This window comes from Enoplosus armatus, chromosome 17 (genome assembly GCF_043641665.1).
Source record: "Enoplosus armatus isolate fEnoArm2 chromosome 17, fEnoArm2.hap1, whole genome shotgun sequence".
Taxonomy (NCBI): domain Eukaryota; kingdom Metazoa; phylum Chordata; class Actinopteri; order Centrarchiformes; family Enoplosidae; genus Enoplosus; species Enoplosus armatus.
In genome coordinates this window covers 6,931,930-7,076,108 of record NC_092196.1, presented here as the reverse complement: position 1 = coordinate 7,076,108, position 144,179 = coordinate 6,931,930, and the positions used below count along the sequence as shown (strand labels likewise).

At 41.7% G+C, this 144,179-nt stretch overlaps 3 protein-coding genes across 5 annotated transcripts in view; 1 reads left to right on the top strand and 2 right to left on the bottom strand.

The window, feature by feature from the left end:
- Positions 1–5,775, bottom strand: part of flii (FLII actin remodeling protein) — a 12,829-nt gene extending 7,054 nt beyond the window's left edge. The window contains exons 1-13 of one of the 2 annotated variants that reach the window (XM_070922724.1): positions 5,681–5,775; positions 4,429–4,539; positions 3,629–3,700; positions 3,416–3,496; positions 2,900–3,147; positions 2,656–2,759; positions 2,280–2,455; positions 1,982–2,139; positions 1,656–1,740; positions 966–1,119; positions 723–850; positions 504–614; positions 197–301 (exon numbers count right to left, since the gene is read on the bottom strand). In XM_070922724.1, the coding sequence (XP_070778825.1) occupies positions 197–301; positions 504–614; positions 723–850; positions 966–1,119; positions 1,656–1,740; positions 1,982–2,139; positions 2,280–2,455; positions 2,656–2,759; positions 2,900–3,147; positions 3,416–3,496; positions 3,629–3,700; positions 4,429–4,539; positions 5,681–5,743 (1,596 nt within the window). In that variant the 5' untranslated portion in view covers positions 5,744–5,775. Of the gene's footprint in view, positions 1–196; positions 302–503; positions 615–722; positions 854–965; positions 1,120–1,655; positions 1,741–1,981; positions 2,140–2,279; positions 2,456–2,655; positions 2,760–2,899; positions 3,148–3,415; positions 3,497–3,628; positions 3,701–4,428; positions 4,540–5,680 lie in introns of both variants that reach the window. The other variant, XM_070922725.1, reaches the window with a different exon arrangement.
- A 722-nt stretch (positions 5,776–6,497) lies between these two features.
- On the top strand, positions 6,498–9,860 carry desi1a (desumoylating isopeptidase 1a). Of its 2 annotated transcripts, none has more exons than XM_070923758.1 (6): positions 6,498–6,625; positions 6,934–6,955; positions 7,293–7,362; positions 8,484–8,593; positions 8,806–8,928; positions 9,602–9,860. In XM_070923758.1, the coding sequence occupies exons 1-6, from the start codon at positions 6,535–6,537 to the stop codon at positions 9,690–9,692; spliced, it is 507 nt and encodes a 168-aa protein (XP_070779859.1). In that variant the 5' UTR covers positions 6,498–6,534; the 3' UTR covers positions 9,693–9,860. The 2 variants fall into 2 exon arrangements, with proteins under 2 accessions (XP_070779859.1, XP_070779858.1); XM_070923757.1 differs by having other exon boundaries at positions 9,566–9,860.
- Positions 9,861–40,964: 31,104 nt separating this feature from the next.
- On the bottom strand, positions 40,965–122,156 carry LOC139300751 (protein shisa-8). The gene is given in 6 exon segments (XM_070923931.1): positions 40,965–41,464; positions 49,376–49,492; positions 84,960–85,075; positions 121,095–121,669; positions 121,671–121,732; positions 122,135–122,156. Coding segments are annotated over 6 exon segments (1,392 nt in total).
- Positions 122,157–144,179: the final 22,023 nt, after the last annotated feature.

Sequence of the window (144,179 nt, the reverse complement as noted above, 5' to 3'; positions counted from 1 at the left end):
AAGCGCAAAAAGGGGAAAGAAAGATGAGAGGAAATACAGAGAGGAGGGGATCTGTTGTGGCACACACCGTACATGAAAGCTTACAGATGTTCCAGCTGTAGCCAAGAATAATCTATTTTGATTCATTCATCAATTTGTCTGATGATAATATAAGTAATAATAACTTGTGTAAATGATGGTAGATTTGATGAGTTACCTTGAGGATGATGTAGCTATCAGCCTCATAGAACTTGCCATGGAAAGCTTCTTCCACTTGCATGGGAACAAAGTTCTCTATCTGCCACACCATTACACCTGGAACCTGTGGGAAGGAGAAATAGAAGAGATATGGATACTGATATCAGTACAAAGCACAGCAGAGAAATCCAATGTGACTTAAAAACAACATTCTACACTCTTACAACAAACGCCTGGGAGATGCAGAGTGATGACACAGCTCAACTAAAGCACTTAATGGGAAGTTTGGTTGGTTGTAGCTGAGAAAACACACACACACAGATTACCTGCCCCGCGTCCTCCATAAAGAACTCCGAGTAGTCCAGATGAGGTTTCTCTAGACTCTTGTCCCAGCGTCGGGTCTTTAAATCACCATATTTCAAATCCCCGTTCTCCTGCTAAAGCAGCAGATGTTTTGGTAAATAAAATGCAAATCAACCCTGTTGTGTTTATCATTCTTCCTGTGGCCTGTGTAGCCCATCCTTCCTTCTTATCTTTCTCCTTACCTCCAAGTTCTTCTTCTCCTGTGCGACGTCACTCATGCCCTTCAGCACCTGCTTCGCCTGATCGTCCTGAGAACAGTCCTTCCTCCTCCTTAGCCTCATCTTCCTCGCCAGGGGATCTCTGGGGCTGGCTCCTGGACGCATGTACACACAGATACAGATTTAAGCCTCCAGAAAATATTAAAGTATTGACAGTAAAACAAAAAGGCACCATTATATTCGAATACACTCATGTCGAAGCGTCACACACACCTCCTCCAGCAGCAGCCACAGTAGCAGGCGAAGCCCCGGCCAGCCGGAGCTGGTTCTGTAGAGAGAAGTCAATGTTGTACCACTCTGCTGCTCTGTCGACGGGTTTGGGAGGCATTACCAGGTTGGGGTTCTCGCGCACATCCAGAATCTACAGAAAGATACATTAATGCAAAAAGGTTTGTGTGTGTGTGTCAAATAGTTATTCTTTTCCTCAGTGATACAAATCTGTAGAGATTAACAAACATTATGTCGTCACAGAGCACTACTGCACCTTTTAATTGCTGAATAATTTCAGGTCTTGCATGTTATTAAAATAATATTCCTACAGAAACTTAAAATTTACTGTATCATGATTTTACTGCGTATCTTAACACATTTTTTTATTATTTTACCTAATTTACAGAACAACATCACTGCATAGTAACAACCTCATAATTTTCTAAAAATGTCTAAAAAGTTTCTCCTGTATGTCATATAATATTACATTTACTTTATCTAACTTTATCCCATTTCTCTACTTTATGATATTTTATATTTAAGAGGTTACGGCCAGGTTACTTTAATCCTCTTTTTGACACTTTTACAAAGTAATAAAACCCACATTAATCCACCATTTACACAATATAAATGCTGTTTGCTGAGTCCAGTATCATCCGAGTACTTTATCAATAGTGAGCATCGTACCTCTAAATCAGTCAAGAAGTGGACGGCCTCAGGCAGTGTTACCAGGCGGTTTTTATTCAGCACCAGCTTCTTCAGCTTGCCACACCTAGACAACACAAAACCACATATTCACATAACCTCAGATTCTGATGTGGTGATAAAATGTGTCATGTATAAATAATCTGCCATAACCAATACATTTCTACATAGCTGTGTAAAATCAACGTTAAATGGTTCTTCATAATGACCCAGCCTTTTAGGGAAACAAGTCATAAAAAAATTAAAATGGCTTGTATCAGCCAAATTTGAAAATATTAGTTAATCACAGCGCAGTGTGTCACGCTCACCTGCAGAGGCCCTCAGGGATGAGCTCCAGGTTGTTGTTAGCTGCCATGAACTCAGTGAGGCTGGACAGTTTGCCGACGCTTGGTGGAACCCCGTCAAAGTCCAGCTTGTTAGAGTTCAAGTACAGCTTCTTCAGTTTGGACAGCTTACAGATTGCAGACTGGACAAAGACACACGAGCATTAAACGTTAAGGCATCTTACAGAAATTATACAGGGCAATGCATCAAAATAACACAGAATTCTACCAAGAAAGTAAACAACAACAACTCAACAGCTGCTTCTAGAGACAGCGGTCTTACAGGCAGTGAGGTGAGCTGGTTGCGGCTCAGGTTAAGTGTCTCCAGCTGAGTCCACTGGTCGATGCACAGGGACAGCTCTGAGATCTGATTACTGCTGAGGTTGAGTCTCTTCAAACTGCCCAGTGAATAGAGGCACTCGGGCACCCGAGTCAGGTCGTTACAGGACAGGTCAACATCTGCAAGAGACAGGGGGGGACAGAGGGAGCATGTGTTCGTAAAAAGCATGTTTCCCCAGACAGAGAGAGAGATATGAGGATATGCACAAGCGCCAGTGTAAGAGCCAAGGGGTAAAAGTAAGTAGGAAAATGTGCCAGGTCCCTAAATAAAAGTGGTCTGGAAGTAACAAGAGAGTGGGGTGTGTGAATGTGTGTGTTACCTGCTAAATGTGTCAGTCCCTCCAGGCTGGTGGGCATGTTGCTCTGGGTCCTCTGGGTGTTCCTCAGGTGGAGAGTCTGTAATGCCACCATGGCTGGCAGCTGGCTGCTCAGCCACACAGACAGAAAGACAATCAGAGCAGCACTAAATAAATGCATACTTCTGTATTAGCTTTAGGCCTAACATGAGCCCAGAGTGTTTGGGTAAAGGTGTGAAGCAACACTAAAGAAACAAAATCTTCTTACCGCAATTGGGCATGCATCAACGGGTTGTTGTTCAGGGTGAGCGTCTGCAGGTGGACCAGGCGTCTCATCTGAGGGGGCAGGCTGTCCAGTTTGTTGTCGCTCAGGTCCAGGTACAGCAGGTCTGTCAGGTTGATGAACAGCTGGTTGGGGATGGAATCGATGCTGTTGTGGCTCAGATTCAGCACCAGCATGTTCCTGCTGTTCTCCAGGTCTCTGGGGATCTCTGTCAGCTGATTGTAGCTCAGGTCCTGAAGGAGAGGACGGGAAAAATGTGGAAAAACATGATATTGTTCTTGTTGTAAATCCTGTCTGCAAGCCAGAGTTATTTTTGGGACAGTAAAGTTTCATAAGCAATTTGAAAAGACGGAAAGGTGATAGGTGTAAAGATAATGCAGTGGACCAGAAAAAAAAGAAAGGAAGCATATTGTTAGAATAAGTGTGGGTGGACTGTAAAAAAGTGTTCAAAAAAGGTGTGAATAAACAGAGAATGAGGGATTGTGTGAGATTATTATGTACCAGCACAGAGAGGTCATCTAGCTGGAAGATATCATCTGGGACTCCAGAGTTCTTCAGGTTGTTGGCTCTGGCTACCACCGCCTGCACACATAGAGAAACACATTTACAAGAAGAAAAAAAGGTCAGACCAGAAAACCCAAATTAACTTGTACTAACAAACATCTTAGCATTGCTTTATGTGTATTTTCTAATGCATGTGTGAGTGTTAGTTACCCGTAGGTTCGGTAAACTGGACAGTTCTCCATGTAAGGTGGTCAGGCTGTTGTGACTCACGGAAAGATGCTCCTTAAGAAGGAAAATATATGAGGTTTTGTTTACAGATACAGACTGCACTGCCCAAACAAAACACAGTCATCTAAAATCCCATAAATGTGCACCACAAGGTCACTGATGTGCAATGCACCACTTGCACTAATGCCCAGCTGCCTCTAAATAGAATAATCTAACTGCAAACAGAATAGAAATCAAGGCAGATCTTGGATAAGCACACCCCAGACACTGTGACTCCTAGCCTTGATAACAGACTAATCTTATTTACCTACACCTGGTAAGATCAGGCATGTTAGCATGGATCGTCTTTTCACAGAGGCGTGCTGATTGCAGCTTTGGAGGTTTAGATTAGATAATCCTATCAGAGATAGAGGAGTAAAGTAGGGCTGTGTGTGTCCTTAATCAGGTGAGGTTTCTTTGATGAAATGCACCAATCTGCTGACGTGATGTCCTCTGTCATGCACACATCACATATGGAGTGGTTTGACTCATCAGAGATTAACAACATAACGGCACACCAAATTGGATAAATCTAGGTTCATAGTAGACAACAACAACAACAACAAAAGTGTAATGAAAATACTAACCTATTACTAATAATATAAATGACCACTGTTACTATTACTGTAGAATTACTGTATTATTACAACAGCAACTCTAATATTCTGCCTGCATATTAATGCCTTCATATTTAGAGATGTGAGGACAAGCTAGTAACAAGCAAATAGCCCTGAATGTCTCACCAGCTTCTGCAGAGAGGCCAGCTCCTCTGGGAGGTAACACAGTCCCGTCCTGTTCAGTTTCAGCCATCGCAGACTGCTCATGCACTTGACATGCTCTGGGAAGTACCCACCCTGTACAGACAGACAGGGGAGAGAGGTGGGAGACGAAGAGGAGAGAGAATGACTTCTGACATCAGTAATACTGGTTTGACTTTAATTAACAATGCTATAGTATGTTTCTTTCCCAGTGTAGTAATGTTGCATTGTGACTGAGTTGGTGGAGGGTGCAAATAAAACCCAGCTGGCATGTATTTACCAAAATCAATTGAACCTGAAATATTGACATACAATCCTACATGTAGTGTTGAAATAATACATGGAAATCAGTCATTTAGAAATCAGCTACAAGACTAAACACAGCAGACATCTGGCCAGCTGTGATGTTCAGTTTCTATTATCTCTTACAGTCAGGATAAGAACCCAGTGAAGTGCAGGTTACAGCCGTTATGATCTGGGGCACAACTCGGCAGAGGAAATGATGTCATCCTACACTGGCTGAAATTAGGTCTGAATCATCAGCCATTCACTAACTTATACATAAACGAAAAGTTATTTCCAGCTTGTTTTGTACTACTTTCATACTGACATGGCAGCTAGCTTTAAGTACTCAAACAGTTCTTTAAGTACTCAAATAGTTCTGTTAGCTCAAATGCATGCCAGGTGATCTCAGCTGTCACTGCTGCCAACCAGGGCTACTTTCCCAGTCTCCCAAACTGAGCTCGCAAAGTGTCAAAACCTGCAAGTACGTTAGTAGTATCATTATCTAATTTAAACGCTGACATATTCTGACACAGAGCTTGTGCTTTTGGTCCAGACAGCCAGAGTTAGCCAACAGTGAAGCTATATTAGCTCGCTAATGTGACGTTGGAGACAAAACCTAACGCTACGTTATTACAAACTACCTAGAATAATTTAACAGCTTGCAGAGTGAAGTGCCCCTCACAAACCCATAATCTTAAACAGAAATCTGTTAACCGCCAGGAAGGACGCTAGTGGCCGAGACCAGACTGCTACTTTGTCCATGTCAAACATCTGACAACTGGCTAACGCCCAATGCTAGTAACGTTAAGCTAAGCTAGTGTTTTAGCGAGCTCACCCGTTTGTTGCTCTGAGTCTCTAACTTGGATTAGCTTTAACTAGCTAGCTAGCTAAGGGTGTTAGTTGCTCAACGGCGATGGATATAAATTCAACAAATATTGCTTAGAACCCTTACTTTAAAGTCATTTCCACTTAGGTCTACCCCGCGTATGAAGGGAAGAACTCCAGTGGCAGCCATTTCTAGTTGATGTCAGCTGCTCAGCCCTCAACTGTCTATTTTGGTCCAGAAGCAGGGAGGGCTGTGGCCTTGTGGCTGGCAGACTACTGTTGTTCTTTGGATTTTCAACGTTGGTTAACAACCAGCGTTTCGGGTGCATTACCGCCACCCTCTGCTGCGGAATGTGGACTAGAGATTATAATCATCTGGCAGCGCCCTCCAGTGGCCATCAGGGATTACAATGCAGCCATGGACGTGTGGGTGTCCCACTTTTTGCTAGTCAACCGGCCACAATATTTAAAAACGGAGCCGGCAGTTTAAAAGTAATGCCTGTTATATAACATGACATTTACTCAACAAAAGCCGTCTTCTTTTTCTTCTTCTTCTACTGGATTGCGTGTGGGGCACTAGATTGATAAGATTAAAGTCTGAGGACTTTGTCTGTGTTGGCTGATAGTCATGAGTTACTCATTTCTCCGTGACAAACTCTTTGATGGGGGCACATATGCAACAAAAGCCGCCGTCAGTTGTTACAGTTAAATTGTCAAGTCATTTAGAGATAGCAAGGGCGATACCGGAAAAGATACACATTCATTTCAAAACAATGCTAGTCCTAAAGAAAGCTTACGATGCATTGCATGCACGCTTCTCAATAAAGCGTTTATTTTGAAAGCAGTTGAGTCGGAAGTGTTTTAAGTATTATTAGACGTGATGACATCATTCATAGAACCGCCCAGTCAGCTGTGCAGTTAAATGTCTCTAGCTTAGCCAGCCGGCAGAGAAATAAATATAGCTATTTTGGGGTTTACATTATGGATAAGAATGCGACGCGATACAATGTACAACTGTATATTTATGATCTTTCGAGAGGAATGGCTCGCAACCTCAGCCCTATCATGTTAGGTAAGTACACATAAAAAAAAAATCGGATGCAGCCTGGCCTTAGGGACAAATGAGTGATAACAACAAATACCGGGTGGAGATGCTTTCTCGGACGTGCCATGTAAAGTCGCTGTTTTGCCGTTGTGGCCGTGCAGTGTACTGATCTTTGATTAAGCCACGAAGGTCTAGTTATTTATTTATTTATTTTGCAAATAAATCGTAACGCGTGACTGATGAACGTCTCTACATCCTGAGGAATGGTGTTACCTGCACAGTAGATCATCTGCTACCAACTTCTTCTCATTACTTTTCCCTTTTTTGTGTTGCAGGAAAGCAGCTGGATGGTATCTGGTAAGAATCTTCTTTCTGCTATTTTGACAGCTGGCTTGCCTAAAGGTCAGACCTCCTGAGTCATGAAAACATTGCTTCTCATGTATAATGTGTGGATCCAGCAGGTGCAGGCCTGTGACCCCATTTCTGGTCCCAGATCAGATAACATAGGCATTAAAAATCCCATCTGAATCACAGAACACTGCTAAAAACAGCTACTGTCATTACTATTGTTGATACTATAATTGAGTTCTTTGGTTAGCTAGGCACTGAGTTTCAATTTTAAATGAATCTGTGTAATATGTCAGTTGTTCCGACCTGAATTTACCCCTGTGATGATTTTGTGCTTTTCTTCCAGGCACACGGCTATAGTGGCATATGGGGATGAATTCTTCTTCGGAGGGGAGGGCATCTCCAGCTGTTCACCGGTAAGTCTGTAGCAAGGGCCTGACTCCTGGCTGTTTCTCATAAAACAAGCTCGTGGAGGAAATGTAGACCATTTACCATAGACTGCTACATACGTGCAGAAGACGAGGGACTGTCAAACTCACAGAGGCCCATTAATACCCGAATAGTTCTTGGTTTGATTCTTACAGTATCACTCAGATTATGTGTTCCAGCTGTCAGTGCACAGTACTGCTGAAACGAAATCTCTAAAAATTCATGTGGGCTGTGTGTTTATAAAGTCTAGGCATATCACCGAATTAGTGCTCTCACATGCTCTCAGGTGTTACTTTGTGATGACGTTTTAAATCTGCCTGAATTACCTTCTTGTTGTCTACAAACCCCATCAAAACACCAGAACCAACAACGTGTTCGCTTGTCTCTCAACAGTTTTTTGACTTCCTTCCCTGTCTGTGTCACAAACACACAGTGTAGTTTTTATTAAACGTCACTCAAACAAGAGTAAATAGAGTTCTTCGGGGTATTTTTGGGTTGCACTTTGTTTGAGTATTTCTGGCAGCAGGACAGTGTATTTTTAAGTTCAAGTTTAAGTTTAAGTTCTTTATTGTACGCACAACAATTACGGTGAAGCAGTCATTGGCAATGAAATTCTTAGTTCTCAGGCTCCCTCCAACACTGCTCAAACAATATGTATAAAAAGAAAATCACGCAAGTAAAAGAGAATCTAAGACATAAAATACTGCAGAAGTTAAAATATAGCAAAAGTCTTAAAGTGGTGAGTTAGCCTCTCTGAGATTCATTTCTTTCTACATGATTGTGCAAAGCGGCAGCTCTAGGAGGACACCCTCGCTCTGTAATTCAGCGGGACTGATAAAACCTGATGTTTGAGATAAGTCAGCATGTTTCTGCCGTCAAACACCATTCCTGCCGCCAAACACCATTCCTGCTGTGCTGCACGTATCTACCTTTGAGTAATTATCAGGGTGTGCTGAGATTAAAGTGATACAAGTCTACCTTTTGAGAATCAAGTTCAGTTCCCACTAACTATTGGACCAATTAAACATCAGTGTCTCTTTTCAATAGCTCTCATATAATTTGGACATTTTGTGAGACGTTTCCTTTTTGTCTGCCGCGTGTTTGTCAGGGTGGGACCATGCTGGGTCCTCCAGACACAGTGGTGGAGCTGGGTGAGACTGAAGTGTCTGAGGAGATCTTCATGGATTACCTCTCTTCCCTGGGAGAAAGCTCATACAGGTCGAGTAGCTGTTAGCCACTCTCTTCTTCTCTCTTCACACAGGAAAGGTAGCAGCTGTTTATATATTACATATAATGTCCCAAAGCAGACACACACCTGTTAAAATGACACATAGCAGTAATCCGTCTAATCATACTTTTTGTTGACTGGTCACGATGCGTGAAAGCTGTTATCTGATGCTTTAACTCTCTTCCGTTCGTTCCCGGTTCAGGGGTGACAGGTATCGTCTGTTTGAGCACAACTGCAACACCTTCACCAACGAGGTGGCTCAGTTCCTGACAGGCAGGTCCATCCCCTCCTACATCACCGACCTTCCATCTGAAGTCCTCTCCACGTGAGTGTAAACCAGCTGCCCATGCCTTCAAGCACGTCTGTCGTCTTTGCCCGTTTCAAAATCCCCGCTGACGACCAGACTTGTTCCATAGTACTGCACTGTTGTGAAAACTCCCATTCTTCTCTTTCTAGCCGTCACGTGGCCAGTCAGAGGGCAGACACAAGTTCAACCACAAATCCAGTGTGACTTTAAGAGAAAACGGACAGCACTAGTTGCTGCTGTAATGATGACAAAGCTTGTATCTTAAACTGGAGCTGCAGGGATGTGTGCTCATATTCCAAACCTGCCTTCAAAAGTTTGCTTCACAACTGAAAACTTTCTGTAAAGTAAATTCCAATGCATGGTAGCTGACTCAGAGTGCACCGAGTGCATTAAGGTGTCTAAATGGCACCTCACATGTGGTGGTTTCCTTGGATATTTTTATTGGCAAGGCCTTGAAAGAACAGTTATACAGTTGTGACTCTAAAATTCACTGTAGCAGCCAAAACAAATTACATTTCATAAGTGGAAAGAACTCTTATAAGAACACTTTGTTAACCCCACTGGAATTAAGATCCAGTCTCTTAATATGCTGTGACATATGAAGAGGGTTTAAATGTATCGTTTAGGTCTAAAAAATGATTGTCTTATGTTTCAGTTTCAAATATCAAATCAAATCTCCTTCCACCTCCAGACCGTTCGGCCAGATACTGCGGCCCATTCTGGACTCGATCCACATCGCCCCTCCGGGAGGCAACGTTATCAACGGGGGAAGAAACATGTAACCCGAGAGGAGCAGTGTCCCAGAGTGTTCACAAGGTCACTTCCATTGTAGTCAGTCAGTGAGAAGTCTCAAACCAATCGTCTTTCTTTCTTTCTGTAAATAAATTACACACTAGCAGTGAAACTTAATAATAATTGATTTATAGAGCAGCAATAGTTTTGGCCGATTGCTGACCAGTGAATCCTTCAAATTCAGAATTTGAACATAATTTCCTCCTTAAAATCAAGTTAATAATAATAATAATTACTTACAAAAACCAGATGGAATTTTGGGTTTACCAGCATAGCCAGATATTAAAACAGTACTTTTCTACATTAAAAGCTGACTTTGATGAATGTTGCCTTCTTAGAAATACGTCTATGGAAAGTCAGATATTCAGTTTTTCAGAAGTGAAAAGCGTATTTAGATTTGGGTCACTGCAACTTAATTTAGCTTATATTAATTTACACTTTTACTCTACAACAAAGAAATGTTGCACTTTTTACTCCACCACATTTATCCGATAGCTGTATTTAAACCACATTCAACATTAAAATACCTCTTGCTCATTAGTGCATCTAGCTTATTTAGTACCTTAACTTTTGTACTAAGGTAAATAAAGCTTACTTTTATTTTAGTTGGAACTTCCCATTTTGGTATTGCAATGTTTATTGAATAAATATTTGATTCCTTAATAAGGATTTTTTTTTGTTTTACACCACTGACATTATTACCAACATATCAGGTGTCTGCAGTGAGAATCATCTGCTGCTGACTACAATGGAATTAATCTGAGTGCTAAGCAAAGTCAACACTTTTGCATAGATATGTTTAATATATTCAATTTGAATGGATTCAGGTTGATGGAAAATAAGATGGATCTTTTAATGTCAATCATATTTTCATTTTGCACTTTTGCGACTTGTTTAACTTTTTTGGGGGGTTATTTGGTAGCCTGTAGTTAATTTCTCACCAATGATCCTTTTATGCCTGTAATATTTGTCTTTACTGTTTCTGTTGGATTTGACTCCTCTGTGGTCGCCTACTTGCTGTCCCTTTACATTATCATTCCATTTATCACATCGTTTGTGATATGACATACAGCAGGTGATTGATGCCTGACTCACACTGACGTTACAAGATTAGAGGTAATTTAAAAACTTGAGTTGAGTGTATGTCTCTATAGCAGGACTGGGATCAGTTCACTGTAAATGCAGTTATTCGTGTGTATGAAAGTAAACCCTGGTTGACATTTGTTAATGGCAGAGTTGATGCAGGGCAAGAAGAAAACACATGAAACACTCCCACAGTGCCGTAGAAATCCTTTTCCAGACAATCCCAGCCCTTTTTTAAAAGGTTTTTGAAAACAAAAACAGTCAGAAATAACCAAAAATATGTGTTTTTTGGTATTAAATCTACTCTCTGATATAACTGAAAGTGAACTGCACCACGGCCCTGTTATATGACGTAAGCTGTGCCTCTTGGCCAGTGTTGGCAGCTCCACAGGGAGCTGCTGGTACATTCTGTTATACAATTCTTTGAAATACACGCGTTTTAGTTACCGAAATCTACAGATTTTTTTTTTTTAATGTAGAGTTGACCATATGCTGTACTGTCAACTTAATAACAACCTGCTTGAGTCCTTTAACAGCCACCAGAGTGTGTTTGCTATACAATACACCTCTGTGCCTTCATTTCCCTCTGCTTGGCTACAGTCACACCGTTGGGAGTTGGCATGGTTATCGTATAGCACAGATGGTGACTTCCTGCGCGGTCTGCATTCAGAATCTGATGGTTGGTTTACTGAATCAAGGTCCAGACAGCCTAAAAAATCTTCAAAATACACAAATGAAGTGAAAAGGGTTAGAAGTAGTAAGGAACTCTCTCTACAGTAATAAACTGTAGGAAACGTAAGCAGGTAAAAATATTCCAGATGAAACAACATCTGGATCCAGTAACACTCACAGCCTATAATCTCAGTGCATTACACGCTGCACTCTGCCATCAGAAAGAACACATAGTTGTCTCATGTCGAGATAATGTGTAGATCACATGTTTTAGGGTTTATCTGATTAAGACAGCGTTACACACATGAACCGTATTGAACCTCATGAGCCTGAACAGAGTGATGATGAGAGAAGCACAGAAAAACCAAGAAGTCTCAAAGAATGATTCAACCAGCATTAAGTGTCATAGTGTTCTCCTGCAATAAATAAACCTCACACACATTTTACCTTCCATGCAGTCACCGTCACTCGGCACTCATTCTACTATGTGCATTTCAAAACTTTATTTTTCACAAAGTTGAACCTGACGTTTGTATGACAAGTATTTGGCTGCTTTTAGGTTAATTCCCCTTTAAGAGGCTGGAAAGCTCAGATGAATCTGGGTTCTGTTGTTTTTGCCTTCTGCTAACCAACTGACTGACATGCTAACCAGACCGCTGAAATGTATTACTGCACAAATCTCCCTTTGTTGCTCTGATATACGTCGTTGCTGGCTGCTAACTGTGATGTGAAATTGCGACAGATAGTTCTGGATATTATTCCCTATTTAAGTAATCTAACTATAGTAGATATGTTTATGCACATTGTTTGTATTGTTTGTGTAATTGTTTTTTTTGTAATTCTACCTACATATAAAGCCATTGACTGCAAATTTGAGAATATCTGTTATTTTTATCCATTTCAAATCGCCTCTGCCTATCACAGATTGCACATATTATATAAACACAATAACGGTGTCATTTGCACAAAAACACATATTGATGGAATTACATCTTAAGGACTACAGGATTTGCACAGTTTCAGAATAATACAAATTTGTGAGATGTTGATGTTTTTGAAGTCTTTGATAATTGAACTGTAAAAACTGATCAATGGAAGAAAGAAAAAGGGCTCTGATGGAATTCAAGTTTGAGTAATTGTGTGCACGTCCACAAAACCTCAACGGGGTAATTAAAATATATAATGATAATATAAATAGATTAAATATTCTTTATATGCATATATAGATCCGAGGGGGATAATAGTCTTGTAATGATATGATATGCCTACAGATGGGGCTTAACATCACAAAGTCTGCATTTAAACCGTGAGGGGACAAGATGTTGATGGAGTAGATCCAATAAAACTTACTGCAGTTCTTTGAGCGTCCACAAAGAGACAGTGTTGCTCTGTCTCAAGCTCGAGATGCATCTTCAGGACAGAGACAGATTCTGATCAGAAGGTTGCAGTTTCAAAACCCAGGACTGACCATGTTATAAATGAAATAAACTGCTATTGCTCCACATGACCACTAACCAGCAATGAATGACTGATGTTGTACTGAGAAACCCCCAATTGTGAGTGTGTGTGTTTTGAAGGAAGTGAATGCTCAGCAAAACTAGGTCCTCTCTGGGAAAAGCAAAAGGTTAATAAGAAAAGGTAACGCACTGGAAATAAAAATGGAAAGTTATACTTTGAAAATGAATGTGTGATGAAGCTGAATGTGACTTTAAAACCAACTGCTTCTCATGTGGACAAGTAGAAAGTAGCTGGGACCATTTTATATATGGCATGAGTTTAGAACCAATTACATTTCATCGATAAAAATAAACCAGATCTCGTCCGTACATACCGAGCTATCATTTTGTCAACTGAACTCTGTGGTGTCAATCATGACGGCAAAGAAAGTATCACTTTCCCAGATGGCGGATATCTCACTGTGCAGCAAAACTGTTGTGCAGACAGATGTGAAGCAGACTTGGTCCGTGGCCTTTAGATCAGCAGCCCTCCTAAGAGAGAGCGGATAATAAATGCAGACAGACCCAGCCTGTCCTTGCTCCCTGCGGCTGAGTAGCTGAATCAGCTCGGTTAGTAGCACAATTATGAGTGTCCATGTGATGTTTGACAAACGTTAACCTTCTCTCCAACTACAAGGGTACTGTCAGGCTGGCCAGAGTTGTTAGCATGGCAGTACCTCAGTGACAAAACCCAGTGAGTCACACCGGCCCTCCTACTGGGGTGACAAATCCTTCCATGACACATAGGGGTGACTTGGCTTCTCTTCCTATGGGCTCTGTTCTAGCTGCTGTGGTATAAAGTTCATTTTACTATTACTACTGATGTAAAAAAGTTTTAATATTCAAAACCGTGTGCTATATATGCCTAATATGGCACTAGATGAAAAGTTAAGGGGTCACCGGTCACCGAACGATTCCTCCTGACGGGAACATATATGACATGAACCAGATTTCATAGCAAACCATTCAATAGATGTTGAGACATTTCACTTAAACAAAAACGTCAACTTCGTAGTGGTGCTATATGAAAGGTCAGGGGATCACCAGTCCCACCAGTCTGGAGGATTTATCTTCAGGGAACAATGAATGTTGGTACAAAACTTTGTGCCTATCTATCCAGTAAATGTTGAGGTGACAATTTTTGAAATATCAGTCTGGACCAAAGTGATGGACCGACCCACAGACCAACATTGCCATTCATAGAGCCGTACCATGAGCATTGCTAAAAATATTATTTAAAGAAGCTTTAAGTTGTCTCACTATGTGAATGAGAAAAGTAGTTAACAGCTTCAGTGACCGTGAAAATAGTGTGAGTCAGTGGCCCTGAAGTTAAACCGCACTAAAAGCATTGCAAATGAATGGAGAAGTTTCTTTAACAACAGCTCCAGTTCCATCAAGAGCTCCTGATTTGTGTCTCTAGACATGCTACATAACAGTGTCCTCAAAATGTGTGTGTGTGTGTGTGTGTGTGTGTGTGTGTGTGTGTGTCGAAGTCTGTTGGTGTGAGAGGAAAGAGGGACGCTTTTAACAGGTAAGTGTTTAAAAGCTTCATTTTTTTGTGAGCTCTCCTGAAGGTTTTGCCGGGAGAACTACATCCCCACGGCTTAATGTTTCATTTAGCACTGATATGCATAATTAAGGGATTCATGTACCAGTTTTGAAGGTTACCCTGCCACTTTGAGCAAGGAATAATTAATGTTTTCACTGCACAGTAGCTGAGTGTCAGGTTCTTAGTTTTGGGTAACTGAAAATCTACAATTTGTTACATGTTTCCTGCATCTGGTGCTTTGCAGGAAGACATCCCCTAATCTCATTTACAAATCTGCAAGCTTGAAACACACTATGCAGTGCAAAGGCTCCTAAATGGCACAGCCTTGATTCCCAAATCTCTTTTGATGCTCAGTCAAACCAAATTCAAACAACAAACCAGTCAAACTATCTCAAGCAGCTAAACCAGAATAAAATATCCACTATTGGACCAGATTGTTGTGCACTTTTAAACCAAGGCAGTAGAACAAACTTGGCTGATGCTATAATGATCCGTTAAAATATGTATTGCTCGCAATCACAGATACTTTCTTGTGTTGTCATGACAGTTGTCTCCACATTTAATTTCAGTTCGCTCTCATAGGAGTCTGGCTAAATGTTGTAAGCCCCATCAGTAAGTGTGATGATTATTCTTGTCCAGTCATGCTTGCTCAGACATGGTTTCATCTCTGCTGTAGGTGTCAGTTTGAATGACTGTCAATTCGTCGCAGCAGCCTCTTTTAGCATGTACGAAAAGAGGATATCCTTCTTTGCACCCTCTCTCCCTCTTTGCCTTACTCCTTCTCTCCCTTCTCTCTATCACCCATCTCCATCCTCTCAGCTCATCTGTCATTTCTTCATTCCTTGTATCTTTTTTTCTCACTCTACCTCTTTTGCAGTTTACCTCTTTTTCTATTCATTCATGTCTCACCTGTTTCATTTCCTTCCTTTTCACCCCCCCCCCCTTCCTGATTTGTTCTTTCTCAAAATCCTTAATTACCCAGGGAGTTTTTGCTTGGCTGCACCTCCTCCACTTTCCTGGCCTCCTCTCATTTCTCTCCTCGCCTCCTCCTCCGACTTTCTTGACCTTGTTCCTTAACCTCTATCATTTTCCATCGCCCATTTTGCTTTCTAGTTGTAATGGGCTTAGACTTTACAGCTATTACAAAGTACTCCTTTGAGTTTTTAAGATAACTTTTAAAAAAGGCACTCATGCGAAATAAAAGCATATAAACAACCAGAGTTTCTGCACTTCACTGGCTTTTTGTCTGTCATGTTTTATTGTTTTGTCACACTCACAGCCCGATAATTCATTTCTGAGTTACAAGTTGCTTCTCATCTCATGCAGAAACATATTACTTTCTGGTGTTAGATTAAAGCTTAAATGAAAGAACACTGTCAGTGTTTGACATTAAGCTGCAGAGAAAAGCAAGATAATGGGAAGGGTGTGACATCCTTGCTTTTTGATCCCACTATGATACTGTACGTCTGTCTGTTCCTTCAGACCACCTCTATCTCCTTCCTGTATTTCCTCCTTCAACTTGTCAGCTCCCTGCACAGGCGACCAGCAGGGGACGGGTCCAACCAGCTGGCCAGGTCACCGTTTTGGAATCACTTGGGTCAACAGCTGCCGCGTGCTCCTTGTCTTTGTCAAGCCAAGGCCAGGATAACTGCCATGCTCTTGCATAAATACATAGATGCATAAATATATATATAGAGACATGTGAACTGTCCTCGAGACCTTCTGCCGCATCAGTCACCATTTGCAGCCGTTTCCTGGAACGCCCTTGGGCTGTCCCATCTGGACAAAGTGTGTGTGCTGGTGAGTTCATGTGTATCTGCATGTCTGTGTGTGCAAGTGATGGCTAATCTGTGCCGGTGTGCTCGTACTATTTTGAACTTTATGTGGCCTCAAGTTTTGATTATCATAATATCGCTTAAAGGAATAGTTGGATATTTTGGGATATACACTACTTTGCTTTTTTATCAAGAGTTAGATGAGAAGATTGATACCACTCTAATATTTACCGGTTAGCTTAGCTTAGCATAAAGGCAGCTAGCCTGGCTCTGTCCAAAGGTAGCAAAATCCACCTACCAGCACCTATACCGTTAAGAATAAAAATGCCATGTTATAGGGGTTGAGTGAGCATTTACATGAGTGATTATATGTCTGACTATTTCCTTCCATTTCAGTCCTGTCATCACAGTGAGGTTGCCAGACAATCAGCAGAGATTCAGGAAGTCACTTCTCCTGGCCAAGAAATACTCCGACACATAACCTCTATAACACCGTAAAGTGTTGTTCTTACACTTACAGATTAAACAAACGTGATATAACCTGTTAAAGATAAATTAAACTAACGTGTTTATGCTAAATTATGCTAACCAACTGCTGGCGGTAGCTTAACATTGAACAGACATTCATGAGAGTGGTATTGATCTTCTCATCTGACTGTTGGCGAGAAAGCGAGCACGGTTATTCCTGGAAATGTCCAACAATTCCTTTAACGGTTAACAGTTTTCTACAAACTGCATTCATACACACATATGCATGCATGCACAGACATACACACCAAGCCATGAACCACTCTTTTATTTTGAAAATATCCTGTGTAGGTCAAACAATCCAAAAGCATTGTAACCGTATCCCTGCACAGGAAATTGTCTTTGTGTATCTATCTACCCACACACACACACACACACTTCAACAACTAAATCGATCTACGGTCGTATCCACTATAGAGCCAGTGTTACAGTTGAATCTGAACTGAAAACCCATTTTGTCCCTCATTAGGAGAAGTGTGTAGTCGCAGAGATGTGGTGTCTGAGTCTACAGGGACCTGATCTGGCGCCTGCGGACCTGTAAGGCAGGGGGGGCGGGGGGGCGAGTGAATGAAGGATGGAGAGGAGAAAAGGAGGTTAAGGAAGAGAGAAAAGAGCAGGAGGTAAGAAAGGCTAACACTAATTACCTGATAGCTGAGGGTTGAATGTTTGTTAATGGACACACTGGCTGCTGCAACAATGACACCCGTTTTATATTGATCGCATGAAATGTCTTCTTACCACTATCTTACCAAATACTATCTGCACATTTTCAAAAAGGGGCTCCCAGACGTCATATCAAGACAGTTTCAGTCATGTTGGCGTAGTAGAGGCTGTTTTGATCCAGACGGTGATACAGCTCACTAAAATTAGAACAGGCCTGGGAGCTTTAAATTCCTCAGTAGCAGCAGTGCTGCTTTATAACTTTGCATTACCCGCATTTTCCACTTGATGGCACCAGCTCAGAACACTTCCTACAGAAGATTAATATGCTGCTGTTATGGCGGTAATTTCAGTCAAACACGCTTGTGTTTATCTGGAAGGTAATATATGAGCCAACATTTTGTTTGGGTTTTCTTATTATGAAGCCCACTGTGAGCCATCACTGTCCTGCATAGTAGTTAAGCCACAAACACAGCAGCTTTCTGTTTATTATAATGCTGTGGACCGACCACCTACGACACCCGAAACACCCTTGGAACCCAGATTGACGTTTATCTCAATACACAAAACTCCGGAGGAATTTAGGCTTATTTTGAACACTCAGACAAGGATGGAAAAGCTACAAAGTTCAGGCCATGAGGAAAGATGTGACACTGGAGCCTCCACTTCAATGCATCAGATAAGTGCACACCGGAGTGTTATCTGTGAAGATGCATTATTTGTTGGGAGTAGAGGTGCACCGAAGGTAGAAATAATCTCCCGTTAAAAGACAATGAGCAGCACCAGAGGACTGCAGAGTAATGTTGGACCAAAGTCCAGTGGAAAAAGATGTAACTGAGGAGAAAGCTATTATGAAACTGCTGTTTCTACTAACTAATCACATTTGTAGATTATTTGCATTACGTTTATTGTTGTACATTTAACACCTGCAATATAAAACAACAGCCTTGCTATTAATCCTGCCTTTGTGAAGCAAAGTGTTCAGATTTTACTGAAGCTCTATGGTCATATTGACGCCAGTTAATTGTAGTGTTGTATTGCAGCATTATATTTGTAGGTGTTTCTAGTATTTTGGTAAAGCCCATTTATATCCTTTATTTATATCATCTCTGATGAGAGTGCATCTACGACAAGTGTGACATTGAGAAATTATAAATATTGAGACACAGAGGCTGAATACTGAATGCTCTGTCATACATATACACACATACACATTTTTATGATTATGTCCAACAATTATGTCACGGCCTTCTACTCTGACAGCTACAGTGTAACGTTATAAAAGTGGTTAAAATGTGTTTATAGTGACAAGGCATCTCTGAGAGGCAGGAGATAATAGAGGAAGAGAGATTGGACTGATTCTGGGGCATTTTAGAGAAAGACAAGTGGTTCAGCCAGCTGGCAGTCCTCATGAAGGCAATTCTCTTTCCACAAATGTCTCCTCAGAGAAAACCCTCCGAATGGTTAAAAAATTGTCACTGAAAACTGAATGAGTATGGTCAACGGCATCCTCTATTCTCTCTTGTCCTGCAAGATCAACCATAGAAACCCTGGCTGCAAATACGCTCCAACTCAGGGAGCTGCCAAGTCTGCTAATTACAACAGTTTGTTGAGTGAAAGGCACCAGCATGAGTACATTTTTTGGGGGAAAATATTCTGTTTGTATTCTGATGGCAGAGTTTCTAATTCACCCATTTTGGTAACAGCTATCACAATACAGTCTGTGGCCATTGCAAAAATGTTTGTAGTGGCAGTATAGCTCAATAATTCAAATTATAGTTTGAATTCAAAATCAGGTCACAGAATCTGAGGGTCGGAATACACAGAGAATAAAAAACAGAGATGCACCTCTGTTGTCAATAATAGAGAGCATTTACAAATCAATCAGACCTTTCTTTGTGCCAATTGTGAGCCATATGCACTGCAGCTTCACATAATTGCTATGTATTACAGAAACTGTCCTTGTCATCAGGAAGAGGAAAAAAGTGGAGAAGCAGCAAATAAAAACATTTGGCTGTTGTTGAGCCATTATGAACAGCTCGTCTTTCCTCTGCATGACGTGGTTTGAGTAGGAGTTTGAGCTGCTGCCTCAGCAACAATAAATATTTCTGTCATACCAAACTGTCAAAACTGTTGAACAATCACTGAAACAAACTTCCAGTTTTAAAAGGGTAAATCAAACTTTCACACTCACTGGTGAAACTTTGTCACACACGGTGAAAACCCCCACACATACCATCTTATAGTTTCTTTTGTTAAACCACAGTTTTTTGTCCTAAACCCTAAGTAATAAACATAATGTAAATATTACATAAACTCTTAACCCTAAGAGTGATGCACTCAATTCGGATGCACCTATGCTTTCTTTTTTCTTGTCTGTATACCAAACTGCGTTGGAGCTCGTTGGTAATGTAGCTCTAAAAGCTGAATCTGCACCCTGCCAAGACAGAATGAATGAATGTAACTGACCACATCATTTTATATTGGCATTGATGAATCAACTGTATTTAATGTGGATTGATCATGTCATTTAATCAGTATTGCCACCGATATCAATCTGGCAGTTTGGACTGGTGCATCCCTAAACCCTGAATACCTAACCCTGACTTTAATACTAAAGTTCTTCTCCTAAATATCTTCAGTTTCAAGGTGTATATATCCATAAAGAGAGTCACACACAGAGAAACATGTATTTGCTCTCTTGTCGAGAGTTAGATGAGAAGATCAATACCACTCTCATATAGACCAAAGGGAGTTACTTCTCCTGGCCAAGAAATAACCGTAAATAACTGTAAAACTGCAACTTGTTGTTTTTACACTGGGGCAGAGCCAGGTTAGCTGTTTGCCTCTGTTTCCAGTCTTTGTGCTAAGCTAAGCTAACCAGCTGCTGGCTGTAGCTTCATAATAATCATACACGCATCAATCTTCTCAACTAACTCTCAGCAAGAAAGCGAATATGCCATTCCTTTAACCCTGAAATAGCCGAGTGAGGACTGGCCAAAATGCCCTCACTTTGCAAAAATGTCCTTACTCCTTCAGTGTAACACAAACCAATGTGATAAAGACATAAAAAACAGACATCAAGTGTAGCTGAGACAACAGTTATAGGGTTATCTTTAAACAGACACTCTCTCTCAAACACTCAAACACACACACACACACACACACACACACACTCACAAATTCAGTTACAGGCAGGTCGAGTTAGTACCAAAGGTAATGATTTGCATGGGCAGGTGGGCAGTGGAGCGATTTGGAGTCTGTCCATCGGAGAGACGAGGGCACGACACGCTACAACATCCCGACAGACATGGTTTCACCAGGTCAGCAGAGGACTAAAAGAAGGACTGCCATAAACCTGACTCAGCCTGAAGTCAAGGTGAGATTGTGATAAGTTGCTGATAACTTACAGCAGGTGCAGTGAAGATCAAAAGTGCAGCATTTGACTGCCCCAGCAAGTTGTGTTTTTCAACCCTTGAGAGGTGATTACAGGAGTTACTTTGGACGTCAAGCTGAAAAGGTTAAAGGCTCCGTGGAACAAAACCTGGAGTAAAACCTTCAAGAGAAAGAGGAGAGAAGGTAGAGCAGACCAATTATGAGGAAGGCCGGGTGTCACACATGGGGACAATGACAGACAAGTACTTCCACAAAGTAGTGGAAAGTGAGTAGAAGTGCATGAAGAAAAAACAAGTTTCAAAACATAAATGCATTCAGAGACTGGCAGATGTGATAAAGGACTGTCCCATAAAGGAGTGTCCCCAGATAGAGGAAAGGAAAAAAAGAGCAAAAGAAGGAAACAGGGAGACAAGTTCTTGCTATTGGAGGCAAAAGATGCATAGGAAACAGAGAACAGACAAGTTGTAATGTTAAACAACTCTTGAGAACATCTGTCCCCTTTGGATAGTCGACACTCTTTTGAGTTCTGAATCCCTTTAATGTAAACTGAGGACATTTTCCCCTCCAAAAGTACATTGCAAAAGTTACACAAGTTAGTCTTAACTGTTGCCAAAAATATCTTCTTCCTAAGCAAGCCACAATCCTCCTGCCACAGTAAACCACACTATCATTTATCCAAAGGATATCTTTTGAAAGAGTCTCAAAAAGACTTCCAGCAATCATGAATGAGTGATGATCTCACACCCGTTCTGACACAGAGGGAAAGAAAAATCCCATGTCTGATCTTTTTCGAGACATTTTTCTTCACTTAAGAAGAATATGTTTCCACACTCCTAAAGGTACAACACTTTTAAAACTGACAATGAAAGACATGTTGTTATGCACCTCAATATGCAAATCAGAGGACTGATCCTTCTCTAAGCCCCGCCCACTGAGTACTTGCACACACACATCACTTTACATGCATTCCATACAGTTTCCAGCTGACTCGTTTTAAAAGGAGAATCCTGTGAAAGGAGTCTTAAATACGCACTTGATGTCTACATACATGATATCATGCGCAAACATTGAGGTCAAAGTTGTATGTCCTGGGCTTCTTGATTTATGCTTCATTGTTTGTATTTTCAAACAGTATGTTTCACATTTTCTGGGTGGCATTATGCCTTTATCAAGTAGCAACAGCAGAGAGATGAAATGAGGGAGAGAGAGAGAGATTCAATAAGGGCCCCTAGCTAGAGCTGAACCACGATTCATGGTCAGCGTTTTATCCCCTAAGCCATTTCACATTTAACGGTACAAAAGTCTTTTAGAATGAAGACTAACCAATGTGTTTGACAAACGTAATGATATCTGGCGCAAGGTTGGCTGGGGTTGCTGGAGTGTAAACTTCCTCAAATCCAATTAAGAGCAAGACAGAGCTGCTAATGTTACCCTACACGCTGATATAGTACTGACTGATTCCCATGCAGTAGAGAAATGCTACACATTGGATGGGCTGTTGTGAACTGGGCTTTTTCCCTCTAACATAACCTGTAACCTCACATACTGCAGTTAGCTAATGTAATGCCCCTTGACCACTGACGTAACGCTAGGTTAGGTTACTACTGTAGGGAGCAGCTAACTAGGCATGCTAACATTTGCAGCTTACAGCAGAAAAAAACACTTAAATTCAGTCACTTTTTCTCCTTTGTTTTTGTTTTTGTAAATGAAAAAGACACAACCCTCTAAACTCTTTACTCTCATCACTACAGAGCCATGCACACTGTTTCAGCACTGGGAGACATCCAGAGACAGACTTGTTGTGCCTAGTTAGGGTTGCTAAGATATGATTGGACAGTCATATCTGTTCAGGGGAAGGTTTTATCTAAATAGTAAATTCAGACGGCTAAAGATGACAACATGTAAGTAAACTGCGATGCAGTTGCTCAGGATGGATCGAATTAGCTGCTGGCTCCATACAAACTTTGGATTTTTTCTCAGATGCGAGCAAAGAGCCGGCGAGCTACAGGGAGCCGAGCTCTGCACTGTATAGTTGACTTTACTGATGAGCTGAAACAAGTAGCCCTGAGCAACTAAGTGACAGCACAGCGAGCACAAGATATGAAGGCACACAGAAAGAACCGAGAGCTGGGTCAAGAGAATGAGAGGAGGGGGACACAAACAGAATCAGATAGAGACACACAAAGAAACAGACCTGAGGGGAGATACATACATACATAAATAAATAAATAAATAAACACAGATCTTGGTGCTTATTTTTCACATTTCTTTGTCATTTTACTGCAGCTCCTGTTGCTATTTGTTACACCTTCATGAAGCCTTGTTCAGCTTTTTCACATTTTATACATTTCTGACTGACAGTGTTTAAATTTATACTTGTATATTTTTCATATCCTCAAATTTGCTCAATTCTTATTTTCACTACCTTTTTCTTTGCCGTGGCCTTTTGCTATTTGCTGCTGCAATGTGGCATTTCCCCCCCAACCTAGATCATGAAAGATTGATCTCATCACAGAAGGACAGAGGGGCGGGAATGAAAAACAGAGAGAGAATTGGATAGCAGGGAGCGTACAGGGCACTGAGCTGCAGTATCTCTGACTTTGTGTTCTGCTGCTGTCAAGTGTTGTTGTTTTAATTGGAGCCAAATTCAGCTCAACACAGCAGTCAGATCCTTTCAACCTGACCCCAAAACAACAGATACTCAGCCGCCCAACTGCTCACACACACACACACACACACACACACACAGGCAGTGATAGACATCTACAGGACGGCAGAGAGGTTGAAAAAGACAGAGGAACACAGTGAGGGAGACGCTAAAAGATTAAATCTTCTGGAAAAAGAGAGTGAATGTGATTCACATTAGCATAATAGATAATACAAGTTAAATGCAGTCCTTCAGTGGCTAACGATGCTAGTGCATTAACTATGTCAATAACTTCACGAGTTACCAGCAGGGTTACCGAACATTTCATGGCAGTAATTTATTACCTCCACTCCACTCCCTATTACTGTAAATATCTATGTTTTAGTCACTGATAATGACAATCTAAAATTAACATGTTATTTTCTAGTTTTGAACATTGGAGTGCTAAAGTGTCAGAATATTCGCCATGATTACAATCTTCAATCTCTAATCCTCCACTGTGAGAGGCGCTGGGACTCATTTAGTCTCTAAAACAATGTTGATTATGTGCTCGAATGCCTTGGCATTATTGTTTCTCGTTCAGCAATCACAAAGACAGTTGGACTGAATTGATTTAAACTCAAGTGAATGGGATCGAATTGTTCAGCGTGGCACGGAGGGAGAGGCAGGCAACTAACTGCAAATCTGAGTGTAGTAAATGAATTCAGCTGCTCACAGGTGCCCGATGTATTGCCAAGTGTGGCTGATTAAAAGGTGGGGCCTGCATAAGGAATCAGAACAATGGTGCTTTGTAAATCTAATCTGACGTACCGTTAAATAAAAGAGACCACTTTTAATGGAAAAACGTGTGGAAGTTGGTTTATTATGGGCAGGCATGCTTACAGTCATCAAACTTTTAACTCGCGTTCTGAAATCTTCCAGGAAAAGTTCCCCGTGGGATTCTGTTAAATTGCATTTTGTTTGAGGTGTGCGATGCTTTCTGAGTCATTTTTTTTTGATAAGCGTTGATTTTAACTGTATCTACTCGGCTCAAGCTCCTGCGTATTCAAGTTACTGACTTCTTACATTTCTCACAGTGATGTCTGACATGCCTTTTGAAAACGAGCAGAAGTGACCAATTAGCACTGATTGGCACCCTCGGTGCACACATACAGGTGTTTTCACCAAGGCTGATTAGAGGTCTGACGTCTGTGGGCCTGTACGAACCATGCTTACCTGACTTCTCCTGACTCTCCTGTTAGCTTTGTTACACCTGTCATAAACTGTTACACTTGATGACGATCACGAGTCACAAAATACAAGTCGAAGTTAAGCAGTACTGACGGAACAAGCGACAAACCCAACATTGATATATTATTGCCTTATTAAGTTCATATGGCGCCATGCTAGCAAACGTCGTCTGCATTCATTTGGAGTCAAGTTACACGCAGTCATTTGATCCAGCGTTAATATAGACAATATTGATTGGTGCAGCTTTAAGTCTCAAGTCTTCATAATGATTCATACGTAATGACAAAATACTACATCCTATTTAGCGATTAGGTTGGGACGATACTCAACGCAATCAACAACTTTTTCAATTGTACATTTTATAGCTTTTTGGAGAATTCGGGGTCCGAGGGACAGATGCAGACAAGTATGGAAGATCCATTGAGACGATGCATTTGTTAACTACATTCTGCACAACCAAAGAAAAGGAGGGCAAAAGTATCATATTGTGTATGGTAATAGTAGTAATCAGCTGGAAAAATAAATTATGTTTCCTAATTTTTCAGGCTTGAGTGCAACTTAAATATGTAGAACTGAGTGGCCTCAGCAAACTTCCAACATAGCTCAACCCAGCAGCCTGAAGAGACATCTAATCAGCAAGAGTAATTGACAACATCTGTGGGTGTGTGGGGCCTTGAGTGTTTTTACAATAATGTTAGTCTATTTGACACGTAATGGATTTGACTTGTGACTCATAAGAAACAGAATCAACGCATTAGATCATTCTGTATATACCCCACTGGGTTTTTTTTGATACCATTATTTGTTCTGTTGTTTTGCTCGTTACTATAAAAGAGCTGCTTGACTGAATTGCTGTAGGAGACAGGTTAGTTATTGTGGAGAGGGAACATAAAAGCTTCATATGAAGCAGATTAATGGCGGTAATTGAGTGGAAAAATTGCAGCACCTGCTATGGAGAGAGTCTGTAGTGGTGCAGAGGTAGATTAGTTCAAAGCGATACTGAGAGAGTAGTGATGGAGAGTGACAGGATTCAATCATAATCGAGTGATTGCTCACTAATGATTTATATTGTATTTAATAGTTTAGTGGGTTGTTCTAATAAAAAAGAGAGAATGTAAGAAGATGAATTTCCAAGAGGAAGGATATACATTTAATGTTTAACATCAACAGGAGGTTTACCAGGATCCCTTGTGTTTGGTGCTGATAACACAGAAAGTGTCATTTCTTTGATATTGTTCTTGGTGTGTCCTGACTCATATATGATATCATTCTGAACTGATTAAGCCTTTGAGCAGATATCATTTAATGTCAATTTGAGCTAATGTTTCCATTTCCAGTCTTGTGTTTGCGTGAACATTAATCACAATAACCTGTGAGGCTGCTGAAGCATCAGTTGCACCATTACGCTCATAAAACCCTGAACTTGAATCTACTTATTTCTAATTCATTTCATTACTTTAGACTTGAGAATTCAGCAGAATCTGAACAATTTAATATTCTATGACAAGGGCTACAATTCAGCCTTGCTAGTTCAGTTCAGAAATAACTCTTCAATGATAAAAAAGACATAGCCTACACCAATGCTTTGAGCTACATGCTTTAGCATGCTAACACGCTCACAATGACAATGCTAACATGCAGTTTAGCCTGTTACCATGCTATCAATTGCTATGAATGCTGAATGTCATAAGGGTTGCTCATTATTGCCCAGGTATTCGCTCATAAACGACACATTGAAATTTTGACCTGATGGTGGCGCTAAATGAAAAGTGAATGAGGCAGACATGAGTGTTCCAAATTTCATGACATCCATAGTCGAGGCATTTCAATATTAACCACAAATGTCAACTCGCTGATGGTGCAAGAGGAAAAGTCAGGAGATCACCAGAGTCATTAGAATTGATCCATGAATGTCCGACATTGCCATTCCCAGAGCCACTCCGCTAGCATGGCTAAAAAACATTGGGTCAGCTTTATTTCTCCTAAGATGTATTGCAGATATCTGTAATTCAATTCTTCCTTGTCAAAAAGAACATTTCAGATATCCACGACACCATTCTTCCGAGGACAAATGATGTCACTTTTGCCATTCATGTGTTTTGGGCTTTCAATTTCAGATATCTACAATTACATTTTTGATATCTAGAATGAACATTCTGGATATCTGCATATTTCTAGGGAAAACTCCCATTTCAGATAATCCAATTGTTACTAGTCATAATTTTAATTTCAAATATTTCATATATTCAAGAATATATCCAATTATCCAAATATCCACAATATAATTTTGAATATTCAAAATATATCGTGACTAGTAAAAATGTCAACACGGATGAGTTTGAATCAAATGAGTTTGATTAAGTTGATTCAATTCAATTAATTTGAATTGATTCAATTACATTTATTTGATTTAATTAAATTTAATTATTTTGAGTTACTCAACTTTTACCGGTGCCAGGTCAGGTCGGACCAGGTCATTTGGCGGACCCTGCCTCTTCCCTGGTCAGTCATCTCTCTACGGTCTGCTCTCCAAACAAAACTTTTAGCAATTGTAGTTACAGCTGGGTCGACTAACATTATTTTGCATCTGTTTTTAATTTCAGTCCACCATCCTCTTAATATTTCTCATTTCTTCCTGTTGAACTCGCTGCTTCGCTAAAAGATCTGCCTGAAATTGAAGCTTCCCTCTCGCAGCACGGCTTTTGTTTCCAAAAGCAAAGCGCAGAACTCCAAGCTAAACAGCGGCCAACAGCAAGTAAGATGGTGCTGCAGGAGCATACTCAGCAAAGCTTTACTGGAGAAATAAAAGTTAACATATGGGAAGAAATGTTCCCAGCTGACACTCAGTGATTTATTGTGGTTTATTTTCAGGTCAAGTCAGAGACCGCCGGCTACCTGATGACGGACTGGTTTACTGACTGGTAGTGCGGTACTTAACTTCCGAAGAGTTAATTTGAAAGAGCACACACAAACTCAGACACAAACACTACATTTAATTTTCAGCTAACCCCCCCCCCCACACACACACACACACACACAAACACACACTCACTCTTTATCCGTGATAAGACCTCCATCATTACACACACACACACACACACACACACACACACGATCAAGCCAGAGTAATTATGGATGTGTCCAATCACCATGAATTTCCTTAAGTTTAATTAATTTTGTGCAGTAGGTCTTGGCTCTATCTATCCATCAGGTTTTATGTGCTGTCTGCCGCCCACCTCTCCATCTCCTATCATTTCCCCTTTAAAGCAGATGTATTGATTGGGGCTTGTCGTCCTTTTATGAAGTAGTCCGGAGTGCTTGTCTCTATTTTCTTTCTTTCTTTTATATCCCTGTTGTTCTGGCGCTGAAAGCAAGAGGAATTTCATTTGTCACTGCGGTAATAAAAACAGAAGTCCCTTGACATAAACTGTAAAATTTGGCCTTAAATTGCTTTTTTTTTTTACAGAGAGCTAGCAAATATATTAAATGTTTAAGAATGAGATAAGTGCTGCAAAACCTTACTTCAAGTCATGATAAATGAGGTCAACAAAAGGTGTTGAGTAGCTGATCTATGGACAGTAGTGATATTTTTTAATTTCCTGAGTTATATTGCCTCTCACAACTGAGGCAGCCTGTGCTGTTGAAGGGTGAAAGAGCGGAGAATTAGTGGCACAAACCGGTAGATTTCCCGTCAGATTAGAGGGGGAGGGATGGAGAGTGAGATCTAGATAAATAGATAGAGAAAGAGAGTGTTCTTCCTCAGGAGGCCTGCAGTTTAATTGAGTTTATGAAGCAGTGGACGGAGCGGATTGATGGAGGACATCCATCTAATAGCACCATGATGTCAGTGGAACTCTCTTCTTTCTCGCTCTGCATCTTTCACCTGATCTTTTCCTCCCGTTTTTCCCCTTTATTCTTCCTCTATTCATCTCACTTACTGTCCTGCTTCTCTCGGCCTCCCTCCCTCCCTCTTTCTTAGTTTTTTCTCTTTGTTTTAAGATCCCTCTTTCTTCTACCTTCTATCCGCTCTCGCACACTCAGATTCTTCTCATCCATCCCCACTTCCTCACCCTCTCCACCATCTCTATTTATTCCTCATTTTCCTCCTCACTGTTCTCATTCATCTCTTCATTTCCATCTTCACCTCTCTCTTCTTATGACACTGTATCATCTCTATCGTCAGAATGCGGTGTGCAATTTTTCTTTCCACAGAGAAAGTTGTTGCTTACCTATTCCTTTATTCTTATCCATTGCACACATATTCACATGGATTGGAATATGTACACAGAAATGCAAGAGCACACACTGTCCAGTAATTGCAAATAAATAGCCGTAAGTAAATAGTAAAGCAGTAATTATAGTACTGACTGTACTCTTTACAATTATCAATGGTAATCAGTAATTTAAGAAAAACGCACAGTGTCATTTCTTTCTTTCCTCTTGACCACAAGGTTTTACCACCTTATTCCCCTGTCCCGATATACAGTAGGTACCTGGTATGTATTTTATTGATACACAGTATGTACTAAATAATGATACTGTAATTTGTGGGCTGTAATCTAAAACGTTACCCCATATTTGTGTACACACCCATGCACCAACACACATGCAGTTAGACCTATTTTGTCAGCCTGTTACACTCCCGACTGTGTGTCGACAGCTGGTCGCAGACAGAGGGCTGACCAGATTGATGGAGCTGTCGCTGGCCAGGCCTGCAGAGTTGCAGATTCGCATGTGTGTGCGTGGCTGGCGGGGCTCTGTGTGTGCCTGTGTGAGAGAGAATTTATTGATTGAAGATTAGAACGCAAGAAAGGAAGAGAGCGACGTCTTTGGGATGCAAAGCAATGTGAGGAAAGAGGAAAATGATATGCTAATGAAGGCATATTGTATGAATAAAAGAGCGGGGAGTGAATATGTTTGTGTGAATATGGTGAAAATCCTGTGTTAGTGTGCACCACTGTGTGTCTTTCTTTCCATGTGCACATGAAATGCCAGCATGATGATATTCAGTGTCACACTGTTACCCCTGTGATTATAATTCCCCACCCTACACACATCTATTGAGCCTCTTTTTATTTAAGATCAGCAGCTTATTAACAAATTAAAGTTGCTTATGCAGAACTGAACAGAATACTCATAAATATACCTGATCTGACAAAGAAGTGAAGATCAGGATGCAAATCCATTTATAAACATATAAACAGACAAAACAAAAGAGAAAAAAAACTGTAAATGCCTCATTTATAATTTGTAGGTAAGTGGATGTTTAGTGTTACAGGGTTATTGACACTACGTGACTGATGTTAACTGCACAGTGCTCTGTAGTGTAGTGTAGTGTAGTGTCGTTGGAACTGGTTGTGTCCTGTGGTGTGATGGGTCTGCAGTGATGTTTCCTGCCTGTTTCATGACTCTGGACATGTGTGTGAGTCTTGAATGGAGGGCAGGTTGGCACCAATGATTTTTTTCTGCTGTCCGTTGTAGTCTGTTCCTGTCCTGTTTCATGGCCGATCCAAACCAGACAGTGATGGATGTGCAGAGAACAGACTGGATGATTGCAGTGTTGAACTGGATCGGCAGCTCCTGAGGCAGGCCGAATCTCCTGAGCTGGAACAGGAAGTACATCCTCTGCTGGGCCTTTTTGATGACTGTGTCGATGTTGGATCCCCACTTTAGGTCCTGGGAAATTGTGGATCCTAGAAACCTGAAGGTTTCCACAGCAGACACAGTGCTGTTGAGTATGGTGACGGGGGGGGCGGGGCCTTCAGGAAGAGCCTCAACAGGTTTGAGCTGTTATTACAAAAAATTGTTTCACAGCTTTCCATCCAAATCCAATAGTTGTGGAGACATTTCAGTCTGGACATCCTCAGAGTCACGCTGCTAGCATGGCCAAGAAATAAACAGTAAGGGTTTGAGTCTAATGGAACAGCTCAGTTGACTTCCCACTGATTGGAAATGAAAGCCAGTGAAACCCCCACGCTTTTGGCCCTCATTGTCACTTAGCCCATCAAACCACCAGGCTCAGCACTTCCTCAGCTCTCCATGGCCCCGTTTCTAGCTGCGAACTCCCCAGTCAAGCACAGCATTAGCTGGATTAACCTCCATGCTCGCTCTGGTTGTCTGTCTCTCTCCTGCAGCACCAGACTTATAGCTGTCCTTCTTCCTGCCTCTGCCAGTCTAGCTCTCTTCAGTCTCGCTGTCTCTTTCCACAGCTTATGTTACATTCTGTTAGTTCTGCGGCAAATGTACGCCTCTCGCCTTCTTTCTCCCTGTGCAGCTGGAAATGTCATCTCCCTTTTCTCAGATTTCTTTTGTCCTTCCTTTCTTCTCCTGGTATTATCTCGATCAGTCTCATTCTTGTGATCATTCTCTTTTTGACAATATTTCCTCAGAGAGGGGATATTTCCTTCCCTTTTCCCTCCCTCCCTCTCTCATCTCCTCTCCTCCTCCTCCTCTGGCTTTTTGGTGTTTCTTTTTCGTCATTCATTTGGTTCTCTGTCCTGTCATTATCGACTGCAGTGAGTGGCTTTGTGTGGCAGCTCCTGTCTTATCTGGTTCTGTCAGGTGCCGGCTAAAATCCATTCATTGGTAGGATGCACAAAGGTGGGCTGGTAAAATGCCAGTGCTGCCTCCGCACCGCAATGGGAGGAATATTTTTTTGGCTGGACACACTGGAACTCAATGTGTCTTGATTCTTCTCTCTCAGTTCACCTTCATCTTACTATCTACCTGTGTGTGATTTAATTTACTTTTAGGATGCTTTCACTTTACTTATCAGTGTTAAATTTCACTGATTAGCCTACATATTACAATCTGTAAGCACATAGCGCAACTCTTACACTGCACCAATTTTCTTCAGGATTGTTGTTCCTACGAACAAAAACATGGAGCTATGATCAGTTTGAAACTAGCTATAGATAAGCTATAATACTACACACAGGAATTTTAAACCTGCATGAACTGTTTTTTTTCTACCACTTGATGAAAGTGCAACAAGCAACACCAGCATTATTATCATTCAGTTGGAACCATGTTTCAGGCCACCTGATGGATGTCAATCCAATACTCAGTCTCCTTGTAACTGTGTTTTGATCTCCACCAACTCCTGAGAAAAATATGCTCCACTATGTTCACCAGCTAGGCGCTAATCTTGTCTGTCTGCTGTTTGGTGCTGGCGTAAATTGTGTTTTTCACTGAGAACAGCTGCCTGCTGTGGGTGTAATGGAGGTGGATGGGAGTGGTGAAACTGAGCAAAAACAATTAACAAAACAATCAAACAAAACAATAGCTGAAAGATGCTAAAATGTTGAAGTTTGCTGGGTGATCATTTTCTCTTGGTTCGTCACTAGTCACAAGTGACACTTGTCACATCACACATAGTCATTTGATCTCATCGTTAATACAAAAATATTCATTAGTGCAGCTTTAAAATAGCTTTTGAGGTAAGTAGCAGGTGTAGTAACAGTTATGAATAGAAGATATTTTTTTATCACAGATTAAATCAATCTATTGCTTATTATTTAATTGTTACAGCAGACATTTTGACATGTCATGGAAGGAAAAGCAAAAGTTTAATTAATAGAATGAATGACAGCGGAATTCCATTTAGCTGCTTCAGTTTCAGGGTCCAGCTATTGTGCATGCCAGTTCACTGTCACGGCTTACTGGAACGGAGCCACTATTAATGTCATTAGTAACACTTGTGCTACTACTATAAGTCAAAATGCCTGCTGTGCAAAAAGGCCTTTTGATTGGATACAGAGTCTTACAGTTTTGCTTTGTAATCAGTTCCTAGATAACAATGACATCTCTGAAAAATGTCACTGAAAGGTTTCGTTTCGCTACTAATGCAGAGTTCCCATGTTAGTATTAGCGGGACGGCTGGATAAGTAATGGTAATGCAATATTCCAGTATCCTCTGACCTGAATAAGAACATTTATACACTGGTACTGAGCCCCAGGATGCCCGCCATGAGCGAGAGAGACAGAGAGAGAGAGAGAGACAGAGAGAGAGACAGAGAGAGAGAGAGATTGTTGTATTAATATTCATATAACCTTTATTGTGTACTGTCTAAATATTTGGACAAACTGTATTTTGATGCTTTGGCAACATTGTTTTTGAAGCTTTCATGCCAATAAAGCCCTAAATTGAATTGAATTAAGAGAGAGAGAGAGAGAGAGAGAGAGAGAGAGAATTACTGTGGACATGGTTTGTGGCATTTGGCTTTTTGCTCTCTGTGATGGATTTGGTCCAAACCCTTGAGACACACAAATGAACTGTGACATCTATGACAGCTGGAGATGGTGCCCACTTCCCTGCCTGCACACACACACACACACACACACACGCACACACACACACACACACACACACACACACACACACACACACACACACACACACACACACACACACACACACACACACACACACACACAAAGTGTGTAGCATCCTCTTACAGCAGTTACCAGTTTCTAAGACAAATAAAAAAATATTACTCAATTATGGCTTATGTATCCATTGGGTATCTAGTATATCTGTCTGTTATTAATTGTATTATTACATACTTGACTATTAGTAGTGTGGGGCAAGGGTTTCCCCACATATAGCATGTGTTTGGAGGCTAAACTAGAGGTTTATTCAGTACTACTTGCATCGTTTTGTGATTTTAAGAGCACTTTGAATTAAAATATGCAGAAACGCTGTGAGTTTGTCTTTCAAGCCTCTGGGAGTAACAGCAGGAAAGCAGAGTGAAGAGTGCTATGTTAAAAAAAAAATCTGAAGTGCCTTTCCATTCTGTCTTCCTGTAAGACTTGATGTGCCTGCAGTGACATATATCCTGCTTTACCTCTCGGCTGCGTTGTTGACTGCCTGTTTGTGTGCATGTACAATAAACATGACGCTGTCTTCTACATTCGTTCTGCTGCAACGTGTGTTCATGTGTGAGCCTCTGTGCTCATTTCACTGACGTCTTTTGCATATTGCTTACTTTTTGCTCATTAGATATACTTATTTTGCTCTATTTCTTTCAGCCACGTGCATAAAGGACAGCATTAGCTATTCTAATGATCGTGTGTACACATTGGCCAATATAAAGACAACACAATACTGTTAGAGGTCAAACCTCTTTCTCTTACTCACCCTGTGTGGTAACGCTCTGTTCGTCTCTCTCCTCCTCTCTCTGTACCATCATTTCTCCAGGTGAAAAACAATGAAAGGCCTAATTTACAGTATGTCTTTATTGCAGGGCAATCATATTATCAGTGTCAAAACCAATTAACTAATTCATTTTAAAGGCGTTTAATGTGAGCTGCAGGTTGAAAATGAAATTGAGTCAGACGACTGAGCAGACATTCTTAACTGGATTAGTCTATTGATCCAATTGTGAGGATGTTGCTGCACTCAGTAAGAAACTATTGGGCAGTCTTGATTATGATTTGTCTCTCTCACCACTCGCTACTTGACAAAACTGGCTTTTTACTATTTTTAATGCATTAAGATTGAGCTTTACCCTCTATTACGCGTGTGTGTGTGTGTGTGTGTGTGTGTGTGTGTGTGTGTGTGTGTGCAGGAGGGATTGGTCTTTTGACAGGCTGCAGGAAACAAGGCGACGCAAAAGGTTTTACGTGCTGTCGGATGACATCACACACTTAAGGGCTCTAAACCACACACTGCCAGCTCACTTGTAACCCACGGGAAACACATCCAGTCAAATCCCAGATGATGTCAGAACAAATTAAGTGGCAACACGCCTCTTTGGGAGATCCAGACTTTAGGCTGTGTATGACAAAGACATAAGGGTGGAGGAAAGCGAAGAAGAAGTAGAAAGAAACAGAGATGTTGTCATCTTTCCATGATCCAGCTGAATACAGGCAGTGTGCAGTGTGCAGAGAGGAAACTGGAGTTCCCTTTTCTGGGTAGTCAGATGATGCTATCACTTATTCTAACCTGTTGGTGCGCTTCGTCCATCTTTTTGTCAGATTCTGTCCTGAAAGCATATAGTGTGGGGCAACAAGCTTGGGAACTCCCTAACTGGGTCAAATGCAGGCTTAAAGCAGATCTTTTGGGCTGCAGCTCGTAGGAGTTTCCTTGCTAGCACACACTGCTGTGCCACGAACGTTGTTGTCACAACGGTTTTAGGACAGTTTTGGGGAAACCTTCATTGGATAATCCTGTACTTGTTATATCAAGTCTGTGACAGTCAGTGCTTTTAGGGGTTATTTTGTGATGAAGTTTTGTGATTTACCCCAGTCTTTCCCTCCCTTCTCCTTTCAGTTACTTATTTTTTGTATTTTCTTGAACTTGATGAATTTCAGATGTCCACAGTGACAATACATTTTGGGTGTTTTATAAGCCACATATAACGTTTGGTTAGTGAGCTTTAGAGGTGCTGGTAGATGTAATTGGTTACCTTTGGACAGAGCCAAGCTAGCTGTTTCCCCCTGTTTCCAGTCTTTGTGCTAAGCTAAGCTAACCAGCTGCTGGGGGTAGTGGTGAAAGTGGTATCAATCGTCTTATAACTCTCGGCAAGAAAGCGAACAAGTGTATTTCCCAAAATGTCGAACTATTCCTTTAACCTTTGACTGTCACTAAACGTTCTTTATCTTTGCGTTTCTTAAAATGTTGCTCCTCCTGAACAGAAAGAGCCAGAACACATATGTACGATTAACAAATGAATGCTGTATTTCTTGAAAGATTTATTCCAACAGGACACATGGGCCAACGTCATATGAGTTTCTATAGACATTTCAGTCAGTCAGTCAAAACTTTATTTATATAGCATTTTGTATGCATGAAAATTCTGTTCATCTCCCTTCATCCCTAAAAAAAAAACCTATAGAGAAATTTGTCTTGAGTTACAGAGAGTGACGTCAGTTTGCCCAGTCTGCTTTTATATCTATAAAAAGCCCTTATATAAGCTGAGTAGTCAACAAATTTCACAGCAGACAAGTGGTACAGCATACATATATACACAAGTAGTACATAGCAATTCAAGGCAGCCTATTGCTGCCTATTACAAATTATCATGAAACAACGCATGATTTTTTTTTTGCAGATGCAAAAGCTGTACAAGAAATCACTGAATCTTCCTTTCATCTTTCAGCTAATGTGTTGGCAAAGCACTTGGATACAATGCAATATCTTTTAACATTAAAATTACATGAGTGCATGTATACCATACAATGTAACTCAAAAGATCACAAGCTTTGAACATTTGACATCCTCTGGTGGTAAAGGAAGGTGAGTGGGGGGGGGGGGGGGGTCTAAAATCTGGAAGCACTTTCCATTGGTCAAATGAACTTTTTTTTTTGTTTTGATTTTGACAGGAGCTTAATCCTTGAAAAAACACAGTACAAAAAACAAACCGACAGAAAACAAAGAAACAATTGAACCATACACCATAATCTATATATTGCTAGGGATCATGGAGCCCAAGTATGTCTACCAGGTTGCATTCAGATAACCTGCAGTAGAATACTTGCATTGTTTCTTTTATAGAGAGGAAGTTTTACAAACAACAGTCAGTTGGCTCTGAGATGAGCGAGTGACGCCATAGTCTGTCATTAATCAGGAGAGATTGAGTAAACGCACTCTAAGCTGATGATCCAAAACAGTCTCAGCATTCTCACTGTTTTGGATGTTTAAGCATCAGTTAGGTGTACTCAGTTTCTCCTGATTCAAGGCTTTTGGTCCTGTTTCGTACCACAAAGTTGTGGACATTGTATGGAAGATATAATTAGTGTTACACCTCTGTGGCTCTGTCTTGTTTCGTGTGTATGTGCGTGTATGTTTGTGCGTGTGTTCAGGTATTTACATTGTCCCCAACAGAGGCGAAACTGTGGCTCATCAGAGGTCTAATTTATTCAGCTTTGCCAACTGTTTCTTCAGGCAGTCCTCCGCCTGAAGGGAGTCATAGAAGTCCATCCAGCATTGAAGAAATAAAATCTGGATCTGGACGCCTGGCCACAGGGAAATTAACACAGGGAAATTTTCCAGCACATCAGCACAATTGTTTCTTCTGATTGTGGCACCTCTGATGCATGTCTCCCAAAGAGCAAGAGGATGTTCAAGAATCAGCCATTCACAGTGCTCGTCAGCCAATCATTGTGAGCCATGCCAGCCAACAAAAGTTGAGGAAAGTTGAGAAGAAGTTGTGAGTCTCTGTAAGTTTGCTGGTAGCCTGTCCTCGGGCTCTGTTTGTCCTGAAGGACTCACTGTAAGACTCCACTCTTTAATTGTAAATCCTGGAGCGAGTGTTGCCATTGTGTTGAACCTCCAGTGCTGTTTGTTCGCGCTAGCATCCCAACCCCAGAGGTCAGCCAGTGTTATAAGAGCATGAAAGGGTCCCGTTCCTCCGAGACCCAAACACAACAATAGCTTTGATGTCGAAATTGTGCGATTCAGAGCAAAGACCAACTTCCCCTTTCAGCTACAACGCTTTTGAGAGCTGGTTGTTTGCGTACATCAGAGAGATAAAACCCAGAATTAATGTTTTCAGACGACCCAGACAAATCCGAATGAAAAACAACCATTGCCATATCAGCTGTGTCCATGCAACCCCATTTCTCTTTTTTGTCTCATCTCCTTCATCTGCTCCCAAGCCCTCTGCAGAGCCCGTTATTTTGCTCAGCTCTCCCTTTGGTTTCAACACCCGCACCCTCATTAGCACCCACCCCTAAACTCTGAGGAGGGCTCCAGACAGACGGACGGACAGAGAGATAAGGATAGGGTGAGGATGGTTGGGCGCTTATTGCTTTACTGACGCATATTGCTTGTTTACTCGCTGTCATTCCTCGTTTGTTCTCAACCTCTAATGCATTCCGAGTGATTAAGGACAGACCCCACAGAATATTTTGGTAGGGCTTTTAGAGGCCAGAAAACTTTTCATATGAAGTGACCCACTTAAAGTGTGGCACCTCGTGGGAATAGAAGTCAAAGAGACAGGGAAGCCATGGAGAAGAAACCTGCTGTAACATGGTACATTACATACTGTGCAGTGCTGGCAAGAGCATACGCGCAGATGTGTTTGATGCATATTCACGCCGTGCATATCCCATTGATGCTTTTGTATTCATGATCCCCCATTCTCTGCTGATCCCTTATTACAAAAGCATGCCAGCAGCTCCGAGCACCACTCCAACAGCTTGCCTTACAGGTTTTTCACATCTTGGAGAGGTAAAGTGGAGAAGCCATCGCAGCATTACAAACAAGCATTATATTGCTACTTCATTCTCTCTCGTTAAAGTTTTACTTCGTTGCTCATTTCATTTGTGTACGTTTGCAGCTCCATAAAATCGAGATGCAAATTGGGGAATTTGGCTGAGTGGCATCTCGCCTTGGAAGGAAAAAAAATCAATGGATTCAAAAATTAAAATCTCTTTTACATAAAATCCACTTGGTTCAGCTTTGAGGTCTCCAGATGTGAATAATATATTGCAAAGCATCTGGTCATTCGTGTCCCTGCCTGTGTTTGTGGATGCTAGTTTGTTTTTGTTTCCTTTTGAGTGCGAGTGTAATCATGCTCGAGTTCGCTCGCATGTGTGTTAGCGTGATGGTGTATTAGGGAGTAAATCTGGAGTCTGCCACGCTGTGACTGACTCTGTCATTAATTATAGTTCTCTCTCCCCACACACACACACACACGCACACACGCACACATGCACACATGCACACATGCTGAGGACCCAGTGAGAATATCATGGTTTACAACAGCTTGGAGCACCGGGTACCAAACACCAGACAAGTGCTTGGTACCCATCGCTCAACCCTCCATGGACATGGATGCACAGAGGGAGGTCGGGGGGGTAGATGACACTCTGCTAGGAGGCTGCTAGGGAGCAGAAAAAAAGAGAGAAAGAGCGACAGAAAGAGAGAGGGAGCGAGAGAAAGTGCTAAATAGTGTGTGACTCTGGAAAGCGCTGCTGTTTGATTAGGTTCCACCACCTGTCTGATGTGCTATAGCATGTGCCAGGCATATGCACTGCGGCATAGCTGGTGTCCTCATGATAACAAATGAAGGTGAATTCAATCAGTGAGTCAGGCTGGCTGTTGGACTGTTCTGTGCGGTGGGGGAGGAGGAGGAGGGATATGTTGAAGGCTCAAAGTAATATTGAATCTGTCGACTGAAGCCATCAATAGCTATAGTTACTTGAAAAATGTAATATATTACTCACTGAAAAAGTAATTACTTTACTAATTACTCGTCAGCAACATTAATTACTCGTTACATTACTTTTGTCACTCAGCCCAGCTCAGTCAAAGGCGCATTTATAAACTGTGGTATATTTCATCCTGCTGTATTTCCCATAAATGCGTCCATTTAGAGTGTTGGGGAGTGAGGACGCACAACAACATGTATCAGGGCAAACTGCACAAGCCTCTTGAAGCTTTCCAAATAAACATGATGTCCGCTTGAATCATTTCAAACGCTTGTGTCTGAGTCTGAGCAAAAGTAGGAGTTAGGAGTCAGCGGGAGGTGCATCACTCCTCCTGGACAAGTCTGTCCACTGAATGCAAAGAGACCAAATTGATATCAACTCTTCATCAAACTTCAAATTGTCAAAGTAATGGAGCATTATTGGGATTAGTAACAGTAACGTGATTCCTGCATTTTAAATTGTAACCACTATTTGTTACTGAAAGACGTAATCCCAAGACTGTAACACGTTAACTAAGACAGCTTGACCATTTTTATGCCAGAGAAACTGGATGTGTTTACTGTGTTTGAATGTATTTCAAGCAGATGTCACGTGGGTCTTTGTTTAGGTGCAGGTCATTCATTTGTACATGTTAAAGTACTTCATTTACAGGGAGTGAAGTAAATTGCAAAGTGGTTTCAGCCTCTCAGATTATGTTAGCATTGCAGCAGTAAACACATGCATCAAACAGCTGCGCTTAGGAAATAGCCATGCTGGGAAAAGGTGCTCCAGTAACGCATCATTGCTTTTTCTTCCTACGTCTAGAAACACTTCATAATGTTAATTATTAGTGTTTGATTATCGATAATCATGTCTCTGCAAACGTACGGATCTATCACCTGAATAAAGTAGTGGATCTTGGAGGATGTACATATGTACATAACGCCTGGACCAATACACAGCATTGGCTGACATTCGTCTGACTCAAACTCAGAGTCATATGTGAAAGCCTGTGTGGAGCAGAGAGGAAGAGAGAATGCGATGACTTTGTAATGACCTCTCTGGATACAAGGACTCCTTTGCTCTTTTTCTAGGCATCGTGACACATCCTGGGATTTCTTTAGAGGTAAACATCCACAGCAGCACAAAAGACGGCGCCTGAAACGAGCAGCTCAACAAGCCGTTACAAATAACAACAAGAGAGTTTGCTTATTCGCTTCCCCAGTTTCTGAGGATCGGTGTGTCGAGAGTTGGCTTGTGTGTCAGTGGGGGGTGGGGTGGGGGTGCCTGTGGTCTCTGACACTGCTGGGAACCTTCTGTAGTTTTTGACAAGCGTGTAGTGTGTGTGCGTATGTGTGTGTGTGTACATGGTTCAGATCCTTCTCATCTCATTTGCCCCTGGAATGAGATGAATAACCACTCCTCCCCCTCCCACCCCCACGCCGCCCTCCTCTCTGGTATGAATAGCCAGGCTGATATCTCACTCTCCGGAGGGGCTGGAGGGCAATGGGAGCTGACAACACAATGGCATTGTCTCTGCTGATGGGGAGCCAAAGTCTTAGGGGAAGCGCTACCCTACCAGCTCTCTCTGACAGTCTCCGCAAAAAATGGGTAGAGTGCGTCTGGGCTCGTTTGTGGGGTAAACAGTGTCTGTGTGTGCGGTGGAGTGGTGCTACACAGCAGCGCAGAGTGTCATTGAGGTGCGAGCGGGGGGGTTGAGAGGAGAAGGAGGAGAGAGCTGTGCCAACACACTGAGAGGCCACTCAATTATTTAGAAGAGCCGCCGGGTTCAAAGAGTCACAGCCAGCACCTGCCAATCCGCCACCTTCACAGCTTATCTGCTGCTGCTGTTTTCGATCCAGTTTTTCTTAAAAGTACACAAATGTCACACACATTATTATTATTATTATTGTTGTTGTTGTCAACAATGATGAAGAAAATGCAGAGTTAAAAAAAATTCAGATTATACACGATATTTGCTCGTTCCCCTCTCGCCCGTAATATTACGGCTGTGGATATAAAAGATATCTGAGCATTTCTTGCTTACAGCTCCACTTGGCTCCCTCCTCTGTCTGTTCACCCTCCCATGTTCAGACAGTGACCTCTGTCTTGCTGTTGGTGGGCAGTCCCTTGTGCCTGGGGTTCATGTGCGGCGAGTGGCCGTAGCCCAGCGGCTGCGAGAAGAGCTCGGGCAGCGTCTCGATGCTGAACTGCCTCTTGTTGGAGTAGGCCTGGCGCCGGCTGTTCTGCTGGTGCAGCGGCTGGTGGTGCTGCTGCTGGATGGGGTGGTGCGGCTGCTGCCCCTGGAGGCCCATGTGGGAGGCCACCGGGTGCTGGATGTGGCTCTTGCTGGGGTCCCATGCTTTGAAGGCCGAGCTGGAGGTGAGCGGGTGGGTGTTGGTCTTGGAGATCTTAGGCTTGGGGATCTGAGAGGTGTTGATGGTGATGGCCAGCGGCGCGTGGATGTCCGGCGGCGGGAGGAAAGGCTTGTCCTTGGGGTGGAAGTTGATTGGCTGGAAAGTGGGAGGGGACTGGCGGTGGGTGTAATCTACCATTGGATAGCTCTTGTAGTAGTCTCTTGCAGCCGTGTCTGTGTGATTGGAGAGACAGTGGAGGAAGGGAAACAAAGAAATGGTTAAATTATGATGACGAAAAGACAACTAGTGATATATATAATAATGATGAGCAGCAGTATAATTCAATGATAAGTAGCAGGTTTACATTTGAAAATGAAACATCACACACACACACACACACACACACACACACACACACACACGCATTATATATTCATTCTGACCCTTAGTCAGACGCCTCATCTGGTTATAGCCACACAGAAACATCACAACACATACTGTATATCTATGTACACACACATGTACACAAACACACACATACACACACACACACACACACACACATTTCACATATACACATTCCAGGCAAATCTGTCAAATCTGTCAGGTAAGCACATAAAGAATAAGCCGAGGCAGAGACGATGAATCCCGCAGGGTGTACAGGACAGTATGTGTGTGTCCATGAAGATGTGAGTGTTTGTACCATGTTTATGTTTTTGAGCATTGAACTGTCTTTGCACTGACCATGGAGTTAAAAATACCAACAGCACCAGAGAGAGAGACTGAGAATCCAGAAAATAACCCACCGAATAATGGAAGAAGCAGTGTGAGTGAGTGGCGGGCAAAACGGGAGATTTGTTGGGAGTAAAAATAGAGTGGGTTCAGAGTGTCGAGTCAGATTAGCGCAAGCTCCCTGAGTGGAACTCGACTCGGCTGTTCGGTCATCACCACTGCCCCCCCCCACACACACACACACACTGCCCTAAAGACACTAACAACCTTGTTTGCTTACCCCCCGTTTTATTGGTCCTTTCTTTCCTGGAGAGAAATAAGAGACTGAAAAAAACTCCATTCTTTGATTTTTTTCATTCATTATTGCACTGAATTAGCCTTCCTCTTAAACTTGGGTATCTTTCAATATCTCAACATCTGTCTTCATCATAACACAACAGGCCGCAGCTGCTATCAGCTTGTACTACATGTTCATGACAAAGTACATTTGTCTGTGCTTTATTTTTTCCATCTGTTTGTGTGCCTGTGTGTCTGATCTTATCATTATTCCACTCCAAACAGGGAGATAATAATAAGATTATGTAGTCTGGTCAGAAGATGTATGACCAGTTGAGTTTAATCTGTTGTAATGAGCGTCTATGACTGTGGCTGGCCATTAGTGGGCGTTAATGCATGCATGTGTGACAGAGAGAAGCGTACACTTTGCTTACAGGATATTCAAACATGATTTGTCTTCTTGTACAGTATGCATGATTATCTGTTTGCAAGTTACGGTCTTTGGACAATATTCAGGTAAACACAGGAAACAGAAGTCATCCGTCGGTTGACTGAAAGCAGACTGCAGATTCATTGTTTTGTCTGCTGTGTTAAAAATACAGAGTTTAGCACAGGCCTGTTTTTCCTTCTACTGCTGTCGATTCATTTCTAATAATTTATACTCCCGCCAAGACGACTGAGAACATTTTCTTGTATTTGTATTTTCAGGAAAACACACACATTCACACATGTCAGGAAACTGTCCAGTGCTATCACAGCCTGGTAATTGCTTATTGATGTGGGTCTACTGTGTAACTCCAGGCCACTTCAACAGCAGCTGCTGAGGAAGGAGACAGAGTCGCCGGTAATCATTCACTCCCTCAGTAAAACTCTCCAAGCTGAGACCAGAGACTTAAATACAGTCAAATGCAGTTAACCCTTTAGACAGTACGTCCTGCAGACTTGTGGAGAGGGATATAAGAGACAGAGAAAGGACAATTAAATGAATCCCTTTGATTGTTCAAAGAACAGAGATTTAGCAGGCATCTCCTTTGCATTATAAAGCAACAAAGTGTCACAATATTGATGACTAAGAATGAGGAGAATGAATAGAAAAGACGTTTTGCTTTCTTTTAAATTTTGCAAGATGGGAACAAACGTGTTGAGGATTAGTGTGTACTTGTGTGTCTGTGGGTCCATATATTGGAACATGTGTGTGCAACTGTACGTGTGCAACAAAGAAGACATTTACATACATTCTTCGCTCATTGAAAAGGGAAAAAAGCCGCTTGATGTGTACGCGTCTGTGCAGTAAAGAGCTTCACATGGTTTTGGCAGCTTTTACTTTTCGTCACCATGACGTGAAGTCGCTCACGTCAGCAGTGTTGCCACAGAAAGACTGATGGATTGTAGTGAGTTTTCTGAAAAATGTTTATCCATAGATACGTTTTGTGCAGTTTTATTGTTTATCAGTTGTTGTAGGAACTACCGTTTATTGATTGTGGACACTGTATCTCGTCTTTTAGTGTAACATACTGCAGCTGAAGCTACAGCAGCAGACTTTGAGAGAAAATTGGTTCAAATCTCTGGACAGGGCGGGAAAATCTGGGACGGCACGGAAACAATGAATTAAACACGCCCTTCCTTCCCACAACAACTGCTGTTGCTGTCCATTTGAGTGTTTCCACACATGTTGCCAGCAGGAGCACCTGACAGCAGGGTCCTCTGTGACAGCATTATGTGCCTTCCTCTCCATTTCACAGACTCTCCATCTGCTCATTCTTTCTCTTTCTCTCTCTCTTGTTTTCCATTCTTTCCATCCGTATTTCGTTTATTTCGTACTCTTCAAAAACATCAGCTTCTGCTCTCGATCCAGCAGCAGCCTAAAGCGAGGCCCGTGGGCCCAATCTGGGCCAGAGTTTGACAACATGCTGTATTTGGTCTATTTTCAATGCCATTTAATTATGTTTGAGAAGTTACTCTGGGAGAGCCTGCTCATTACAAAGCACATCAACACACATCACAATGGCCTAAAACACAATTATTTTGCAAATAATCTATACGTTCTGATGGTTTTTGGCGAGTGGCCCATCATTAATGTTCTATCCATCACATACATGTAGCACTCTGCTGTACACACTTCATTGTCTGTTGTTCATTATGTCAATTTCATAATTTTTAGGTGCAATTTTATGATTTCACAAACATTTTATGAACTTTCAAGGGGATTTTTGCCCCTTCCTGACTTCACTAAGTAGTTGTGGGCAACATACTGGCCACATTACATATAGTACATATGTTGATCTGCATCTTTAACCTCTTAAACTCTTATATTTCCTCTTCTCCCAAGTTTTCCACGACAGTAAGTGTGCGTGTTCAACACTTGATTGCAGCTATATGACGTCTTACACTGAATGAAATGTTTAAACCCCAGATGTTATGTTCTTATAGCTGCACCATTACCTCAAATAGAAATATTCAGAAGTAATTCTGACTGACGTATTGGGTACTAAACTTTGGGATCTCCACTGTAATTTAAAATAGTGTCCTGTGGGTTTTGAGTAACGCTTGGCGGCACATTATACATCTTTTGAAGTATAGAACTACACGAAGGTCCAGCAGAGTTAAGGAGGTTAAAATGAAAGTTACAAGGGGACAATTCTGCGGCAGCACATCACATCCTGCTCACAACTTACAGTACAATTCTTCCCTCAAAGCAGAAGCTTTCCACCTCATAAAAAAGTGAATACCAGCGAATAAAATTTCAAGAACCGCATATGCTTTTCCTCATTAGTCTCCACAGGTACTCCACTGATCATTGCTTGTAAGGGAACCCTATCCTGAAGTGCAAAACATAAAAAAACACTTTGAACCAGTGGGGTTCCTTCATCTTCAAAGCCATCTTTTTGGGGGAATTTCAGATCACTTCAATTCATGTAGTCATAAAAAAATACCAAAACTTATTTCACCCATTACGTGACCCGAAGCAAACGCTAAAAAATGCAGTAACCGCACTGCAGAAATATATAATAATTTAATATTGTTCTGAGTCCAAAAGTTTTTATCCCTAAAAAACTTGAAAAACCGTATCAGTGAGTCTATAGATACTTTTGCTTGTTTCAGTGGCAAAACAAATGACAACCAAGTCATTGTGCTTTTCAGGAGGTGGTTTACTTGCCTCTAAAAATCTTTGAAAAATTGGCTCTAAAACTTTTTTGAAAATGCTGTCCTAGTTGACCTTGCATTAAAAAATATCAAAACATGTATTGACTGCCATTTTTCTTTTTTTTTTTTTTACAGCATCTTCAAATACTGCTCAGGCTGTTGGATCATCAGACTTTGATTAAAGACGTCAGGCAGTCTTGGCCCAGAACTTGGAGTCCCAGCATCTTGGCAAACAGTCTTTCACGCCCTCTTCGAGAATATCCCTCCACCTTCTGTCTGATGTTGTCTTTTCATTTTCCTGGAGACCTGACACTCACCGGAAACTCACCTGGAACGAGCTCTATGGATCACACATAAAGTATTTGTTGATTATTTCGAACCGCTCACTCAAGACCAACCCAGACTGTCTAAAGTCTACTGTGTACGTTTATCTCTTCCTCCTCTCGCTCTGACGTCCTGCTCATTCATTCTGTCTCTCTTCTCTCACTTTCTCACTCTCTAACCTTTAGCATCTTTATCCCACAGTTCCTCACTGCCAGTCCACCTGTCCTCCTTTAATTAAGATAGATGTATCAGAGCTGCTTGGGCCAGAGGCCCTGCTGCTACACCTGGCACAGGTTTGCTGTCACAGAGCCCCGACCTCTTTGACCTGTTATAGCCTTCCTCTTTTCTACACCTCCAACCTTTTTTGCTTACTGCTTCCTTTTCTCCGTCTCATCTCTCGCGCTTTGCTTATGAGATATTTTAGAAAACAAACGCAAGCTGTCAACCGCTGCATTAAGTCCCAATGTGTTTATAAAGATTTCAGAGCAGCCTGGTCCAGATACCTGCTGTCTCACTTGGCAAATGGTCAGCTATCCCGTCCAAACTGTTGTGTGTCCTAGCCATGACTTTGTCCACACAGCCAGGATCTCTGGACCCGGTGGTTTGTTTATTGCCCAGCAAGAGAACTGATAAGCATGTGTGAAAAGATGATTGGATTGTTCGTACATGTATGTTTTTCTCTTTGTGAGTGCATTGTAGGTAATAGGGTTAGTCCTATCCCCAGTGGGAATTACTTGATTATTCATTTTCTATTGGTATGTGTGTGTATGTTTGACACACCAGAACTTTACTGGAAACACAAGAGTAAATAAAGAGGAGTGTGTGTGTGTGTGTGTGTGTTAGAGAGAGACAGAAAGACTAAAACAGTAGATGCCAAACAAAGAGGAGCAGTTGATTGTCTGTGTGTCATCAAACAGAGACAGAAGTGAATACCAGAGAGAGAGGAGCATTTCTCCTCCAGGTGAGGTGACTGATGTGTGAGGGATTTGTTATTTTGAGGTAGTTCTCAGTGAAATGCGGCTGACGTCTGATGCTCATCATTGAGTGGTTGGAGGATTGCTGCTGCTGCAATCGGCCTTTGTTTCTCATTCACTGAGCAGAATAATGAGATGAGATTATCTCTGTCCTGCTCTTCTTCTCTTCCGTCGCTTTCCAGACTCATTTTGTGGCCCCTTCCCTTCTGCCTGTCTCAACTGCATATGTATTTCATTCTGTTCTACACTATTCTGTAACGCTGTTTGCTATCAACTTTTTGTTTATTCCCAAAACTTTGAAAAACTCTATTGTAAGTTAATATCATACACCTTCAAATTCTGCTGGAACCCTCTATCCCGGCGTATTTAAAAAATGCAGCAGAGGAGTCGAGGAGCAACGACTGCAGGCGTGGCCTCGTGGTCACGTAGTGTGTAAGAGGACACGGGCGGGACTAACTGACCTAAATCTACAGGCTTGTGTTTCAGTATGTTTTGGAAGCTGGTTCAAGCATCATAAACTAAATGTGAGTTGTAGTGCAGTATAGTAGGTTAGGTTAAGCCTTTCTGTTAAACTGAAGAACATATTTATACATTCAGGAGCTGTAAGTTATCAGTAAAGTTTCTAAGACATTCGAGTGGCCATCTGCCACCGTTATCAATGGACAAGCTTGACAGACATAACAAAAGTAGCTAAAGGGGGCTGCGCTTAGCCAACAGTCAACTGATTATGGCTTTGTCCTTAAAAACTTCGGCTGTCTCACGCTCTTTATTTTCTGAGTCTGATACTCTTCAGCTGTGATGAGCAGTTCTGTCTTTCTTTGCATTACAGTTTGTCATATGTGTCAAACTGTCATTCCTCATCGTCGTCACTATGTCCTTATCTGTCTGCAGTGATCAGATGATAGATGGTATGTGTGTGTGTCTTTATGTACATATATACTGTCTGCCTGTGCAGTAGGAAGAAGTGTAATGTCCCTGTGTGTGCAGTGGGTAGGAGTGTGTATGTGAGTGTGTTTCTGTGTGTGTGAGAGAGGCGAGAGGGCAAGCTTGAGGCCTGAACCAGTCGCTTCAAACTGCTGCTGTGCAGACTGCTGTCACTCACCACCCACCAGTGCCTAGTAATTGTGTGTGTGTGTGTGTGTGTGTGTGTGTGCGTTTTATCCTTTCTTTTAAACTGTGAACCAGTGGAGTTACCAGTCCTGTGTGAGTTATGTCATCATCAGCAGTGAATTTATGCCATCAAAAGCAAGCTGTCAATAACTGTCAGCTTTAGAGTGGCTGAGCTTTAGGCAGATGACTAACCCGCCCATCACAAACAACAGTGTTTTTTTCATGGTTGTGAGGCAACAATGATCTTAATGTCTGCTTTGTTCAATACAGGACTCCCCCAGTTTCATAAAGCCAATACACCATTCATGTAGCACCATTTTTTCACACCACAAAGGAAGTCATTTTATGATTCGAACTGATGGACCAAATTAAAGGATAAAACAACACACAAGTGTGTCAGTAAGGTGCTGGGTCAGAACAGCTTCAGTGTGCCTTGGTGTCTAACCCGTCGGTCCAAAATCTCTCATAGGTATCAGTTGGTATGCTATAGCACGATTCAGACATCTGCAAACTACCTGTCTGTGTACAGGTGACAGGAAGGCTCGCAAATCATAGTTTTGCGATTCTGTGAATCACTATAACACAGATTACCTACTCAGTTAAAAGTAAACAGCATGCAACTAGTTACAGGTACACTTATATATTTGGGTCATATTGTTCCAATGGGAACAGAACCACTTTAGTCAAGGAGCCTCTTGTAGTTACTTATGTCTGTTGGTTTATGCACTCCATTGGTTTTAGTGCAAAAATGTTCAGCTGCCATGTTTTAAATGTGTCTGTTCTGTGTGTGTCTGCACACCTAGCTGCTAATCTCCTGCTCTACACTGACAGCTTTTCTGGGAAGTGTGTGTGATATTTAGCTGCAGAGGACAGAATAAGTGTTTACATTGGCTCGATTCTGTGCTTCATGATGAGCCCGACTTAATTTTACGGTCTTGTACTTTTGCATTTCACCAAGGAGGGCTTTGCCAGCAGCTTTTTCCTCCAACTCAACAAAGAAGAGGTTTCTTCCATTTGTGCACCTAACTCACTCTAGTTTGTCCCTGTAATAGTCAGTTTTGCAGCATTTTCCTTTTTTACGCATCATGGTGGTAAAGAACATCATTTTGCCAATTTTCGTCTCTCAAACACCTGCAGTGCATTTTTTAAATATTGGATCCTAGTAATGTTTTCACACAGGTGGAGCAAACATATATTTGGTTAAAAAGTGTAGTCATAATGTAGTCATAATATTTACATCATGGCTATATATATAATATGGAGAAAAAGGAATCTTAAATCAGCCACAGCACTCACAAACATGAATCATGAGTCAACAGGATTGGATGGCTCATAACACATCCATTATCCTAATGGGTGCTTGCTCTCCCTTAACCACTTTCCACTCAGTGTGTGCATCAATATGGGGACACCTTTTCAGGTTTGTTTATACTGTACAGTGAACCTGTGTGCTGTATCTGTCTTGTTACGTTCACATCACTAGTTTAATCCATTAGTAAGTATTCCAACATGCATACATGTAGTTGTAGAGTTGTGTGTCTCCATGTAGTCAGGATGTGTGTGTGTGTGTGTAATCCTACTCACCCACGGCCTTGAGCGAGGTGTACTTGTTGAAGCCAATTCCCAGGTTGTTATGAGGGTGAGACAAGGCCATGGCTGGACCCAGGGGAGACAAGGCTGCGTTGTTCAAATGGTTATGATCTGAGGGAACGAGAGAAAGAGAGAACGTTTCCATTTAAATGTGCCGCACATATTATTGTAAATACATTTCTGAAGCTAAGAAAATGCAAATCAGTGTCAACTAGTGTTGTGAGAATATTCTCAAGAGGGAGTAACAATGTCACACATTTAAAAGTCCTCTGTGACATCATGGCCTTTTAGGACTTTTTTTATTTTCCCTGAAATAGTTTTGCGCACTGAATCCAGAATGTGATGTAAGATGCTAATTAAGCTCATTTCGGGAGAATGGATGTAATGATTAGCTGAGGCTCGATAAGCAACTGCGCATTTATATCAGCCCTCATTATATAATGTTTCTGCTTAAAATAACAAATATATTCATAAAGCCTTCAGATGTGCAGGTTGCCCGGGACAGAGGCAAACGTTACTTATTATAGGACTACCGTTAGAATAAATACAAGGACAGCTGAAAATAATAAACACGTTCACAAACCTTTAATGTACACACATTGTGTATATGTCTCCTAACATTCTGACAAACACACACACAAATACAGTTTGCTTTCTTTATGAGGAAGTGGGACATTATGTTGCCGTGTTACATGTATTAGAAGTGATAATTCAGGCAGAGCCATGAAGCCATTGCATTAGCTGGTTGACATCAGCTGTTTCATTCATGCTTCACAATCACTGGTTCCTTCATCAGCTTTTTCCATCAAAGGGATGAAGCTGTACGCCATAAGTGGCCAATTCCTTGACATAAGGCTCTCTGACTGAATTATTGTCGATTATAGTAGCTTGTCTGAGTGATTGATGCTAATATTTGTTAGCGTTGGTGTGCTATTTCTCTGGATTTGGTAATCTGTCAATATCCTGGTAATTCTAGTGATTACAACTGAAGTATTGACAATTTGACGAGCAAGCCTCTGGAAGCTGGGTGCAAAAAGTAGAAGATTAGAATAAACTCTTGATGTTAGGAAGAGGGTGGTGTTTATTCTTCAAAATGGAACTTAAAGTTGCACTAATCAACACTTTCATATAAAAAATGTATCAAATTACAAAGTGTAATGTGAAAGGTGTTGCTTGTAGTGATGACGTTCCCCTCAGCCCTACACAGCTTTTTTTTTGGCATCTTTCAGCTCATCGTTTTGGTTTTTACAATGTTACAACTGTTTTGTTCAGTCTCACTGTTTTATAATCAGCCTAGTTTGTAGGAGCAGCAACATACAGACAGACAAAGTTAGCAACTATGGTGAACATACTGGAGCATTTAGCAGCTAAAGAGGCAGATATTTTTCTCAGGAGTCAGTGTAGACCAAAAAAGGAGAGTGGATATTGGACTTACATTCAACAACTGTTGCTAAATTGATTAAAGCAGGCTTAAGTAGTAAACGTAGAGACAGCAGAGACAGTTTTACATGAGAAACATAAAGAAAATAAAGTGCAGAAACAAGGGCTAGCAGTTAATTTAAGTATGATACACCAAAAATATTCCACATAGCATCTTTAACCGTGAAACCCTTCTGGCTCTCTGAAGAAACAAGGTCAGGCCAGGATTACCTCACTACTTAAAAAATGTCTCTCCAAGAGTCTAAAACTTAAACTGTTTCCCACAGGGTTAGGACTGCACACACACACACACACACACACACACTCCCTCACACACATGCATAAACAAACGCCCGCGTCCACCGGCCCCATGATGGCTGAGACGCATCAGTGAGAATGAAGCGAGGGGGAAATAGGAGAGCGAGGCGGAGAGAGCGGGCGAGGCAGGGAGAAAGCCGGAGAGCGAGGGAAGTGACACCAGCGCTGACTGATTGAATTAGAAATAGATCTTCACTTCCCCGTGTAATTGATATGCAGTGATGACACGCTGTGTGCGGCGTGGAGTGCAGGGAGGCACAACTGTGTGTTGCAATGTTGTGTGTGTGTGTGTGTGTAAACAGTGGGTTGTTATTGTCTTATGTGAACCGCTGGTACCACCTGCTCTCCTCACTCATTCACCAACACTTCAAAAATAGGAATTTAAAGGTGAACGACCTTCAATCAACCACCCAAACAAACAAACAAACAAACAAACAGAAACACGATATTAAGAATTGCCTGTAAGCACTTAGTAAAGTAGGTTTTTAGGATCTTTTGAGTGATTACTTAATAACAGCATTTCAAAGAATAGCTTTTGCTCTTTAAGTGTCCTACATTCGGATGCCATGTTCTCAAGTGTTCTTCCAGCGAGCCAACAACAGTGGAAATAATGAGACAGAGAGAGAGAGATGGAGTGAAGAACAGAAAGATAGAGCGAGAGTTGAAGGCAGAGATAGACAGGGGGGGAAAAAAAATCAACTAATTGATGGAAAGATCCCTGGCCGGTCTCCAGTTTGACCACAGGGCTGTTCCTGGCCACCAGAGAGCACACACACAGACAGAGGGAGAATACTGTAGTAATGTGCCCACCATTTGTTGTATTTTTGTCTCTTTTTTTCTTTACACATGCTGCTTTGGCCATACTGTACTTGATGACAGTCATGCTAATAGGGCATGGGACGGAATAACGAATATGGGGTAGGGAAGAGATGGTTTAGGTCATTTCTTATTCATATAAACCAGTTTTGCGATTCCTCTATTTTTATTCAGAGTGAATAACTAAAAGTTAAATGAGCATGACTTACACTAAAAAGTGAAAAGGCTATTTCTCCATCAATGATACAGGAAAAAGGAGGTGAGCCAATGAGGTCTGAAAAAAGAATCACACTGCATCAACACATTTAAAAAGGATCTTTCTCTGACAAATATCACACATGGACATGCAATTTCACATAACTGTCACCGTAGGAGTGTTACTGATTAATTTGTATTTACAGTACTCCTAATTCTAACTAGGGAAATATAATCTCTATTAGCGTTAATGTTGTGGTTTAGTTTAGGAAACAAAAACTTGGCCAAAGCTGCATTAGTAGAGTTTTGGCCACTTGGGGACAGAGAAGGCAGGAAACACAACATTAGTAAGGTATTATATTTATAAAGTTGAAATGGCTAACGTGTTAGCAAACAGTGACTTATTTACACATCAAACAGATACGGAGAGCTATTAGCATTCATTTGAAGCTGTGTTTCTGTCCACCTGATGAATGTAAGTCCAATATTCCCCCTCTTTTTAGCTCCGATCTGATCTCTTTAGCTGCTAAATGCTCCACTGTGTTCACCAGCTAACTGTGTCTATCAGCTGTTTGGTGCAGAGCAGGTACCGGTACGACACCACTGTTTACCACAACAGTAGTGCAGTGGGTTGGACAATGTGAACAATGAGCTGAAAGAAGCTAAGAGGCTCTGTAGAGCGGAGGGGAACTGCAGAGTTGGGTGATAATGATCTGTGGGTTTGTTACGAAGAGTGACGCCATTCACATTACACATAATAATTGATAACCCGTTGATACTATGAAAATATTGATTACTGCAGCTTGTTCGAGGAAGGCTTTGGTTTTGGTTAGATGCAACTTTTTCTATGAACACGATAACTTGTCTCGGAGCAGTGAATATCTTTCTGCGATCTGAACTCGGGACATCAGAGCTAAAAGTTCCTCTGTATCTCATCTTTTTGCCACTGAATTGAATTTCTCTCTGTGAACAGAGTATTTGTCTCCATTTTAAGACATCATATTCACTTTATGAAATGTCAGGTCGCCAGCCTGTTTTTATGTGTAATTCAGTAGGCTTCCTGCTTTAGTCACTTTGCTACTATTCATACAACCGTATTGTAAGCGAGAGAGAGAGCAGATTGAAAGGGAATAACTTCTTTCCTGTATTCTGTATTCTTGAATAAATTCTCTCTGAATGTCCTACATTTTCCCTCTGCATGTGCTCATGAGTGTGCGCGTGTGCTTTGATGTACTATAGTATGGAGGCCTCAGAGGAGAAGCACTCATAAGAATTCAAATTTATGTTTATTAAAGAGAAACGGGAAGCGGAAATGAGGACTTACAGTATATGAATGTAATTCACAATGTGTGTGTGTGTGAGATAGAAACTGTGAGAAGGAAATGGAAATGTTTGGACATGTTTTGGTGCATATTATTGTGAGACCTGCATGGCTTGTGTGTGTGTGTGTGTGTGTGCGCTCACTACTTCTGTGTGAGTCGCAGCATGTATGCTTTGTTTTGCATGTGCATGCTTTCCTACCAGCATGCATTTGTTTTTGTTTGTATGTGCTTGCAAGTGTACTGTGTGTGTGTGTGTGTGACTGGTGTGTCTGTGCAGGCAGGCAGCAGAGCACCGCTGGGTGATGGCCTAATTCAGCAGGGCTCAACATCAAAGAGGCAGACTGCTGCAAGTGCTTCAGCCAGCCTTACTCTGACATGACTACTGTCACACACAGAGAGATGGAAAGAGGAGGAAGATAGATGCAAGGAGGAGGGAGTGGCGTGGAAAGGAGGGAGGAAGACAGGAGAGTCCTGTGTTGTTTAATGCATAGTGTGTAAAACTAGCAGGGGTAAGAGTTTGCCCCTAAAATAAGTGCACATATGGAACTGTAGGGCTCACTGGATGAACAGCCAAGTGGCGTATATGTCACATCATTTCATGTGAGTGTACGAGAGAAGGAGTCGGAGAGAAAGGAAAGGACTGAGAGGGCAGGACCGGTCAGAGGAGGCCAAGAAGGAGAGGTTTACTTCAGGACACATGTTGGAAAATGGTCTTTTTCTATACATAACAAAGAATACGTGTTCCTAAAGTAATGCACCAGCTGTTTAGGGGGCTGGCCTCCATGTTGGCCAATGTGCACATTAAATTATTAGAGCAGAAGCTACAAAATCATACGTGTGTCCTCACTCACTGCATGCAACCAGCGTTATCTCTGAAAACTATGATTTGTAGCAAATCTGAAGGATTTAGCTATTTCATTTTAAATCAGTGCTTCGATATTTTGAGAAATGTGCTTTCTTGCCAAGAGTTAGATGAGAAAGTCAATGCCACTTTCATGTCTGTACGGTAAATATGAAGACGCTACAGCCAGCAGCTGGTTAGCTTAGCACAACACAAAGACTGGAAGCCGGGGAAACACATTAACATGGTATATCTTGTTAGTTTAATCACAAAAACCAAAGTGTAAAGAAATGGTGATTTTACGGGAATTAATGTGCTGGACTATTTCTTGACTTTTCTAATGTTGAACTATTACTTTAAATATATAATTATATTTATAATTGCGCTGGTAGCTTAACAGGTGCATGAAATGTTATTCCTAAACAACTTTGCCTGCAGCAGATGAATGCATGACTGCACACGTCAAATAATTCCACTATCGTTTGCACATTATGGCTGTTATTTCTGGCTATAGGCAGCATGAATCTACTGCAAATGTAGCTTTTCTTCTCAAATACTTAGAAGTTTAACCTATTTCACAAAACTGATGAATTACGCTATTTTAGATATATATTAGCTGCTGCTGCTGCAAAATGTAAAGAAAGTACAACATTAACCAGGAACGTGTTCGGTAACTGCTTACTGTTTGCATTTTAAGGCGTTCAGTGGGTGCCATGCGTGCGACATGGGCCCCCTTCAGTAATATCTGGCAAACATTTTGAGATGTATATCGTGCTGTGGTCCCTGTATATCATGCGAACTACACATCCATAGAGAACGAGCAGATGCTGCTTCACTGAGCTCCCTTCCTGTCCTCTCTCTTCCTTCCTCCTGTTCTCGCTCCATGTGTCTCTTTTATCTTTAGCTCTCTCTCTCTTTCTCTCTGTATCACCTAGTTTTTCTCTTACATTTCCTGTCATATGCCTCTTCCTGCTCATGCAACTGTCTTTCCCTCTCTCCCCCCTCCTTCCTTCCTTTGTCAGTCACCTGCTTCTTCCTGTAACTCTTCTTGTCTTACTCTTTTGTTCTCTCTCAGAGAGTGTGAGGCAGGCCATCTGCTGTCTTGCAATGAAGCAGTGAAAGCAACGTGTGGGGAGCACTCATCCTCCTTTAATTCTTATAATTCTGTATCTCATTTTTCTCTTCCTTAACTTTTATTACAGTGGATAAACATGCAGATGAGCATGAAAATAGCTGTTTTGGTGTATCTTTTCGCTGTGGTGCGTTTGTGCTTTCCTTCTCAGAAATCACCTGTAAATCAAACGCACGGGACTCTTTATTTCATCTGGATTACTACATTGAACACGCAGAGATGTGATACATTTTGCCTTTTTGACTTGCTGGCAATCTTTATTGGCAAAATTGCTAGAATTTCTAACATTGTAATGCAAACATGCACATAAAGAGAGTGATGAAATGACTAGAAAGAGTAGCTGCACCCACAGCTGGCCCACTCACCCCATGCTTCTCTCTCTCTCTCTCTCTTTCTTTCTTTAGACTTGCCCTTGTTTGTGTGTGTTAAATGAAGTAAATGGAGTCAGTTCAGTGCACTGATTCCAATGAGAAAGTCTTTCTGTCACCCCCCCCCCCCCCCCCACTCCCTTCATTTTCCCTCACACACTCTATTTGCAGGGTAAACGAGGGCTTATCCCGGGATAACACCATTACTTTCTGCCTTTAGCCCACACATTGGATGCATTGAACTTTGACTGTCTGTCTGCTCAGCACTTTACATAATGCAGTGGACCGCTATACATCTACACGCACACACCACTGGACTGAAAATAAACACAGGGATGGGCAATGTCTTTTACTTGTAAAACTCTCCCATGGGTGACATAGTTGGTGAAGGCCTGTTGAGCAGAATGTGGAAGAGAAACAGAATGAAGGAAAGACGGTCAACATGCAGCCGTGATCTAATTTTTAAACTCAGACACCATAAAATGAGACACTGCAGCATTACAACATGTACCAGAGTAGTAACATGGTCCATGATTTACTACTCAAGGTAAACTCTGACGTTGTGACTATGGGAGGAGCTGAATGCTCATTACTTAGTAGCATGCAGCATGTGAATGACAACATCAATTCAGTCATTTTATTATTATCTATATTTTACTATTATCTATAAAAGAAATGCTTCAACCTGCATTCATTTATTGTTTGGGCCACTTGGGACCAGTGCAACAAGCTGTAAACACCACGTTGATATACACAATTGGCATATATGTAACATCAGTTAGTCTTTGTCTGTTGCGTTTCCTGTTTTATTTTGTCATTTTGGTTCCTGCCCTCGTGTTTCTCCAGGCCCTGATTATCCACACCTGCATCCACTTACCTGCCCCTGGTCTTGCCCTCAGTCAACCCCATTATATACTCCCCTAGTTTCACTGCTCCCTCGCCAGATTGTCTTTGTTCTCCCTGGTGTGTTCATTTCTTTCCAGCATTTCTTAGTGTTTTTGGACTTTTTGGCCTAGTTTCTTTTTTGCCTGCTCCCTGCCTCGTTTGTTTGCCTAAGTTGGACTGATCTCCTGTGTATGACTGTGTTTTGAACTCTGCCTCTCTCTGCACCTGAGTCTCTGTCCTTCCTAAAGCCGTTACAATATAAAGTTATGTTCTAACCCTAACTTTGTCTTGCTGCTGTCTGGTGCAGGGCAGGTAGCGTACAGTGGGTTCATCAGAGTGTTTTAGCAATAATAAGAGCGGCGAGGCTGAACTGAAACAGTAAAACCGCAGGCCCTAAAAGGAAAACAAGGAGCTGAAAAATGCTAAAATGCTTTGCACAGCTGAGGGGAACTGCAGAGTTGGGTGATAATCTGTGGGTTTGTCACACTTAGTCATTTGATCCATTGTTAATATAAACATTTTGATTAGTGCAACTTTGTACATGTATTACACAATAAAGTCAGATGAACTCAGTAGAAAACTTTATTTTTTTACTAAACTTTGTTAATGACATGCCACAAAAATGGGGAATGAAAGATGGGAGGAGTAAAAGCTGATGGAGAGGAGTGACAGGGGAGAGGCAGAGACAGACGAACAGATGGGAGACAGATAAAAGAGAAAAATGAAAGAAAAGAACTGAGAATGTCCCTCTTGGTTTCCATCGTTCCCAGAATGTACATCTGTTTTCAGCACTATGGACAGCGTCAAAAGCCTTGATGCCACACCACCTCTAATACCGCTCTCATCTGCATCTTCACTTGCTTTCATGGTCCTTTGCTGCATCCTTTATTCCTCCCCTCTCTCTCCTTTATCTTGTCTTTTTTCCTTCCCTCGGTCCCTCACTCCTGTCTTGGAGAAACTGAAATGCGATAACAGCAAACTAGATCCTTGGTTAACCTGTCCGGCATCATTTTAAAAATGTGCAGCGATGGGTAAATACAGGAGAGTTTTATGTTTGTTTACACACACACAAACAGAGATCTTTCTTTTGTAGTTATAATGTGTGTTTGTGTGATAATTAGTGGTTGTCGGTGTATGTGTGCATGATGGTGTATGCAGCTTTTGGGTGCTTGCATGTGTGTGTTATGTAACAGTGAAGCAAATAGTGCGAGTGAATCTCTTTATTCCATTATTTCTTTTTCATTATCTACAAAGAGCGTCTTTAACTCTGACAGGCGTCTGAAGTCCCACCGGCCCCCCTCAAAGTCACCATGACTCCCCCCCCCCGTTCTCTCTAATTGTTCTTCAAGGAACAACAAAGCAAACCCCTGGCCACCGCTTCTTAACTTCTGAGGATTCAATTATTCAAAAGAGGTAATTGTACTGCACAGTCATCTAAACCTCGCTCACTCACCCACAGACATTTACTGATATTTTGTGTCTCCGTCTCTTTTCATATGTCTGTGTTTTTGAACAATCTTGCAACTTTGTGTGTGCTTCAAATTCATTATCTGTCTGTGCTTTGGTACATGTGCAATTTGAATGTGAATGTGTGTGTGTGTGTGTGTGTGTTACATAATCATCTCCAGCTCCCTCTAACAGCTGCAGAAATTTGGAGAGGTAAAGAAACCCTCGTTACGCAACAGGACTCAATCTGGGTCTCATTCGTTAAGCTAATTTGCCTGAATTAATCTTTCATGGAAAAAACATTCACAACAATCGCTTCCGTCTCCAGATCAAGATTTGGTGCAAAACAGAGGTCAAGTGAGGGTCATTCGTATCTCGTGACAACCAGCAACGTTTGTCACTCTTTTGCGCCTTAAAATTACATTTGTGACCGTCATGAATTCTCAGTATGACCTTGTTTAACCTTTTAACCTTATAACAGCAAACTTTTGGACCAGAATCAGTTCCTTTCAAGTGGATCAGTGGATGAACTTTGGAACACAAATTCAGAAAGTTTACTACCGGCAAACTCTCTTTCTGACCTCAGAGGGAACACAACTTCACACCATCCAATTGTAGCTAGCTCGGACTTGAATGTTATAGGTTAGCTCACCAGCCATAGTGGCTCCACAACGAGCCTCACAAGTAGCCACTATGTCACCTTCTGGTCTTACTGGCTAACAATGACCATAATTGGACATAGCAATGACTTTGTTACAAATATCACAATCTTCACAGTCAAAACAAATGGTTGAAAGTTTCAAGCTTGTTTCACATTAGTTATATTTAACCAAGACCAAAAGTTAAACTGTCATTCGTCACAACAACATTTGCTCTGCATGTCAGAGTTTTAGTGAATCCCACCAAACGTTAGAGTATGTGTTGTTTCTACTGGCTAATGAATCAATAGGGGGTTCAGGTTAAGATGGGTACGACAACAAAAGTGATGAAACACCTCCAAGATCAAACATCAAGTCCTTGCCTTTGACTTACTCCTTCTACATACACAGACATACGTAAGACACACCTCCACAGATATGTGTTGTAATCCCTAAGCAACCCCTGAACAAGTTGGATTTTAAAGACCGTAAGAAACTCCTCTTCCCTTGCAGCTTTCTCTCTTCCTACCATGTAATTGTCTAAAAGGTAACTGCAGTTGTACCTTTGTAAATCTCTGTGAAGGGTAGAGATATTCAGTCATGCAGGCTTCCTATTCGCTCTACCTGCAGAACTAATGAATAAATAATAACCAATCTGGTAGATCTGTGTTTGTGTGTGTTTTTGTTTGTGTAAGTACATATGTGTGTGTCGCTACAGTGTGTGTGTGTATACAGGTACGGTCTTTCCTCCTGTAGCTAGAGAACTAGTGAATTATTGAGCTAATCTGAGGGTTGAACATGCCCTTTCATCACAGAGGCCAAGCAGCCCCCGGGGCTTCACTTCACACTCACAAATCTCTGCAACTCCACTCAAAGGCTCGCTACAAGAGGGTCAAAGCAGTTTCAGTCACACAGCACTTTCCTTCAGCTTTCAATTAGCATTGGGTTTACTTTTGCTATCATGACATGATCAGCAGGTTTGCAAATGATCATCATCTACATTTTCACTCCTCTCAGCAGAAAGTGGAGCCTTCTACACAGACTGTCTGAGGGTGTTTTAGTGTCTTGCTCTCTCCTCTACTCCTCTTGAGCTACCATCCACTCACTGAAACATACACATTTATACTTATACTCACGTTTTGTTGTAATCTTTTGTATTTTAGGGTTGTTTTTCAGCTTGCTTTCCTGTTTGTGATTTCATATTCAGTGCTCTTTGGGGAGGACCATTATGAGCCCACTTGGGTTTCTGTTGTCTCCTGCACAGATGTATTTTTTAGTATTTTTGTTTTTATGTTTATGTTATGCAATAAAACCACCTCCAAAGTCGTATTTAGCATTGGCCTCATGGTCCTGGTCAACCTGTCGCTGATATGGATTATTTTTATTTTGTTTGCCATGGTTGTTTAAAAAGGGCCAAATTGGATTCTTCGCTTTGTGTGTCTAAAAAAGACACGTTCTGAGCTATTTATTATTCTGCAATCTTTTGCACAGGAAAATAAATGACCAATGTTAAGCCTAGCACGACAGATTTAAAGCCTATTTCTCCTCATCCATAAACCCATTTAAGTTGTGGCCAGGGGCTAATGTTGTACCCATAAAAGAGGGGAAGAAAAAAAATTAATTGATACATATTGTCCATTAAATCTAATTTCTTACATATTCGTGTCACCATGGGGGCCATCTCTTTTTCATAGATTTAAGTGCCGTCTAAGGGCCATAAAAAACCTGTTTAACCTGTTTCATTAGCTGCAGGTAGGGACCCAACATTGTTATCAGCAACATGAGATGTGACCAGTTCACTTAAAAATGAAATATTCATCAGGTGAGAGTAATAAAAAAGGAGAGTCATTAGTGTCTATATTAGTGTCGTACTACTACTGAGATAAGCAGGCTTTGTTTAAAAACTATTGTTTCTTTTTATGGTTATTTCTTATTGTTTAAAGAGTAGGAATTATAAATACTTGATTGACTGTCAGCAGGATGTTTGATGTGCTGGCGAGTGTGCACAACCCGGCATGCAGCTATAACTTGTAATGTATGAGGGTTACAAAGCACACACGGTCAAGGTCAGCGAGAAGACGCACTCACACACACATATGATATGACACATGGACACACACTCTCACCTTCCAATCATCGCCAGGTTGTGTGAAAGAAGAGCATCAAGCATTGACTTTATTATTTATGTATGCATCCCGACCGGAAGAAAGGGCACGGGGTATGCATATTAGTTTCTCTATGAAATATTACTGAATAGACCTTTGATGCAGCCAAAGAAATGCAATAAAGGATAAAAGAGAGGAGGAGGAGGAGGAGAAGAGATATAGAAGAAGAGAGAGCTAAGATGACTTAGAGGGAGGGGGCTGGAGGTGGAGAAAAGAGAGAACTCAGAGAAAAGAGACATGAAAAGGATATGATGAAGTGTCTTAATAAATTTACTGCTCACTCAGAGAAGGAAAAGAATAGGATACAGACCAGTGAGAGAAAAGAATAAGTGGGAAATAAGAAAGCGGGAAGGTGGGAAAAAACCTAGTATATATGTGTGAGTGTGTGAGAAAGTGTGAGTATGGATGATATACATGCTACAGGCCAATTATTACACAAGAGCTGCACTCGCTCGGTGTCACTTTAATAGTTCTGGCTACTGAAGTGGCTCCAATCTCTTGTGATGTAATTTGATGTATAATGGTTGATGACAGTGACACACAATAGTGTGTGTGTGTGTGTGTGTGTGTGTGTGTGTGTGTGTGTGTAGGTTTATCCAGAGTTAAGCGCTCCTCTACTTGTTAGCGGGATACTTACTGGACGATCATCAACATGCACACACACACTACTACACACGACTGCACACATGGATGCCCCGTATAGTCTAACACCCGGCCACCCAGTGCAAAAAATACACACTTCATTAATAACTAGACATTTTATATTTGAAACGTCCAAGAAATGTAGCTTCAGTAGCGATGTGAGTCGGACTGCCCTGGAGTCACTGCCACTGAACTACAGGTAACGTGTAACCTACATCTCAGGCACCTGTCATACACCCTCTTGCATGTATGTGTGTTTTTGAAGGCGTAGTTTGTGGTTGTGTGTGTTGTGTGTGTCTTCGTACCGAACTTGTTGCCTCTGCCTCTGTGCAGGTGCTTCCTGACTAATTGTGGCAGGCCTGCAATGTGATTGTAGAGGCTATATGCCTTGCTACTCTCTCCAACCACACGAGTACATATCATCACGTTAATTCCCCTGTTTATGTGTGTGTGTGTGTGTGTGTGTGTGTGCATTCCCATGTGTTGAGACCAAACTCTCTTCTCTCTGGGAGTGTATGTGCACACATGTATACACAGGTGCGTCTGAGCCATTTTGTTTGCGAGTCTTTGTGTGTGCATGAGTGGGAATGATCTCATCCATATTCTCCAGGCAGCGGCAGCGGTGGTGGAATCGCTCAGCTCACTGACTTCACGCAGCACCATAAAAAGCCAGCAGCCAGCCGGCGCTGCCCTTCACTCAACGGCTCCCATTACAACACTTGGCGAGGGGCGACTGATCAAGAATATTAACTGCAAACCTGTGATGGAGAGAGAAGCTCGTACAGCCTTTTATACCCGTGTAGGTAACAAAAGAAAAAGAAAAGGTGCATGGTTTTCCTCTCTTCATGTAGTGCTAAATCATATGAATGGCTTTTTAAATCCTCCACAGAGGCAACCAGAAGAGTAGAGCCACCTACCCAGCATTTATCCTGCACCTGTTCTGCATGCTTCTCCAGTATTTTCCCTCAGAAGTGCAGGGGGGGGGGGGGAGCAAGCATGTTACCGCCCTTGACATACAAAGGGTCACTTATATTGGCCCACACAGTGACTGAGGGATTGGTGCCATTGTGATTTGTAATATTTGTTACTTTGAGAGTCTGTGCAGAGGTTTGCTGTCAAAAGCTGAGGTAACAGTAGTTTTTCAAAGATGTTTTCCTGTCTATCAGTAGATGGTGAGGTGGATTGATTGAACAGAGGGGGAATAATGGCACTAGCACAGACACAAAAAACACCAAAACAGTTTTGCTGTCTGTATTCATTTTAACTCTCAGGGTCACTCTGTCATCCAAGGTTACTTTTAATAAGTGCAGCAGAAACGAGCTTTAGATTCAAGACCTTCAACATTACAAGCTTACAGCACACTGAATGGTAATGGTATGGTGTTATTAATGATGTTAATGTTAATATAGCTTGATATTTCCAGTTGCTCCCTGGGTTGCAGTTAGCTTAGCTTAGTGCAAAGACTGGAAGCCAGGGGAGACAGGGGGCTAGCTTGTCTCTGTCTTACTATTGCTTTAAAGCTATCCGAACTAATCAGTTCTGTTGTTAAAAATAGTTGCTATCATTTCAGAACCATTTCCAAACTCAAGCCAGTTCTGTCTCATTCACGCCTTCACTACATCACGCCTGGACCATTGTAATTCCCTATATTTAGGCCTTCCCCAGTCCTCATTAACTCGCCTGCAGATGGTCCAAAATGCAGCTGCAAGGATGTTGACTGGTACTAAAAAGCATGAGCACATCACCCCAGTCCTATAGCCTCTCTTCACTGGCTCCTTGTTCATTTTAGAATTCAATTTAAGACCTCGCTGATTGCTTTCAAGGCTCTTAATGGTCAGGCCCCGTCTTCTATCACAGACCTTAGTCACTGGCACTCAGCTCCTACAACAAATCTCTCTCGTACGTCCAGCGGTCACGACTAAAACTAAAAGGTGACTAAGGTGACCCTAACCCTTTGCAGTTGTTGCTCCACAATTGTGGAACCAGTTGCCCTTAGATATTAGATGTGTCCACTAATCTTTTCATATGTTGTTATGTCCATAGCTCTGCATTTGTCTCTTGTTGTTTATTGTTGTCTCAGATATATTTTTCTTTGTGATTTCTGCTTTTTAATATTTCAATGTGTTTTTGCACAGCCCTGTAGTCATCTTGAGCTGTGTTTAAATGTGTTCAACTTCACTTGCTTACTAACTAACCATTTCATTTGCATTCTGAAAGCTGCATCACAAGTATGTTGTTGTTGTATGTATAACTACATCAACACCTCAAATAGAAAAGTCTCAATGTCATTAGTTTGTTGATTTCTGTGGGTTATACGTTGTCCACACATACTGCATTTAGGTTCATAATAACTGACCTGCCAAAGGACCTGTGCGTGCTCTTCTTTCTTTTACTATGTTATGAATGAAACACAACGCAAACAACAACTGTTGTGAGAAACGCTTTGCACTTGAATGAGCTCTTTTTCATGCGGTGGGTTTTCCTCCTCTGCCACATCCTTTAGAAGATGCACACAAACACCTCGGTCACGTGGACTGCCCGTGAGGACTGCATACAAACACACACCCACAACTTGCACTTGATCACACACATACTGTATGGTCATTCACAAACACACACACTCTGCAACTCCTTCGCTCTGTCCCTTTGTCTGGTCGGATCAGGAGCCCGGCTCCTCTCTCGTGTTTCCTAAAGCGTGAATCTCTTTCTGGTGTGCCCACCCACCATGTCTAACAGTGATTGATGCTCCACAGACGCACTCTCAGACAGACTGTGTGTGTATGTGTGAGCGTAGGTGTGTGTGTGTGTGTGTGTGTGCATGTGTATGCCTGTGTTTGACCTTCAAACCACCTCCCAACCTCCTTATTTGTGCTTCCATCTTGGTGTGTTCTGACCGATACCCGATTAACATGGTGGACTGGGTCAGTGCTGCAAAGGCCACCTGGGAGGGAGTGGAGGATTGTAGAGTTGGGGTGGGTGGGTGAGGGGTGTTAGCATGCCCTGCACAGACTGCTAATTGGCTGCTATATACCCTGCGGAGGGGGAGGAAAGGATGGAGGAAGAAGTGGGAGGAAATGATGGAGAGCAGCAAAGAGAAGACTAAAGGGAAAGAGCATGATGCATCCTGGGATAGAGGTGTGATGGCATGAGGGAGACAGAAAGATAGAGAGCGCGCGAGAGAGAAGTGCCTCATGAGGAGAAACAGAGGGAACAGATGGCTTCGAAAGAGAAACGGATGACACGAGGGTGACAAAGGACCTGAAAACTACATCACTGCATCCAGCAGCGGTCTTGTCTCGCAGAGAAGCAATCTGCCCTCTTTTCTTTAATGTTGCACGCATGTCTTCAGATTAGTCATTTACTCTTTCGCTCATCCTCCCATCACTTTAGAAAGTTAGAAATCACTCCATGCATGACAACAGCTTCCAACTCTGGCATCCTTCCAATTATATTGTTCATCTTTTTAAAAATACTCCGCCCCTCCGTCTCTACCCCACCTTTTGCTCCCCCAAGGCAGTGATTTGTGGATTCTGCCATACCATGGCAGCTGGATCCTCTGCCTGTCCCCCTTAGAGAGAGAGGAAAAGGAGACAGAGACAGAGAGAGAGGGAGAGGACGAGAGGACTTGAGGGTCCAGCCACCTCCGAATAATTACACGTCCCCTCTCTCCGTGCGCTGTCATCCTTTAGGTAGTGTGAAATGTAGGCCACCAGACTGAAAAAAGAGTCCAGGCTGCTGAGATGGTTTGCTCTCACTTTTATGAATGAATGACTCCCCCATTCTTAAAAAGAGCAGGTCCCTCTGCACCGTGAAACACTGAGCGCATTGAAGGAAGGACACTTTAAAGCTCACCGTGAACACCCACACAGTGTTCCAATTACCCTTGATGATTAGACCTCTGCTCGGGCTGAAGGTCAGAGGGACTTTGTGCGTTGGGGTTTGGGATCCAGCAGCTGATGGGGTTAGGGTTATGGCGTGACTTTGGAGACCAGCAAACCAACCAATCAGAATATGATATGAAAATACACTGGCGTGACATCTCGTAGGCGCTATTTTTTGAATAAAGTTAGGTAAAAAAACACACACACACACACACACACAGACACACAAACCAAAACAATGGCGGCAAAGCAAAAAAGAAGGTTGTTTGTTGTTTTGCTGTATTTTCCCAACATGAGAGTGGATGATGGAAGCTGGATGACATACCTGTGCTCTCATATACATCATATGAGTCATCGCGCAGTCATTGCACAATTTGAAATGCCTCAAATTGATATCAGTCTGACCCCGATTTTGACCAATATTTTATTAGACCCGTCTCGCACAGTGTGACATGCAAGAAGCTTACAGGACTGTTGTTGTGGATAGAGCACAACCAGCATTAATCTTATTAGTAGTGTAGCACCGGTGCTTTTACGACTATGACAAATCAAAATGGCTGCTGTGAAAGTCGCTAATTGTTTATGTGCATAAACATAAACAATAGACTTTGTAATATCAGGAGAAGCAACTAATTATATTAATTATGGCCACTTCTGTTAAAACTGGTTGCTAGTGAGCCACTGTGCACAATGTTAGGGGCCCAACAGTTGCACACCTAAATGGAATTCACCCATTTCAAAGTTATTAATTACACCTGTGCTTTTCCTGCTTTGACGTGTCAAAGTGAAAATTGTCTGATGTGTAACCTGTCAGCCTACCAGCTGAAATTGGACTTGCTTGTGCCTTTTGTTCAACATAATCAACCTTCATTATTCATTTTCTCTGGTCTTCATATTACATGAAGAAATAGCATCAGTTCAAGCTGTATTTTAGTCTCTGTTTCACTTTGTTAAGCTACACTTTTTTCTTCATAAATCCTATTATGGTTGGGTGCTGTAGTCTGTTATTATCTTAATGACCATGTTGGTTGACACAACATCTTGTAGTTGGATTTATTACCTTTTACTTCTCATCTCATTCTTCATCTCTGTCCACTCGAGGCATTAATAGACCTTCACAGCAGATTTTTTGACTTCTCATAGTAGAAAAAGCACAGGTGTAATTAATAACATGAACAATAGCTTTGTTCCACTTTAGTGCCCTAGTAAGTCATCCCATTGATGCAGAATACACACAACGTAAGAAAAAGGTCTATAGGCAATAGTAGTTACCAGTAAAAACATATGTATCGTATTGGCTTCAATGTCAAAGCATGTCGACACAATTCAACCAGCACAAATTGAGCTCAGTGACCTGTGCCTGACATTGTTGACCTTTTGGTAACCTTTATTTGCCCAGGGACGGTTGTGACCAACTTGTCCAGCATATTTGCTCATTTTCATTCATATCATTTTGAACCCCTGAGAGCTGCCCAGCACAAACACTGTGGCCAGAGATCAGCTCCACCGAGAGGTTAAGTGACTTGAGTTTCCCCACTACAACTATAATTTGCCTGACTTCCCCCCCCCTTTTTTTTCCAATCTCATTTTTGCTTGAAACAATGCCGCTTCATACGCATCTTCCAAAACATCAAGGCGAGTCGATAAGGAAGAGCTGTGACTTCATATGCCAAGGTCAGGACTTTGACATTTGTAACATGTGATTCAGCCTGTTATTGATGGAGACGGGCTGGGTGAAGTGTACCACCTCGGGGTATGTTATAAAACACATGGCATGCGCTAAGCTCAGGCGTACATCCATGCAAACACTCGGCATCAACACCGAAATTAAATTAAATTCTGATCTCAATGCCAACCCTAAATATACAGCATATACCCTAATATTAAAATAGCATTATCAGCCACTTGGTGTGCAAGACATTCACAAGCCATCTGCTACATCACATGAGAGACAGAAGAAATTAAACAGCACAATAACAGATAACATGAAGGCCATATGTCTGTGTAATGACGGTATTCATTCTCACATGCATGCTTACTGTATATACTGACACACACAAGACACTTAATATAGCACACACACACACACACACGTAGTAAGATACGTCAGCAGTTTTGCCATGCTTGACATTTCTCTCACTCTGCAGCCAGCACATGTAAGCTGTCCAGTGACATTTCACACGCTGGGTTGAGGCATAGACAGAGACAGAGGACGAAATAAAGACAGAAACCAGGAAATAAATGAGAGCAGAGAGCAGTGAGAGGAAGAAGAGGAGTGTTTAGGAGAGATTTAAACAGGTTTTACTGCCACGCATTCACACAAACATGCTATTCCTTATTGGGACTGCAGTCTTTCCTGCCTCTCCTCATCCATCTCACTTTCCCTTTCAAGTTTCACCCCCCCCCCCACCATGTTTCTCACCTCATTGTCGCACTATTGCCTCCATCTGTCACGCACACATAGATACATATGCCATGTGCACTCACACACACACACAGAGACACACGCCGCCACGTTGCCCTCTCTCTCTCTCCAGTATTTCTTTATTTTTGGCATCGTAGCTATCACTTCTTTACTTCCTCTCTCGTGCTCTAATGTTTTTTCCTCTCTCGTGGTTTCTCCACCTCTAATCCCCCTTCACCTTCCGTCTCTCCTGTGCGATTGGTGAACGATTGAGACGCCACAGTGAATGACAGGCTGTGATTGAAAATCCTGTTTAGCAGTGTGCTTCTTCCTCCTCCTCCTCCTTCTTCTCCCCCGTTTATTCTCTCCATCTCTTTCTCTGCCCTCTTCTCCCCTCCTTTCTTTCCTCAGCTCTCTCCCCGAGGCGTCAGCTCCTGCATAGTGGCCAACAGTGGCCTCTCTTTGATCCCCCATAATGCATTGTGATGGCTGTGTCAGCGCTCAGCCTGATCTCAGAGAAGCTATCTGTAAGCAACAAGCTAAGATCAATAGCGTAGTGTCACCAGGGAACTGTTTTCTCTGTTGGTCTTTCTCCCCTCTCTGTCTGTCTGATTATCTCATTCTCTCACTGTTCTTCACCATCTCTTTTCCTTTTTCTCAACCTGTGTTATCTCTCTCTCTCTCTCTCTGTCACTTTTTGCAACCTTTTCCACCCCGCACTGTGCCTTCTCTTGCTATCTTGTCATCTGTCTTTTTGTGATTTATTTATTGTCTTTTTCTTTCTGCTTCCCACTCTTTCCTGCCACACACGCACAAGCAGCAACGCCTCAATGCACATTAAATATGGCCGTGTTATGAAAAGTTAACAAATCCTCTGTCTCACTGTTCCAGCAGCAACAATGCTGTTTTCTTCCTGCTTACTGCAGTAGGTCAGTGCAGCAATTACAGAGTTAAATTGCTTCTCTAAGCTTGTGTTTACAGGCAGTTTCCCCAAATGTTACCATCTTTTTTTTTATATATAAAAAGTAAATAGGATTTGACCACAAGGTACCCAGACTATAACCACTCTTCAAAAGGAACTGCACATGGCAATTTCTTGGCAGAGTGGAGCACTTCCAAAAATTGATTTTGTGTCCGCAAAAAAGGGCAGACTGACATGAACCACTTTCTGCAACCAGCCAATGACAAAAGTGGCGATGGGGTTCCCATTTTCAGCAAACAAAGAGAAAGTGCCAGCTTAAACATTGGCCATTGTAGTAAGTGGATATTGATAAATTATCCAGTATTTGCAGCTATGCAGTGGGATTTCAGATGATACAACACAGCAACAGGTGAGTCTGCAGCCATGCTAGCAGCTCTGTGAGGCTGCACTGAGCTAAATGCTAACGTGTGCAAACGCATGCTAACACGCTCACAATGACAATGCCAATATGCTGATGTTTAGCAGGTATAATGTTTACCATGGTCACCATCTTGGTGTAGCATGTTAGCATGCTAACATTTGCTAATTAGCAGTAAACACAAAGTACAGCTGAGTTTGCATAAAGCTATACTAAACTGGCATAGAGCACAAAGTTAGCACTATGCCTATTTTCATTGACGCTGTTTGAGTAAAACCGCCTACAAAGAGGTTTTTGTAATATTTCAACTTTGTAACTGACCCTTAGTCAGTTCAGCCAGTAATTTAACTGTTTTTAAGTTTGAAGGACGCACACACGCGGTACATAGTTTACTTTGACACAAAAAGAGAATGTAAGAATGGATGGATCTCCGTCTAATCTTTACAACATCTATTCATATACTTTCATGAATCACCTTGACAAAGACGAAAAACATAAAACATGAATTTCTACTATATTTTATTGAGAAATGTGATGTTTCTCATCCAATATCTGTGTGATTAATGTCCATCTACTCTACAAGCCAAATCTATATTCTGAATTTTGTTAAATGTCATTACCACAGGTAGAAACATCACAATCGCAGCCTCATTGAGCACGTCTTGTCCCTGGAGCCACCAAGAAGCCTGATGATTAAAGGCAATGTGTGGGATAAGAGTGACAGTTTGACAGTATTACAGAAAAAGTCCATTATTCCGTGTTTCAGAACAGATGGCGGAGCAGCAATAGTCGAGAAGATAAAGCAATGACATCACCTCCAACATGGTGGCTTGTATTAAAGGACCTGCCACTCCCCCACCTAGTTGTTTGGTTCAAGAGTAATTATAACAAATGAGAATCCATCACAACATGGACAAAATGGTGACATTATGGTACATATGCATATAATTTCCAGGTGTGAATACAAGGACGCTGTCAAACTGCTAATTATCCAGATAGCATCCAGATGCAGATCGCAGTTTAATGTGAAGTATAAATGATGTGTTGATTCGTCCTTGTGTTGCAGATCGGTAATTGGCAGGATGGGATTGCAGCAGTGTGTTTCGACATATGGTGAGAGTGTTGGGACGAGGATGAGCACCGAGAAGAAGCGACAGTCAGTGGGTTGGGAGAAGTTTGAATGAAATCCAATGTGGGTTTAAGTTAATGTGTGTGGATTAATGACTCAATTAAGAGAGATATTTGTTTTTAATGATAACAAAAGTATAAAGTGTGTGTGTGTGTGTGTGTGTGAGAGAGAGACAGAGAGAGTGAGAGAGATCACTTCTCTCTTTCCGCTGCTGTTAGATAAATGATGTCTGTCACTTGCACAGCAGTGTACTGGCAGTGGTGTATGGCTTCACTTTGTCATATGACAATCTCACCTTGTCCGTCACACACACACACACACACACACACGTCTGTGTCTGTTAATTCCAGTGATTGATGTATTCATGTATCTATGACACCACTGAACCCAACATGTCAATACTGCCGGCAGAGAGCAGCGGCTACAGAAACAGTGAAGATGAGGAAAAGTTTGAAGGCTCTTGGCCAAACTGTGTAACAGATTTATGAAATTGTAAAACTATAATTTTTTGCTGATTGTTAATCACAGACCTTAAAAAACCTAAAAAAAAACATCTGGCTGCTGTCTGTGTTTGGACAATCACTGAAGTTGGTTTTTCAGCTTTCTTGTCCATTTGAACTAATGAGCTAGTTTAATAAATACATTTACATATTTCATTTAATCCAACTAGAGAATCCCTGAACGGCCATGGATTCAAACATTTCATTGCCTCCTTTTTCCCGAGATATCAAGTCATTATCTTGACATAACAAATGTTGTTTTCCTGTGATAACGGGACCATATTTTTCAAGATCTCGGCATAATGAAACTTTGTTTTCTCGAGATCAAATAATAGGCCTTGGCCATTGTGGAATCAAGTTCATTTTGATTTGCACCTCCAATAAAGCTGAAGCCTTGCTAAACGTCTTTGCAGATGACACACACTAATTATCTTTAATAGCAAGGCATAAAGCAAGTTCAGCCTGTGTCAGGCCTTGATTGAAGAGAAATGTGATCCAATGATCAATGTGCTCTTGTTCATCTGACATTGCAACACAGAATGCAATGGTTCCTGCAGTGATTTAGGCCTTATATAGCCTAGGCTACTATATCTTGTTATCTTAAGAAAACAACATTTGTTATTTTGAGATAATGACATTGTCACTGTTCGCTTGTGTTTAGTTCAGTCATTTATGTTTCATGTTTCCTGTTTTATTTTGTTACTTACCTCTCCTCTCATTTCTGACAACTTCACTTCCTGCCTTTGTGTGTTTCCCGCCTGTGTGATTGTCTGCACCTGCCCTGATTACTTTCACCTGCTCCTCATTATCCCCACGTTGCTTCTCTATTTAGTGTGAGAAGCAAGGTGTGTGTGTGTGTTTCCCTCTCTCCAGTGCCAGTTTGTTGTATGTTATTGCTGCGTGTTACCTGTCGTAGTTCCCTGTTCTCCCAGTGTTCCCAGTTTTTTCTGGACTTTGATTCTTGCCTGCTCACTTTCGGTTTTGTTTGTTTTGTTGGACTACTTTCCCAGTTTTGACCACTGCTTGCTTCACCATCCTGTAAGTCTTTGTCCCCCAGGTTTTGCCAATAAACCTTTTTACCTGCATCAAGTTCTGCCCCTGTGTCTGTGTTTGGGTCCTCTTCCCCGTTCTGCCTAGCACCCTGCCGTGATGGACATAAATAACTCCTGATCTGCAATTTCACCTCTTTTCCTCATTCTTGAGAAATGGTCAAGCTGTTTTTTTTTTAACCCAAAATCATTTCTATGGTATACTGTTTTCTATGGTAAGATGTCAAAGTCAGATTCTGGTCTTAACTCAGTTTGACCAAAGATGTTGTTACGGCATTTTAGCTTTGTAGGGCAGAATAAAAGAGGCTTTATGCTACTGTCAGAATCTGTTTTCAAATATTTACAGAGATGAGATTCATCCTCCACATGCAAATATGACTCTCCTACTCATGCATTAGGTTCCTGTTTCACCAGTATGATCTCCCCACAGGTGAACAGTGAATCACAGAAACCACTGAAACTACAAACAAAACATTTCCCTGTGAGGTTTCATGGGACAAATCTGAGCGGACGTAGGAGCTGCAGCCTGATATGCGTCTGCTCACAGGTTAGTGATATGGAAATGAAGCGTACAATTAGTCACTCAGTCTGCCTCGCAGTCTTGTCTGCTTGGCTTTGTTCCTTGTCTGTCCACATGTCCGCCTCTCCTGTTGTCATGCACAGGTCTTTGTCATGTGTGTTTCAAGACCACAGTGTGTGTGTGTGTGTGTGTGTATTAAAAGCAGGCTGCTGGTCGGTGCTCTCTAAACCCCGTGGCCGTCACACAGCACATCGACTGTCATAACAGACCTGACTCCCCCTCTGAGGATCACGCATGGTTGAGTGTGATTAGGTTAAACACGCTCCCTGAAATGACGTGATGTGATGTGGCAGTGTGTGCGTGTGTGTGTGTGTGTGTGTGTGTGTGCGCCGGACAAAGCTGTGCAAAACCTGTGTGTGTCATTTACGTGTGTTGCCATTTTTATGTGCAGCGCTCACGTGTGCGTGCAGGAGTTTGCGTGTTTTTCGATTCTTAAGGTGTGTGCTGCTGTGTGTGTGTGTGTATGTGTGCGTGCGCGCGCCTAGGACTCCCACGCTGCTTTCCAAGAGCTCTGGCTTTCCGACATGAGACTGATTTCAATCAGATATGTTACAGCATCGTTTGGTTTAGTGCTCTCTCTCTCTCTCTCTCTCTCTCTCACACTCACACACACACACACACACACACACAGAGCCCAGCTAAGCCACTGTTTCTTTAGTGATAACTACATCAATTTAAGCTCACAGCAGGAGCAACCTTCACAGGCAGAAGGAGACATCGTTATCAAAGGCACTTCCTCCTCTGTTACTTATTGGTTTCATTTGTGAAATTGCGCTTATGAATCAGTCATGTCCTGTGAAAACCTGGCACCTTTAATCTTCCTGTAACAGTTCATTTTCCAGTCACTGACAAAACGCTTCATGGCTGCAAGGCGAAACATAATGACGTGTAACATAGTTGAATTGCTCAAAGTGAATGAAAAGGGAATGAAAAAAAGCATTGTTTTGTCACTTTAGTGCTTTCATGGAGATACAAGGTTTCCAGAAGACAGTTTCCTTTCATCTGACATAATCTCTAAACTTGTAGGATTGAGTTTGTACAAGATTGCCGGTTTTATTATGGAAAATTACTCTGGCCAAACATGACCGAACACATGTACCGATTCTCAGAGTGAAGAAAATGAGCCAACTGGATTGCACTTGGGATGACAGAAAGCTGCATCTCCATGCTATCATAATCACAATAAAGCATGTGTGTTTGATAGTCTGTACAATGTGCTTTATATCATTTAGCTTCCACACTAAAAATCCCTGGTTCAAATTGACCCAACTTGGGACTTGGGACACCCCCCCGGGTGCTAAAATGTTAACCCAGTGTTGCATTACTGCTTTATTGACTCAAACTGGGTCAGTTTTTACCCCATTGATTCTTAGTGTATACACTGAATTTTAGACAAAAACAAATTGTCTATTAAAATACTGATGATTATATTCATTCAATTTAAATCCTAGCAGGCAGTCAGACTTTGTAGTAACTACATTCTACTAAGAACTGTTTTGTCCTGTAAATCTGCTTTCTTGCTGGCATATTCTCTGTTCTCCATGCTCTCTCTCCGTCATCTTCCTGCCTGGTAGTCAGCACAAGTGCTACCCTTGGCCTGATGCATTAACCAGGAAACCGTTGAGTCCTCTATGAGAGGGGTTATGCCTCATTATGACAGAATAACAGAGCCAAAATGGAGCCCAATCCCTCCCAGTCGCTCCATAACAGTAATACTATCAGTGCGCCTGCAGCAGTCGAGGCTAATCCTGGCCATTTAATGTATAGCCACGCACTGCACCTCACTCAGGGGGCTCAGCAGCGGCTCATATCAGTATCCAACAGACACATGCACAAATACTCACACACACACACACACACACACACATATTCACACGCTCTTCACATCCACGGAAATCCACATTCTGCCTTTGAACTGCCTCGCCTCGCATGGCTCCTTACGCGTAAAAATGCCACCTTCTACTTGCACATACAGGACTGCTAAGTGCTTTAGCATGCACGCACAGGGAAAAAAACGTTTTTCACTATACTCATCTCTTTAATCTCAAGATTTAAAAATCCTCTCCAATGTGTCATAACATCCTGACAAGAATAATAGACTGATGACGCTTGGTGGTCTTATATCGTATGGATACAGACAGCCACGGACAAAAAAGCACAACTGAATGCTATCACATGGATGCACATGCGTCCGCACAACTATTTTTTTTCTTTAAGGTCAAATGTGTAAAAATGTGTCAATCCATAATGGTTGACCCTCGGGACGGCTGGAGGCAGAGGAGGTGACAGACACAACACAGCCTCCCTCAGCCTCTCTTGACATCTCCAATACACACACACACACACACACACACACACACACACTCATGTGCGTAATACACAACCCCCACACATAAAGACAGTACACAATGACAATGTCTTGCCAATGTGTGCCGTCATTTGTCTCTATTGAGCTGCAATTTATGAAACGTCTGTCCGCACCACCCACGATGGTTGTCATTGCTGTGTGTGTGTGTGTGTGTGTGTGTGTAGGGGGGCTGTCAGGACTGCTTGGTGCATGGGGCTGCAGAGCGGGGTCTGGTGTCCTTCAAATGACTGAGAGAAAATTTGCCCCGCATCGCGCTGGATCAATGCAGGCACACACCAGCATGCAAACACACTCACACACAAACATCTTCCCTCCTCATGCACACATGTAAGTAAGAGTACAGATACGCCTGAAGATGCTCTACTGTCCCTTATGCAGGCTGTATACATTATGAACACACGTCCGCTAAAGCCGCTGCAGGTGTCTAAGTGTATCAGCTTCACTCTAACGAGAGCGTGAGATGATTTAAATCTTCTAAATCTACTCATTCATTAGTATAGATAAGATAAATGAGTAGAAAATAGAAAGTCGACAATCTGTCTCACCCTGTTTTTGTATATCTGTGTATTTCATAGGGTTCATGAATACTTCTAGTATTAGATAAATAAAATAAATGAATAACAGCATGGATTTCCCGAGTGCTTTGCAGGCAGTTGGATAGTCAGGATTACGACTATAGCCAGAGTTTTAGAAATACTGAGGTTGAGTTCAAACACCCATCCAAGCCCTCAGAATTGTATCTATTCAGTTTACTGTTCAGTTATATTTTCTATACATTTTATTTTCCAAAATGTAGGTCTAAAGGCTGTTTCGCACCACCAGTAATATAAATCTAAACTCTGAATCTTTGATGGCATCATCGTGATAGCATGATGATGCCGTTAGCATTTAGCTCAAAGCACTGCTGTGCCTTAGTACAGCCTCTTGTTGTCTTATTCAGGTTCATGAATTACCAGAGGCAAATACAGAAGACGTGACCTCAGTGTCCAATGGTTTAAAGGTGAAAAGGTGCCGCACTGGTAGGTAAAAATTGGAACTAGCAGAAAAATCTAAAACAAATGACAGTTTGGGTACTATCAAAAAACAGTTGCATTATTGCAAAAAGTGCTATAGAAGATGAAGCTGAATTAGCTAGTTTAACTTGTTCCTACAGTATGTGTTGACCTGGAAGTTTGCATTTATGAGTATTCTGTTGATCAGCCAATATTTCCAATTGAGTCAGTGACCCTAGCTGCCTTTGGTTTCTGTCTGTCTGACTGTGTCTCTGTTTGTCAGTCTTGGCCATTGTTTTGGTGGCTCACTAAAGCTGTAATCTGCCGCTGCCCTGGTTTATTAATAAGCCTGTTCTGGATATCCCCCCTCTGTGAGTTGGTTGACTTTCAGCAGTGGTGACAGATCTTCACAGAACTAGGAGAAACAGAGCAGCACCATCCATGTCCATATGGCCGCTTCTTGAATAATCTTATTTTCTGCATTTGTGCTTAAAATTTACTTTCATGTTTTTTCATGTGTTGTTTTCTAGTAGAATATGGTGGTTTATTTTGATTTTAATTACATCATCCAAGTTAGATGTCTTAGTTTTCTATATTTTTGTGCAACATGAGGAGAAAGACGAGCTAACTCTATCTTTACTTTTTGTGTATTTATCTTTGTTTTTCTCTGTATTTCAATGTTGTATCGTCACTTTTCCTCTTGGTTTTGTCCCCAAACCCCAAAAGTTTGCTTTCAACTCAGTGCAATTCAACTCTTGAACTCCCTAAAAACACCTAAAGGAACATCAGGTCTATTTATTGTAGCTCTGTGATCATTTCTGGGCGACTTTAAGGTTCAGTCAGAAATGAGGGATCAGACAGCTCAGTCTGCAGACACTCAGGCTATGACTTAGAGAGTGAAAGAAGGAAAGAGAGGGGAGGGGAGACAGGAGTGGAGGGGACAGAGAGATGACAGAAAAGGCGGAAACAGAGATAGAGAGAGTGAGAGAGAGAGACCTCGAGGGAAGCAGGGTGAGCAGAAAGAGGACTGGGGATGAAAGAAGATTGGCGGCTAATGATAGGGAACTGGAAAGGGGAAGACTGAGATGGAAAACGAGATAGTGGGAGAGAAAAGATAGTGATGCACTGGAGGATTATCAGCCTGACTTACCCACCCTAAAAAATCAGTAGCGATATCTCAATGCTACTGTACATCTGTTAGCGTGAGGACGTCATGAATTCAATCTTTACCACCATAAATGTCACTTTTGAAACTTAACATTCCAGATGGATATCACAGACTCAGCCAAATAGGAGAGATAATGGAAAAAAACTTTTCAGTGATGTGAAAATCATCAAAAGAAATGTGTGAAAATATCTGCAACTCAGACAAACATGTAACTGTGAAACACTTTATTATGGGTGTTTCTGGATGTTCAGTGGTTTTGGCTGTGTCAGTATAGTTTGGCCTGAGGGAGAGAGAGAGAGAGAGAGAGAGACAAAGAAGTTGTGTAGAGAAGGAAAATGCAGACTCCCATTTCTCCTCTCTAAGTCGGTCAATAATAGATTATCACGATGCTCATATGAAGGTCGAGAGAAAGAAACAAAGATCCAGAGGAAGAAACTCAAGAGTCAAACAGGAAAAAGCAGGAAAGAACACACAAAGGTCTACAGCGTTCAAAGTGACGTCTTAAGGGGTAAGATGGAAAGATGGAAGGAAGAGGGAAACCGAGATTGGAAGAAGAAGATTAAGAAAAAGAATATCAAAAGAGAAATATGGGAATGAAAAGGCTAATCTCTGGGCTAATCTAAAGGCTAATATAGCCAACTCCTTAAACAACGTCCCATCTGAGAGTCGAATATTTTATTTATACTATATTTGAATAAAAAACTTCAAAGTAAACATATATTTTATGAAATATACACTTAACAGGTTCTGTTACAAACATAAAAATGGGCCAAAGTTGTGGAGACGAGCAACATTAAAGAAGAGTCTACCGTCATGCTAGCAGCTCTCTGCAACTCAGCAGTGCTTTGCGCTAAATTCTAACTTCAACATGCTAACGTGCTCACGATGATAACTATAATTACCACTAAACACAAAGTACAGCTGAAGCTAACTGGAATAAACCAAAGCCGTAAAACCAGGTCAAATTAAAACTTTGACCTGATTATGGCGCTAGATGGAAAGTCAGGAGTTCACCAAAGTTGTTACAATTCATCCTGAGGGGGCCATGACTGTCTGAACCCAATTTCATGGCAATCCACCCAATAGTCAATAGAGACATGACACTCAGAAACCAACAAATACAAACCTCATGGCGGCGTTGGAGGAAAAATCAGGGGATCACCAAAGTCTTTAGGAATCAACATCAGGGGACCATGAATGTCTGTAGAAAATGTCATGGCAGTCCATCCAAAACTTGTTAAGATATTTCAGTGGACTGACCGACCGACATTTCCCTCCCTCGAGCCATGCCACTAGCATGGCTGAAATTAATAAAACATTTTGACCGACAAAATGATCATTTAGATACTTTCAGGTCATCAACTGTGAGTCTACAGTGTCTTGAGTTGATATCTGTATAAGCTGTGGATTTTCCTATCGATTTGTCTACAGCAACAGAAATTGCTCTCCTGCACTGGCTTCAACATTTAGCCATGGTGGTTGCTACTTGTTTACAGTTGCATTAAGGCAAACACAGCACGCTGGCTGTGCTGATGTATTACAGCTGCCAAGTCTGCTTAAACCCATTCCTGTGATCCCATGAAGTGTGTTCTGTTCTGCAATATTAAATCTGGTCGTCTGAGGCCAGCAGTTGAGGGTCGGTTGAAGGCCACAGTCGCCATCGCAAGGCCAGCGAGGTCAAGATCAGCCACTTGGTTCACATGCACATCCCGTCAGACGCTAATTGGAATAAAATGTCCCATAAAACAGCAGACAGATTGATAGCTGACCTGCCGTCAGTCATTCCGACCTAACGGTAAGAACGTATTAGAAGACAAGTTGACCACCTGGTGTACAGTATGTTCATGCATGAGTCCGTGTTTTCATGCTTGTACGAACACACGCATATATTCACATATTCTTAAAGCATGTTTGCTCTGCTTCACTCCCTTCCCTCTCTCTCGCTCTCTCTCTCTCTCTGTCTCTCTGGTGGTGTGTCGTTGACGAGCTCAGTGCGGATATAATTGGCACTGGCCCCATGTGGCACTGTAGCGACGATCCAAAGAAATCAAGGGCGCACAGATGTAAACAAACACTCTCTGTCACACACAGATGCTAACACACTCCTGCGCACACACGCACACCCGCCCCCCTGCCTATAGTACGTCTTTTCACTTAACACCCGTCCTGCAGGCTCCCATGATACTCATTTCCTTGTTTTGATTTCAATGTCACACTGATCCTATCTCCCTCCTCCACCGTCTCTTGCTCTCCCCCTCTCTCTGCACCAAACACACACTCCTCCTCTCTCCCTCTCTCTTTGTCTTCCTCCTGCTCTACCTCTTTTAACATTCCCTCCTTCCATCTCCACCTCCCCTCCTCCCCCTCTCACTCTGATGTTTATATTTTTCTCGCTCTGCCTCGTTTCCCTCTCTCGCAGGCCAGCAACATGCAAATTATGCCCCACAAATGCAAATCCTTTCCTATCTCAGAAGAGACCTCCAGTGGAGAAGGAGCGTCTGCCCAGCTCAGTCTTTTCCTTCTGTAGCAGAGGGGCGTCGTTTGTTTGTTTGAAGGTTACCCTTGACAACTGCTGAATAAAGCATCACATGTGTGCATGTGCATTATTGAGACAGTCCAAAGCATCGTTATTCAATGTGTTTTAAATGGAGGTTGAAGTTACAATTAGGACACATGTTCCAGTGGTTTATATGGATCATTTAATAACTTGCACAGTAACTGAAACTCAAGTAGGATGTTATTATTGTAATGATTGGCGTGTAATAATATAGTTATATAGCTAACAAATGTAAAGTTCCAGTGGCTCAATGACATCTCTCTATGGTTATGCTTAAGACGCTGAAAAAGACAAGCTTTTAATAGATTGTGGAACATAGTTCACAGCCATGCAGTTGTATGTGGGCACAGCTTTGGTGCTTTGAGCTCAATGCTGACAGCATGCTCACAATGGCAACGCTAACATGCTGGTGTATAGCAGGTATAATGTTTATGTTCACGTTCATCTTGTAGTTTGACGTGCTCGTGTGCTAACATTTGCTAATTAGCACCAATTAACACAAAGTACAGCTGAGGGGTTGATGGGAAATTGAAATTTTGACACGGTGAAGTAGCTAGATGAAAAGTTGAGGGATTAGAAAACGTTATGACAATTAATCCTGAGGGAAGCATTGCTAAACATGTTGTTTCAGCCAGGGCCATAGCCAGAATGTTAGAAATACTGAAGTAAATACTGGGATCAGTGTATGAAATACACACTGTGTCTGTGCTTAGTTTATTTTAATTGTAAAGCGCCTGTAAACCTTTGTCCTTAATGGTAGCTACAGCCCTGATTTCAGCAGCTTTACCATTATGCTTTCAGTTTTAATTAATCACATATGATAATAAAGATGATAATGAATTTGTGGAGGTTAACAACTTGGTCTGCGGTTTCCCACTCAGGTCTTGCAAAGCCAGTTGAGGGAAAACTTCCCTGTAGAGTTGCGGCTGTTTTCAGTGGTGCTGTCCATGGTGCTGAAGTTAGTTGATTGTTATTTCACCAAATAAAGAAAAATTCAGAATTTTCTGCTCTGCTCTGTGCTGCAGTCAGTGCTACAATTAGAGGCAATGTTTGCATGCCTGACATCAGCTGTAAGTGATCTGGGAGCGGTCTCAGCATTCCCAGCGTTCCATCTTCCTTCCCGCTCTTCTTCCCTGCCATCTGTTCCCCCCTCCCCTGCCACACATTCTTATTTACATCCCATTGCCTAAATCCTCTCCATCTCCCATTCTCACTTTTATATAATCGCTCATTGTCTCACTTATTTGCACCTTATGTTTTTTTTTTCTCCACTCTTTCTGATTTCCAGTCCTAGTTTTTCCTTCTATCTTCCCTTCCTTCCGTTATTCTTTCAAATCTTCGCCTTTATCTCACTCAACATTTCTATACTTTCTTCCACACTTCCTTCAACCCCCTTGAACCCCCCTTAATCTCTGCTCTCTATTTGTGCAGCACAACACAACAAAATGTGTGTGTGCCGTGTGTGTCCCGGCCTGTGTTGTGTGTGTGTGTGCAGAGCAGGGTGACTGTCCTCAGGGCAGCTCTCCACACCAGAACAGAGCAGAGCAGCAGCTGACCAGCTGTCCCCCTCGCAGCTAGCAGCATGTTGTCTCTTCTATCTATTCTCTCTATCTCTGTCTCCGTTCATCCTTCCTCTTTTTCATTTCTCCAGCTCTTTCTCTCACTTTTTTATTCTTTCCTTCCCTCACTTGCTCCTTTGCGCTTCACCTCTCTCACACATTCGTACTCGCTCTTGTCATGCCTCTCATCTGATCCAATTCCTCCTTGTTTTCCTCATTGTACACTGGACACAGTGTCACACCCACATTTCCTTTTAATATTAGTGTCTCCTTCTTTCTTTATCTTCACCCCCCCCATCCCTCCCGCTCTTGCTGTTTCTCCTGTTCCACGCCTCAGTAATGTCATTGTGAAGGTATGTCTTTTTTAACCTCATCCAAGTTTCATCTCCTCCCTCATGTCTCTTTCCACTCCCCATTACTTTGTTCCTTGACATTGTTCAATAACTTCTCTCTGTCAACCCATCTTCATCTCTTGACACCTTTCTCTCTCCATCATTTCAACTCTCTTTTGCAACCACACAAAAACTCGTCTGTTTTACTGATTCAGTCACCGTAACCGTCGCATGACCCCAATACTTTTTCTCCCCGTGATTTTCCTCTTTCCCTCTCTCTCTCTCCCTCTTTCCTCTCTTTCTGTCAAATATTCCAGCCTTAGACTTTACATCTTGCCACTTTTATCCCTTAGTTCATCTCTTACATTGTATTAAATATATATCTGCATTGACAAATGAGCACAGGAGAGCAGGAGCGGAAGGAGTGGAAGGCAGATAAGGAGATGACTATTTTCTCAGAGAGGAAACATGAGGATTTGGATGCTGTGTTCATTAGGGAAAGGGCTCAGAACTTGTTCAGTGTATTTTCCTCCTAATCAGCTGCACTCAGGCTTCTCACTGCCCTCTAACTTGTGCAGCTACATACTATTGTAAGCCTCAGTGCATCGATGCACTTTTTGATATACATGTATAGCGATGTTCTGCATTGTTTCCTTGCAGTGTGTGAAATGTATTAGCATCTTGTCATTCTAGATGAGAGTTGCCTTGTTGTTGCCTTGAAATTTCTGTCTATTGTCCTCTCTCCTTTTCTCTTTCATCCCCCATCTCTCTCTCTCTCTCTCTCTCTCTCTCTCTCTCTCTGTCGTGGCCTGGAGGCTTAAATGTGTTTAATTAAGAGGTGATTATGTGTAGACGGCTGACACAGCAGGATCAGGATGGCTTCATCCCATCGCCCCTACTGTCATCACCCTGGACCCCTATTCAGCCCCTGCAACACACACACACACACACTCTCTCTCCTCCATATGTCCGCCCTGTTTATCCCTCCTTTCACACCTCTCACACCCTTCCTCCTGTTATTTCCTTGTCCTCTTTTAATATCTTTATTAACTACAGGTTTCTTTGTCTCCCTCATTCTTCTTCTGCTTCTCTCACGACCCTGAGTGGTATAATACTCGTAAATAATTCTTCTTCCTTCTTGTGTAAGGTGGACGGAAAACTTTATTTAAAAACTATAAAGAAGAAAGGATTCGCCAGTGCGCTAATGATAAACACAACTTGTAATACTAATACGGTAAAAATCATCCTTATTTATAAGATGGAGCCAGAAACTTCCAGGTCCATTCCTTCCAACATGCCTGAAAATCGCACACAATAAATATCACACTATTATACTATCTACTGCATGTACTGAAGATGCATGTGTGTGGTGCCGAAAGGCTGGTTAGATGTTGAAGACTCCAGAAAAATGCCACGACAATAGCAAAGTAAAAGGGGGGATTTAACAGCAGGGGAATGAATAAATGGAAGAAGCGATGGAAGGCAAGACAGAAGAAAGCAGCGTGCTAATAAGCACAGTACGGGGTGAAAAAGAGGCCAAAAATTTGTTTATTACAATGGTGGGGAGATGAAAGTAAAGGGAGAAGCCTCAGCATTGTCCTTTTTGTCTGTATGTGTGGATGAATACTGCATGTGTAAGTGCGTGAGGTTGTAACAGAGTGAAACGAGAAAACTTTACGCTATAATAATTTATATATGAACCGCATCGTATGAAACCTCTTTGCTTGCATGTTCGATGAAGTAGCTCTCCTTTGTGGGTCATGTTTATTGATATCACACAGCTCTATGCATGCCTTGGTCAGTAATCAGATATCAACTTAAGTGGTTTACAATAAAGACTTGTACCTACCACAGAGTAATACAAGTCAGTCTGGAAACAACTGGACCAAAGGACGGCTCACGTTTGTTTCTGCGGCGCCTGATGACGACGACAAAATTGTGAGGCAACAGGGACCTTTGTCCTTTTAAAGCATGCCATCACTCTTGTCACAAATGAGCCCTCAGGAAATATGCCCACTAATTTGTGTCTCAATCCACTGAAGAAGCATAGGGTTATATTGAGCATGAATGTGTGTGTGTGTGTGTGTGTGTGTGTGTGGTCAAAAATGTCTTGAGAAAGAGGGAGACAGATGGGTCACACAGCGTTCCCTCTCTGGGTTTAGAGCTGGAACACGGCTAATTACATCTTAATTAAATATGACCTGTCTGTCCCTGCGCCTCCTTGCCCATGGATGACACGTGTGCTTGTGTGTGTGTTTGTGTGTAAGACAGAGAGAGAGCAATAGAGTGTGACACCTAAGTGAGTCAATGTAAGTGAGTACAAGGGAAAAAGCTCTGGTGCAGAAATTCAAAGATATATGTGCATTTGATGGGTCTATGGTGTTCGTGTGTAAATGAAAAATGTTCTTCGAAGAAGTGTTCACTGTCCCATGAGCTCAGTACTGATGTGCTGTGTAGGTGTGAGGTTGTTTGTTGGTATGAAGCTTTGTCCAAGTCCTCACAATTAATCCACCCCCTTGGTTCTGAATTGCTCTCGATTTGGAGGGTCGCTGCAAGACGGTGAATCCAAAGCAAGGGGTACTTGTTCCCTAGTGGGTACTTCTACAGCCACTGAGCTTGTGGAAAGATTTGAAAACAATAAGAACAATATATTGAGTCAGCTGTGACACCTGAATCTGAAGGGACAAATGCTTGAAATTAGAATTGGGCGATGTCTTCCGTATTGGCATATGTCCACAGTGAAACATCGCAATAGAAATGATATTACGTGGTCGGGGGTCGTCTTATGGGCTTTGCTTCGTGTTTGACAGGTAGTAGTCCGACTCGAAATTTAGGCTCCTACGGGACCGGAGAGTTCACTGTAGTTGTAATCCTCCGTTTTGTGCCTCAATTAAAACATGCTTTCACTGGACGGTACATTGTGTGATTAAATAAGTTGTTTTTCCTTTAGTAAATCAGATGCAAGGAGCTATTATAATAATTACAATTTAAATCACATCACAATGTTAGAGAGCTCAGTGGTCGATGACAGCCCAACCCTACTTAGATTATAGTTCGCTAAAATGTAGGGATAAATTGTTGAAGATTAGTAAGTGAAAAGTAATTGATAAATGGTTAATGAAAAATTATACAGTTGAAATAGTTTGCTACAATGAATGAATAAACAGTTGGTATAGTTAACTAAAATGAATGGATAAACTATTGAAATATAGTTTGCTTAAAGTTATGGGGAAATAAAAAATGGTGGTGCAGATAAAGGAGTACTTGTTCATCTGACGAAGGAACGGCTGGCAAAAGCCGATTGAGAGCCACTGCTCTAACACATGTCTTATAGTTTAACTGACGTGAACGGCTCCAATATAAAACTACAGAGTACATATAGAGTATAAATGAAAAAATACTTTTTCCTTTGGGCCTATGTGTTTGCACAAGCTGTAGTTGATTTGTGATGCAACTGCAAAATCTCAGTCACCTTTGCGTCAGCTCAGTGTGCTGACGCAAACCCACACAGACACACACATGGAGGACTGACCATTGTTGGAGCGTAGCGCCCTGGCAGAGATGCCGTTGGTCCCTATAGGGTGATGAACCCCGGTTCCATCCACCATTCCTGCCTCCCCTGGCTGCTTCATAAGCTCTGTCAGAGTCCTGGAGGGAGTAAGAAAAACACACTTAATTAAAGCGTCCTGCATGCAAACTGAAAAGTAGACAAAAAAAACCCAAACAAACAAAATGCCTTACAAGTGTCATACACAAGGAGAAAGAGTGTTGCCAGCTAAACGAGAAACCTCGAGAAACAAAGAGGACTTAAGGGAGAGTGTTAGAGAGATGTGATGGCAAAGAGTTGGGATTGAGAAAGATGATAAAAGGTAGAATAATAGAAAATGATGTGGACATAATTTAAAAATCCATAATTAAAAACAGCCTTCATCTTAATAGTTCTTCCTGAGGATACAGACGAGGGTGAAACAGATTGCTCACGTCTATAAAAACAAACCCAAACAGAAAGCGCTCAGAATTAAACTCAAGACATCGAATCGAGGATAAAAAGGAAGAGTGTCTGGATGTTTGCCAATTGGGAGCATCAATCATTTATAAAAAATAAAAAAATAAAACAGCATCCCCTCTTGCCATCTTTTATTGTTTGATGCCTTTGAACAAGTTCTGATGCCTCCTCAAAACTGGAACACAGGAAGGAAAAAGCCTTCCAACATGCAGATTTAACTCTTTAGGAGCACACACAACCTGCAGCTGTAAACAAGGACTCGGAGGTTGTAGGTTTGTGTCAGATGGGAGATAGTTGGTCGGTTTTATTCTACTTAACTATGTCAAGCCAGTAGAGAGTCAAAGTCTACACAGTTAACTAAAATGAATTGTTAAAACAACTGAAAATATTGCGTAAATGAAATGGATAGCTAAACCTAACAGAAATAGACCTTTTCGTTAAAGAGTAAGAAGAACTCACGTTTCCACCATCGTCCTCCAGCAACAACTCGCCTCTCGTGACATTTCAGAGCGAGACTTCTGTTTCTGGTTTAACAAAAAGGATCGTACTCTTTTACAAAAAGGTCTGTCTCTGTAGGGATCCTTTCCATATTGTTGTCAGACACTTTTGTCACTGGCAAAAACACTTTTAGTGGACATCATTTGTTCCAATTTCCCCCAAGGGTGATGTTGCAGCCATTGTAGCCTGTTTCGCGGCTGACAGCTGAGGTGATCGGGCAAATTCCAAATCTTTTTGTACCTATTAGTCATTGAGACCCCCAAATACAGAAATGACCCTTTAAGGGACCTGGCAATCTCATTTACTTGATGGATGGCCCTTCATTGTTGAAAGTTTGACCTATTTTCAAAGATTGTAAAGGTGATAAATGCAACACTGGCTCATTTTGCTGTCTTTCAGTTCAAGTGGATGCATTCTCTTGTCTATTATATTCAAGACGGAAGAGGAAAATTATGTTTTTTATACAAGTGGTGGTTTCAGCCTAATAGACACTATATAGGCTTACAGAGCTGCATCACTGTCACATGTGTGATTGCACTTTAATTGCTACAGTAAACATTGCTGGTGGAAACCAAAGAATATTACTTGCCCTTTTAGAGTGTCAGCTACAAAATTTGCTCCTGAAAAACAAAGAAACAATACAGAACCTCAAATAACAACACCTACTGTACATCGGCTCATATGAAAAGTTGTATTTTATCGTTGACTTCAAACACTTTAATTGGTTTTACAAACTTTCCAGTATTTGCTCACATGAACAAAGTGAATGCTCACCATCAACATGTTGCCATTGACAAGCAAATTATAGCAACATAGTCAACAAATCAGCTGTGACCTGAGAGCTGCTACCAAGAGACCCATAAATATTTCCTCACTGTTAATCTCGCTGTTGAACTGCAGTAGAGCAATTGCCTTTTTTATTAGCCTGCTGTGAAATGATTGCCTGTGGTCATGGGGGCAGTAAGCATAAAGACATGAACACCTGTACAATATAATGCAATTCAACACGGTGGACTTAAAATAGGCACTTAGTGTTAGGCACTGTTGTGAAGGTTATAATGTTTCTTTTTTTTTGTTTTTGTTGCCAAGTGAAGGGACAAAATACCATGAAAACTGAATGGAGATTGGTGTACTCCAGGTCATGATATATGCTATCATATTGACATCGCTATGATGACTTTTGGCCTTGTGACTCCATCATAGCAATGCCAATATATCACGGTATAACATGTTATTACTTTTATGGCAGACGTTCTATCGTAATTGGGCCAAAGATGCGATCAGCTGTTTTTATCTTTCTGGGCAAATTGTCTACCACATTTGAGTAAAAGTCAGTTCATGAGCTTTTGAAATATACATAGACAGGGAAACGTGCTCTCCTTGGTGCAGGTAATTAAAACTTTACTGCTGTTGAGAGGGAAGAGCAGCGTTGATGCGTTCAAGACTTCAGGTGTCCGCGCAGTATAACACAAAATCCATAGGATCAGGTAGGAAAAGTCTGAAATTAAATTGGTGTTTCTTTCCCTTCTCCCTTGACACTCTTCTCACACGCTGAGGTGCCATTAAGCAATCTTCAGCTGCTCCAGTGGAGCTGCACAGCGACCAGCAGTCGGCTGTGGTTGCACTGGGCAGCTCCCTTGGTGTGAATGTATACTTCACACTGAAAAACAGCTCAGCGAAACCTCCCCTGAAATTAGCCCCTGCTGAGATGACAAGTCACCTCGTCTGGCAAATAATGTGTAAACATGAACAAGCTCAGTAATGGAATTTCTTTTTAATTTGAGTTTTGACACATATAATGAAATTTGAATGATTTCCATGGGGAAATGAGTGCACTGACGGGCAAGGACAATAAATACCCATAAAATGTCCTTAAACTGGATGGTATGAGCGATATGTGCCACAGCAACACACATACTGCACCCACACATGCATCTCAATTGCCCTTTACATTTTCTGCTTGCTAGCCAATCCATTTTCTCTCTCTCATCTCATTAATATCTGTCCACTTCCATCCCATTACTTCATTTGTCTCCCCCCCCCCCCCACCCTCTCTCTTTGTCCGTGGTAATAAAGGGAGCTGAGGCTGTATCTCCGTCACCCGCTCCACTCCCCTCCCACTCGCTCCGTGTTTCTCATTTTCGTCCCCTCCAGAATGCTTAAGAGCGCTATTGTTGAGTACTTGTTGTTCTCTACACCCTCAAATCTCCCTGGAAACATCTTCTCTTTCTTTCTCTCCTCTTCTAATCCCGCCTGACTTATCTCCTCAACTTTCTGCGTCTGACGCTATCCCCCCTCCTGTTATCTCTTCGTCTTCCTCGTCTTTTTCGTCGCTGCAAGCCTTTTATCTCTCCCCGTATCGCCTCCTCAACCCTCCGTCTCTGTCTTTCTTCTCCTCTCAGCCCTCTGATTCTGCCTCTCTTGCACTCTGTCGTCGTCGTGTCTGGTCTGCCTCAACCCTCTCAGCCTCTCACCCTTTGGCCCAATTTCTATTTTCTTCTTTCTTTCTTCCCCTTTAGTATTCTCAGCCCTTCGTCCCTCGTTTCTCTTCCCCTCCCTGAGGAAACTGTCACATAAACTATTCCAACTTGCAATATTAGCACTCTTGAAATGATATAGAGTGATGTGAAGGCATCAGAGCCCCCTTTCAGCCCACACACAAACATTGGCATACATGTACCAACAGCTTCTACCTCTGCCAGCTTTTCACCAGACTACAACTACACCAAACTATTTGTTGTCTGCAGAGTTGGTAATCAAACAACTTAAAATCTACGGTGTTGCATGAGATAAAGGCACAGCTTCAAATGTAGGAGAAAAAAATGAAGCAAATCTGTACCACTTACGTTGTGGAGAAATTTAAATACTGTGTAAACACCCCGATCAGAATAGCATCCACCCAGTCTATATGCCGAGGGATATCTGGCTCTTTCATGATAAGAGTGGAAGCTGTATGTGTTGACATGCAGCACTTCAAACAACACACACTTCTAGGACAGATATGAAGGAGGATAGAGGATGCTGTAGGCCCACACATGACAATGCAGACAGTACATACCGCATGCCATCTTAATTCGGGAGGAACTCATTTTAAAATGCTGTCTCTTTTCCAGAAGCTGGGCGTGTTATAAAATGTTGATGTCCTCTCTTTGAAATGTGTGAAGTGTCAAGTAGCTGCAAACCCAGTGGAATAGAAACTAGGCTGTTAAAGCTGAGGTGATGTTACTGAGCTGATGTTGCTGGCATTTTGGTACGCTTAAAGGGGACTTTTTCACAAAAAGGTAAGTTTACTCATCATAAGGAGTACTACGCAGCCTTTTGAAAACAGTTGTGTAAGTCCTCTGTTGCTCTGGAGGAGCTTTATCAAGCCTGCGAAGATATCCCTGATGATTATTCAGAGGGTTCATTTCCAGGATTGGGCTTGGAAACCAAACATGTATAACAGAAAGCATGTGTTATGAACTGGGGACATGGAGTTTGAAAGAAGTGAGCATTCACGAGGCGGGGTGGATCAAACAAATTACGCAATGGGTTGCATTATGGGAAATGTAGGATCCATTGTTTTTGGAGTTTGACCAATACTAGAGACTAGAAGCCAGGATATGTCTGTTGCATCAATTTTTAAAAGAAATCTGTCTCTTGTGAGGGATTCTGCTGCAGTGGTGTGTAGCACAAAGGGTATGCTAGTGGCTTGAGTCTAAGTTGCTAAATGAAGTTTGTGTTTTCTGTTATTGTTTCAAAGTCATTGTGCCTCAGTCACCTAAAATGCTAAACAACTTCTGAACAGCACCTGTCCAAGGTGTACTCCACCTCTCGCACAATGCATGCTGGGATAGCCCACCATGTAGTTTGCCACAGCAAAGTCAAACTACTGTGATCTTTGTATGAGTCAGTCATGTTGAATTTCATTGTGACTTTTAAAGCAATGTCCCCCTGTTCTTTCTTTCTGGGACTCTTTCTTTTATCTCAGTAATATTTTACTTCCTTACTACTATATACAAGATAAGATAAAACTTTATTCTATAAGAAACCTCATTTATTTATCATCGTGTTACAGAAAAGCACAAGCCAGGGAACAGGAGAGATAAATAAACAATAAACACAATAGAATCCAAACAAGCCATAATATAATGAAAAATAAAATGTGCAATGTACAAATTAAGTGAGCACAGGATAGTGCAGATGTGCAGATGTACAACATATGATGTGCAGAAGAGCAACAGATATATCTCATCTATTTACAACATTTTCTTTTTCATTTTTATACAGTACAAAGACAAGGGCTTCACATGGAAAACTCCCCATTGTTAAAGTGTGTTCTTCTCTAGATTGTATATTGTTAATCAATTTCATGAGGTTTGCGTCCACACAAGGCCCAATGAGCCTCATTTCCAATTAAATTACAAGAAAATGGATTTTCCCAGTAATGCCAGACAGGATATGAATTGAATAATGAATAAAAGCTGACGCACAGAGACTGTATTTTTCATACACTCATAAACACAAATGATTCAGCAGAAGGCGGTAAATATCCGCCACAGAGGGTTTTAATCCCGTGAGGTTTGGTGGAACTTCTGGAAAACTCCAAAGAAACCTCTCCAGGCAGTCTGGCCGGCTTAAAGCACCACATGCTCAGCTTTGTCCTGACTGAGACTTGCTAAATATCGCAGAGTAAGAAAACACAAAACACTGCTTCTCCTGCAATCTAGCAATCTACCAAAATTTGATTCGAGAAAAACATATAAACTTCAAAAAGCCAGCAGCCATGGAGCTGTTCAAACTGATTACAGTGACAAATTAAAAGTCCTTATGAGCCTACTGACTGAGCATGAGCCTGTTTTCCACTGAAGCAGTTTAATATGTTTGGTAATTCAAGTCAGCCGTCTACCATTGTAGAATCTTTTCAGGCGGCGCAATTAGTGATCATTCAGACATTTAGCCTCTGAAAACTGCGCTGATATTCACGCAGCATGAACCTTCTCAGGGGTGAAACATGTGGCACTTGATTAGACTGTGACAATCCAAAACTGTCTTTATTAAATTCTCCCCTCTAATTTTAGACAGACTAGAGCCAAGGAGAAAGATAACGCTGCTAAAGCTGCCTGCTTAAATACATTTCTTTAAGTATATTTGGCATGAAGAGAGGTGACATTATTTAAGATACAAATATACTTTAGGTCTTAGTGTAAGACATCTATGATAAAGATGAAATTTGATAAAGTGAAAATGTATTTCTAGTGAGTTGACAAGAGTCTTTTGCAACAGTCTACGTAGGCATGGTGGTACTTTGAGCTAAATGCTAATGTCAGCATGCTTACATGCTCACAATGGCAATGCTACCATTGATGAGGAAAACGTTGATGTTAAGCAGGTGTAGTTTTGGGAATGTCTTTATTTTTGCTGGTGTTTGTTGAAAACTTTGACCTTGTGGTGGCAGCAGATTAAAAGTCAGGGGATCACCAAACTTACTGCAAATCAAGCTCAGATGAACATGAATCTCTGTACCAAATTTCATGACAATAAGTCTAATAGCTGTTGAGACATTTCACCCAAAACCAACCAACTCAACCTCATGGTGGCGCTATAGAAAAAGTCAGGGGATCCTCAAAGTCCGTGGGGTTAATCCTCTGGGCATCATAAATGTTTGAACAAAATGTAATGGAAATCCATTTAATAGTGGTTGAGATATACCCAGAGCCATGCCGCTAGTATTGCTAAAAATCACATCATAATTGGAGGAGCAGTGTTCATGATATGCATATAATTTACACTCAGTCGCCAGTTTATTAGCACCTGTAACCTAAAACTAATGCAGTCTAATGCAAAATTAGAGTATTAATAAAGTTGTCATTGAGTCAGTGTGCGTTAAACTGCTTCATTAGTAACTTGCACAAGCAAGAAAGAAAACAATAAATAATCTGCCACATTTATATCTAATCGTCTCAAAGCACGAGGAAATGTTATAATTGCCTCTACTGTGGCTGTAAATGTGCCCTTGAACATTGTTCTGCCTCCAGTAGAGCAGCGCAGCTAAAGGCTCACTTCACAAGCTCATGTAAGCACTTATTTTGTTGTTGTGACATGACAGAAAACTCAACAGGGTGATTAAGAGTCCAGCATGATTAAGTCATTTACTCCCTTGCTCACTCGTTTGCTCACTCGCTCCACACGCGAGTGGACTGTGATAGAATTTAATTTGCAAGTATTAAAGAAACGCACTTTTCATGTTGCTCGGCCCAAACACAATCTGCTATGCCGCAGAAACTCCCGAGGAGAGGAGAGGGCAAACATCTATTTCATGGTCAAATTGCGTATCAATGCGGTCAAACGCTGTGAAGCCAAATCACTGCATCTATACAGTTTGTGTTTGTTCGTGTATCACAACCTTGCAGTGGCCCCGGTCCTAGTTGTATAACCAAATGTGCACTATTGTTTTCAATTGTCAGAGAGTGTTTCGTGCTAAAAATAAAGTGAGAAAAACACCCCACGGTCATGTAATAAGACATTCAGTATTGTTCTGCACACACACACACAAACACAAACTGCTACACACAAACACATTTTTCTCCCCTGGGTCTATAACACAGCATTTTGTGGCTGAATCACTCTTCACTGTCACAGCAGGTTAGTTTATATTACAAGGCCCCCCACAGATGATTTAAGGGGCCTGTAACCTAGCATGGGACTGAGCGTGGAGATGCAACCCCGCTGTTTCCAAACAGTAATGCTGTATAATTGTGTGTGATGCGGCTTGCCACCTACAGTTGTGCCACCCCGACCAACCCACACAAACACAAAGACACAGATCACGCTCACGCGCTTGTGCACACATACTGCTGCTTGCTTAGACACACACACACACACACACACACACACACACACGCACAGCTGCCGGTGTCCTACCTACAGTTGTGCCTAGAGGGAGTTAATTGATGCCACACAGGAGTGACTCACCCTTTAATTCTCATGGGTGGTAATTTAGAGAGGTTACAGTGGGTGGGATATGTGTGTGTCTGTGTGGCTGTGGTTAGCAATGATTTCACAAAAAATCCTGCGGGGCAGGGAAAGGGAATTTTAAAATGAGCGAACAGGCAAAGGAAGGAGGGTGTGTGCGAGTGTATGACCGTGCGGGGGCTGTTTTCTCGTCTGTCCTCTTTCTCGTTTTCACTATTAATTAGAAATGTGAGACCCTAAAAACAAAACCCCAAAAAAATAAACCAAAAAAAGCCTTCTTCATTACGGCCTTTTGACCAAATTATCTGATTTTCCACCTACTAACTGAATATTACATTTGTGCTTCAGTGTTTTGTTTTTGTTTGTGAAAATACTTAAAAATAAAAATGATAAGTAGGATTTCATATTCATGTTGGTTGCAATGAGCAGCTTTTTTGAAGAGTCTGACTGTTATGTAAATGAAGTTGAAGTTCACAGTTGTTGTTCCGAAACGGTTGCCTCTAAATGGGCAGTTTTTGAACTAGACGGCAAAATGAAGCCTTTGTAAGTAAGAGGAGAAGGCAGAAAGAGATATTCAGATGTAGCATGGAGTGAGTGTGTGTGTGTGTGTGTGTGTGTGTGTGTGTGTGTGCGCGCTGTGTCTGTCTCTTCATCTCTCCCTCCATCTCTTTGTCTTGTGGTGTTATGAAATGACAGAGCCTACACTTGAAGTCTCTCTTCATCAGTAATTCGCTGCACTTTATCCCACCACTGCTGTCAGAGGGAGGCCACACACACACACACGCACACACACGCACACACACGCACACAAGGCCAGATTCCCACACATACTGCAGATAGTAGGCTAAATGGACACTGTAGTGGCACAAGTGGTAGCATGCATTATCTCAGAGGGGGTCTGATACACCAGTCCCTCTGACACACAAACGTCCGCGTACTCGTGTGTGCGTGCGCACATGCACACACGCAGATATGCTGTAGCTGCCAGATAGTGCCCCCTTGTAGGCTTGGTACAGAGCCTGGATCTGTCTCCCACCCTGCTATACTCCTATTAGAGCTGACAGCTGCCAAATAATGTCCCTTGGCATGGCTGAGTGCCTGCCGTGCCAGGGCCTGTTTGTGTTCATCCACTCACATGAGGGTGTGTTTACATGTGTGTAACCTCACATACGAAGGGTTTAATTCCAAAGCATTGTATCCCTTGTGGACAAAAAATATTCCCAAATGCAGATATACCGCTTAATGTCATAGACAGCATATATGATAAATATTCATTTCAATATTGCATCCAAAATGAAGTTTCTGACTATGTTGCCGTTATTGTTAATGGTTTGTCAGACTATTGTCAGACTATCCATTTTAGCTGCTGCAAAGTGTTAATTAAAAAGAAGTTATGTTTCTGAACAGATCCTTTGGTGGCAGCGTGGTATACTAGGAAAGACCAGTGGTTCAGCCCATGAAAACCATGATGAAAAATCTTGTTGGTGACCTTTGTTTTTCATGACAAAAATAAGACAAAAAGAAGTAGCCTTTGAAAACGAGAACTAAGATGAAACGTAAATGTAAAGCTATTAATGTAAATGTGTTTGTTGAATAAAAATGAAATAATGTGAAAGGTGGACGAATCGCCGCATTTATTAATTACTGTTTTAACGTAACGGTTCTTGGAAGGAAAGTAACATATTTATGAAAAAATGAATTTACAATTAACTACGAAAAAATGCACTCTGACAGAAAGGTAAGCTAACGTTAACGTAGCATTGTCAAGTGCTGTGGATTAAATGTTAATGTTACGTTCAGTCTTGCTATCAGAAAAGAGTGCAGCATTAATTCCAGCGTTCAACCACCTAAATATTCCTCTCGATGTTTACTAAAGAAATATTACCGCGTTAATGTTATGTGTTAACGTCTTAGCGTCTCCTCTCGTCTAAATCCAGACAGTAAACAGTATTTTGGCGATAATTTAAGCACATAACCAGCTTCTGAGTGATCACGTTGTCATGCCGTGATCGCCTAGCATTACTGCTGCTGTGTGCCGCAGTGAACAAAAGTGTTCAAACAGCAGTTTGTAATGACAGCAGAGTGACGCACACACTTTGCGTTTTCTATGAACACCTAAACAGCGTCTTTTCCACAAACCTTGCAATAGATGAAGACGACACGTGTAACCATGGTAACTGTACACAACAAAGATGGCGACAGCTGTAGCCTCAGAATGGTTAGAAGACATAATGATAAAAAATGCATGACAAAAATGACACTAAAATGTCACAATTAAAAACAAGACTAAAATGTCTTTTTGGTGACTAATGTGACTAAAACTAAAACTAATACATTTTTGTCAAAAGACTTTGTCATCATCAATATTATGTTAACCCTTTTACACCGAGCGTGTCGTCGGCGACACGTTTGCGCAAGCGCACTTTGGTTCACCATAATTACGTCACGGTTTGCGCTATCAGAAAAATTCCAACAGGTTTCTGAAAGCTGAGACGTTTCGCTTTACTGTCAATATGGTGTCATTACGGTAATTTCACTCGCGCCTGTCAGTCAAAATAAGCAAAAAAGTCCAGGCGGACATTTTGAGGCTTAGGTTTTAAAAATGAAACTTTAGCTGTAAAGTGAAACGTCTCAGCTTTCAGAAACTGTTGGAATTTTTCCGATAGCGCAAACCGTGACGTAATTATGGTAATCCAAAGTGCGCTTGCGCAAACATGTCTCCTACGACACACTCGGTGTTAAAGGGTTAAGGACTCTATACAAAAGCTGTTTTTATTTAAATGTTCAGCATGTCTGATGAAGAGAAGCTAAAATAACGTTGCTTTATGTTGTCAGCCATTGTTGCTCCTCTCATCTCCATTTCAATATCTCTGAAAATGTCACAGTAATACAAAAAAGACAGACAATAAAGATTCAAGGGTGCGCTTGATTCACAAGTTTTTGAAGAGCAGTACAACAGTGATAAAATGAACAAAGTCATAGGCAGCATGCTGTACGCCTCGCGAACCAGTCGCTGGCAGGAGCTACAGTGCCGAGGCCGTGGTGTTGCTGAAGATGATGTCACAGAAAATACCATATGTCAACCTCTGAGTCACCGCCTGCACTCATTATTTTTGGGCCGTCTTTATTTTAGAAACAACAAAACACACACACACACACACACACACAGATTCATTCTCCTCAAGGGATTTGTTCTCAAACATTCATCAGTGTGACGCACACATAACCCACGCATGAATACACACACGGACGCACATGCACACACGTTGTCAGCAGAATATTTATCATCCTGTGAAGCCTCTGACATTATTGATAATATACAGGTGCTCAGTATGCTATGATCTACCCATCATCCATCATGGTGCTGAGATAGACAGAATGGCATTGATCTGTTTGATCAGATATCTATCACATGTCTAAACAGCTTCAAGCCTGTAGGAGAAGTCCTTAAAGGTCTCCATCAAATAGAATAGAATACAGTAGATTTTATGCAACTGTGAACTACATTATGTGAACCAGCATGTGGCTGTTTTTAATTATTGTCTCATAATTAATATTTAGCCTTGCATACATTTCTTTTGTTTGTTGAGAGGAGTTTTCCAGACTGAAAAGTGTACTTGAATTAACTTTACTATGGGGTGAATATAACCCATACATATATATACACTACTCACAAAAAGTTAGGGATATTCGACTTTCGGGTGAAATTTATGGAAAATGTAAAAAGTTCATGCTACAGTGATATTATATCATGAAAGTAGGGCATTTAAGTAGAAGCATGCAATGGTAATTTCTTCATCTCATTCCTCTTTTCTGCTCAATGTGAATCGACTTCATGTGAAAGCTGAATATCCCTAACTTTTTGTGAGTAGTGTATACATATAATCCCAACCATCCATCCCTCTGACATGGACAATAAAATCGATTACCCCCTTTATGCCTTTTATGGATGCACCCACATGGGCCCAGCACACAACCTGTACATGTCCTGTACTGTAAATGTGTCATGGTCAGGGCAGCATTGATGAATTAGCAATACCACAGCACTCTATCATCGGAGCACAGTGAAAGGCTCCAGTAAATGTTGTCAGCGGTGTGTGAACTGTGGAGTTAAGTGACCTTGGATTACAACCGCAGGCACGGACACATGGCACTGGCATGGCCAGTATGATGGTCATTCGCCCAGGGAGCTGTTTGCTTGGTTCAGGAAGGTGAGCCACATGCGGAGTCACACAATTCAAAAAAACGCAACAGGATGAATGGAGGAGTTGCAAATCTTAACTCGGCTCATTCTGGCCGCAGTTAAAATGAGCACGGGGACGTGGCAGCTCTGCGTCTCCCAGATGGGTGCTATTTGTGGCTGAGGGGATGCAGCTGGTCAGCCAGCAACGTGAACTATCAATGGACACAGTTGGATTAGACACTCAGCAATAGCTGAGTACAAACCTACAGATCCTCGTTTCAGGTTTTTCACATCATGTCAGTTTCACATCTTGCCTGATTTATGATTCAATTAACATTGATAGATATTGTTCCAACATGTGAACATAAAACTGACCAATTCAAGATGTAAGCAGTTCCACATTTTTTTTCATAACACCTTGTGTCTCTTGTTGCCTTTAATCTCCAAAGAAGTTCACCTTGTCTGATCACTGTAGTTGTCTTGCTTGCACAGTTGAAACAAAACAACTCAGTGCTAATCTGTTTGACGCAGTACAATAAATTTGATGCAATGCAATGTAATGCAACAGAAAGCAACACTATAAAAAGCTTCGCAATGCAGAGCAACAGAAGTGGGAGCCAGGAGTCAACCTGTGTTTAGCTCATAACACACATTCACTCATGCACAGATATTCCCTTCACACTGCATTCAACTCAAAGATCAGCCTTGTACACAGACATCAAAGCCATCCACAATATGTAGTTTGTCACAGGGTTTACAAGCACACACACACACACACACCTACAGAGAGTGCAAGGACACTCTGACAATGCGGTATAATATACTAATGGACAAGCAAGTCTCACAGCCAATTCTTGTTCCCCATTTGTCATGAAATCAAACACACACATGCAGCTACACACTTACACACACACACACACACACATGTACAAGAAGTCTGATGTTGCCCCTCACATGAGTGAGTGCGTACCTACAGGGTGGGTCACATGAGTGACTCTAATCTATCAACCTGTCCGACTTGACTACTTCTAATTCCATCCACACACACACACACACACCTCTCTGTCTTTATTTCTCTTCCTCTCTGTCTCTGTAGCTCCGTTCGTTCTCTCACCCTCCGTCTTCTTCCACATCATCTTTTATACATCAGTTTTTCCTCAGATGTGTTGAAGTGGTCCATTTCACTTTTGATTTCCATCTGCATTCATCCTCCAAACTATTCTTTCTCTCTTTATACTTGGCAGGTTTCCTTTATCTGTCTCCCACTTCTTCTTCTTCTGACAGATAAGACAACAGTTTCAACAACTTAACAAACTTTCACTTATCCAGGACAGGAGTTTGGTTTGCTCTTGCCTTGCTTTCATCCTGGATTTAAAGATTCAAAAACGTTAAGGTTCTTGCTGAAACATTTCGTAGCCCCCATTAGATGGTGCACTTTTTTCAATTATTTTCCTCCTATGTCTATCAGAAACATATCTTTTTACTGCTTTGGCACATCAGCCTCTTTTCCGCTTTGTGCCCCCCCCCCCCCCCAATCACTTAATATATGCCTTCAGTAGACAATAACCGTGATTCACATTGATTTTAATGTTCATAAATTATTTGTTTCTCATAAAAAATTACAGATAAAAAAAATCATCTTAAACATTCAATCAATTCCCATGTCCACATACTGACAAAGAGCCATTCCAGGGGAAGTGGAGAGGAAAGGAGAAGGACATGAAAAGAGGGAGGGAGGGGGAGGGAGATTAATGGAGTGATGGTATGAAAAATTAACTTGCTCAGTTCACTCTTTTGATAAAGTGCCAATTAACCAATCTCTTTCACCAGTTAATCTCAATTCCTTCCATTTCCCAAGCTTTCTATTTTGCTCAAATCCACTTTCTCTCTCTCTCTCTCTCACTTCCCGTCGTGCCGCTGCTTGTTTTCTTCTCCGGTCAGCCTGTTTCTCTTTTTAATGGCTTTGTAACTCTGACGACTATCTCCCCATCCCTCTATTTCTCACACTTCTTTTATGTCCATCCCTCTTTTCTCATCTCACACTCTCCCATTCCCTCTATTTTTTTTTGTGTCTATTGGTCTCTCCTTATCTCCGCTGCCTCCTGACTGCCTCTCTCTCTCTCCATCCCTCCCTCTCTCTCTCTCCCTCTCTCCCTCCCTCTCTCTCTTTCTCTCTCTCTCTCTCCCTCCCTCCCTCCCTCCCTCTCTCTCTCTCTCTCTCTCTCTCTCTCTCTCTCTCTCTCCTCTCCCTCTCTCCCTCCCTCTCTCTCTTTCTCTCCCTCTCTCTCTCTCTCCCTCCCTCCCTCTCTCTCTCTCTCTCTCTCTCTCTCTCTCCCTCCCTCCCTCCCTCCATCCCTCTCCCTCCCTCTCCCTCTCTCTCTCTCTCTCTCGTCCTCTCTGTTACGTGTGCTGTTTAGCTGCGCTTAGCTTCACCTGTCAGCTTGGATCAGGGCTGTGGAGCAGCAACATGACAAACTGCCCTCTGATTCACTTACACACACATATAAGCACACACACTTGTAGCGTCTTCTCAGACCCCCCCCTCTCTTTCTGTCTTTCACTGGCTTATTGCTTTGTGTTGATGCACAGGCATGGCTTCAGATGGCTTCAGCTTCAGTTTTTCTGCCAATCGGTCAACTTACAATAAGATGTGAAAACAGCCACCAAAACGTGTTGCTATGTGGAAACACTATTACAATACAAACATTTGAACAATTATACAAAAATAAGATAAGTTGCGGCATGAACATTGTCAAATATAAATCTGAGCATGCTGTATATACTGTACCCTACGTCATGTATAGAAAGATAAAAAGTAACCTATTACATTAACCATTCAACATTTATTCCGGCACTCTTTGCACTATTGTGTTCTTGTTTACAATTTACAGAAACTTAGTGACCTGCATGTAGACATTGTATGTTATTTTTCATTTTTGCTTTTTGTATTTATTGATATACATTATTTCCACCCACTTGTTTTTACATAGTTCTGTTTATTTTACCTGCTGTATCTTTGTTCAGCTCTGTTGTCCTAAATCGCTGGAGTACCCCTTTAAATTCTAAGCACAGTGAACGAATATATGGTGGCACACCACAAAACTATTACACATCGAGCTGATGATCCATAATGAACACCATTAACAACAAGTTCGGCCCTCTGTAGTTGTCGAGACTAATGTGTGGTAATGTGTATGAGTGTGGGGTTTATGTAAATATGCAAACACATACATGGTGTCCTGAGGCCTCAGAGGCATAGAGGTCATTCTCTGCTATGGGCTGATCTGTGAAGCTTATATTACATAGTGAAAAAGGTCCATGTATAAGCAGTAGTTTGGTACTATTAATATAGTGTATGTCTGAAAATGAACTACATACAGCAGACCACACAGTTTTCTATTTCAAAGCAGACAACTTTTCACCTGTTGTCACCTTTTGGAGTGGTTAGAGGTGCACAGCAAAGATTGTGTCCTGTGGAAAACTGTGTGGAAGCTGCGTTTTATTTTATTCAACCAATACAAAACATGCAAAATGCCTCAAGGCTTCTGCTTGATTTGTGAAAATCAGGGGTGTGCATGTCTGATACATATCTAGATACATGGGCTACAATACGATTCAGCGACGATACATTTTAATACAGAACGTTTTGGTGCGATTCCATGCAATCTGATAAAGTTCTTAACATTTGTTTAATGTAGGCATTCATTTTCCATTATAAATCAAAATAAGCCAATTCTATAAAAGTAGCATTGCCTACCTTGCCAACATTGTTACACCCCTGGTGAAAATATAAACTATATGAAAATACTAAAGTGTTTGTTTCCTGTGCACAAACTCTGTTTTGGAGCTGGTTTGTGTGTTTTACAGTCCAACACATCATCACACAGATGGCTTTTAACAATTTATGAAAGAATCTAGCTTTTTCAATCACGCATCTTCTTTCCTGTGCCTCCCTCATCATCTCATCTGTTCCTTCCTGCAGCTGACATTGTAGTCTATTAAATATTTCTCAAGTCCCCATTCAATTGTTAAACGGAGATTATTTCTCTCATATTCAAATTACGTATGCGTGACATGTTGCTGTTGTTCCAGCAACATGTCACGCATACGTAACGACCTACCACTCTCTCATGAAAACAGCTTAGACAGACATATATGTAGGGAGAAAGAGCATTGATTGAGAGTCGTACAGAGGTTCCTATAGCTCTCACAGAAAAGGAGGGCCATAAATCCACTTAATGGCTGGAGATATTAGCATGAGCTACGCTGGTGGGAGTCATCACTTAGAGGAAAGAGGAAGGTAGAGGATGGATGGAGGGAGACAGAAAGACAGACTAAGAGGGAACATGAACAATGGAAAGTGGTTTATTATATGTTGAGTGGTTATGTGTATGTGTAAGTTAACTATCTAATCACTCCCTAATTTGTTAGCGGGACTATTACTAAACAATAACTATAACTAAATATATGTTTGCTGGTGCTGTTGTACACACTGGAAACCTTGGTAATAAAAGATCTGTCGATCTGTTGAAAAACATACAAAATGACCTTTCATTTAGTCCAAATCTTTGATGATATAAAGTATGATGTGTAAATATACCTGCGTGCACGTGGTCCAAATTAAAGGTCGAGTTTTTTGTAAACAAAGTAAACGTTTAGATCACCAAAACACATTGTGTGTATCCTGGAGGCCGAATAAATGCGTTGAATGCATTTCCTTTCTCATAAAACAGTTTCAGAGCGGATTCTTACATTGTTTACATCCATGCATTCTTGCTAGCAGTCTTCTTCACTGCCTTTGTTGCGGTATTGCTACATGTCTTGGCACGTTTCCGCCAGCAACTGTCGATCAGTGGAATAGCATGAAACCAACGGCGGGACAGTGTGTCACATCACCTGTGTGTTTAACTGCATGTATCATCACTATTTTGTTCTTGTGCACAAGATGTTATGGACCCATTCATAAAAACATTGCTTCATGGTGCTACTTGTGGTCCTCCACAGGGTATCAGGTTTTACTGACAGGTGTATCTGTGATATACATGTTTTCTTTCCCTGTGTGTACCCCTGTATGATATGTGTTTGCCTTTGAGTGTGTTTGAATCTTGAAAGTTGCTGGCTTGAAAGGCCCATGCATGTTAGAGAGAAGGACAGAGAGATGACAGAGAGATCAGATTGGGAGGTTACTGTAGTGGTGGCAAAAGCACAATGTGTTAATGCACATTAAAGTGTGATGGAAAACTACAAATCCCTGTGTCACCACGCCATAACAACAGTTACTTCCTACTGACAATAGTGTTTTGAGGGTGGTGCCGGCTGCTGGCTGCTCCGCTCGGCTTCCTAGAGTGCCCTCAGAAGTGTTGGAGGGCTGTCGACAGGGCGGAAGTGCCTTTTGCAACTATCTCTCTTAAAAGCATCTTCCACTGCCGGCGATGGAAGAAAGAAGAGGGAAGGGAAAAAGTCAGTGAGCAAAAGACAGGGAGGGAGGTGACGTTCATAGTGCTGTAGCCTAAAAAGCCATTTCAGTGTGCGTTGTGGGATGTCAGGAATACTTTGCCAGGGTGATAATGTTCAACAAGAGACTGGCCATTTAATGCAACCTGGTGCAGTATAAATGTTTGCTTAAACAGCTTTCTTTTTTCCATATTTCATTTCAGAACGTCTGATGATTTCCACTGTAACTGAATAGGAGTTCAGGCAGGAATCAGCATGGCCGAGCTAAATCAATCAGTCAAATCGTCAAACATCAGAAAGTTGAGTTCAAGAAGAGTTCAAACAAAATGCATACTTTGTAACTGTAATGCGTTGTTAGATTTTTAAACATCCACTTTCAGTTCTTCTCATGGCATGACTGAATAGATTCTTGTTACCACATGTTGTGGGTGTACGCTATGAGGTGCTGGCAGTGTTTACCATTGTTTCCCAGTTGAAAACAGTGAACATCTGGTTTGCTGTCTACTGCCCTTCTGCCACAATATGTATGCAGCATATACAATGACCCTCCCTCCTCTCCTAAGATTTATCACACTCATTTGTACAAAAGAAGGGAGGAGAGGAAGCTTGTGACTGGAATGTAGATTTCACACTGATAAACACACCAGGCAGAACAATAGACTGATGAATAAATGAAAAAGAGATTTCCGCCATTGGCCTTGTGTGTTTCAGTGGCTGAAAGTTTGTTGCAGCTGCTGTGAGAATTAAATATTATGTATTTACAGCTTTGTGTTTGCGATAAGATTCTGGCATGACTGCATCCTTCATCTTTTTCATCTTGCTGTGTTTACATTTGCACAGAAAGAAAACAATAGTTAGATTCCTCAAAGAAAACACTCATCCGGCTGGCTGCAAGACACAAAAGGAAAATGTCGCTTGAGTGCAGACTCAAATAATCTCACCTTTACCTTTACCTCACCTTCGTTATCCATTATTTGATCATTTACATTGAATCTCACAGGGCAGACAAAGAGTTGATTTGACCTATGGCCCTTAACCTTAAAGAGGCCCGAATGGCCTGAAAATGGAGGAGAAACTCATTATCCATAGGTGGGAAAGGAATACTCTGAAGTGAATTACTAAAATACACTGTACAAAACCCAGGGCTACCTTTAGCCCGGAGTTTGACACTACAAACCCTGGTTCACATCCCATCATTAGGTTCTTTTAAGCATAACCTAACCTTTACCACAGTGGTGGCAAATTAGAAAACACTCACATGGTTCACCTTGAAAAGCGATGACAAATGACCTATATTTTGTCATTTAGACCAGAGGACTTATTGGCAAATGTCATCAAATTTGCTTTCACTCATGAGTTTGCTTTCTCATGTTTCAACTGAAATAATCAGGTGGTCAATCCACAACCTGTCTGAATTTACATTAACTTAAATTTGACTCGACCATGTTTTTTAGTCTAGGGATCCTAGTGACAAAGCCTTGTCACCTTCTGCTTTGAATCTAGATTAAGGCACAGCCAGAACTCACCTGTCTGACAACCAGAGGCTGCAATACAAGTAGAGGAAATATCTTTATCAACATTTATTCCTGACCATGAAGACAAAATCAACAAGAAACAACAATCTCTTCCCTTCTACGTATCTTTTCTCTTTATCTTTGTGCTCTCTATTTTCCCTCTGAAGCTTCCTGTTTCTGTTTTCCCCAAACTCTCACTCTCTCTCACTCTTCTCTTGTCCTGTGTTATGTAACCGTGCTTCTGTGCCTTCATGCTCCACTTTCACAAGGAGTGTAAGGACCCTGTATGGTTAAACAGTACCGCTGAGCACTGGGAGACAGGGCTGGGTTTATTGGTAATGGGGACCAGCCGTAACCAGTGTTTTTATTCCTTCACTGAGGACAAAGCAGGAATGAACAGCGTACATGCAGTGACTTTGTTTCCTGGAGCAATAGCTGAACTCTGGAGTGCTTGTTTCACATCAGCCATCGCAAAACCCGACTGAACAGCCTTAAAGGGGACCTATTATGCTCTTTTCCAGCTCTATATTTTTATACTGGGACTCCACTAAAGTAGCTTTGCATGGTTCAAAGTAAAAAAAAAAAAAATCCTTATTTATCTTGGCCCTTTATGCAGCTCCTCAATTCTTCCTCTGTCTGAAACAAGCCATTTTAGCTCCTGTCTCCCCCTCCCTTCAAGCCCATTTTCTTCTGATTGGCCAACTTCATGGAAACCTGCCGAGACTTTAAAATGTTTTCTATAAAACGTCTGCTGTCGGTTAATAACAAAGGTAACTAGTAAAATGTTATTGACTGTATAGTATCTCCCTCCACCGTTATTTGGTTATTTGCATGCTGGAGTACATTCAATGCCTTTAATACTACTCAAGTCGACTGTTTTGCAAGAATGTGTACATGCATTTACCAAGAAGACCGTAGTTTGACAGGCTTTTGGCTTGGAATAAACTCTTCGCTTGAGCATGAGTGGCATGCTGTGTCTGGAGCAGATGACAAGCTGATGTCAGCTCGTCATGAAAGCTGAAAAAAATGCTGGAAACCTCGTATTCAGGACAGTCTGAAGCCTGAGCTTCTTGCTCACAGGGATTACTTTTACTCACGTTTACCTCTGTAAAGACAAACTTGACATATTATTTTCTTATAAAGTTGACATGCTGAACGTGTTGCAGTTGGCTAATTAGACATCCAGCAGACATGGAGCAACATTAGCAGTTTGTTGTTAGTGTGTTTGTGTGTGTTTTTGTGCTTGTCAATGGATTCATCAGAGCTTTTCACTGTAAACATCTAACTGTTGTGGCTGCCGCTGATGAGCGGTGAGAGTGAAGAGTAAAGATGAGTATAACCAAAACAATGAGCTCAAGGACTCCAAAACGCACAAGCGCCGCGTGCCTGCAGACTCTTAGTCTTGTTACAGTATTATAAAAATATTGATTAGTGCCGCTTTAAAAATATAAAGCTAATGCTGAAACCTGTCACTTTTACCGCCTTATTTGAACTTGAATAGGCCAATATTATTTACTCTACTGCAGAGATTCTGGTGGGAGGGGAAACTATCTGAAGGGGGAACAGACTTTGACACAAGATGGTGTTCTGAAAACAACAAAGTTAGCCTCAGTTATTGTAGTTTGGCCCGCTGATTCGGCACCTGGCCCGCTCACCAACACAATCAGCAGTCGCTGTGACACACAGCTCATGGAAGCGTTTCAGGCACTTGAAAACACTTAGCGCCTGATTGCTGCAATTTGCTTAAAAAGATCTCACTCCTTCTTCTCTGAATGATAACGCAGTCCAATCTGAACAGACATACAAAATACATACATTTTTAGATTCAATGTGACATACACTTTACGTAGATACCAGTGTCTCTCTGTGCATTGCAAACAATAAAATAATAAAAACGGTTTACGGTTCCTTCAGTATTAAAAAAAACCAGTGATAGTTAGTAGTATACCGTAAAGATATATTAGAAATAGCATCCCCCAGACATGCCTTTTAAAGATGATGTTCCTTGTATACCCCCTCCAATTCTGTCCTCCAGTGTTAGCCTTTGGGATGTTAGCAGGCCAGGATCTGCAGTACAAACAGCATTTAATATCTCTGTTTGCAACCCTCAGAGCCGCCTGCCAGAGAGCCTGAGGGCAACAGAGTCTGTCGGTGATCTGTTAAAGGGTGGTCTCTCTAATCAGTTTAGTTCGCTATATACAGCTGGTTAAAGTATTTCATTTTGGCATTCAGACAAGCTCAACTCAGTGTTTAAAAAGGACAAAATCACTGACAGGGTGCAGCCAGCTGTATATAAAGAAGAAAATCCCAGCTTTTCAGTGTTGACATATTAACGAGTAATGTGGGGTTAGAAACCGGAGGGGGGAGGCAGGCTGGAGAGTTTATGAGGAAGATAGCAGAGGAGGGAAACGGAGGGAAAAGGGGTAGAAGCGTAAAATGGGGATGAAAGTGATGGATTGAAAAAGAGATGAGTGGAGAGAGGGAGGAGTGGATGGATAAGGTGAGTTGTATTTTGACCATCATGGCTGTCATATAGAGATGAGAAATCTCAGTTCCCCTGTCATCTTCCATCGACTCCGTGTTATTTCACAGCAGTGCATGGGGAGTATTATATTGTTTTCACTCCAGCTCAAGGGTAAGACGTCAAAATCTCTTTTCCTCTCTCACTCTTCTCTTGCTCCCTCGTCCATCCATCTTTCTCCCTTTCTTTGCCTCCGCCCTCCTCGCAGTGACAGGCTTCCCTCGGCCAGCGTCAGTGTTGCGTCACACTGACATTTATAACGTTGATCCAGAGTCGGTATAATTAGAACACACATATCGAATGTTTCGTTGCAGCCAAGTGTGAGCGTGCGTGTGTGTGATGCATGTGTGCAGTCATTTCATATTTAGACTAATGGCACTTTCTGACCCTGAGAGCAAAGGTTGAACACAGTTTTTTCCTCAAAATCTGCGATCTGTTGCAATCGTTGTATTCACAGAGGCCATCACAATTTTCTAGCGTTGAAAAAATAAATTGAGACCCATGAGTTTCTCATCATTATTTTGCCACACTTATATTTGGTGTTATTGCAGGTATTACTCTACCAAAAGTGTACGACTCACTTGTGTACAAAAACAAAAATTGAAGACGGCACTTGACACAGCATTGGCATCATTGTGACCAGCTGGAAAAAAAAATTGGAAAGAGTTGACAGTCAGAGTGTTAGCGAACCGGGCATGTCTCCAGTGATGATGGGAGGCTTCCAAAGTACTTAGAAAGATGCAGGTAACATACTGAATTGAATACTCACTGTTGGCTCTACAGACAGCACCGTGGCTCCTGTAGCACCAGCAACTCTTGTGTACTATGATAGTGTCATCATGCATTGTAACTGCAGGCCTGAATCCTGATTGATTTTCATTATAGCTCAGAGACTGTGTTACTAATCCTGAGTGCAAAGAACAAATACAATCCTGTTCAGCACACAGATAGTAGAGATACACACTGCTGCTGCTTTATGATATCATAAAATACTTAAACTGACACATTTCTTTTGACTCTGGCCTAGTTGCCCGTGTAGCCAGTGCCCTACCAGTGGTGTGTTTTCAAACCAACAATGCAGTGGAATCAGTAGAATAGGAGATTGCATAATTTTAAGTTACAGATTTTAGCTTAATTTACAGTAGCTTTAAAGTCTGTGTGTGTACAAGAGAGAAAGAAGCGAGGGAGAAACATAGAAGTAGATAGACAGACATATTTTTTTTTATCACATTAAACAGCAAACCCCAGTGAAAACAATTTCATTCTGCTCAGGCATAAAGAAAGAGCATGTGTCTATGTTTGTGAGAGGGAAAGCAAAAAGCGGTTGAGTGTGTGTTAATCAGATACATGTTTGTTATTTTGCAAAAGCATCTATTCCCTGAAAACATTGTGTACTCTTCCAGTCTGATCTGAACCAACAGCCTTTTGTAAAACAGAAAACTTGTATTTCGAGATAGTAAATGTGAAGCACAGCTCCGTGTTGTTGTTGGTGCTTTCATTGTGGATGCTACTGTGTTGAATGCAGTGTGTGTATTTGTATGAGGAAATGTGTGTGTGGACGGGGTCGGTAGGTTAAAGGGAGTCGAGCAGAAGACAAAATGATATAGTGGTGGTATCGACGGTAGACCCTGAACCCCCGCAGTCTCATCAATCACATGACATGTTACACCACTAACATAGAGTGTAAACCCCCAATTAGCTGCCGGGGAACACCAGTAACACACCACATGAAGAAAATCCAGCCTAAACCAGACACACATGGTACAATAATCCACATTGCAACGACCTATTTTTATCACTGAATTATTACTGAAGAGAACATTAACTTCTGTTCAGGATACGTTGGCAGTTTTGGATATACTGTGTGTTGTTTACTGGGAGTTAGATGAGATGTCTTTTATCAATTTCATCTCATTAGAGAGATTAGTCTGAGACAAGATGAACCTAGCTCAGCACAGACATTGGACAAAGGGGAAAAACAAATCTTTTATATCTGTCATGTAAACAAGATTAAAATGCAGGCTGAAGTTAGCCAGTAAGCTGTGTGGGACACTGTTACTGTAACACATTCAGCAGTTTGAATTCAGCTTTAAATTCTGGGCCAACTCTGGATGATTTCAGCAACTGTGGTGCGGCATTTTGTTTCTGACTGCAACAACAAAGCGATCTGAATTTGGTATTACACTGATTCATGCTTTTGCCTGGCTTTTTCTTCTTCTGCTCGCTGAGGATCATGGGTGCTGATTCAGACCCATTTGCGATAACAGACTGAGTGAATAAGAATAAATATTACTCTGAAACAAAGTTATACGCTACGAGGAGGTTACCTTTAAAACTTTAAAATGCAAACTAACAGGATGATCCCTCTGGAACACATGGCTCTGCCTGCTATCATGAAGACTTCACAGTGCCTCCCACGATGCAAAGTTTGATTACAATAATGGCTCAAAAACATCAGACCACAAACCGGTGCCTCTGTGTGTATTAAAGCTTCAGCAGACATGTTACTCTGACAATATTCAGCAAAAACACACACACGCACATCCTCACATGTGTACCACTTGGTGTGATAATGCACATTGTAGAGTCATACCAACAGCTGGAAAAACATGGAAACTTTCTTGTTTCAACTTTTTTAATACTCTCTCTCTCTCTCCCTCTGTCTTTCGGCTGGTATGAGAGGAAGATGAATAACCCAGCTTTTCAAGCAGAAAGGTGAGAAACTGCTGGCGAGATTGGTCTCAACATATATTGGCGCCGCACTCTGCAGCCTGTCGCAACAAGTTTGTGTGTGCTATTGTTTGTATAGGCGTGTGTGTGTGTGCAAGTCCTTGCTAGTGTTGGTGAGGAAAAGAGAGGGTTTTGAGGAGCAGCCCATGCAGGGAAATTTCTAGAAGTAGAACAAATGTAACCATTATGAATGATACGTGTTTAAAAAAACACGTCCTTTAACTTTATTATTAGACAATGGCTGCATCGAGGTTTCTAATCACCTTACCGGCTGCATGCTGTACAGTATATGTTCTCCTATCGTGCCCAAAAAAAACTTGGGACAAGAAATGGGGCTGAGTGGGAGAGAGAGCAGCGAGAGAAGAGAGGATGAAGAGAGAACAGGAACAAGATAGAGACAAAGAGAGACCAACGGGGAACGAGACAAGCATACGAATATGAAAAGCAAACAGAACATGAACAAGGATGATGGTAGAGGATGAAAGTAGAGAGCAAAGTAAAGAAGCAAATTCCTCCTCGCTGTGCCATCCTGTTCCCCCTTCTGAGTTTCCCCTCATCCACACTTTCGTTTCATCTCTGTTCCTGCACAATGCGGAAGATGTACGACTGTTTGGGCGATACGAGCCAGCAGGTAATTATTTTTTGGATTATAAAGAAAAGGGATGGGGAGAGATGGGAGGATAGGGAGGGATGGTAAAGGCTGGGGGGGGTGGGGGGATGAATGGCAAAGGGGATGGATCTATTTCTCTTGTTTAATCTGCGTGTTAAATTTAAGCTTTCCTGTACAGATGAGATGGTGTTCAGAGATAAGAGCTGAGAAGTGATTACTGAGACGGCAAACAGCCACGATGGGCAGAGGGTGGGGGGTGGGGGGGGTGGGGGGGTAAAAGATGGGAAAGAAAGCAAGAGAGGGAGAGGGAGAAAACACCCAGACTCACACGCAACAAAACATATTGGTTGACGTGTGTTATTAATAAATAAATGACCGACTACACTGGGGTGAATAAGAGCTGCGTTTCCCATTGTTCCTCATTAGCAACCGAGCTGTCATGATCTGCAGATACGCTGATGAGGACAGCGATAAAAAGTGTTGATGATTACGAGCGAGGGATGATGTAAACAGAGAGAGGGTAACACAGGCGTCATAATAATGATCAGTTATGATCATCACACCAGCATTTTAAACGGTGACATCTTGCGTCAAAATCAGTTCGTTTCAGTGGATCAGTGGGTTCGCACGTGGGCGGCCAAGTAAATGAAGATTTTCATCAAGTCAAGTCAAGCAATAGCTGTGTTGACAGTGCTGATTATTGAGGAAATATGAGTCAATATGAGTGCTGAGGAAGTTAACGTAGTTCATTAGGTGTGTTATCCACTCTTATTTAATGGTAGTGACTGAGCTAACAAGCTTGCTGTTAGTAACTTTTCATTGAACGAGCTGATCGTGAGAACAAAATACCTGGGAGAAGAATATCGCATAATAAGGAGAAAGTAGCTTCTAGCACCACATATTTGAGGAAAACGTGCAGATAAATTTGTGACATTTTCTGGTGTGGCCGGGCCTTAATTATTTATATCTACAATAAACTGTTAGTTAATGATTTTACATTACATTACTTCATTATTTACAGAGTAAATGATTACCCATTTCTTAGCCATTATAAATAATGTATGTTACTTGGCAATAAACAGTTTCTGATTCTGATTCTGATACAGCAGTTATTAACAAATACTTTGTAAATTATTACACACATATATTTACGCATATTTCACATACAGTTCTTTACTTTATACTTTACTTGCTTCAGGTAGCAGCAATTCTAGCTGAGTAAAATGTGTCAGTATTCGTCCCTCCTCTGACAGAAAGAGATTAAAAGATGAAACGGAAGCAGAAGGTGGAAGGGCAGATTGCAAAGAAATGAGGTTATGCATAATAGCTGAGAACAGTGAGATGGCGATGAATAAAAATGAGATAAACAGACAGAGAGATAGATTGACAGATAGATAGATAGATAGACAGATAGATAGACAGATAGATAGATAGATAGACAGATAGACAGATAGATGGATAGATGGATAGATAGATGGATGGATAGATGGATAGATGGTAAAGTTGAGTTAGAGGAGCAGGAGAAAGAGATGACCAGCTACAGCACACACAGGGAGTGATAATGCTTGCCACTGTGTGCGCTCCAGCAAACAGCGAGATGTAAGCAGTTGATTTTCTGTCAGGGCGACTTGGAGCCAGCGTCAATCTACGCTGGGACAAGACCATTACCAGGATCACTGGAGTGAAAATGGAGCCCCATGTTGGACGGCCTGTTCCCAAACTCCATGTAGACTAAACGCACACCCTAACTTACACAGTCACAGAGAGGCTCACAGACACACTGTGTAACACACACACAGTCAACACACTCTCCAGTTCTAAGGAGTTAACATTGTTAGACTGACTATAGAGGGGACTATAGTCACACCGTAGACTGTAAAACAAGTGGATGTTACCACCATGGTGTCACCTGTTGGCTTGTGGACTAACGATTTGAGGTATTTGGTTATTTTGGTATTTTGGCCGTCTCCATCTTGTTTTTTTTGGAGCCAGAAGTGGCCATATTTAGACGAGAGGGTGGAGAACCTGAGGACACGCTCAACTATACAGGCAACCTGACTGCACCTGGCTCCTGGCTACACCCGTGTGAAGTCGCTGCCAACAAAGTTAGCTTGTAAATGTACTCCAAGATTACCGGTGGGGTCGCCCCCTGCTGGCCTTTAGAATGAATGCAGGTTTAAGGCACTTCACTGCTTCACCTTTCAGACCCGGAGGTTGGTGCTCCAAATTCAAAAGTGACACAGATCCTTGATTACAGCCCACAGCCCTGCTCAAAAATAAACCTCTCATTATCAAGTAATCACTCTTCATTTATCTATATTTTGTCTCCCTTTCAAACATGAAGTGAAATATTGTGTTTCAGCTACTTATCTTATGTTAAACGTCCTGTAAATATCGAGGCTGTGTAAGCTTTGGTAAAAATCTGATGTAAATATCATTCACAGTAGAAGTAGAACGATGAAGAGGAGGCATGACCTTTTTGAGCGTTTTTTGGATGCTTTGGCATTAAACCAAATTAAAGTCAAAGCAAAGAGGAGAGGAGGCAACTACAAGACGGGCTGTTGCAAGTTTGACACTTAATGTTAGAAGAAAGATGTGGGAAAGGTTAAAGAATCTGTTGAGCTTTTGGTGGAGAAAAAATGCTTTTACTTTGAAAAGTGAAAATTACGCTTTCACTACGCAAGAAGATTCTCTGTGCAGGATTTTTCTTTAAATACATGAACCTGTGGTATGAATTTTATGCAAACATTTATATTTGAATCTATAAAACCTTCAAAATATCACAATAAACTAAATTATCGTTCAGCTTTTCAAATGCAATGTGCTCAAGTGAGAGTTTCAATTCACAACACTGCACACAGGATCATAAACTATGAATATGTAAAATCTCATGTCAGTTTGTTTGTAAATCTGACCGTCATGCACACTTTTGATATCCTGCACATGCAATGTTTAATAGATGAGGCCCCAGAATGTGAGAGCATGAGGGAAAGAAGAAGATGAGGTGAAGAGACAGGAGGAGAAATAATAGGATTACAGTATTAGAAATGGGGGAACTGGCGGAAGGAGAAGCAGGAAGAAATGGAATAGGGTGAGGCGAAGACAGAATAGAGAAAGTGTGTGTTGTGGAGCCACTGCAGCAACAGTTGAGCTGAGGAACTTCAGGGCTCTGCAGCAATCTGTCTCACTGAGCTCTGCTGCACTGAGGTGTGGTGTGGAGTTACAATCATAACACAACTGATACAGCTGCCTCTGTGGGACACGCGTGCAGAAGGACACGCATCCGTCTATATACACAGGAATACAAAGTATGCATACATCCAGTGGTGGAAGAAGTAATGAGGTCTTTTGAATAAGTAAAAGTAGCAACACCTCAATGAATAATATTATAAGTAGAAGTCTTTCATTCATAACTTAAGTAGAAGTATTAACAGCAAAACGTACTTAAAATATCAGTCAATCAGTATAAAAATCCATTATGCAGCAGAATAACACCTGTCAGGATTATGTTATACAACTGGATTATTATTACTGGTAATGTTGTAACTGGTCAAGAGGTCAAGATGAAGCTAATTTCAATTACCTTACATACTGTTAATAATAAAAGAAATCACACTCTATAAGCCAATCATATCTTTATCTGCAAAGTAACGAGTAGCCGTCCGATAAATGTAGTGGAGTAACAAGTCAAATATTTACATCTGCAAATAAAGTGACATGAAATGGAAATATTCAGGTAAGGTACAAGTACCTCCTAATTGTACTTAAGTACAGTACTTGGGTAAATATCATTAGTTACAATTACCTACATGACATTTGACATTGAATTCATTTGATTTTTATCATAATTTCTCTCTTCCTTTGATGGCAGGCTTTCATATCGACGCTACGGAATATTTCCTCAAATATTGATTAGTCATATGTGAACAAGATCTGTTGGTCAAGCCAACAACTACAAATCAATGATATTTCTTCCACAGTAGTGCACGTGTCTGAACACCATGAATAGCAAAGTAGTGGTTGGACCTAAAATGCATTGCTTGGATTAAACAAACTCGTTTGCTCCGAGCTTCAGGGAGGATAAAACACACTGACCTGACATCCCACAGTGCAGTGCTGCTTCTCTGAGTTGTTTTCCTCAACTGTGCTAGTTAAAACCTTTTAAGCCCTTTATGTGGATGTAGGAGTTCCAACAAATGAAACGCGTGAAAGAAAAACTGCAGGCTGGTGCACGAAATCCAGCAGTCAGCTAAAAGCCGTGTGTGTTTAAGTGCTGAAAATATGTGTTTTAATCACTTTCAGAGTCCTGAACTGCCAAAGATCACGTGGGCCTCGGGGTGTGTGTTGAAGAGCAGAGATACTGACAAAGTGAAGGAAGGAAAAGCATGAAGTAAAAAATTAAACACATCGTGATGGCATGAAAAAAAAAAGGCCCAACTTGAAAATTTTCACGACCGTCAGCCTAATGTGCGCAGGAGCTAATAAAAGGCACAAACAATACATCCGTGTTGATGTGAGTTAACTGTGCACTTTGGGAGGGTCAAAGTCTATTTTTTCGTTCTGCTGCAGCATCAAAGAGTTTATTTTGGGTCCAGATTAAGCACGGAGGGGGAGGACGTTAGTTTAACAAGCCTCACTGCCTTTCCAAAAAAACACAAGCTCTTGTTAATGCAAGGTGAGAAGAGCTCTAACAACATCAGCACTGAAGCCTGAAGACACGTTTTATATCAATGAGTTTCTTTGTGAAGCACAATTTGAAGAACTGTTTTATCTTATGTCATTTGCGTATTTGTTATTTGATATTGTAATTGATTTTTTCTTTTCTCCACCTGAAAACTTTCCTTCTAAATGAAAAAAGCAACTAAACCTCTCATCATCAGTTTATTCGGCCCCACAGGCCTCGACACACAAGCACCAAACTTAATTTGGACTGCGCGCCTCGCTGTAAAATATTAGATTCATCTGGCGTTTCAGGGAAAGCAGAGCCGCATGCACGTGTTTGTCTCCGGCCTCTAAACACCTGTCACGGGCGATGATGAAAAGCTCTACTGCGGCCGAACAATAAAGGAAATAGAAAGCACTGTTGATGAAACACAATACAGTAAAGGAATAGAACGGCAGATGGAAATGGTTGTTTAGGTCCCCAGTGGGTCATTCAATCTTCTGTGCCCTTGAACACACGGCTCTTCACTGGAATAACTTATGATAAGTGGTACAACGCCGTTAAAGGAAGTGAGAGGGACTTAAACCTCTTTACCCAATTTAGGGGCGTAGGGCGTCCACCAGAGCTCACCATCTCCCTCTCTTCTGGGCCTGGTCTTGAAGCGTGGAACGTCTCCAGGTGTTTCTCAGCCTACCCTGTTTCCTCCCCCCCTGTGGATTGTAGTCCAGGGCTTGTCTTGTGACGTCTTCCTGGTTGGTATTCCTCCACAGTTCCTCATTTGTGGTTTTGATGGGCCGCCATAGCTTTAGCATGGAGCGTAGCCATTTGTAGACAAACACCTGTACCTTGCTTGTGAGTGCCTTGGTGGTGGTTTTCCACGTCTCAGACCCAAAGGGGGCGGGGGGGGGGGGGGGGGGGAGCTGTGATATTCTAAACATGATCAGTTGTATTAACGAGGACATGCGATATTGTTGATAGTATATAGTAGTATTACTGTGATCTGTCTACTATGTGAGAAGACATTCTTGAATTATTTTGTTTTTATTAATGACGGCCGGGCACCACCATGATGACCTATATATATATATATATATATATATATATATATATATATATATAAATAAATAAATATATATATATATATATATATATATATATATATATATATATATATATATAAATAAATAAATATATATATATAGTTATAGTATTTGTTGTTCAATTGTTTGTAAGATTTCCATTGTCTTATTGTCTTTACCTGTGCTAGCTTGATGCTAACCCCGCTAACACAGGCATTAATTCATGCCTGGCATTTAGATGATTTATGCTGTTGGTTAGCAAGTTTTATTGTCTTTAAATTGCTTCATGCATCAGTAGCTGTGTTTTGAGTAATGCTTTACAAACATAATCTTTATAGTTATATTGTGTAAAGGTTGACGTGCCAAATATTTATTGGCCAACACCTTAACTGCACTGGCACTGATTATTACAGCCACAGCGAGCATGGTGGTCTTAAGACAGGGCATCGCTGCACTGTTGGCTCCCTGTCAACATGTTAGCTCTGCTGATGTCCACAGATTTGGTCGCCTCGTGATGCAAAATGTCAGCTTCCAATATTCGTGGCTATATCAACCTGTTTACTGCCCTCTGTCCTCCCTCCTTCAGTGAAGCTGCAGACCATAATATCACGAGCTGAGCTGTCGTTAATTGAAAAAACTTGATTTGGCATATTAATTCCCACAGCTGAATCACGTACCAAAGGATATAATTCATTTTTAATTTTGCTTCGCTGCAGTTTCCACATAACAGATGCAGCAGCAGACAGACTGAGAGCAAAACAAAAACACAAACAGCCGCTTGGGAGGTGAGAAGCAGTGCAGCGAAGGGGGCACTGTACACTTATATTGAGAGGTGTGTGTGTGTGTGTGTGTGTGTATGTGCACGTGTGTTTTGCGCCATACATCATTGCACCGGTGCCTGTTGTGATTGCCTGACCCAAGGTTTCAGCACATTACCACCTTAACAGCTTTGTGGCTGGATTTATTTGTTGAGTGCAACAAACACACACAGGGCACAAACACACACACCTTTACACACAGACCCACTGCACTTTCTGGCTCACAGCTGGACGAAAGTCTCTCGCTGTCAAATGTATGCAGGTTGAGAATGAATTTTAAAATGTGATGCCCATGAATAGATGTGATAAACAGTCTCACCAGGACGCATCTATTCTGCACAGAAACACATGGCCTCACAGCGGTTTTATCTTTCACAGGCAAATTCACTAAACAAAATCATGACATCATATTTCATAACTAGGGTCTCAAACATTTTGTTTACATTTTAGGCAATTCATTTAGGCATTTGGTGGCATTTTCTTCAGAACAACTTACCACCAGCTCTAACTCGGACTGAAACGTACCCAGAATTTCAGTTTTCCTTCCAAACCATCTCCTTTACTCCTTTTCCGTTTGTCTCAGTACTCTCATGAAATTAAATCATAAAACTTGAGATAGATGTACACTTTTTTCTTAATGTTTGCTTTATCTGTCCACTGTCACTCATGTCTTTTCTCTGACTTTGTATGTTGCCTCAAAACATTTGTGCTTAGCCTGAACACACCTTTACTAGGTATTTATACAATTTGTTTATTATCATTTGACATATATTTGACTGACATATGACCTAGAGCAACTACTTTAATGGATAAAAATCAGCAACTACTGCATATGCCTACTCTTTAGACGTTATCCGCCTGACAGCTAGCTTGGCCTACCAGGCATGAAAACACATTTTGAGTCTGCAAGATCTGAATGTCACCTACGACATAATCCTAAAAGATCTTGTATCTTGTATATGTCAGGGAGACCAGTTTCTTCCAGACCCACAGTACACATGTGGATCAACAAACTCCTATGACAATGATTATCTGTGACCAGTCAGAAACTTCTTCCAAGCACCTTTAAATATGCTTTTCTAACAAGGATGTAACGGTGGAATAGCTGTAATACAACAACCGTCTCTATTTTCAAGTTTGGGACAACTCCCTTGTCAAAAAGAAACGATGAAAATGAAAGGATGAAGGGACAACACCCGCCCGGTTACATCCTAAAAGAGAAATTATTTAGAAAAAAATTTCTAAATAGTCCAAAGGCTTTAAGAAAAGTACAAGAGTGAACGTGTCTTTTTAGCAAGTTTTAAAAGACATCATTGTCCATGCAGCCTGGGCACAAAGCTAACCAGCCATCCACAGCTCTCAATGGCAAATCAGCAGAATTACAGCTTAGCCCTTCACTCATCAGCACCTCTCCTGTGTAACTTTCTCCCTTCCTCCTTCTATCCCTCCCTTCGTCTCACAGGCTCCTCCATCACTGGGCTCTGGTCACATCGCTGCAGTGGTTGTCGCTGGTGTCATTGTCTTCACACGCACTAACTCGAGCACGTGTGAAGTAAACAACTGTGATAGACAAGAGGTTACTTAAATGACGTCGGCATCACCGTTCACTCCGTTTCCTCGACGTAGCCTTCTTCCACTCCTCTGTCTTTCCTTTTATTTCTTACATTCACATTTTTTATTTTTCTCTGTTGTTCTGCTTCATGGTGGTCACTGACCCCTTTTCTGTCCTTTCCTGTTTAGTTCCTCCATGTCGGTACAACACTGAGAAGGTTTAAAACTGTCTTATAGGCAACGAGTCCTCATGCCCAAATGCAGTGGAACAAGAAATACTGAGATCCTATATTTAAGTAGCCATACCATAATGTAAAACTACTCCTTTATGAGTAAAAGCTTTTATCAGCAAGAAGTACTTAATGTATTAAATGTAAAAATACTTCTTGTGCAGCAGGATGGCCCCTATAGGAGTGGTATAATATATTATTGGATCATTATTACTGATGCATTACTGTGCAAACAGCATTGGAATGTTTTAGCTGGTCAAGGTGGAGCTAATTTTAAATAGTTAATATCCTGCCGGCTGCTTCAGTTTATAACAATATATTACATTTATTTTTAAAGCTTCAGACATCATGTGTACTATATTAATGTAGTGAAGTAGAGAGTAGCATAGAATGGAAATACACAAGTAAAGTACTAGTACCTCAAAACTGTACGTACAATACGTGAGTAAATGTATTCATTTACTGTCCACCACTGCCGACATGACAAAACTGATCTGCTCCTTCTACAGTATGGTCCAGAAGAGAACAATTGAATTTGAAAAAATAAATGAAACAAACGTGTTTTTATCCAGACAGTTGCACAATGATAACCTCTCTGCTCCCTCCGAACATCTCTGCCTGCACACTCGCTCAACCTGACAGAGCGTAACAGTGTGTCACGTTTTCAGCCAATCGGAGAACTGGGGTCATTTCTGATTTGCAAACACAGAAGTAGAATCAATGACAAATGTATTTTCTTTGTGCGATTGCTCTATAACTCTCTACAACTTCTGTGGGTGCAAAAAATCTTTCTGTGTAGAAAAATGTCTCATCGTGCACTCAGAATTGAGACAAATATAATGCCATTCATTTTTCTGAAGCAGACATGTCTCTTTGTTACGTTGCATGAAAGACGTTTTTGATTCATTTCTTAATTTCCACCACAATAGTTGTTACGTAATGTACGTATAATGTAATAACCATCTCAATAGCCTATCTTGTTTATTTCCACTGGGGGGAAAAAACAGTTTCCATTCAGGAAGGTCAAAGTGAACGGTCAAGCGAGTAGAGTTTCAGTGTCTTGCTCCAGGACACTTCAGCTTGCCAACATCTGTCCTGCTGATTGGAGGCATACACATGTCAACTCTGAGAAACTTCAAGACAAAATGCCGAACATTTCTTTTGACAGTGTGACCTGCATGTGGCGGAGACAGCCAACCCAGATTCCAGAAATATCTCCAAAACAATCCCTTGATCCAAGTATTAAAAATTCACACATAATTGTTTGACTCAGGGGATAAAATGTGCCAAGAGCTGCCAGCTTTCATTGTGTTATGGGTATCTCAGTGCAGTGTAACAATAATGAGCGCTGATGTCCACTGCTGCTATCCCCCTCTTCCTCCTCCTCCTCTTCTCCTTCTCCTCCTCCCCTGGAGGGTATAGAGAGGAGATCCGGTAATGACAGGATTTTAAAGGAGCCCCCGTGGCCCAACTCTTAACACCCAATAGGCCAGCCGGTCACACCCAGCACACACACTGTCTGTCTGTCTGTCTGTCTCTCTCTCTCTCTTTCTCTCTCTCTCACACACACACACACACACACACACACACACACACACACACCCCTATTCTCTGCGCTAGAATTAGCCGTTGGCCGCTCTCCAGTCAGATCCGCTCGATATTCCACCCTTCCAAAAACCACCCTCTCTCTTCTCATTGTTCACTGGAGGCCACAGTCATAGTTGTGTCACAGCAATCAATCACCCATCAATGTGAAACGGCTATACCAATACAGAGACAACACAACACAACTGCACTGTAATTTCCCCCAAACTCCCAAACTATCACCTGACATCTGTCCTCAGGAGCCTCCGTCCAGTCCCCCCTCTCTCTCTCTCTCTCTCTCTCTCTCTCTCTCTCTCTCTCTCCTACTCTATCACTATGGCCACCACTCCCTCATGGTTGCATACAGACTTCACACCATTTATCACCTCACTGTGATTCAGTCACTTGATTCATTACCCAGCTGGTGACCTTCTCACACATATGCAGAAATATGCACAGGCAGATAAATACACATTCACAAGTCCATTCACACACATAGACGCATATACACTCGCACATGTACATACATAAACACTACTGTGCTGTACAACCGAATAATCAAACCAAATTTTATATATTTATATTTTTTCAGATTTCTCTCAATCCATGGGCAGTAACACATATGTTTTTTCCAGTAATGAGTAGTGTAAGAGATCACAATTTGAAAAGCAGTAATTACATTACTTTAATTTTTGGGGTCGGCTTGTTCTGTGTCTCACTGGGAGTGTAATGGAGGGTTAATATCTGTTTGGTCTCTGCATTCAGTGGAGAAACTCTGCAGGGGCTGGAGGTGGTGGGAGGATGTTAGCTTCAGCGTTAGCTTTCTACCAAAAGGGGAGACATTTACATGTTGTTTTTCCTTAGCTGGCTTGCTAACGTTCGCTACAAGTAAACCTAAGAAACCCAAAAATCAAACCTCATGTCAATACTTTATATGTTGGTCTGAAATGTAAACCTTGAAAATATTAGTTCTGAAAAATTGTAATGCTAGAAAATGTTAAAAAATAAAAGTATTCTAAGTCTAGAATTGATATAAACATTTAGATGGTAACTGGAATAGAAAGCTTCCTGCACATATTTTTAGATGACCTGATTGAGTCTTCGGCAACGAGGACCCTTTTTTTTTTCTTGAAAATCAGAAAATAATCATACATCCCTCCATCCAGCAATTCAAGCAAATCTTATGACACTAAATGCATGTGGTGACATCGTTATCATCGTCATCTATTTCACTGCTTATCCATCCATCCATCCATCTTACTCAGTTCATACCTGGAGTTGGTCATGTCGGTCTGTCCTCCCTGACTCTTCTCCAGCCCAAGCTTAGTGAAAATCCCGACCAACACCATGATGGCCACCACTCCACAGATAATATACACGATCATGTGGGTACGATCCCGGTCTGGTTCCTCTTGGACCTCTGTGACGGGTGCCGCTGGTCGCCCGGTGTTTGCCCACACGGGTGTGTCATAGTTGGAACAGGAAGTCTGGTCCAAACTGTGGACTTTGAACTGGCAGCAGAAGCGGTAGAAGCAGGAGCCGCAGCAGAACAGGTAGATACCTGCGTTACAGTTGAAGGGTGGGTCCCACTGGCCCATGACGTCATAGTAACCCCAGCAACGGTTACCGACACTTGGAACTGTTTTGTCCTCCGCATCTGGTGTGGGTGTTGCCAGTGCAGCCTCTGGTAACATAGAGGGCTCTGTTGTCTGGTTGTTGGTGGAGACCTGGCCCAAAGCCTGACCTGACGACCGAGAGTTCAGTCCACCCAGAGAGGTCAAACCCAGGAGAACGGCCAGCGAGAAGCTCACCAAGAGTGGATGCATGGAGGTGGCCATCTTGGACTTATTCCAATGTCTTGTGATGTCTCAGTGCTGATGTGTAATTGTTAAAGGCCCAAATGAAAGCTCCTAGGTTTAAAAAACAACAAAGAAATACAAAGTTAAATATCCTTCTTGTCCAGAGCTTTAAATTATAGTCACTGAATTAATGTCTGAGCCTTTTAGGTATTAGAAATCATTGAGAAATAGAGGGGGTTTAGCTTATATTGAATAAAGAGCATTCAATTAGCACTGTGGGAGTTATTACTGCACACAGTTACAGAAAGCTAAATTGTCGTCAAGGGGCAGAGAAACAAGTGAGTGAAAGAAATCAATCTCCCATCTCAGCATGCTCCTGATAGGACTGACTGAGTCCCTTGTAAGCAGGCACTCGCATGAGCAGACATATCACAGTCCCTTGCGGTTTACTGTATGTGTGTAGGTGTGTGTTTATTAAAGCAAATAAATATTCCAAAATTCAGGAAATGTCACCTTTCACAAAGCCATATGTCATCAGCAGACAGCAGAGGCGGTTGTAGACAAATCCAAATCCGGTGGCTTGGAGGGAATCCAGTTTAGGAGGGCGTGTTACGTACCAATGAACTTGCCTCTGGCATTTCCAGCAATACGCTCCCCCGCTGAGTGGATGAATAATCCGTGAAAAGTGAGAACTCTGGGTTCCCGACGGTGCTAGCAGAAAAAGAAGGCAGATTCCTCTAAAACTCAGATAGTCACGGGCTCCCACATGAAAGGCTTTTCACTCCGGAGACGGGACTCATATTCCTGAGTGGATAACAACTCTAATGCTCGACACTGGAACCAAATCAGTTCTGATGTCCAGGAAAAGTACAGTGTTTTCCACTGGAGTTGTCTGCGTACTCCACTTCTCCCTCTCAGAACTTAACTTGCATCTATCATCCTCCTACACTCAGTGTCACTGTTCAAATGAAGCTTTTTTATTTTTGTGGTGGGCATCTTTTTCGCTGCCACCTTGGTCCACCTTGGGGAACGTTACTCCCTCCTTCCGATGTGTAATTCCAGTCCTTTAGTCCCTGATGTCTTTAAGGGTGATATTAAATATTGAGCTTTTATTTTGTAAAGATTGCGAAGGATATATCTCCTTCCTGTCTCCAGCCAAAGACCCAACAGGTAACAGCAGCTGTTCAATATTCTTTAAAACATTACTCCAGGCTCTCGTCAAGCTGAAATCCTATGATTACAGTCCAAAAGCATCCTGCTCACCTGAGGCGTGTTTTCTCTCACGCTCACGCGCGCACACACAATCACACACACACACACACACACACACACTCTCTCACACACACATTCACAAACAGCTCGAATCCCCCTGGTGACAGTGCTCTGTCAGTGTCAGTGTCTGTAGCTTTTAAGGAGTCCAATGGCTTTTTGTTCTCTGCGTGTGCGGGGGCTCCTGTTGCTGCTGCTCCGAGCACACTCCACTGAAACTGAAACCCCTCCTCTCCGTGGATCTCAGGGTCTATAACAGACCCGGGACACCGGTTGGGGTACTCTATCTGTCTGTCAGCCTGCGCAGTCCTGCCCTACAAGTGCGAAGGCTAAAGGGAGAGGAGAGAGGAGGAGAAAGAGGGGAGAGGGGAGGGCTGATGTTGTGATACTGAGTCTCTGATCTTAATGTCTTAGCGTTGCTGCACCCAAGACTCAAGAGAAGCTGTAAAAAGAGATGCAGGAACTACTCGACCAGAGTGGAGTGTCCCCATATAACGGATCGTGGCTTGTTCTTTGATGGTTTTGTTTCTCCTGCCTTGGTTTGCTTGACTCTGTCTCTTTGTTTACACTGATTGCAATCTCCCTCTATCCTCTCTTTGATATTTTTGCCTCTTTCTCTTTCCCACAACTTACCTCACCCTCTCCTCTCAGCCCGAGCTGGGCAGGTGTCTGCTGTTCGTCGTTGCTGAGGAAATATCAGCGTGGGGTCAGAGAGCCTGTGGACTGCCCCCCCACTTTCAGCGGCGCACTTGTACGAGCCTCGCTGGAATAATACTCCCCCAGCCCATTCGGACGACAGAGAGACAAGTGGAGATGCGCTAGCCAAACAGCCGTGTGGCAACGAGGGCAGATCAAAAATATCCTGTTTTCAAAAGAAGCCCCCCTGGAAATATAGGACTGTCTGCAGCAGAAGCTCTTTGTTGTTATTGTTGTTGCTTCAACAACTCACTTGCCAGTTTTCCAAATTTCCCATTTGCGTTATTTTTTTTGTCTTTTTTTCCCCCCCTACTGAGCAAAAAATCGACAAAAAAAAAAAATATCAAAGCATTAACATGCGACAGTTTTTAGGCAAATGCTGCACATTATCTCCCAATTTTTCATGCAATGGATTTTGCTGTCAATTCAGTCCTTGTCCGGCTGCAGCTTCTTTGAAAACAGGCATAATTTGATATATATGTATAGGAATTTTATATATATATCATATGTATGTGTTTTCACTGGTGCTCTGCTTGTGGGATGCTCCAAACAGAAGTGGGAAGAGCAGTAAAATGCTTTTCTTTTTTTTTATTCCATCCTCCCCCTTTGTTGCTGCTCCTTCATCAGAGTGTATTCCCTTATTTCCAGTGCGTCTGTATCCCGTCTGCCCGGTGATGCTCGCGCTGCTGCTGCTGCTCTCTGGCAGGACTGGATGACAATGTCTCACACACACACGCTCTCTCACTCCTCCCTCTCCAACTCACTCCTCCCTCTCTCGCTCACTCCTCCCCCTCCCTCTCTGTCTCTCTCTCTCTCTCAAACACACACACACACACACACACTCACTTATGTCTTTTGTGCAGCTCTTGCTTGCTGACTCTCCCTTTCACTCTCCTCCTCTCTCTCTCATTATGTGTCACTGACACTCTCCTCTCCCAGTTTTGTCCCATGTTTTTTTTTGGTTTTCTATTTGGCTCCCGACTTTGTTCCCTCCATTCCTGTCCTCCTGTTCTTTTTTTTGTCCATTCATCTTTGTTTATCTGTTGTCTGTCTAACCTTTAGGCAGACGCTTGCCCCCTTCCTTTTTTTACCCCCATTTTATTATTGAGCTTCCATCCCCTCTCCTTTCATCTTTTCCATCATTCTCTTACTCTTTTCTTCTCATGCTACTTTCCTTTCCCAAATTGCCTGTCAGTCCAACAAATGAGCATTGGTGCTGACTGAGCGGCAGGTTGTAATGTGCAGGCATGTGTGTGTGATGCATGTTGGTGTGTGTATCTGTGTGCGTGTACGTGAGTGTTGCCTGTGCGAAATTACTGCGCTAACACCTCTGCACATCCTTGTCTTTGTGTGAGCACGTCTGGAACATGTGTGGTGCTGCAGTCTATCAGGGCTGATTTAGGGAGAGAGAGGGAGGGAGGGAGAGGAAGAGGGAAGGAGGAAGCGGGAGTGAGACAAACAGAGAGGAAGGAAGGAGGCTGGAAGAAGAGTGGGAGGGGAGGGAGAGAAGAGGACAGCGGAGTGGCTGCCAAAGAGAGGAGGAAGAGAGAAGGGAAGAGAGGAGCAGGGGAGGGAAGGAGGAGAGGAATTATCGCAGGGAAGGGAGGGGGATTAAGAAACATGGGGAAAGCAACTGGAATAGGAACTGACAGAGGGATACTGGGAGGGAGTGGGGGCGAAATATAGCTAGGAAGGGAGGTGCAGACAGGTAGGAGGAAAAAAAGAAAAGCTATCAACAGAAAGTGACATATTAGACCCAGAGAGAAAGAGAGAGGTATTCTGAGAGAAGGCAGGAGAGAGATAGAGAAACCCCAGAAAATTCCCGGGAAATAGACTGAAGAGAAGGATGGAGAAGCGAAACGTTATGAATTTTGAATAATCCCAGATATAATGTCGAATGTGAACTAGATTTTGAAGAAGAAGAGGAAGCAGTGCCTTTGGGTCTGACCACGAACTGGGCAAACCTCATCAGAAAACACTGGGATAAAAAGCAGCAAAGGAAATGCTGCTTAATATTTTATTCTGTTTTTAAGTAGCTAACATTATATTCATCTTAAATATTCATCTTTGCAAACTTTTTTTTGCATAAAAGCTTAAAAGCTTTTCTTTAATTTCACCCGTTTCATATTTCTCTTTTCACCTCACTCTATTTTCTCTCACACACACTCACTACAGACTCTTGTGCATTTGAGCCACACTGTCTTTTTTTTTTTGTTGTTGTTGTTGTTTTTACTGCAAGTACCCCCAGCTCATCTCTGCTTGCTGTTTGTACTCTGTCCAACCCTCTCGGCCTCAATTCACTTAAAGTCTTTGGCAAAGTGCATCTGGAGTTATGTCAAGAATACACACACATGCACGCTTACAAAATGCACACAAACACACTCCTGTGGCTTCACACTACAGTTATGTGATGTGCCACAAATCAGCTAATCCCCCCTCCTCCCTGCAGTCTGACATTAAAGTGTCCTCAGCGCATTTTCTCTAATGGAAAGCAGGTCATTAATTTAAGAAAAGAGATCAAAGTTGGGGTGAATTAAGGTTGGTTTACTACCGTCAGATACACAGGACACTGCCTCTCAATGCTCAGAGAGACGGGGAGACATCGGAGTGAAGGGTGTTGGCTGAAAAGCAAGATGGGAAGGAAAGAGGGACGAGATGGATGGCGAGGCAGAAAGATGGAATGGGAGGAGGAGTCCTGGGGGAGAGACGGAGGGCAGAGAGTACAGATTGAATGGGAGATCTGTCTTAAATCATTTCACTCTCTCTCTCTCTCTCTCTCTCTGCTTGGCTGTGGTCTAATAGCACACATTTCTGTTGTGTTCCTGTTGCTCTCGTTCTACTACACATCTCGTACGGTAGTAGTTATATATACATACATAAATATATATACACACAAAAATATCTATGATTGGATTTATACACTGGAAGTGGGCAGGCCAACATTGGAAGTTGTCTGTCTTAAATAGCCCTTCATGTCCCTCATGTGTATATGTTTAAGATTAGCTACCCAAAACAAATATCTAAACATGATATTTTGCATAAATAATCATATCTTATACACATACAAAATGTACACATGTGCTCCACTTAAAGAGCTGCACACACGTGAAAATACACACTCGGTGTACCTAAATGTATCAAACATAAAACATGATTTATATTTGAACAGAAACTGAAACCTGAGTAACTGTTAATTGTCTGGGTGGAAATGCGTAACGGAAATAGAACAGAATAAAACATTTTTCTTTTACGAAATGGGAGGGGCAGGGCAGCGGATATTACTGCAAAAATTCTGATGCTGTTCATATCCGGAAAATGTATTCCTCTCCGTTTACATGCCTAGCAGGTCTTATTTATTTTGACACCTTTTACTGTATTCCATGTTAAAACAGGTGGCTACGAGAGATGAGTTTCACGAGAGATCTTTCTGTCACATGCTGACAAAGCCAATAAAAGGATGTTCTCTCTCTTTCTTTCCTCTGCGTTTCTTCTGCTCTACCTCGCTCTACCTCTCCTTCCCATTTCCATCCTCATCCTCCTCTTGCATTTGTCACCTCTGCCTTTTCCCTGGTACTCGTCTCCTTTCTTTTGTTCCTCAACCTTCTTTTCTCCTCTACTTTCTTCTCATCTTTCCCCTCGCTTCTCCACTTCCTCCCCTCTCCCACTCACCCTTCATTAAATTTTATGGAAAACTTAAGGAGGATAAGCACGTTAAGTTTCCTCAAAGCCAGCCTCATTCTTTCTCTTCGTCTCTGTCACCTACCGCCTCCGCTGCCACTTCAAACCACATCCCCTCTTTACCTTCACTTTGTCCTTTACTCAGTCTGTCTCCATTTCTCACCTCATCTTCCCATCCTCTCATCAAACTGTCTCCCACGTCTCTCAGATTCCAGTGTATGCGCCCCACCACACCACGCCTGTCACTCCCGCTCTGTTTCCCCCACTCGGTGTCACTCCCTTTCACGCTATAGCTGCTCATCATTCCTGTACTCTCTTACTGTCACTCAGCATAGATTAGTTCGGGGTGGAGATGAACACGGAGAAAACGGATGGAGTTATGTGAGGGTAACTCAGACAAGGCCACGAGAGCATACAGCGAGGGAGAGATGGGAGATGAAGGAATCTAAAATAAGGGACAGTCCCTGAAGACAAATGGAATAATTTAGGGGAAAGTGAAAATCTGAAAGCAATGAAATAGTTACATACCAAAAGAGCAAATAAAGAGAGAAAATGAATAGCTAGCAAAGCAAAGAGAAAAAGACATAGATCAAGTGAACTGAAATACTGAAATAAAATAGTTTGATGACATCTGCAGGGCTGATGGATGTCTGCGGTTGTAGTGTTTTTCTTTTTTTTCATTCACTGCCCTTTTCAGCACCGTCCCGAGCCGGTGCCCTCCCACAACCTCGTCCTTGACTGCAGGGGCCAGACATCGTATACCTGCCATTGATTCGGAGCCCACACACACACACACACACACACACTTTCACTCACACCTGAGCAAAAACAAAGATATCATGCTCCTTAAAGACAGACTAAGATGGAGTTTAACAGGATGGAATTGAATGTTTATGCCCTGCACCGTAATTAGGAGTGTTTGTGCCGGGTGTGTGTCTCTGTGTGCGTTTGCGGCTTTATTTTATTGCCATCATCTCTCTGACCATGACGCTATAATTGTAGTCTTGACGTTGTAATATAAAACTGAACTGTTGCAAGGCAACCAGCAGAGCGTCCAGGAAGTCATTGAATCAAGAAATAGTCCAACATGTTAATTAATGAGCTTTAGCGGTGCAGCTATTTGAGTTCTGTTGACGCCGGACAGAGCCAGGCTTGCAGTTTCACCATTTTTCAAGTATTTATGCTAAGCTAAGCTAACCTGCCGCTGGCTGTAGCTTCATATTTAGTGGACAGTTATGAGAGAGTTATTGATCTTCTCAACTAACTCTCAGCAAGAAAGTGAATAAGCGTATTTACAAAAATGTGCATAAAACAGTGCCACTGAAACACATCCTGGGTAGGAATTAGCTGACAATGTCAGGCGGTGTAAAATTCCAGCCACGATTACAGAGTTGTGTCTAATGTGATCTCAGAGGTTAAAGATAAAAATAAAAAGTTCTTGAAAGTAACACTGTCTCACTGGAGGTTTAAAGATGTTCCTTGGCTCTCATCATTGCAATTGAACCCACCCTCCCCACGCGAGCCAGCTGGGTCTTGTTCCTGGCTGTGGGACTTTTTGTGCTATGATCCCTCTTTGTCTGTAACCCTCTCATCTTTCCCTCTTCTTCAATCAAAAGAAAGTAGACAAAGAGCTCACACTGTCTGTTCCTCATGTCAGACAAAAAAAAGAAAAGGTCTGTAGTGAAAGGAGAGCCCTGCTCTAACCTCTCTGTAAGACAATGTGGGTCAGTTTGATATAAAAAGAAATAAATCTATTGGGAGTCTTGAATATCCTCTTGTAGATTTCTCATTTTATTATTGGAATGCATAACTTTGTGCTGTTATACTCTGTTTGTGTATCAAGTGCATGTATCTATATGAGGTTCACTCAATTTGATATTTTTAAGTTGACTCAAAAAATGTTTTTAAGTTGACTTTTAAAAAAATTTCTGAGTTGACCCAATTTTATTTTTTGAGTTGACTTAAATCGTTTTTTTTGTTGTTGTTTTTTTCAGTTTTCAGTGTCCCGTGTGTCTATTTCTGAGCACAGGCTTTCATCATATATACAGTGGCATTGTTTCAGATGGTTACAGAGAGGCATACAAATGTTGCTGGATGAAAAATCAAGACAGGACGGTTTGTGCTATTTCCTCACAGCAAGAAGGTCTCCTGAATTTGAATGTTCTGGGCTGTGGAGTTTGCAAGTTCTCCATGTGTCTTTGTGGGTTTCCTTTCGGTGCTGCTCTGTAACAGACTGGCAACCTGGTGTACTTGCTCTATGTGTGCTGGGATAGCAGGTAGCTACCAATCAGCTAACCACATGACCAAGTAGCCACCAGGCTAGATAACTCGCATGCAGTCAGCAAGTTGTCCTCAACAGAGGATTATCCGACTGCGTCTCTGTGGGAGGTCTATGTCAGTATTAGCTGTCTGTCTCTGTTTCATCCTAATGCAGTCTCAGTCCCCTGCAAAGCCATTCACTGTGTGTATCTGTGTGTTTGTGTGTGTGTCAACAGGGACAGCAGCAGTAACTCAATCAGCCAGAGATGAGATCTGTCCTCACTTGTGCCTCAGAAAGAGGGACAGAGTGAAGAGAGATGTAAAAAGAGTGTGTGAGAGAAAGATAGACAGAGAGGTCACCCAAAGGTGAATAAAGAAAAGTGGAGGTGGTGTGGGTGATATGGGGAAACAATAAGGCAGGAAAGGAGCTGAAGGAAAACGGAAATAAAAGACATGTAAAAGGCCCTCCACCTCTCCTGCATAACAGCAAGACCCCCAGACTGAAATAATCGCTTTGTGCCTCTTTATCGTGATATGTCTCTGCTGTCATTTTGCATGATTTTGTGGTCGTTTTCTGGCTTTGTTGTAGCTTTGCATCTCTTCATAATCAGTTTTTGTGTGTCTTTGTAGTCAGTCTCTTTGTTGCTGTTTTGCATCTCTTTGTCTTCGCTTTGCGTCTCTTTGTAATAATTTTGTGTCTCCTTTTGCATCTCTTTGTAGTCATTTCATTGACTTTCCAACAAGAAATGTTTACAGTCATTTCAAACAGATGCTCTGGCATCCCTGACCCCCGGGGCCCCTGTGCCTGTGCTCGACAGGACCGTTCAGTAATCCATCCATGATGTCAGGACATGCTGGGAGGAAAGAAATGGAGAGAATGATAAAAGATAAAAAGAAAATGACAGTTGGTTGGAGTTGCAGTAAGAGGACCTTGTTGATACAGAGACACTCTCTAACTTGCCCTCACTCGCTCCTTCTCTCTCCTTCTGCTAAAGTTTTGTGACACAAAGCGGATTTGTAAAATCCAGTAGACTTTTATAGCAGCTCAGAGATCTGTGCATGCACACGCGTGCATCGAGGTGTAAGGCTCTTAAATTAGCATGTTTGATAAGCTATACAGTGTAAGGTCTATAATTCACACATGTATTAGCACATGTAGTATTCCATCACTAATCTCTTGTTAATTTTAAATGATCTAGCAGGCACGACTTTGGTTTGAGTATGTGCCTGTGCAAGTGTGTGTGCATAGTTTGAATTTGTGGATTTCAGTGGATTAGCCTAGTTTAGGGCTGATGTTTTCATCACCGAGGCTCCTAAACTTGTGGATGACTCATATTTGGTCCAGTACCGCTTATGACATCACCGTACATCTCACAGTGCTTCTCCCTGGAGCTGTTTATCCAACTCTATATTTATCATCTTATCACACTTACAGAAACACATTCTAACTTGTGCTGTCGATTACCTACATGCCATGAAGAGCCCAGGAGCACCTTTAAGCTTTTATGGAGGGCTGTAAACTAGAGAAAATCCCATATATTTTATAGCGTGTAAATACGTGACATATATTGGAAAGCAAATTGCCTCAGGAAGGATATTTTTCCTGATCTAATCTAAAATGTTCATGCTGAAATGGCTGTATCAGAGTCAGGGCTTCCTCTTTAATTTGATTCTTTAAACTTCTTCAAAGGGAAAGTCGAGTCAAGGAGGCTTATGGCGATGCCTGAGTTACTAAATCCTCTTTTTTTTCTTGAAAGGAGTGAAACTATGATATGTTTAATGGTTGATTTTGGAATTTGAACACTGAAATATTAAAAATTACCAAAAATAATTTATTGTATCCATTCAAATATTCATTCAGAGAGGTCCAACATTCATAATTTAGTTCGACAGTCCTAATTTAGTCACCATATGTGTCTGATTCGCCATTTTGGACTACGAACGTTGCATGCATCTGGTGTCAGTGAGCAGTGGGAGCTGAAGCATGTCTGTCTTATTGTTCAGAAATGGTGAATACCTCTTGTAGTCACCAATAAAGAGCTGTGAGAGCACAACTATAACTCTTCCAGTCTAACAAATCCAGCTACTCACCCAAGAGATTTCTCTTTTTATTGGCTTAAAAGCAGCACTTACCCAGGATACTCCAAAAGATAACAGTCCAGGGTTGCTTCACATTGTGTGCATCAGAGATTTATTGGAACCACAAGTGATTTTGTGGTCCCGGTAAATCCCTGATGTTGACAACAAACTGCACCTTTTTTTCCTTCTTTTCCCACAGATAGTCAGCTTTGAAGTCTTTTTACAGTAAAGCCACCTTGGGTCTAACTAAATTAAACTCCTACAAGATGTACTCTCTTTTTCTCTTTGATATTCCAGACTCATAAGCCTTCAGAGTTCACTTTGCACAGAAGCTGGGAACAACGACAGACATGTTTTCTTCGCCATCATCAAAGCCCGCTGCAGTGACCTCATTATCCCTTTCAAATTTCAAAGCTCTTCTGAAATTGGTTCATCACAAAATCTATCTCCACCAATCACAAACACTCTAAATCAAAATGAGATTCTCTAGTGTCGCCACAGAGAATAGCCTTGTTCCTGGAAGAGGAAAATAGATCTTCACTACCATTAGGTTTAATTTGAAGTCAATTACCCTGCATACAACAATATCCTTCTGAATAAGTATTACTGAGAATCAAGCTCTTTGCTTCTTCAAACAACACAGTCGCAAACCAATTAAAATGATCATATTACATCTCAAACATTTCCTCTTTCACTTGTATGTAACATACAATTAACTGTATGGGCATTGATGTATTGCATTTCATCCCCATGACACTGAACCTGTCCTGAGAGTCTACAATTGACCTGCTCTACAATACACTTGCACCAAGACATTTCAATCTGACCCCAGACCTGGGGTTATATAAGATTACATGCACGAGTCCATTTACCCGGCACAAGACAAAAGCACATCAGGTTCAATTATTCTAGCAGAAATCGCTGCGGCGGGTAGGAAGGATTGTTGTCACATGGAGAGAACACATGATAGATAGATACCTTTAGCAAATAGTCACTGACACATTTCATTAAAACCCAAAAATGTCAACTTCATCTTGGTGCCAGAGGAAAAGTCAGGGGATCATTAACGTCAGTAGGATTCATCCTCTGGGGACCTTGAATGTCTGAACAAAATATATTTCAGTCTGGACCAAAGTGGTGCTGTATTGCGGTATACTGACAGGTGTTTATTATTTTGTGCACCTCATCTATATCAAGGAGGGTGTGCTAAACAACAGTAAAAAAGCAACATGTCTCCCCAAGTTCATCTCGGCTAGCTCATCCAGTTCTGTGTCAGGTTATTCCAGGTCTTCTTTTACCTGGAGGAATGGAAATACCAAAGAATATCTCTAAAGAGTTAATCATTCAGGATATTCCATGTGATTACTATTGAGGTCTCCCTAAAGGGTCATATCCTCTTTTGAAGATGAAGATAGAGAAAAACAATAGTCCACGGGCCACATCTGTCTCTCACAGTGGTCCTAAAGCAGCTGTTTCACAGGCAGACTCTCTCTTTCCTGACATCTCCCAGTGGATTCCAGTGCAGACACAGTACAAAGAGAGCAAACACTGAAATGTAATTTCTCTCAGACCAGTCATTAGAAATTCATTGCATTCAAGATGACGTGGAAGAAATTTGAGTCTGAGCAGACCGGGAGGGTTTGTCTGGGAATCTTGCAAGATCTCAAAAGAGTGCAAAAATGTGCCAATGAAGTGGCTTCATTTCATTGTTTCACTTGCTGTGTACTGCTTAGTATACTTTCAGTGTGAACTGAATCACATTCTACAGATGAAACTTACAACGAAACAATCCAACAAATTAAAAGCTTTACAATAAAACCATAAAAATGTCAAACTTAGAAGATTATATATAGGAAGATTATATAGAAGACTAGACTTGATGAGATGTACTCGACACATCTCCAGATCTCATCATCTGACCACACATACCTTCTGTCAGTTTTCACACTCACACACAGAGGCGCTCACACCATATGACACTTCCATATAGAGTATATGATGGTGTTATATACGGTACATATGCATGTATATAGTACTGGTCACAGGAAATTCAAATGCAAACGTGCACTGGTGAACGCATTTACACACAAACACATGCAGTACTCACACACTCACACACACTCACACACACACACACACACACACACACACACACACAAACAAACACACAAACACTCTCTGCATCCAGTTAACCCCTCGAGCCATATCATCATTAATGACCCTTACAAGGTCATTGCACTGTCTGTAATGATACTTGACACACAGATACTGGAACACAAACACACACACACATAAGAGGCTTTAAATTTTACACAGCCACTGCAAAGGTTTATCTCAGCTGTAATCAATAGTGTGTGACTTTCATTATCGTTGGTAATATAATCACATCATAGCCTGAGAGAACTGTAGCGAAATCCTTTATCATCATAATCATCATCGTGATTGTTATTGATGGAAGTGGATGGATATTTAAAGCACAGGGAAGCACGACACTCATCCTCTGGAAGATCATTTGGTTTGAAGATGTGTTGCAAGAGCTGTAACGCTGTTCCAATTACATGGGTGAAAAAACGATGTTGTGTCTCGTGTGTGTTACTTGGGTCAAAGAGAGACGTCGTAGAGGAGAAACTGTCTCATGGAAAGATTAATTAATTTGTGCATTCAGAGAGTTAACTTTCAAAGTCCATTCATTTCAGTATTGAGGATATGAATCACAGGTATGTTTGCACTCAGTTTTCCTCTGCATTTATAATGGACAGTTAAAGGTATGTTCACCTTGATATAAAATAAGTGAATATGGGTTATATGGAGTTAAGTGAAATGGGATGTTTCGGTCGTTCCGCTGGAGTTTTTATCAATACCTCATGGGCTCCATTATAAAACCAGTGGTAGAAAAGAAGTAAAAGTACTTGAGTGTAATCAACTAATGTACTAATGCAAGTATCAAAAGTAAAAGCAGTCGTTATGCAGAACAGCTCCTAAGTGTATAAGTGCTTTATACATTTTTTGTTGTTTAATTAATACTAATTCAACAAATTTTATACATGGTTAATATGGATTAATACATGTGTGTGTGAAAACCCCTCAGCCAGTCAGTGTGCTGTGTCAGTGTGAAAAGCTCTATGGCTGCTCATTATGTATCAATAACTAGACTAAATTGCAGATATAATGAGGTAATTTCAATTATTATAAATTATACTTACTATGAAATCCATGTTATACTGCATGACTCATTATAAATTCTGGGAAAAGCTGTCCATTCAGCTGGTGTGAGTTCATATGAGTTCCCTTGAGATTGAACTGTCATGCACTCTTGTGCACATTAGTTTCTGTATGGATGAGGGGGGATATAGGGCCTTGGTCGAATTGACATGCAATACATTTCCATGACTGAGTTATTGAGGAGGGATCATAAGGCCGGTGTGCACACATGGGGAACTGAACTCACACCAAGCTCATCCGAGCGAGGCCAGAATCACACAGCCTCCCCATACGTCTGCCTCCGACCCATCAGTCAACATACGGCACAACAACAAATCAGCAGCCGAGCATCAAGGTCCATGTGTGAGGCCGAGGAGTTTGCTTGCTCTGAGGACCTTTCTTTCTTTCTTTCTTTCTTTCTTTCTTTCTTTCTTTCTTTTCTTCTTTCTTTCTCTCTTTCTTCCTGCAGTTCAGCCACAGTGCACTGCCTCTGATACATTTCAAAGCAAGACATCCAGAGATTATGCCCGACAAAATAATTACAGGCATGAAAGCAAAGCACATTACAGATTGCCATGAAAGTCGTGAGTCATCGGAAGACATTTTCTTCTAAGACAGCTGTGTTTTTAAGGATAGAGATTAGAAGTATTTTTCATAATTAAGGAAAAATAAGTATTGCATAATTGTGGGAGCCATGCATTGCTTGTTGATTGTCTGTGTGGGAGACATGAGGTTGAATCCTATCGGCTGAGTGTGGTGTTGGGATTTAGAGAGTGATTATATTTGACATCCTGCTAACAATCCCCCTGTTGGTGGAACCATTTAAAGGTACAAATAGCAAGATGTTTCACTTTTAGCTGGGGGCATATAACACAATAATAGCATCAGCTGTCAGCCGTGAAGACGCTGTGGGGAAAGCGAGCATTCGGCTTGTTGGATGAGCTGTTGAATCAGGGGAGGCTGGGACACAAAGATGGAGAAACTGTAAAAAAGAGAGGAGCTAAGGGACAGAGAGGACTGGGTGAAAAGAAGGTGCCTTTCAGTTTAATTAGCGGTGGCAAATTAATTAGCAGCAGAATGTGAATTAATTAGTGTTCCAAAGGCAGTTTAAAGGCAGCGCCATAAGGAGCCACTGCAGAGGTCCCATAAGGCTTTACAGTTTGTTGCAGCCCAAACATTATCCTATTAATTAGCAATTAGATGCTTCTTGAATCCCACTTTCTATCAATCTCTTGCTCTGTTTTTCTTACTCTCTATCTATTCTTTTTGTCTCTGTATTATCTCTACCACACCTTCAGGAGACACAAGTACAACCCCCCTGCTGATATTTACAGTAGAAGTCCTCTGTGCACTTTGCAGCTGTATTACACATTTGTGCGACTCACTAGTTTTGTTTCTGTTTATCAACACAACATTGCAAACGGTTACCCTGAGGGTCTTTGTTTTTTAACACTGATAAAAAGCTAGCCAAAGTTTAGGAGATTCAAGGGTTTTTCAATATTTCTTTCTAATGATTTGAGTTGAAGTGCCGAACAGAGCACTGTTTGATATTCTCATTGATTTTTAAAAGCCATCTCATTTCCCATGCTCTCAGTCCAGTACTTTCTGCTGGCTGCTGCTTTACAGCCAACATAACCAGGTTGGTGTGCGTGCATGGGTCCGTACGCAGAAGATTGGCTGGTTTAAAGAGCGGCCCCTGCTTTGGTTTTCACACACACGCAAAAATGATTAAGGGTCCCACTGTTGACGGTATTAATGCAAAGGACTCAATTCAATCACTTCAGTTTACGATATGTGATTCAAAGCGGTGCATTGAAGGAGCATCGCAGGGCTTCTTCAAGCCGATAGCCTCGTCTCAGAGAGACACTGTGGTTCAAATCTGTGGCTTTTATATCACTTTTGTGACACCCTCCTTTTCTCTTTCTTCTGCAAAATGAAATGATGTGGAATTGATTGGACATAACAAAAGTATATCAATAAGGAGACATCAAATGGAAGTGTATAGCCATATTGATGTTAGCAACAGAGAAAGACTGTGATCAGGCTCATCAATGTCAAGCATCTTCACACACATAGGACATAGGAGATAAGGAAGGATCCTCTAGAGTCTAGACGCTGGTGGTGGAGGAGTAAAACCTGCATGTGAATTATAGAAACTCCTTGAACATCCTGACGGTAATGGTGATGAGGAGGTGGTGGGCCTGAAAGGAAGTATGTACTAATAAAGGCTGTACTAAAGCACAATAATGCTTTGAGCTAAATGCTAACAAGCTCACAATGAGGTCGTAAACCAAAGTTCTGGACAACAAACTGGCATTTTGATTTGATGATGGTGCTAGATTAAAAGTTAAGGGATAGCTTAAAATAAAACTGTTACTGACATTCCCTGAATAGCCATAATAAAAACATCCATCTGCTTTTTTTGTCATCAGATGACCTCTTGTAGTAACAGCAAACACGATGTGCCACACCTACATTAATTTCTCTTTCAGTGCAGAAATACCAGGTTTCATAATCTCTGGGTGAAGATTGATTTTCCGTCATCAGTCAGAAAGCACTGCTGGAGGAAGTGGATGCCAGAGTCTGAGAAACTTCTAGAAGAATCACAAGTTTACATCTCCGCTGACACAATGCTCCATGCTCTATTGATTTGCTCTCTAATGCAATTATGCTAATATTGTGGGATACTTCTGTTTGTCATAACAGATGTAGGGTGAATCAAGTCATGACAGCCTCTAACATTTGTCACAGCGTGTACCTTATTTAGTCTTCCAGCATTTGTAGGTCATTTCAAGGTCCACTTACTGTACATTTCATTACCCTTTGCTCTTTTGCCTTTAGGTCTCTTTGCTGTCTCAGCCATGCTAACGTGTTTTTTTTATTTTTTTTGTATCTTTCTTGATGATTATTCTCTTTGGCCACTCTCAGCCCCGCAGAGGGAAAAGCATCATCCATGTTGAGGTCGGAGAGTTGAATCTGTCGTCATGTTCTGTTTTTCTTCTTCTCTTCCTGACTCAACCTGCAGAAAGCCGTGCACCCTCTGCCCTTCATGCTGAGACGTGATTGGTGGCTCTCAAGTAACGGTACAGTCATCTCCATGGAAACCAAGACAATATAAAAGGAAGAGGATGGTGTAGATGAAACAATTAGAACCATTAAACTGTTGTCATCTGGTTCATGTTTATATGATCCTTGAGGGTTTTATTTTATTTGAATGTTTTCTCTTCTTTTACTTCTGTTATTTATGTATAAGCAAATCAAATAAAGTGAAAAAGACAGGTAGAAATCAGTAAAAAATGTTTAGTTAATTTGAAGTAGACAAGCCACCTGTTCAGATTGTAATTGTTTTTTTTATTTTAAATTCACCAACAGCTTCTCCGCATGCAGCTTACTTCAGCCTCAGGCTACATGTAGTTTCCAGGCAGACAGCTCATCAAGATGAGAGACGAGTGTTGGGTTGTGAACTTACCGAACTGAGCATCAGGACTAACAATACACTTCCTGCCTCAAGGCTTAAAGTTGCAGTATTGTAGCTTTTAATTCCTAATGTGGCAACTCTCTGCTGACTTTTGGAGAAAGTGAAAAGCAAGCAGTTTATTTTTTCCTTTCTGGATCACAGTCAATTTGTAAAAAACACAACAGGCTTCCTCCCATACATTCATACAGCTTGTCAGCAAAGCAGTGTAATGGCTGACAGCGCTCTCTCTCTCTCTCTCCTGGTTCTCACATTTCTAAGAAGAAATACAGATATAGCAGAATTAATGAGGTTCAGTTGTCACTCACTGCCTCATCAGCCAACTTTAAGACACGACACTGATACAGTAAAAACCCTCCTGTGGCAACACCCAGGACTTCCTTCTGGTGGTCTCTCTCTCCCCCGTGTTATGTAACACCGGACTGGGGCTGACCATCGATTCTTCAAGCTAACTGTGGAGTCATGGGAGGTGCTCATCGTCACACAGCTGCCACCCAGCCATCGACTACAGCGGCCCCTGATCAATGCTAATGACACCGCATGTGCGACATCGCTACAACTTTTACACAACTTCCACTTTTTGCTCATTTGGCACTAACACACGTCAGGGGAAAACTCAGGGGGCGATCGATCTTAGATGCTGGTTCCTGATCCAGGGATGCTGCTGAACTGTGAGCGGTTACAGTGCTTCTGGCATCCGGAAATACTGCTGCTCTGTTGGTCTCTACCGCAAAAGTGCAAACATGTCTTCGAAAACTTTAGTTGATATATCACTACTTTGTAACAGCAAATATTTGTATGTGTTTACATTTTTTTAACAACATTATGAGGAAACGTGTTGATTAATGTATCTCCAAAATGGTCGCTGGCAAAGTATTTAATTCGTTTTCCCTGTCTGCTCGTAGCACCAGAGCATGATTCATGTTTTTATGGTGATGTGTAGGTAACTCTTTCTTCCAGGTGAGTTATGATTTTTCCAAACACAAGGTACATACTGTATATTGGCAGATTAGCACAGATTAAAATACATTTCTAGCCAAAAGAAAGACATGACAGTAATGTTACATAACAAAGTATTACAACAACTAACACTTGAACCTGCCAGAAGTTTTTTTTCCACCTATTTTCATAGAAAAAAAAAGAACCTAGTTATCCTGGAAAAACTTTTTTTCACTTGTTCTTAAGTCATGAACACAGGAGAGAAAACACTTGAGATCAGACGCAGAAAATGGATCACCTCTCAAGGCTTCCATACTGTCCTCCCGAGAAAAATGACAACATCACTCATTTCAGCAAATGCCCAAAAACGACATGACAAAGACCTCTCACGCCCCTGGGAGTTATGACTCTTGCCCATTGGAAGCAAAAGAGGAAGTAGGGTGATGTTGCAGGGCCACAAAGACCTCATAGGGAGGATGTGCTTTGCTTCTTTCAACCATGGCCACAAATGTTTCAACTTTGGAAATGATTGATTAAGATTGATGTTATCTTGCCAAGATCAGGAAATGTGCCATTCTAGAGGGCAAATCATTCGTTTAAGTCATTTAATTTGGAGGGACCTGTTGAGCTATACAACTTCTGAGAGCTGCAAGAATGAAACACTTCCTGAGAAATGAAACGTTGCTCCTTGAAAATGTATTTGGAAAAACTATTTAGCTGTATGTAAATGTAATTTCTAGGGGATAGGTTTAAAAAGACACACATGCCCATTTTTCAGACAAACACGCGTCTCTCAGTGTGTTTTTGTTAACACACACACACCTTCTGCAGTCCTCTTCTATAACGTTGTTTATATGACGTCTCAGAATCCTCATTAAATAAAGCTGGAAAGATCCAGAGGTGCCAGGCCACCAAATCTGAGACATCCGAGGGGATGATAATGACACTGTACTGGAGTCAGCAATAAATCACAGACTGATAAGGTCAGCTTCTGAATAATGATCACAATAATGTGATGATTCCCAGCCATGAGCTGGCGGACATTTCTTGGCCATAAAATGGTTGGAGGGGAGCTCACACACACATACACACACACACACAGTGGAGCATTGATGTATATACTGTGCATGTTTACGTGTGTGTGTGGGGGGGGGGGGTCTGGTGCATCTGTATGTGGATTTGCACATGCATGACTGAGCAATTGTGCACTTTGGATAGGTTTACTGAGAAAGCTCAGTTTGGCAAGCCATCCGCTTTCCCATTCCACCCCCCCAGCCAGGAAACAATAGCTCCTCTGCTAAATATAGAACGTCTGTGTTTTACCTCACTCTTCTTTCTCACTCTGTCCCACCTCTCTCTAACACACTCTTGTCTCTCTAACATATTACGCAAGTCTTCCTCACGCTCCCTATCCCTGTCGCTCATCTTTTGGGCCGTGATAAGAGGGGTGGCCCGTGGGATGTGGTAACGGTCGAGTAGTTAATATGTGAATTCAACACGTAGATCTTTAGCCTTTGGATTGGCAGGAGATTTGGCGCGGACCTTTATGGTCACCAGAGGAAAAAGACTCACTGACTTATCTTCTCACTTATCTGTCGTTTTAGTTCAAGACAAGATGTCTTAAAAACTGTCACAAACCCTAATGTCAGCAAAAAGTGAGGCTGCAGGTGACATAACTTTTCACACTAAACTCATTTAACTTAGCACGTACTGTATGTTAGCATGAGCTTCTTAGCTTAGCATGCTGTAGCCATGTTAATGTGTTGATATTGTCAGCATGTTAACATGTTCTGTCCTCTGGTCATAATCACACACTGCTGTCTTCCTCCTGCCCTCCTCCATGCTGTTGCAGAGCTATGATCAGAGCAAGCTCAGCTTGTCGTCATAGCAGCCAATGAGGTCAGGCTGATGCTAATAGCTTTGATGAGTGTTTTCGCGTTGCTCTGCACTCGGCCCCACTGCCCCATTATCACGCTTCCCCCCATACCACACACTGTGTCAGCATTTTCTCATGCCGCATTGGCATATGCAGGAGAAATGTGTGTGTGTGTGTGTGTGTGTGTGTGTGTGTGTGCGTGTGTGTGTGTGTGTGTGTGCACGCATGGGCCGGAATGTGTACTGCTTGGTTGTATGTCGATGTGCATTGATTCAGCAGCGTGCCATTTGCATTTTGCTTTGTGTCTGTTGTGTGGAAATGTTAGTCTCAGCGCTGGCTGGATGACATGAGACACATGCAGAAATGAAGGGCAGCCAATTAAAACATAGTTGTAAGTAGGACAGTCTCTCTCTCTCATCACTGATATGAGCACAAGAATATGCTGATGGGATGGATCTCCAGTATTTTTTTTCTTGAATTCTGTGCTGCAATTTTGTCTTGTTCCAGTTAAAGGTCAGAAAATGACACTTGTTAACTACAAGCAACCCATTTAGTGTCCTTTTCCTTCACACCCAAGACTACGATCTCAAATAGATGAGTTTTCAACATAACATAACACTGAACACAAAAAAGCCCGTTATGCAATCAGTGAGCATCTCTTCTTGCAGAGATGAGCTAAATGAAGACATCTGTGTCATGACAACAATAATGGAAGTTGCAGCGATATTGAGATTCCACAACTAAGTGTGAACCTAACTGTCAAAACTCACATTAACACCGATGATGAAAATGTATGTGGCTGTAGAAATTGCTCTTGATCCACCTGCAACTTCCTGCAAGATCACTGCGTCAGATGCTGTGTGACATTAGGAGTACCAGTATGTTACACTCAGTGCCCACTTTATTAACTGCCCTAAAGTCTACGTCTAAGATACCTGTAACAGAGGTGTTAGTTCACTTATATGTTTTAGCATGAAGGTCATAGTTAGTGGTCTTGTTAACTTCATAAAGGCAGAATTGATGGCAGAGCTGTTGTATTGAACTGCAATAGATTATGTAGGTGTACCTAATAAAGTGGCCACTGAGTGTATGTTTGCTAACAAATAATTAAAGCTGCAATTTAATAATTAGAGCAGTCTCTACTTGTCACTCACTAATGAAGCATTGCTGCTGAAGACAGATGAACTTCTGACCATCTAGTGCCCTTTAAAGTTAAACCCTGACTTTGAGTCACTCAGCACAGCGCTGAGTGGAGGAAGATTATGTGAGGAGGAGGAGGAGGAGGAGATGGTCTGTGAGACTGCAGGAGGGTGGGGAGGAGGCATCAAAAAGATGATGGAAAATGGCAAGCAGGGCAGGAGTCACGGACGCCGTGTGTTCACATTTTCTGAATTATTATCGTCCCCACCTTTCCAACGTGAGGAGGATGGATGTCACCGTCCCATCACTGATTTACCCACTTAGCAGAGATTCTTCAAGAATAACAGCATCCCTGTCTACAAGCCAATTACCACCGTGTCGGTAGGCAGCATTTAAAACATGGAGTTTTATCAACATGAACAAAGAAACACTGTGGAGGAGAAATGGCTCTCTGTTTGACAGGCCCCATTTAAAATGTGATATTTTGTTAGGAATACGTGTAAGGGGTATAGAGGGCGGCCATTTACTTTCCTGTCAGGAGATTTTGAATAGGATTCATGCCATCGACAGAGCATAGCAGAAACTGAGGATATTTGGAGAACATTCAGCCATCTGTCAATGACAACTACCTCCTGTAAACACACCGTAGCTCTACGTTTAACAATGTCTAAGTGGTAGCAAACAGAGGGAAAAAAAGGCTTAACACAGAAACATATTTTGTCATGCGTTCACGGCAATCTGTCACATGTATTTTCATCTTAATCTTAAAAGGGGTAAAACGTGTGTAATACTTTGGTTTGCTGACGGATCCTGTTTATTCATCCAGTTTCATCCCTTTCCTCGTAGGCACAAACCTCCCTAATTTATAACATGGCCGCAGCAGTTCTCAGGCCAGTATTATAGCAATATTTTCATGCTGTGGTGGTAATCAGGATAACAAGCAGGAGGATAGAGTGGAGGAAAGAGAGAGAGAAAATAAATGCATTTGAGGCAAAACTGTTGGTTACTTCAAACAGCAAGGCACCATAGAAGCAGGAAATTGCAACAAGCGCCGTGACAACTGACGACGATCCAAGGTGGTAATCGGAGAATAACAAATAACACCTCTGTCGTCTTTCATAATGATTCCCAAAACCCCACGCGGTCACATGGGACGCTGCATTTCTCCTCAGAAGTCAAAACAAAAACACTGTTGCGTGCTAATCTGCAGCATCACCAGCTCTGTGTTCACACGCTCTGCTGTAGGTATCTGTGGTAGGCCTGACACTGTGCTTGCACAAATCCCCCTCTCTGCTGACACATGTATTGGAAATCAATTGTGCGCAGGCAAGCTATACAGACAGCACTGCACCGGGGCTTCCCAACGTTCCCATTGTGCCTTATGTGCTAAAGAGGTAAACACTGCTCCTGTACAAGAGTCCAGCTGTCTCTGTGACTGAAGTTTCTGTAGTAATCAGCAGACCAAAGCAATATGGTTTATTATTCTGGGAAATAAAAGGTAAGTGAGCCGTGTAGTAATAACTAATATGCAATTGAACATATTAACCAGACACAATACTTCAACATCTGTGATACTGATCAGTTTAGCTTTTCAGTTATGAAATTGTCAAGAAGATGCCAGAACAGCACAACACAGATTGGGGCTAAAGCATATGAACACTGCACTGAGAAAAAAAGAATATAGTAATATTTAGTTCTTATGGTCCGTTTTGCAGCTTTCTGCGGCACATTTTGTATTAAAGGATAAGGCAGCGGATATTCTATAGTTATGTTATTACCAACAAATCCCATGAAAAGACCTAAACCAACAATGCTTCCGTCCGTCTCTCAATATTTTCAGACTCACCCAGTCTGTCTGTGGCACACAGCAAGCCCATCGCTTTCTACTGAAGACGTAAATCCATATTGTATCTTTTCTTTTTTTTTTAAAGGCTAAATAATTTCCT

What these genes read in the sequence shown, in the direction of transcription:
- desi1a (XM_070923757.1), top strand. Translation starts at nt 6,535, where the DNA reads ATGGATAAGAATGCGACGCGATACAATGTACAACTGTATATTTATGAT. An exon ending in CCTCAGCCCTATCATGTTAG is followed by an intron (nt 6,626 to 6,933) that starts GTAAGTACACAT and finishes TTTGTGTTGCAG; the next exon opens with GAAAGCAGCTGGATGGTATC. An exon ending in GCATCTCCAGCTGTTCACCG is followed by an intron (nt 7,363 to 8,483) that starts GTAAGTCTGTAG and finishes CGTGTTTGTCAG; the next exon opens with GGTGGGACCATGCTGGGTCC.